Genomic DNA, 107,224 nt, shown 5'->3' on the forward strand with positions numbered 1-107,224 from the left:
AGTTAAATATTAGGATTCTTGTCCTCCAATTTACATATACGTAACTTTTCTGACATCTCATCTTCAAAAAAAAAGGGAATTTTCTAAAAACACGTATCTGCTAATTTGGAAGATCAAAATCATAAGGCTTGGATATTTCAACATGTCACCAGATTTAAGTATGCTTCTACGTCTAGTTTTATTCTTAATTATCTGATCATATTTGTTCTTTTTAACATAATACATAAAACTACCTATATCATCTTCCCAACCCATAAATAGGAGGATAATGGCTTCAATGGGCTCGAACCCATGTCTTTTTGTATTGACAACAATGTCTATGCTAATCGAGTTAAAACTCAATCAACAGTTTGATGATTTAATTACATTGTAATTAGGTTCGATGATTTGGGAAACAAGGATTATACCTTTATGTTTAAGAATTCATGTTTGAGGAAAAATAGGATCAAAGTCGTTATAATTGTTAGCACCTTTTTTGGATTTGGGTTGATATGGAGGGCCTGGAAGAAGATAAGATCTGCAAGAAGTATAAGGGTGGACTATGGGGACTTGAAATTTGATATATAATGAGTTTGTTTTGTTTTGGGTTCAACTAATTTGGGTTGGGCTTGGAAGATATATTTGGGTTTGGGTTTGAGAATAAATATTAGATAAACTGTATTAGTAGTCATTCAATTATTAATTTATTTATGTTTTGGTCACATAATTATAAAAATTTTCAATTTAATCACTAACGGTATTGACATTTGACATCTTAGTCACTTAGACCTTCGTTAAATCATTAAGAAAATACTAACATGACATTTTTATTGACATAATAATAAATTTAGCTCTTCAATGTTTACAGATTCTATCAATTTGGTTCTAATTCTAAAAATTCAACAAATTTAACTCTCAATTTTACACATTCTATCACTTTAGTTCTAATTAAAATTTTCATATGTTAAATCCAATCATTGATGCAATGATAAATGACTTGCATAACTTAAGTTCTTGATGGAACTAAATATCGAATTCGAATTTGGACAAGTCCTTACCCTACCCTAAGTGAACAACAACAAAAACAAACACTTGCATATTGCATACAAGAAATCTTTTTCACAACTTGTGTTCCTATCAATTAACTAGTGTTAGATGCAATGGTAAGGCACATAACATTAAGGTTTTCAAAACAGAAATGATGGTCAAACCGTTCAAACCAACGTTTCCCAGTTCAACAAGTTTGACCGGTTCAATTGAATAAATTATTAAAAAAATAAAATAAATAAATTTAGTTTAACCGGTTCAACTGATTCGCGAGTCAACCAGTTCAATCCCTTTTTTTCAGACAGATGTCCTGATTGATTAGCTATTAAATCAGTCTGACCAGCTGATCCAGTCCAATTCTAAAAACAGTGCATGAGACTCCCACTAATTAGTCTTCATAAACCGAATAAAAAAAAATTCTCCCTATCATAGAATTTGATTGGCGATACTACACAGAATCCATTGTGCATGAAAGAAATTTGCAAAGCATGCATTGATTGAAAACATTATGTAAGGTTCTATATAGCAAATTAATCAACTTCAACTGAGAAATTGGCAGTTTGATCAAATCCAAAATGTACAAGTTACAACAAACACAGTGAACAACAGCACTTCTAATGCTTAGGTCAATTCAACGTAGACGGCGAGCCCTTACCTTCGGGTGACTTGGAATATGATATCGAGATCAATTCGGACCTGTATTTTTCGTCCCCATCGGAACCTTTTCTTTCGAACAGCTTTTCACGGTTTGAATTATCGGATGAGAGTTTGGAGGCAGCAGCAACTTTGTCCGGTAACGAGTAAGAGATAGCAATGAGTGACTCCCGTGTCACTTCGTCGGCAGTTCCGTCATTGCCGGGTTTCTTATTATCCATAAAATGAAGATCTGGTAGCCTCTGGTTGAAGCAAAAAAGATAGACTCAACTTCAATGGCAAAAATAGAAGAAAGATAAATTAGATAGGACCAAAATTGGAAGGACTTGTATTAATAAGTGCACAAGGAATGAACAAAATTGAATAGCTGGGTGACAAAAAAGAAATTTATACTAATAGTTAAGTGACTATTTTGTAATTTTTTTTAGTTGAGTGATAAAAAAACTACTAACTAGGTGACTACTAGTGCAATTTACCCTTTTTTTAAGTATAACTTACAATTATACCAACAATTACAATTAGAACTAAAATAAATATGTCAATCAACCCTGTATATTAAAAAGTTTTGAGATTTAATCCTTCATTAATTCCCTTGCATTGACAAAAAAAGTCAATTTAATAAAAATTCAACAGTGTTAATGGTTTGATTGAAATTTTAATTTTCTTTTGAAAACTCTAAATATTCATATTAAAACTCAAAGTTTGTCGAGATATTTCAACTTAAAAAATCAGATATTTCAGGGTAATATTTTAAAATAATCCTTTTTGTTTTGTTTTTTTTGTTTGCTTTGTCTGCATGCATCAGCTAGCCTATGACAGAAAAGAAAGAAAAAGAACCCTCAAAAACCCATAGATAGATCTGGTAATTGAACTCCATAGAAGCCTAAAAACCCAATTTCTGTCTAAAAGCATTCGAATACTATAATCCTTCGAACAGAAAAGAAATCTCAAACAAAACAAAAATGGAAGAAATGGAAATAAGAGGAGCAAAGAAGTAAAACAAAAAAGTGGGTAAGTAATTAACAACAGAACAGAACAAAGAAGAAAGAAAGTACCAATTGATAGACCGGACGGCGGTGGACTTGGAAGAAGCGAAGATGAAGAGTTTTTTTTTTCTCTCAATGCTCCCTCTGGCTTTCTGTAATTATTTTACCATTATTGTGTGTTTCTATATCGGATGGATCCACTTGTGTTTATATTTTTTAAAATTTTTTTATACAATTAATATTTTAACAATCCAACCGTAATTTTTTTTGTTGCATTCATGTATATCATGCATGTTAAGTTTTATATAAATAAAATTTACATGCATGGCAAATACAAATATTTTGATAAATTCAATGTTTAAATTTTACATTGTTGTAAATTAGAGATGTTTATGAGTCGGATTTGGGTTGAGCCTAAGCACGATATTAATATAGTTTTGAAATATGGCTTAAAATTTTGTCTAAACCCACCAATATATAGAAAAGTCTAACTTAAGCTCATTTTAGACTCGCCTATATTATTTTTAAATTGTTTTTAAAAGATATTTATATTATATTATTTTAATATTTAATAATTTGTACATTTTTTATTTATTGAAATTTTTTATATAGTCATCTTGATGTGTTTACATTAGAGTAATATTATATATTTAGTATAGATTTATTTTTTAATATGTTCTAAATTATATAATATATAAAAATAACATAATATAAAGTATTATAAAATTAAAAATAAGTCGGGTCAGGCTAAGCTTGAGCCTTGAATGTTCAAGCCCGAACCTGACAATATCTTAAATGAGCCTTTTTTTTGCCTAAATTTATTTTTTGATCCTAATATTTTTATCTAAGTCTTCCCAAATTTTGGACGGATGAATAATGAATATAAATATATATTATTTTGGATAAGTTCTATCTTCTTATTACGTTTAACGATTTTTTCTGCTTTTTACGATAATTCAGAAAAAGGGGGAAAAAAACACTTTCTTATCCAAACCTATCAATCTGTTGTTTTCTAGCAGACTAAAAGTCCAAAATTTTCCACCATGAGAAGGTGGAGATTTTCAAAGTTAGAGAGGTCGAATCGGTTAGATATTCAAATTTTTATTAGATTCATTTGTTTGATTTAATTAAATAAATTATTAAAAAATAATGTAATCAGTTTAATCGTTCGATTCAGTTAATTCACGAATTAATTGATCTAATTTTTATTTCATATTGATATCTTAACTGTTTCAATTCGCTTTTGAAATCGATGATTTGAGTTTCAATTAATTTATATGTTAAAATTAAATTTTATAATTTTTAACAATAATTTGAATTTTTGGTATAAAATAAGTTTATATGCTAAAATTAAAATTTTTATTTTTTTCATTTTTAATTAGGTAAATTACAAAGTCGTTTTTTTAAATATAGAGAGTGTTTGGTAAACAGAGTTTTGAGTCTTTTTTAATTGATTGAGGCACAAATGGAGGATTGGGTAATCAACCCCTCTAATTGTAGTATTTGATGGATGAAGGTTTGCAAGAGCTTGTTGAGATGGACAACTTCTTTCAACAGTTGATTCGGAATGAGATATGTGGCATGACATATCTGACCATATTCGCCACATGCTCTTAAACCTAATAGGAGTGTCAAGATATCAGTAGTCTACATTCTTCCATTTTCACTTTCACTTTCATCTACAGAAGGCAACATTGCCGCGAGAAATTTTCAATCGAGCCCATTCATCCTTGAATATTTATGTACTTTTAATTTATTTTTCAATTTACTCGTGTCAAATAATTTCTTATGCAACTTTATATTAATTGAAATGTACTACTTGACAAATTTATTCAGAGTGTAACATAATTATCACTAAGAATATAGTTTACAATTAGATTGATACACTATTAATATTTATCAATATCCACAAGGTTAATATTTGTAAATAAAGAACTTAAGAAATTTGTTTATTTAAATTTTCAAAAAAACTCACTAACTAATTTCCATAATGGATGTTTTAATTCTTTGACAATATTGTTTTATTTCAGTAATTTCACTCAATAAAGATTAAAGTATTATAAACAAATAAATACTTAACAATAAAATGTAACATACCCTTATTTGTCATTTTACACATATCGGCTTTCAGTTATCAACTAAGTTTTACCAAACATTTTTAAATAAACAATTAATAGAATCAGTTCATAGAACCAGTTGAACAAACCAGCCACTACAATCAGCAATCAACTATCAGCCAATTACCAAATAGAGCCATAAATTGTTTTATACCGTGTACACAAGTCTAGTAATATCATTTATTAGTTTTTGAATATATTATTTGTCAATTATTATATTTTAAATTTTTTATCATATTATATGCATAATGTATAAAATGAATAAATTTTATAAATTATAAAACAAAGTACTTATCTCCAAACCTTTAATCATTAAAGTCTAAACCAGGGGTGAAGCAAGAAAATTTTTTAGGGGCCGAAATGAAATTTTAATTTTAATAGTCTATATTTTTTTCATAATTTTAGATGGCGTCAAAGTGTAATTTTACATTTACTAATTTAAAAGTTTAAAATTTTTTAAAGAGCTAAAACAATAATTTTTCATTTTAGAGGAGCCGGGAACCTTACCAGCCCCTTTAAATTCACCTCTGGTCTAAACCCATTTAAAAACCTAAACTCATCATTCACTAAAAAGCCCCATTCAATGTTATCTGCCTTTCACATTTTTTTCTCTTTTGCTTAGCCTCTCTTGAAATCATAGCCTACCAAAATTATATGTACAAGTTAAAAAAATAATAATAATACATATCTAATTGTTAACACTATTAAAATTATTTTATTAAATTTAAATTTATTATAACGTCATTTTTTTTTTGTTACATGATTATCATGTGGGTATTTTGTTTTTCAAAATAATACATCAACAATTAAAAAAGTTAATAGTGTTAACAATAAAACTTAAAATTTGAAGAATAAAATAATTAAATTATTTAAATTTAAAATAAAAAGATTACATTTTAAATGTATAGAAAATATAAGGATTTGAACTAGTGATGCCAACGGGGTAGGGTGGGGTGGGTCGGATTTTTTCTTGCCTCGATACTCTACAATCATGCCCTGACCTCGAGCTTAAAACAATTTAACCCACATTGAACCCGGAATTAATGGTATACTCAAACTTTTTTATTTGAAATTGTGGTTAATTAAATTAAAAATATTTAATGAAAAAAGACCATGCATGGGATGAATAAGTAGAAAGAAAATATTACATCATAGAAAAAAAAGAATAAAAATGAGAGGGAGACTTGGAAAAAATAAATTAAAAAGAGAGGGAAAGAAAGTAGTATGAAATGGGAAGAATTTTTTAACCTAATTAATATTAAGAAATATAAAAAGGTAATTTCATAAATATCTCAGAGCGAGGTAATTTTATGCTAAACCTAATTCTGATCCTTCTCTAAAGCTAACCCGACCCGTCTCACCCCAAAATTTGATTTCAAGAAAAAAAACTCAATCCCATTGGGTCATATTAACTCGGAATTTGAAGAGAGGCAGATGGTAGCGAGAGCATAAGAGGCCAAGCCTCAAAAGTAACTTTTGAAAAAAAATTTAGACCCTTAACAGTGGCGGAGGTTAAGAAACCTAAGGGGGCTATGGCCTCTCAAGGCCTAAAATTTTTCAATTTCCCCCTTTATAGTCCTCGTAAACATAGAAATAGAAGCCTTCAATATTTTTATAGTATTAAAAAAGTTATTCTTGATAAAAATAAAAGGAAAATCTTCTTAAAGAAGTCAAATTTGAAATATAAAAAATGCCATCTCCATTCTTAGCACTCGCACTACTTTCCTCATCTCTTCTTGTAAAAATTAGAATGAGAATTTTTCTTTTACGTAACATATCTAATTTTAGCTCAACTCCCCTAAAATTAACATCCACTTACCTTTAAAATTTAAAAAAAATTTGTTAACTCCCCTAAAATTGGGATTACTTTTTTTAGAAAACTTAATTAAAATCCTTCAAAATTATTTTAAAAATTGGAGCTTATTTTAGCTTCTCAATCGATAACCCTAGCTTTGTCATTATAACTTACCGACAAACCATGCTAGCCTTGTGTTGACGATTCTGATTCATCAACTCCAAGGTTTTTTTCTTATTAAGAAGTACAAATCATATTAGATTGTCACTAATAGCCAATATTATTGGGCCTAAAAACTTAGCCGAAGGAAAAAAAGACGAAGACGAAGAGTTGGCCGAATCTAAGTTGGTCCAAAATCATAAATTTTCTCATACCACAAAATAAGATACATACAGATCTTACATCAGATTTGCTTTTGACTAAGTGATCACTTGCTCTTTAGGCTGACGTAATTCTAAAAATGTGATCACCAAACATTTGGATGTGTGCTTAGTCACGTTTCCCACATTCTTTTACTTTAACTTCAGGCATAAGCATCACCAAATCTATGAAAATATCTCTATGCCTGAAGTTAGTCACTTTTAGAATCGGATTTCATCGATTAGATTCAGAATTAATTTATCCATCGATTCAAAATAAGGTAAAAATTTGATATGAGACCAGTTAAATCGAGTTAAAAATTAATTAAACCGGTAATTAAACTGGGTGAATTAGATTTTATAATTTTTTAAATAATTTATTTTATTTGAACCGATTGGACCGAAAATTGATGACCAAATTAGTTTGATCATCGGTCCGATTCCAAAAACATCGACTTTTGTTCACATGCTTTTTCAAATTTTAAAATGTTAGTCCCAACCCGAATAGTTGTAATTAAACCTGCTAGGTCAAATTTTGCTATTGATCTTCTAAGTTGTAGATTTAGTCCTTGTTTTCTAATTTGATAATTTATAATCCCTGTATTTTTCGAATTTTGAAAATTTAGTTCTAGCTCAAATGATAGTCATTAGATCTATTAACTAAAATAATATAACTTTTCTATGAATATTATATGAAAATAGCAAGTTAACACGGTATTACGATGTGATAATACATTTCTCACATAAAATTTTAGAAGTACCAACTATTATTTGGCCAAAACTAAAATTTCAAAATATGAAGATTATAATTGCCCAAAAGTATAAGGACTAAATTAGCATGTTATGCATAGTACAAGGACTAAAAATATAATTTGACTTACTCATCATCATCATCATCATCATCATCTTCTACCATACTCACCATTATAATTTGTTTGATTGAGTTGGTGTTAACTATTAACTGGATCTCAATTTAGTTGTAAAATTATCAAAAACCCATTTCTTTACAAAGTAACAAATATTTATTTTGAATGTATTTATGTTTTTAAAACCGAATCAGTGGTTGAACCGATCAGGTTATCGGTTCGATTAAAAAATCATTAAAAATTCAAAAACAATCTGATTCAACCGATTTCTTAACCGTTCTTGGTTTAACTAGTTCAAAGCTATTCTCCATATTAGTATCATAATTGATTCTCGATCTAACCAATTCAATCCAATTCAGACATCCTTAAATGAAAATCATGAATTCCATACTCAAAACATCTTAATATTTATCATCTAAATTTTACTATTTTAACTAAAACCACATTTAAAATTGGATGAAAATAATAAGCCGTGACGCAATTGAATGCATGGTGTTGATTTTCAGGTACAAATATCCTATCCTCATCTTGCAAATGTTAAATTCACCTGCCTTTGCTTGCCTATGCTGGATTTAACCCAAAAGTCTAAACAAATCCTACTTTGACATTTTATTATTGGTTGCCCAATAAATCACTCTGTTTAGGCAAATGATGACTCTACTTTAAGTGATTCGCCATGCATTTTCATCCATTTATTTATTACATTAATTTTTTAATACTTATAATAATTGATTTTGTTATAAATTGTGACATTTTTTATATTAAAAAACATTAAAATGTACCACAATTTTTCTATTTTTTAAAATTGAGAGTTTAGTTTTATTTTTATTTCATGAAATTTAGAGTTTTTATTTTCATATTTCAAAAATTAGGTTTGATTATTAATACGGCTAAATTTAAGTTAATTACAAAGTCAATTTTAATTACATGATTATTAAATTTGTATTTTTTTATTTCAAAAATATCATAGCAATAAATTTAATAAAATATTTAATAGTGTTAACAACAGACCCGTTATTGATATTTTTGGGGCCCTAAGCTAAACAATAAATTGGGCCCCTTTCAAAAGAAGTTATAAAATATAATACAATAAAAGCTGAAAAGTTTTTAGGGCCCTAAGAGATGAAGTATTTATGGTGAAAAATTAAAAGCCCTAGGTATTTAATTAATTTATTTTTGTCTAATTTTTTTTTCACATTAAAAGCTAAAAAAATTGAGCCCCTTCTAACCTTGGGCTTTGGGCAACTACACTCTCAAACAACTCCTAAAGCTAAGCCTAGTTAACAGTTGTTCCTGAAATTTGAAATCTGAAAAATAAAATAAGTAAATTCCATCCCAAAAACCTTATATTAAGCTAATAAAAGTCTCATATTCCATCCCCAAAAACATCTTCTCTTATAATAATAATAATAAACTACGTAAATAACTTAAACACCACTAATTACATTTAGATGAAGAAGACATTATTAACTAGCTACGTAAAGGTCAAATTTATCACTTAAAGGATAAGGTTGGTTTTATATGTACAATTTTAACTTAAAATTCAGAAAACATGCTTCTTTTTATTGCTATTCATTGAACGAGGAAGACATAGGATACAAGTTAAGCTAAATTAAGTAACTCAATATATAAGAAGAAAGATCATGTGCTGTTTTATTTTTACGAAACTCCATGTTTATTTTACAGTTCATGAAATTTAATTTTTCAAAGTTTATCGTGATCGATCTTTTAGTAATGCTATCTTCAAAATTTGAATATGAACTCTTTATTTGATAGTGTAATGTGTTTTACTATTGTACTTAATATTTGTTGGTATGATATAATTGAATTGATTATCTATATGAATTCCTACAAATCTTATTTGTCCATAAATTAAGCTTCCCAAATTGGGACAACAATGGATTGGGACGAGGGTGGATTTGGCTAAATTCATTACTGCTCCACAATTGGCATGTTTTACTCCACCAACATCTGTCCCAATCTACTATAGATGTATAATATTAAAAACCACTACTACCTCCATAGATGTTCAATGCATCCATCCCCGTCCCACTCCATATTGGTTTGTTTCAATTTAATTTTTGCTGCTTATCTTTAATATTTTTAATATTTTTATATTTAATATTTAAACATAAAATATATTAATTTTCTATAATACATTATTACATTTTTTTTCCATTTTAATAGTTATATATATACAATGATAAAATGATAATTTTATATAGTGGAACGAAGCAAGTCAGGACAAGCAATTACCATAACCATTTCATACTACTTTCCAAAAGAAAAATTTCCATCCCACTCCATATTCACTTTTCGAAGAAAAAAAATCTACTTCATTCGAAACAGATCGATTTGAAATCCATAGTGAACTTGAGCTGTAAGATTATTGGTTAAAGTGAATTTATTCATACCTGATATTATAGTTCAATTTATAAGTTCGCCTCTACAATAGTGTAATGTGTGAGTTTGAACTTGTAATGCATAAAAAAAAGAAAAAAAAAATGTTAAGCTCAATAGGTTGAGCTTGGAATATGGATTTCAAAGACTAATAGATTCAACAATAAGTAAACACTTCCATCCCTAAACATTAATTCAAAGGACTTAATTATGTATTTAATATCAAGTCTTTTTGTAAGTATTTCCGTAAAGATTTCTTTCTTAAGGATCATTTATTGTGATCATTTAGAAATGGGTTAATCTAATTTTTGGTCCCTTAACTTAGTAGCTACGTTCATTTTGGCCCCTGAAATTGGAAATTTTAAAAGTGTGATGACATAATACTCTGAGGTTATGTCATATTATCAAATCTTGATAGAAACCAAACTCAATGACCAAAATATGAACCTAATTGTCAAATTCGGGTATCAAAATAGACAAAGAAAAATAAGTATCAAAACAAATTTAAACATTAAAAAACCATGCTAAGATATTTGCATATTTAATTGTTATCTACGTAAGGACCATGATAAGAACTGGAAATAAATTGCTAAAGATTTAGCTCTAAAATCCCCTTCGATTCCATTCCATATTGCAAGAGACGAAATGTCAACGATTAGAATAATCATTCTAATGCAATCTGATCACCTCATACAGATACCAAATGATAATTTTGACCTTTAGCAAATGTATTTAGACAAAGATATAGTATAAGATGGATTGGCCACTTGCAGGGCAGGCTACTGTTCATATTTTAAAATATGATAAGCAGCTTTTGGAGATATTTGGGTGTTCTTATTCATGTATTACAAATGTATTATACAACTAGGTTTTCTTGAAAGGCAACTATAAAATATTACAAATGTAACTACTACTTAAGAAGATTTTAAGTGTAAATCAAAAATAACATGTGTTGAATCGGTCACTACACTTAAAAAAAGGGTAAAGTACACCATTAGTCACTCAATTATTAGCATGTTTTTGTTTTGATTACCAAAATACAAAAATTTTTAATTCCGTCACTAATGTTTTCACTATATTTTAACAAGTACAAGATATGATTTAAGTCCTACACACTCACCACGTAGCAACCTTACACTTACCACTCTCCCCCAAATCTTTCCTTAGGTGCAAACCAAGTGACTCACTTGTGTTTACTTACCATTTTTGCACTCAAAATGATAAGAACGAACAAAAATAAAATGCTCCCTCAGTTCATTTTACCTGGTACGAACCAAGCATATACGCAAGTTTATTAGGCTTGGATAAGTTACAAACAATTACAATCGCATTCCCTTGTAAGTAGACATCTAAAACTGCCTTCAATTATTTTCATTAAGGCTAAGATATGACTAAAATCTTCTAGATATGTATAAGTCAATATGATTTGATACCTTCAAACAAGAGAACTTTAAATGTATTGAAAGACTTTAATTTAATCCTTGTTGATTTGATTTTGCCCTTTTAAACATTATAGATGGGTCACAAACCAGTTTTCAGTGATCTATGGTGCCGAAAGGCGATCACATAACCTTTTGAAAAGCAATCCTAGTTATTAAGCTCAATAGGTTGCGATTGGCATAAGAATTCAAAAGCCTAATAGATCCAACAAGATGTAGACACTTGAATCCCTAAAAAGCAATTTAAAGGACTTAATTGTACATAGTTGATAGAAGACTTAATTAGATATTTAATATCAAATTCACTAGACAAACGCTTTTGTATTTAGATATTTAATATCTTATTATAGGTTTTGGTCATATTTACTCATTTTGAGATAATGCCTAGAACTACCAATAGTTCCTCCCAACCTATAAATAGGAGGATAATACGCTTCAATACACTAGAACCCACATCTTCCTACATTGACAACAATATTCATACCAATTGAGTCAAGTTTCAATCCGGTCTATTTGTTTAAAAATGAAATGCTTTTGATAGTAACTAAAGCCTTCGAAATTGTGCCTAAATATATACAATATTTTAATTGTTATTGGCAGAAGGAAAATGATATTCCACATTACGAGAGACAAAAATGTCAATTAAAATCATCATTTTAATGCAACTTGATAACATCATTCATATATCAAATGATAATCTTGACGATAGATAAAGATGGTATAAAATGGACTTGAAAAAAGTGGCCACTTGCAAAGTGGGGCTGCTGTGAAAATAATTAAAATGTGATAAGTAGCTTTTGGAGATATTTGAGTGTGCTTATTCATATACATCACCTTCTTTTTTAGTATGATAATATAACCTTAGGGTTTTATTGAAAACCAGTTGTAAATATTTTTAGTATAAAGACGTGCTCCAATTGAATACGTGCACTTTCTTTTCATGCTTAATAATAGTAATTATATATAATAATAAAAACCTATTTTTGCTAATGTAATTCAGCTGTCATCCTATTGATTCAAAACCCAAAATGCAACCGAAAGTCTAAACCTACCCTTTTGGAGGTTTTCTCATCTTGCCTTGAAAAAGTTAGACCATTACGTTTGCATTGATGTTGAGTCATCATCGTGATTAGCCTCTCAACTAAAGTAGGATATAAAGTTATTAAATTATTGGGAATTTTACGTTTTAGGTTTTTAACTTTAAAAAATTACAAAATGATTATTGAACTATTTAAAAAATTTCATTTAAGTCATTAGGTTGTTAAAATCACCACTATATAGCATTCTCCTTTCACATCGTTGACATCAATAGAAAGCTCTCCTTTTTCCTTCTTTTCTTTAATTTAGTTTTTTTTTTCATAAAATAACTTTGAATGTCACGAATCTGTGAACCAAAATCTGAATAACTTTCTTCTTCGAACTCATAATTGACTGTCAGATCAACTTAGACGAGGGCGTATTTAAGGGGGGAAGCCAGGGACCTTCCCCACCCTACCCCCCCCAAAAAAAAAGAAAAATTCTTATTTCAGTCACCTCATGAATAATGAAATTATAATTAATATATGGTGAAATTGCATTTTAGCCTTTCCAAAAATGAAAAAAATATTTTTATTCCCTTAAAAATAATGAAATTAAAAATTAATAAATGATAAAACATGTTTTGACCTCTCAAAATTTTATAATTAATTTTCAGCCCCTCCTAAAAAAATTTCTAGATTCACCCCTGAACTTAAATCTATGGTATGTTCTTCTACCATCAATAGGTATTGTTAATATCAGTTGTTGAATCGTCGCTTGGAACTCATCGGTCGAACTTTTTTTTTTTAAAAAATCCCCTTAATAGCCCAGTTAATTAAATGAAAATTTTTGAATAATTCAATGATTATTTTTTAAATCTTTAAAGTTTGAGGGATCAAAATATAAACTTACTAATAGTTTAGTCACCTTGGTGCAGTTTACCCTCGATGATCAAAACATAATTTTTTTAATGTTATTATTATTTTATCTTCCAATTAGAACATTTTATGTTAAATTATACAACTAGCAGTCCTTTTCCAACTCATATAAATTTTGTTTTTATTATTGGCAATTGTTGTCAATCAAATTTCAAGCTTTTGTTATTATTATTTTTCTACATTGACTCTTTACATTCATGTATCTTTAAATCACATATGAATTGATGTTTGTTTGGTAGGAAGTCAAGATTAGTGGTGGAAGAAGGTCAAAATTGGATTTTGTGTAATTCAACTTTCCCATTTCAATAATATTATTTAATTGGATTGTATTGGATGGTGGCATTTGTTGGCAGACAAAAGAAAAGTTCATCCTCACATTTTCCTTAAAACGAATTTTGAATTATTCTTTGAAAAAACCCTTGAATTTTATATTTTTTACACTTTTACACATTTGTTTTTATTTAATGAAAATTGATTTATATTATTAGTGGGTAAAATAGGTTTAATATATCATTCGATACTTCAGTTTAGTTTCAATATTCAATTACGTATCAAAAATTTCTTTTGTCCCAGTTCAGTACTTAATTTTAGCTTTAATGTTCAATTTGGAACATAGACCAAACAACCCAATGAGTGTTTGACATGTGTATTTTAGTATAAAAAATATAGGTACCTAATTGGGAAAAAAAGATTTAGATACCAAATTGAACATTGAAGCCAAACTCGAATACCAAATAGTATATTATCCCTATAAAATAAGTTTAGTCGTGTATAAATTAAAATCAGGGTGAAGCCAGAAAATTTTTAGAGAGGATCAATTCAAATTGTAATTTTATGATAGTAAAAATATAATTGCTTCATTTTAATAGCCTATATCTTTATGTTTTTAAAGGATTAAATCAAATTTTATCATTTTAGGGCTAACATATAATTTTATTTTTATTAATTTAAAATTTTAAAATCTTAAAAAGTTAAATAAAAAATTTTTTATTTTAAAGGTACCGAGGACATAAAAGCCTATAAACTTTTATCTTTTAGCTTAGTATTTACATTTCTAATTAAGTAAAAAGTTGAATTATGTTAAATCAAATTCAAGCTTTTTTTTAATTATTTGCAATTGTTGTCAATCAATTTCTAGCTTTTGTCAATTTCAGAATCTATTATTTGCAATTGTTGTCAATCAATTTCAAAATTTATTCGTCTAAAAATTTAAAATTATTTAAATAATATATATTTTAAAATTTTCAAAAACATCGCATTCTATCCATAGATATACCTTCTCCATTTTTAACTGCAAAACCCTCTTTGCCAAAAGGGAAAAGAAAACACATTTTTTTGTAAATATCTTGCATTTGGGCTCTTTTTACCTAAATTTTATAAAAAAAAATAAATTATTTATTTAAATAATACGTGTCTAGAATTATTTATCAAAATAATATAAAATAAATAGGTGATGGCCTGATAGTCAAGGATCTTCATCGCCCTATGTGTGATCTAGGTTCGAGTCGCGCTAGTCGCGTTAGTTGTTCGGACTTTATCCTATTATTGTAATTCACAAAAAAAAAAAGAAAAAATGAATAGATATCTTCTACGAAATTTGATTTGTCAATCTTTGGAGCACCATTCATATATCAATCTAATTTCGACAATACTAGACATACATGTTCTCATATTAATTTGACCATTATAAAATGTGTGGCTGAAATGGATTTGAAAAAGTAAATTGAGTTACTAAAATCCTACAAAATTTCAAATTCTCCAAGATTTTTATCTAAATAAATAAATTCTTTTATAAAATTTTGAAAACCCTAATAGAAATGACATTACTCCTGCAAATCTCTTAGACACACTCTCACTCTTCAAAAAAATAAAATAGATTTTTAATAATTAATAATTAAAATTGAATCACTTGAATTTGTAAATCTCTTATTCCAAAGAACTACATAGTTTAATTCTTTGATAGGTCTAGTGAGATTTTTTTTTTGTGAAAAGAAACAAAATAGTTTAATTACATTATATTAAACTGAGCAAAAACACCACTTTATTACAGTAAAGGATTGCTAGCATCTCCCTAGGAGGATCCTCGAATACCTGTAGGCCCTCTTTCTCATCCGAGGCCATTTTAGTTATATGGTCAGTATCTTGGTTATCCTCCCTTGAGACGTTTCCCAAACGTCATTCCCGACATGCATCAAAAGTTGTTGGATGCACCTGATCAAAGCAGAACTCGATGCTGCCATGGAGTGCCTTCGAGAACCTTGACCACCTCCAAGCAATCACTTTGAATTGTCACCCTTTGGTACCCGCAACCTTGAAGAGGAGCAAGACCATCCAGAATACCCCATAATTCAGCATCAAAGACTGAACACTGCCCTAAATAACAATTGTACCCTAGAATCCAATTTCCATTTCTGTCACATAAAATTCCCCCAGCTGATGCAATTCCTGAGTCTATCTTAATGACACCATCAGTGTTTAATAGTACTCTTTAAGGGCTTTGAAACTTCCAAGCAATTTTCTAAGTTGCATCTTTTTTATTCCAAGATCTCTCCCAAAACATCCAATACGCACTTTTAATGGAAAAGGAACCCGTTGAGGTACGAAGCCAGGCAATCCTATCAAGTCCAACTATAGGATGAAGAGGGGGAATACAAACAATTCTCTTTACAACATCTTCAGATAACCAAACACGAAATTAATCTAGATTCCAATAGCCCTCTTTTGTCACCATTTCATTAAGTATCCAATCCAAGACAAGATTAGCATGAGAGGGAATTTCCTATCGACTAGGCTAAATTATCTCGGAGTAGGGGCCAAACCTTAGAAAGGGCCCTCCAAAGAAACGAACATCGGGCTCGTGAAATATTTTCAGGCATATCCTCCTTCATACCATACTTCGAGTGTAAGACACGAACTCATAAGGTATTCGACTTTGAGGCTATATTATAGCCAAGTTTCAACAGAATAGAGGTGTTTTGATCCTTCAACTGCCTAAAATCAAGACCACTACATGAGCGGGGTTGAAAAATAGATTCTCAACTGTATAAAGCCATCTTCCTTCTACCATTCAAGGAACCCCAAATAAATTGTTGAACTATACACTTTATCTCCTCACCGAGTCCCTTAGGGATCATCATGGATTGCATGCAATAACTAGGTATAGTCAAAAGGATTTATTGCACTAAAGTAACTCTACCGGCTAGAGATAATTGTCTGGCATCCCAACTTTACAACTAATTGCGAACCTCTTTCACCACAAATCGCAAAGTGTTGTTAGTGACATTTTCATGAAAAAGAGGCACTCCCAGGTAAGTCTTAAGATTCTACACTCTTTGAAATTCGAGAAGAGCACTAATCAAATCTCCTAAAGCATCATCAACACTACTAGAGAAGAAAATGTTAGTATTTAAAGCATAAACTTGATAACCAAAAAAAGCATAAAAAATTCCCTAATATTTCTTTTAAATAGATGAGCATGTTGCATGTTTGTTTTACAGAAAATGACCAAATCATCTGCAAAGAAGATGTGTGATACACTTCTTGCGCTATAAGGATATTACTAGTAATATTCCTTCCAGCAATAAATCTAGTCTGCTCCTGAGCAATAATCTTAGGAAAGATTATTTTAAAACAGTTAGCAATAATTTTCATAATCAACTTGTATAAAACAGAGCACAGACTGATAAGGAAAAATTGAGAGAAACTTTCAAGACTTGAGACATTGGGAATAAGTACTAGCAACATATTATTAAACTCTAGATCAATAGTTCCTCCAGCAAATATATTTTTAACCCGTTCATAAATTGCGCCACCAACTATTCCCCCTATTTATAAAAATGAAGGCTTGAAAAACATCACTGTTAGGGGCATTCAATGGAGTCATGTCAAATAGTGCCTTCTTAATTTTCTTATTAATAACCGCCTTACCCAAAAACTCAACATCATAGGAGTCAAGGCGTGGAAATGAGCTAGGAGGTAGTCCCCTCATAGGTTTCAAGATATCACCATACAACTTTTGGAAGAAAATAACTACCTCATATTGAAGGATATCTGCAACATAGATCCAAACACCTTTTGTTGTTTCGCAGAGTAGTGATTCAGATTGAAGGATATCCACTATGATGTTGGAAGGTAACATTGGTATCGGGGCTTCATTCAAGGAAAAGCTTATGCGTACATCTCATATTCAATCTGGACCCTAGGGAGATGAGAATTCAAACTGTAAGAGGGTGATGTGATAACAGAATTAATAGATGGCATTCCTTCAATTCATTTCCCTAATAGAGTCTATTGCTTGATTAAGAAGAGCATGGTCCATACAATGATCATTAAGTTATTGGAAAGAGCTGGTTTAGAATTTTCCAAGCAAGCAAAGTCCCAATTCCATAATTAACTCTCTTAGGACATGATCCTTGAAATACTTATCGTAAGCTGATAAGTATTTCGTTGTACTTCTAATTATTACTTGGTCGGTGTAACACCCCTTACCCGTATCCAACACCGGAATAGGGTACGAGGCATTACCAAAACACATACACTTGTAAACGTATTTAACCGAGTTATAAAATTTCATCAATATTAAAACTTTCAAAATAATTAACATGTTTCTATAACTTTTCACAATATATCCTCAAAATATTATAATCATAATAATTAGGGCCTGCGAGACCCGATACATACTCATGCAATTTAATGCTTCATTTCCATTTCATTCAATTCGCAATTTCTCATGCTCATAATTTAAATCATATCACTAGCAATTTCCATTTAATTCACGTACAATTCAATGACATCAAATTCAAAACTAATACGTATTTACCATTTAACTCAATGTTTATTGATTATACCATTCAATAACACATTTATGAAATTCTCAATTTAGCAATGAAAATATCACTTTAGTTTGAATAACAACATCGTCCTGATATAAATACACTACCACTTATCCATTTACTTTAATTCTTTTGGGCCCATTTGTCACTTACCATCCTTAATCAAATTAGGGAACGGTCACGGAAAAATTGAGTACTTCACTTTCACTTTGCCATAGTATAACTATGGTCTTACATATGATCACTTATCACTTGTCCCTGATCAGATAAGTGTAGCCACCTATCACTTTGTTTCTTGATCAGATAAGTGTAGCCACTTATCACTTTGTTTCTTGATCAGATAAGTGTAGCCACTTATCACTTTGTCTCTTGATCAGATAAGTGTAGCTAAAGCTATCACTTATCACTTTGTCTCTTGATCAGATAAGCATAGCCGAAGCTATCACTTATCACTTTTCACTTGTCACTTGATCGATAAGTGTAGCCAAGCTATCACTTATCACTTTCCACTTGTCACTTGATCAGATAAGTGTAGCTGAAGCTATCACTTATCACTTTGTCACTTGATCAGATAAGTATAGCCGAAGCTATCACTTATCACTTTGTCACTTGATCAGATAAGTATAGCCGAAGCTATCACTTATCACTTTGTCACTTGATCAGATAAGTATAGCCGAAGCTATTACTTATCACTTCTCACTTGTCACTTGATCAGATAAGTGTAGCTAAAGCTACCACTTATCACTTTGTCACTTGATCAGAAGTACTCAAATCCGGCGCTCCGCTCAATTTGATCATTTATTCATATATCAGGCTTACCAACATGTGTTAATTCATAAACCATTCATGGTATTATTTCATGCCAAATCATATACTGAATATACCATACACACATACTATGAAACTTTATTTTCACACATGAGCTTAAACCATGACCAATAATGCACAAAAATAAGCATCATTCATATTTCATCGTTTATGAGTTATAATCAAACATATGACCATTTATACACGAATCATTCATATATTTCCCAATTTTCCTCCTCCTCCTCTCCATTCCACATCCTTAATGTGTATAACACACTTAAACAACATTAACCATAATTTCAATATTCACTAACATGTATATTCAAAGCTGTTTATCCGAGTCAGAGTCACTAAATTATTTTTATCTGGAGCTACAGAGCTCCAAATTAAGATCCGTTAATTTTCCTGAAACTAGACTCACATATCTTCATACCATAAAATTTTCAGAATTTTGGTTCAGCCAAATAGTACAGTTTATTCTTTAAAGTTTCCCTGTTTCGCTGTCTGACAGTTCCGACCACTCTTCACTAAAAATTAATTATCTCATTGTACAGAATTCGGATAATATTTTATTTTGTTTCTCATAAAAATAGACGTATTAAGGATTCTAACCATATAAATTATAACTCATAATCATTTTTTACAATTTTAATGATTTTTCAAAGTCAGAACAGGGAACCTGAATTCATTCTGACATTGTCTCACAAAATCTATTATATCTCATGATTTACAATTCCATTGCTCACACCATTTATTTTATAAGAAACTAGACTCAATAAGTTTTAGTTTCATATTTTATTCATCCTCTAATTCAATTTCTACAATTTTAGTGATTTTTCAAAGTTACACTACTGCTGCTGTCCAAAACTGCTTTAGTGCAAAATGTTGATTTCCATTTTGCCCCAAATTTCACAGTTTATACAATTCGGTCCTTTCTCAATTAACCCCTCAATTAATCTAATTTTCTCAATTAATACTTTACCTAGACATTATAAGCTGTTAGACAACTATTGGAATTCAGAATTTCCACATATAACTCTATCTTCAAACTCTTTTACTATTAGGTCCCAAACATTCACTTTCTATTCAATTCTTTCAATAAAATCAGCATATGAACAATTTAAAGCTCTAATTTCATGATAAATAATCATATAGTTCCAGCACATATTCATATAAACTTTCAACTTCTTTCATAAAATTAAAAACTAATGAATTTAACAAGTGGGCCTAGTTGTAAAAGTCATAAAAATACAAAAATTTCAAGAAATAGTCAAGAATTGAACTTACTTGTAATAAAAATATGAAGAACCAGCTTGAAGAAGCCTTTCCATGGTGTTTTAGCTGATGAGAATTCAGAAAAATGAAGAGAAATCTAGATAATTCCACTTGGGTCCTAACTTTATTAAGCAAATTTTGTAATTTTCCAATTTTGCCCTTAATTCTCCTTACTTTCTTGCTGATTTCATGCCTCTGCCGTCCAGCCCAAATAGACCTTGGGTCTATTTGCCTTTTAAGCCCTCTTCCTTTTATCATTTAAGCTATTTAATCATTTCCCAAAATTTTGCATTTGTTACAATTTAGTCCTTTTTTGTTCAATTAATTATCGGAACTTTAAAATTTCTTAACGAAACTTTAATACTAACTTTTTAACACTCCATAAATATTTATAAAAATATTTATGGCTCAGTTTAAAATCCCCGAGGTCTTGATACCTCATTTTGATTCTAATTATTTTAATATTTATTTCTAGTGCACTATTCACTATTTCAAAAATTTTCCTAACTTCATATTTAACTTATACTTACTAAATTAATAATATTTTCTACCCATTTGTCGAATTTAGTGATCTCGAATCACCGTTCCGACACCTCTGAAAATTCAAGCCATTACATTTTTTTTTTCGTCAGATTTGTGGTCCTGAAACCACTGTTCCGACTAAGCCAGAAATCGGGCTATTACAGTCGGTGTACGCTTGCATCGTTAACAACTCAATCCAAAACTTTAAAGTTTTTTTTTATAAACAAATCGAGTGAGCTAGGAAGTAACACATTTGACTAAAGGAATGAGGAATCCTAGCAGCCCTTTTTGCTCTCCATGGTGGTGGTGTTGAACGCCTTAAAACATCAACTTTTCCACCCCTAGTACACACCATTTTTTGAAAATATTTCGAAAGGATTTTAGAACATGGATGGAAATAGCAACAACAAACAACACAAGAGCCTTTTAACTAGATCTTTGTAGTTGAGTAAAATTAGGAAACTTCAAAACCATGGTAACAAAAGCCAAAATTTTTAGTATTTAAAGAAAGCTATGAATATCCCTCTAGATTAGGAATTTGCAAGTTTTTGTTTTCTATAAAAAAAATACTCTAACAATTGATTAAGTCTTAACTTAATTGACAACATTACTAATGTGTAATTAAAATACGTGAGTTTAAGTATGCTTAAATATGTTTTTCTTTAATTTAAATGTTTAAAAAGTTATGGAAAAAAAAAATTTAAGACAACAATGTCGGATTCAACCAAATCACTAATGAAGTGGTGTAATTGGTGCATGCATGCAATACCGGATTCTAAAATACATAATATATTCTAAAAAGAAATTGTAATATGCATGATTTCAGTGGGGATCCCACTTCAATGAGCAATTCCACACCATTGTCAATAAATGGTTGAACCCCGCCGACTAATGGTAGAAAATATCGTCCAATTATTGGCAAAATTTTCTTTGAATATACCCTCACAATTTATGCATGCACCACCGACAACCCATTGGAAGGCCATTAGGAGACTTGTTCACTATTTGAAGCTCACACATTCATACCAACACTTAAAACATGTCACACCAAGCCATCATAAGTTCATGCATACTCTAAGGCTAATAGAGCAGGAATAAATAATTAAACCTCAACTTTTCTAATAAAATTTCAAATAGCAATAATGGTAAGATTAGTTATTATAATGGTGTGATTAATATCTTAATATGTTTGGATTCAAATAAAGATTAAGGAAGGGGCAAGCAGAGGCCCTAATCCCTCTAAAATAAAAATTGCTACTTTAATCTCCCTAAATTTATAAAATCTTAAATTACTATATGATAAAACTATAATTTGACCCAAAAATGCTAAAATTTTGATTTGATCTTTCGAAAACCATAAAGATATAAATCAATATGATAATGAAATTACATTTTAGCTCTCATAAAAATATATAATGTAATTTCGACTCCGAAAAGAATTACTATATGACACACGTCCTCTTACATTAACAACAATACCAATACCAACCAAATTTATACTCAATCGACTGATTTGATTATCTTCAATATATAGTTTAATTTCCATTTGAATTTTTTTAAAAATTATAATATTGAATGATAATCATGATTTTTTTCCCCATAATCGTTCTGAACGAAACTATTATCTAAGTGCAATTGCTGAGTCACTAATCTTCTCAAATGAGTTGCGCATCCCATTGCAAAAGAACAAATTTTCACATATATTTTGTGACAACCTAGAAAGCACCAACTTGTGCCAAAATCCAGTGTTTCGTAGCTTAATGAAAACACATATACAGCTAATGACTTTGGTTTCGTAGCTGGCAGCCACACTTGCAAAAGCCTCTCTCAATCCAAGCTTTCGACTGTAATCTCCATGTCGACTAAAAGACTAGCAATCCCTAGCTATCTCATTTTCAGTAATTATGAAAACTTTTGTACTAAAAAATAGATTATATTTTACTTTTATTATTTAATAAATAAATAAATTAGTTATTGTACATTAAATTAAAGACTAAATTAATTTTTTGCATATAAAATTTTATTCATTTTTACTGTTAAAAATCAGTATGACTAATGAAATAACTATATAATTACACGAGACATACCACGTGTACCTCATGTTAACATGCAAATACTAGTTTTTAACAATAGATGATGTGATTTTTAATAGAAATGCCAGTTTGCATTTTGATTTAACATTCAATGATTTTAAAATTTAGTCATTGTACTTTTATTTTCAAGAATTTAATTAGTCCTTTTTCAAATTTTAAAATTCAAGTATAGTTGTTAACATTGTTAAATTTTTTAAAAATTGTTGATATGACATGATGAAATAAAAAAACTCATTTAGTAGTCGTAAGTAAAAATAAAATTCTAATAAATCTAAATTTAACAAATAATAATAATAATATTAGCATTTGAAATGAAAGACTAAATTTATAGAAATAAAAACAAAAGATTAAATTTTAAATGTACAAGTAGTACAAAGCTTAGAGCAAATATATTAAATGTTGTAAAATAGACATGAAAGTTGTTTATCCTTTATTTATTAAACATGTAGGGTTAAAATGTGTTGTTACACTCATGGTACATTATCGGTACGGTCGGTGCGTACTGTTTCAGTCCTAAATCGGTGCCAAATAGTCTATGTTTCGTTTCAGTTAAAATTTTGTATTTTCTCACCGTTTTGGTGTGTTTCAAGTGGTTTCTGTCAATACCGACTTGTATCAGTGTATACTGACCTGTACCAATTGGTACAAAATTTTAGTATTTTAAACCAACTTTTAATTTTTTTTTAAATTTAACCATTTTTATCCTTTCTATAATTACATTTAAAATTAGTAGTGGTTACATTTCCTATGTGATGAAAGAATATTTTCATATTAAAATTATATTTAGAAAAACTTAATTGATGATTGAGTTATAGGTAAAATGATAAAATGTGGTAAAAGTATCATGGAGGTTCTTATATTAAGGGTCGGGTCGCATTTTATCTCTTCTACTCAAAATATAGATAAATTAGTACTTGTACATTAGATCAAAGAGTAAATCGGTCCTTCATTAAAATTTCATCCATTTTTTACGGTTAAAAATTGATCTTTATAAAAATAGTAAATGACAAAACATAATTATATTAATATTCAATATTTTATTAAAAAACTTTTAAGTAATTTCAAATACCAAGTTATTTCGTTCATATATAGGTAAAAGTATCATAAATGTCTTTATAGTAGGAGCCGAATTGCATTTTACTCCTTCTACTGAAAAAATGGGCAAATCAATCCCTATACGTTAGATTAAAGAACAAACTAGTCTTCCTATTAAAAACCTCATATATTTTTACTATTAAAAACTGGACATTATACATCAATATAAGGTACACACATGGCACACTATGTGTTACTCTTTAGTTATTCTATCAGTTATGCCAATTTTTACAGTACAAATAGATAATATTTTTAATAAAAACGGCTAATTTACTTTTTAATTAAATGTACAGGAATTAATTTACTTATTTTGTAATAGATAAACTACTGTCTACAAGCTTCATCTCTACAGCCTAAAACTAGATGCGTCCAAATGCGGTACGGACTGCACCAGAAACTAAACAGCATAGTTTCCAATTTACTTATATATTATATGCAGCGTCCACATACATTGCATCCATATTACCTATACATATACATTGTTGATTAATTTTCTTAACCCGAATCGGTAAAAGTATTATGAAGGTTATTATATTAAGAGTAAAATTATTTTTAATTCTTTCTACTTAAAAAATAGATAAATTAGTTCATACACATTAAATTAAATAATAAATTGGTTATTTCTGTTAAAAATTCATCTATTTTTATTATTAAAATTGGTTTTTGTATGTCAGAATGAGGGATCCATTGCACATAACGTGTAACTTTCTGATTATTTTGTTAATAGAAAGAATGAGTTTGCTCTTTAATCTGATGTACTGGGACTAAATTTTTCATTTTTCGAGTAAAAGAGAAAAAATATAATTTGAGTCCTAGTACAGGGGGCTTCGTGGTATTTTTACCGATTGAATCTGCTATGAGCAATAGCCAATTTGTGTCTTCAGGACACGCAGTTTTCTTGCAAATTTCTAGCAAAAAATCGAGGAAGCAAAATCATTAACACAGCTAGTATTAGCGTATGGTTATTAGTCATTTGTTCAACATACACAAACTCCAGGAAATATGGCCAAAGAGTTGTTCAAGAAACGTCCTTTTACTACATTTTTATATATGCGTTAAACGATATTAATACTTGTAGGTCCAAATTACCAAATAATAAGTAGCTTTTGGCCATACTCAAAAATTCCCTGTTAATGAGAGCAGAAATGGTAAAAATACCACGGAGATCCTTATACTAGAAATTGAATTGTATTTTGTTTCCTCTACTCAAAACTAGCTAAATTAATTTATGTACATTAAATCAAAAAGCATTTTGCTTGAATTATAGCCTCTCCATATCAGTATGAGGTATACATGCTACTATCTGATTGCTCCATCAATCACATCAATACTTAATAGTAAAAATGGATGGAATTTATAACAAAATGGCTAGTTTGCTCTTTGATCTAATGTACAAAGACTAATTTATCTATTGTATGTATAGAGAAGATAAAATGTAATCTAACTATTAATGCGAGTAACTTCATAATATATTTACCAAGCAAAAACTTATAAAAGGCTGCTAAAAAAATGGGTCAATTTTTTCTAGGAGAAAAAGAAAAGAAAAGAAGTTGAAGTAATATTTTGTTGGGTGGATTGACTTGAACGACGATGAGGAGGATAATGATGAATGTGCAATGTTAGAAAGCATAGTAGAGTGTCCCTACAAGCAAGTAAATAGTTTCATATATTCATGGGATGTGCAAAAACGCCATTTTTGTGGCATTATGTCAATATCATGACAGCTAAGAACTAGCCTTCTTTTTGGTCATTGTTGGATGCTGAAGGTGATGAAAGCTGGTCGCCACCTCTTCTCACTGTATCCAACAATATCACAATTCACACCTCTTTTGACTATTATACACTCTCACTTTTAACCTTTGCTCCCAAACTCTATTAGTCAAGCAAAATCTATGAGAAGTTTCTATGTTACGAGTAAGATTGTATTTTTTTTGGGTTAACTATAAAAATAGTTATTTTTGTTTGTCTCAAATTACATTTTAGTCACTTATGTTTGAAATGTTACGTTTTAGTCACTTACGTTATTATTTTGTTACGAAATAGTCACTCTACCGTTAAGCTCCGTTACCTCCCTAGTGACAATCCTACGTGGCAGTCTAAATGGGTTTTAAATACCAACTTGGATGTCCAACTGGGTGAAAATAGTATTTTGAATCAAAATGAAAAAGAAAACTAAAATAAAAAAGGAGACGAACGGTTTTTCTTTTTCAGTTCAAGGTGTAATTAATTTAAAATATTCAATTAATTAAATATATTTAATTAAAAATCTATTCTCGTCTCAGTTGGACAGCTAAATTGGCATTTAAAACTCATTTAGACTGCCACGTAAGATTGCTATTAGGGAGGTAACGGAGTTAACGATAGAGTTACCATTTTTATAGTTTACCCTTTTCTTTTCTTTACTTAAAAAAAGAGCAAATTAGTCTCTGAAAGTTGGATCAAAGAGCAAACATGTTCATCAATTTCTACTGTTAAAAACTAGTTTACTGACGAAATAACCAGACATTTACATGTATTGTGCCAAGGGCTAATTTTTAACCGTAAAAGTAGATGAAAATTTTAATAAAACCCATTTGCCCTTTAATCTAATATACAGAGACTAATTTGCTCTTTTTTCAAGTAGAATGGGTAAAATGTAATCGCACTCCTAATACAAGGATTATCATAGTAATTTTATCAAAATTTCGGTAGCTAATTTATTTTTGGTCAAAAGTAATACATAAACTATCATTTTTGTCTTATTTACTTTTCCTCTAAAAATACAATACCAGCTAATAAGAACTCACACCAGTTTTTAACAATAGAATTGAATGAAATTTTTAATAGAAATGACCATTTTTTTATCTAACGAATAGGGATTAATTTAACTATTTCTTGAATAAAAGGGATAAAATATAATTTAACTGATAATATAGGACCTTCATGGTAGTTTTACCCATATTCAATTTTTTTTTTCACACTTGATATATGATCTTACATTTTATCAACTTATCAAGTCCTTGTTGCTTCCCAACACTTTAGGCTTTCCTTTTCATCACCCAACTTTTTCCCCCCTGTACACGTGGGCCATCCTTGTTGATCACCTCATGAAATTTCAGCCGTCCATTGAATGCTGCCATCTTCTATATATGCCCTATCAACCATGTCTCCAATAACCCATTGCTTCAAACTGTTCTTTCTTCTTAACTATCCAAAGCTTTTCCTCTTCTTCTCTTCATTTCCATCATCATTTTGATCTAGAGAGAGCACCCAATAACATACTATCAGTAGTTTTCTTTTCTGTGAGGTTGCAACCATATCGATGGCTTGTCTAAATTATATTTGCAAAGAGGTTGGTCATTTTTCTTCTTTTCTTTTGAAGAAAATTCATCATCGTCAAGCTGGTGTGATGAATGAGTACTTTTAGCATCAAGCAAGCAAGCATTTCATGAGAGAAAGCTTCTGCTAATAATAGTTTCCCTTTTACATCATTTGACATAGCTATAAACTGTGTAAAAGCTGTTTAATCGTTAAATGTAATAGCTAAATTATATAAACTAAGGACTAAAAATAGTAAATATTTGAAGTTTATATTTTTCATGAAGGACTATATATGATGAAACAGGTGAGTGATGAAAAAAAGATGACAAAGGAAGAAGAGGATTACACCTTAGATGGAACTGTGGACCGACATGGTCAACCTGCTATTCGGTCCAAAACTGGAACTTGGTTTTCTGGGATTTTACTACTTGGTAAATTATTCTCCATGCTTTTATCTCTTTTTCAATTTAGTCCCCTAACATTGTTTTGTGTTTTCCAAAATACACGTAAATTTAGTTGCGAAAATGACATGACATCACATATCTATCTATTAAAATTATATCCTTTACTAAATTTGATTTCACGACTCAATTTTTTATAATTTTATTTTTAATACCCTAATAATTTACAATTTTATTTATTTTAATCTAAAATAGACAAAAGTAATTATAATAATATATGAATTTTAAACTTATTAAAGTTCACTTTCTTTTGAAGATAACCCGTGTTGTAACACATGCAAAACATTTTCTAATTTTTAACAGAAGACAAAGTGAACTTGAACACGTTATTTGCACCTCTTAATTGTTTTTTTAATATATATATATATATATATATATACACACAAAGTTGAAGTAACTTTCTTTTCTTTTATTTCCCTTCTATAGAATTCCTTCAATTCATTAATTAAAAAGTATTTATGTATGTATTTGATCAGTGAATCAAGGGCTGGCAACATTGGCATTCTTTGGGGTAGGTGTCAACTTAGTGTTGTTCTTGACCAGGGTGCTCGGCCAAGACAACGCCGAGGCCGCAAACAGCGTCAGCAAATGGACTGGAACCGTCTACATTTTCTCTTTACTCGGTGCCTTCCTTAGTGATTCTTATTGGGGAAGGTACAAAACTTGTGCCATTTTCCAAGCCATCTTTGTTGTTGTAAGTTGCAAACCAATATCTTTTTAGGTAAAAGTATCATGAAAGCCTCGCTATTAAGAGTTAGATTATATTTTATTTCTTTGATATAACGTACAAAAATTAATTATCTGTTTTTAAGTCATTGTATAAAGATTTCCATGATACTTCAACCACTGTTTTTCTCATTAAAACTTTCATTTCTTTCTCCTTAATTGATCCAACTTTGTTGTTAATACAGGGTTTGGTGTTGCTATCAATTTCGAGCTCGGCATTTTTGCTCTATCCCAAAGGTTGTGGTGATGAAGAAACACCATGTGGAACTCACTCCACTTTCCACATTGTGTTCTTTTATTTAGCCATATATATGGTAGCCCTTGGAAATGGTGGTTACCAACCTACGATTGCTACATTTGGGGCTGATCAATTTGATGAGGAAGATCCTAAAGAAGGGCACTCCAAAATTGCCTTCTTTAGCTTCTTTTATTTGGCTTTGAACCTTGGGTCACTCTTTTCCAATACTATATTGGGTTATTTTGAGGATCAAGGAATGTGGACGCTTGGATTTTGGGCATCAGCTGGCTCTGCTTTTGTGGCATTGGTCTTGTTTTTGATTGGGACACCAAGGTACAGGCATTTCAAGCCTCAGGGCAACCCTCTTTCGAGGTTTTGTCAAGTGTTGGTTGCTGCGATAAGAAAATGGAAGGTTGGGATAATGCCTGGAGATGACCATTTGTTCGAAACAGACAAGAACGAATCCGCTATTAAGGGTGATAGAAGGATACTCCACACGGAAGGGTTCCGATTTTTGGACAGAGCTGCGATTATGACACCAAATGATTATGCTACCGACGAAGAAAAAAACACAAGGGGTCGGAATCCGTGGCGTCTATGCACCATAACACAAGTTGAGGAAGTGAAATGCATATTGAGATTGCTCCCAATTTGGCTATGCACCATACTTTACTCTGTTGTGTTCACTCAAATGGCATCTCTCTTCGTAGAACAAGGAGACGCCATGAAAACGACCGTCTCAAACTTCGACATCCCAGCGGCAAGCATGTCTAGCTTCGACATACTCAGCGTAGCGACGTTCATATTCATTTACCGACGAATCCTTGACCCCATCATTGCTAGAATAAAAACAAACCCTAAGGGCCTCACCGAGCTTCAAAGAATGGGGATCGGTCTCGTTATAGCTATACTAGCCATGGTGGCAGCAGGAGTTGTCGAGGTTTTCCGATTGAAATACGCGAACAAAGATTGCCCAAACTGCAACAACGCGAGCTCGTTGAGTATATTTTGGCAAATCCCTCAATACATGCTCATAGGAGCATCAGAAGTATTCATGTATGTTGGTCAATTAGAGTTCTTTAATGGACAAGCACCTGATGGGTTAAAGAGCTTTGGTAGTGCACTTTGCATGACATCCATATCATTGGGAAATTATGTGAGTAGCTTGTTAGTGACCATGGTTATGAAAATTTCTACAAGAGATAATATGCCTGGATGGATCCCTGGTAACCTCAACAAAGGCCGTTTGGACCTGTTTTATTTCTTACTGGCGGCCTTGACGACGGCTGATCTCATGATCTACATAATCTGTGCCAAGTGGTATAAGTGTATCAAGTTCGATGGAAGGACTAATGGAGATGATGATGATAATAAAAAGTCTCGACCTGTGACAGTGGCAGCACAAGCAGAGTTTAGAGTGTAAGATTGTATCACCGAAAACGCCATTGCCAATGGTGTGAATGTGAGATAAATAAAGAAAGAAACCAAGGGGCGCTTCAGCAATGAAACTAGGAAGAGAAATTAATGCCATAGGATTGATGGCAGTTTTCGTCTTTTGTCTATGTGGAGCTAAGCACTGAGGTGTTGATTAAAAATTAGTCAATTAATTAAAGAAAATTAAGTTCATTTATTTGATCTACTCTATATATCCATTTACTGTGATATAAAACTGTCCTGTAATTTTTCAAAGTATCTAAATAGTCATAATAAATATATATATTTCCTAGCAAACTAAATTTTATCAACTTTTGGGGACGAAAGTAACAATTTCTCATTTTAAGGGGATCAAGGGTCTTGCCGACTCTTCTTTTCGTATCTAAATTCAAATTTAAATTTTGAAGATAATATTATTAAGAGGGATAGTTGCCTTATTTACAATTTACATATGATCTAACCGAAAATTTTATCACACTAATAACGGGTTAGTGAAATGATAAAATTTTAATAAAAATTAAAATTTAATGTATATTGTAAATGGTATAATTTTAATATTTATCCTTAAAAATAATTATAAAATTGTTTAAGTACAATAGTAAAAATTAATGGAATACAAAAATAAGGCTAACATGAGGGATATTTTCGTCTTAAAATTGTAGCATTAAGGGTAGTTTCGGAAGATAGAGCAAAAGTAGTTTTGGACCCGTAGGGCCTAGTGGGAAAAAAATTGACCCAAGAAGCTCCCACCAAGCCGCTGAGCTTTACAAACAACTCCCCAAAGGAGAGCTTGATGAAGTCATAGCATATATGTTTATTATTGTTATTTAACGAGTATGGGTTCAAACTTACAAAATGCGGATATTTATGTCATCTTGGTAAGTGATTGTATGTCATACATAGTCGGATTCAACGAGATGTTTTCATTTTACGAACCCATCGTCTCAAATATTTGGGATTTTGTCAAAGTTGAGAGGTAAAATCTTGAACCGAAACAATACTTATCTATTCAAGAATCCATTTAAGTTGCAATGTGTGACATTTTAAAGACTTCTTCATAGTGAATCAACCTCCCCTCAACAAAATGATATACTATACAAGTTTTAGTGGTGTTAGCAACTTTTCATAACATTTAATTATTGAAATATCACAAATATCAGAGTAAAATACATAAAAACCTTAGAGACATAACAATTTTTTGAACCTTCAGCTTTACAAAAAATCATTTTAGCCCTTCATTTAATTTTTTACATCTTTAACCTTTAAACTTACATTTTTTTTATCAAATCACCCTAAAATGAATGAAAAATTTAACGCTTTATAACATTGCTAACGTGACATATACATGGATTGCCACATGAATGACATATCAACATTTAATTAATTTTTTTAAAATTTAAAAATCATTAAAATGAGAAGTTGGTTTTGGTTGTATTTTACTTTTTGTTACAATAAATTAATAACATCAATTGCTTGTGTCCACAATCAAACCCATATCTTAAAAAACAATGCTGTTGCCCAAAGGAGAAAATAATATACGTCTACCAGAACCGGCGGATGGAACAGATCCAATCCCATCAATTTGTCAACTTTAGGGGACAAGAAATTATAAACTCTTCGTTGAATTTGTGGAATGAGTCAATCCAGTGTTAATTTAATTATGAAATTATAAGAATATCATTTCGTATTTAAAATAAGTTATGTTTTTTAAGAAAATTTTAATCTTTTTAATTTAAAAAATATATATATATATATACATGTGATCAGATTTGAACCCGTTGATTAAATTGGTAAAATCTTAAATTTATCACTCAATCAAAGCTTCATTTTAATTATTTTATACACTTCTAATGTTCGCAATTTATTATCCTCGTCAATTGTATATCTATGCTAAACAAACTATCGGCTATTAACTAACTAAACTAAGAAAGGAAAAAACTCTAAACCTAAAAATTGTGAAGAGAATAAAAGAGAAGCTAAAAAGATGATAAAAAGTTTCTCCTTTATGTTTGACATCAAAAATGCCTCTAATACATTCAAATTACAACCCTAAAGTTTGAAAAAAATTTGCTCTTGTAGTGTATGGTGTTGGACGCAAAATTATCTCTGAAGTATATTTCACCTCGTTTGACTATAATGGGTGTCATGACATCTTCGACGGTGGCATAATATAGGCTTTGAGGGTTCTCGATGTCGCGACACAAATTAGATGGTGTCGCGACGTCCTCAGTAGTGGCCCTGGCTCCTTCACTTCAACCGTTTGTAATGGAGTCGCGACTTTGGGCTCAGTGTTGCGGCACAACATACCTAGTGTCGCGACATCCTCAGCAGACTACTCCAGGTTGATTTCTTGTTGAAGTTTTCTCCCTTGAGGTGATGGAGGCTCAGTGTTGCGACATCTTGGCATTAGTGTCACGACTAGGGTGAGTGTTTGATCGAATTGAGTCGAATTGACTAAAAAATATTTGAGCTAATCAAGTTGAAGGGTCATATTTTATCATCTTAACTCGATTTGAAATTTTCTCGAATCAAGTCGAGTGAAATGAAAATTGAGTTGAGACGAATAGAGTGAAATTGTTCGAGTTAAATTTTCAAAAATAAACATGTCAAATTAAAATATTGTTACAAGATAATTGGTTTAGTTGCATTTTATTTGAATTGAGAGAATAACAAAAAAAATCTGACTTTACTTTTTTTTGTTTCCGAAGTAACTCTCATTAACTAGTATTATTTTGATATGAACTTTTAGAAGGAATTTATCAAATTGCTTCGATCTAAAATCATCCCCTTTATATGATCGCCTATACGGATCTACTAGGTATATAGACTTTAATTTCATACATCTGTTCGGTACCAGTCCACTTACTATAATTTATTTAACCCTATACCATGTTTACGTATGCATAAGAAGGGCTTTTTCATTTATGTTCGGTTCGGGGAAGCTAGATGTTATATAATATTCTACTAAATAGGTATCCATGACATCTAAGTCTTGAAAAAAATAGATAAGATTTGGTCTTGGCCCCATCGAATCTAAAAATTCTTAATTTTTTGAACATACAAAGACAAAGAAGCCATTGCAATTTTCGGAAATACTAGACCTACTAAAGGCACAAAAATAGAAGGAATGCTGCTAAAAGTTGTCATAAAATGAGTCTATATTAGAGCACATAAATTTGAAAATATGAAGTAAAATAAAAAAAAATTTTAGCATGATAAACTTGAATCATTAATTAACTTATTTAGATCTCAAAATTATTATTCTATTTTTTAATGTTTTAACTTTCTTTATATATTTTTAGAATTTTATAAATATTTTTAAAATTTAAAAAATTTAATTTTGCTTGAGAGATACCAATTTACTCATTTTCAAACTTGATAGGGACAAAAAGATATTTACACCAATCTATTATTCAAATTATAAAATCCAACTCGAAACTCGAATAATTCGAATAACTCGATTCGATTAACTTGAAATTCAAATTTTTTTCGATTCTTTTCAAATCAAATCGAATTTTACTCGAGCTTAATCACGACACCCACATCAAATACAGTTTTCCTACACAAATTCAAATATCCCAATAGCACCATTTTGTGAATTTAAGTTTCAAAAAAGTTAAAATTAAAAATAAATTTCATTAATACTAAAAACTAAAAATAGAAAAAAAGTAGAGAAAAGAGATTAATGTAGAGAGTCTAGGGTTTGGAAAGTGAATGCAACAATCGCCTTGGCGGGAACCGGGGAAAAAAGATATAAACAAGTAAAATTACACCAAAGAAAACCCTAAATATAAATTTCCAGCACATCCCTAAATTGAGAGAGACAGAGAGAGATATGGGGAAAGACGAGGAGGAGATGCGTGGCGAGATCGAGGAGCGACTCATCAACGAAGAGTACAAAATTTGGAAAAAGAACACTCCTTTCCTCTACGATCTTGTCATTACCCATGCCCTCGAATGGCCTTCTCTCACCGTCGAATGGCTCCCCGACCGTGACGAACCTGCCGGCAAAGATTACTCCGTCCAAAAGATGATCTTGGGTACTCACACCTCTGAAAACGAACCCAATTACCTCATGCTTGCTCAAGTCCAGCTCCCTCTCCAAGATTCCGAGAACGACGCTCGTCAATATGACCACGATAGGTCTGACCTCGGTGGGTTTGGGTGTGCTAGCGGTAAGGTTCAGATTATTCAACAGATCAATCATGAAGGGGAAGTTAATAGGGCTCGTTATATGCCTCAGAATTCTTTTATTATAGCTACTAAGACTGTTAGTGCTGAGGTTTTTGTGTTTGATTATAGTAAACATCCTTCGAAACCGCCTTTGGATGGGGCTTGTAGTCCTGATTTGAGACTTAGGGGTCACAGTACTGAAGGTTATGGTTTGTCTTGGAGTAAGTTTAAAGAAGGTCATTTGCTTAGTGGTTCTGATGATGCTCAGATTTGTTTATGGGATATTAATGCCACACCCAAGAACAAAGCTCTTGATGCTATGCAGATCTTTAAGGTTCATGAAGGCGTTGTTGAAGATGTTGCCTGGCATCTCAGGCATGAATACTTGTTTGGGTCTGTTGGGGATGACCAATATTTACTTATTTGGGACTTGAGAACCCCTTCTGTTACCAAGCCTATCCAATCTGTAGTTGCTCACCAGAGTGAGGTACCTAATCTTTTCTTTTTATTCTGTGTATTTAATTTGTGTGCGTATGTAAATATATGAAAAATTTAAGCTTTTGTAATGAACAATTATGAATTAGCTGATTTTGGAAAATTCACTCATTAATGTGATAGAAAGTGATCAAAACAACAACATATGAACTTGTGCTAATTGTTTAGTTATAATTCAGATGAGTAGAGTAGAATTTTAGGGTAAAAGTATCATGGAGGCTCTTGTACTTGTAGTTAGATTGCATTTTGTCAGGCAAATTAGTCCTTGTACATTAGATCAAAGGGCAAATTGGTCTGTTGTTAAAAATTCCTTCCATTTTTACTATTAAAAACTGGTCTTTGTACATTAGCACGAGGTACATGTGGCCTGCTACGTGTAACTATCTGGTTATTCTATTAGTCACGTCATTTTTTAACAGTCGAAATGGATGAAATTTTTAACAAAAATGACCAATTTGCTATTTGATCTAAAATATAGAGACTAATTTATCCATTTTTTTTAGTAAAGGGGGCAAATTGCAATTTGATGCCTAGTATAGCGGCCTCCATGATACTTATACTGAATTTTAGTTTGTATATGCTTTGATTGGAAATGCTAGCAAGTCGTTTAAGTTTGATATTAATTTGTGAGTTTGGCACATTTTGTTGTTTGATATTTATTGTTTTCGTGTTATTAGGTCAACTGCTTAGCTTTCAATCCCTTTAATGAGTGGGTTGTTGCAACGGGTTCTACCGATAAGACAGTTAAGTTATTCGATCTACGCAAGATCAGTACTGCACTCCACACCTTTGATAGCCACAAGTAAGAAGGATTTGTGAATTATTCGTTTTTTTCTCTTTTTGGATACTTAATCCATTTGTGGAATTCCTGGAGATATTTTAGTAAACTATTCATGAACTTAATTCTGTGACTGTGTGCAACAGGGAAGAAGTTTTCCAAGTCGGGTGGAATCCGAAGAATGAGACTATCTTAGCATCCTGTTGTCTTGGCAGAAGGCTCATGGTATGGGATCTCAGCAGGTCAGTAACTCATTGCCAAATTATGCTCAGTTTTCCAAGTGAATCTCTTTTGAAACCGCTATAATCAACAATATTATCGCAATTCGAATCTTCTTAATGCAGGATCGATGAAGAACAAACACCCGAAGATGCCGAAGATGGTCCACCTGAGTTGCTATTCATTCATGGGGGTCACACTAGTAAAATATCTGATTTTTCATGGAATCCATGTGAAGATTGGGTTATAGCTAGTGTAGCTGAAGATAACATCCTTCAAATATGGCAAATGGCGGAGAATATCTACCACGACGAGGACGATGTACCCGGAGATGAATCTGCCAAAGGCTCTTAAATCTACTTTTTTTCCCCCTTTGAGGGGAGAAGAACCTAATTTGGGTTAGCCTGGGAGGTTGACAAAATTTAGGAGTAAATTTAGTTATGTTTTATAGCCTTGCTCTCAACTCTTTTATTCCCTGAGTGAATTGGTGTTTGATCCCATGTCCTTAACTGTACTGATATTAAAATACATGTATTGTATTTCACGATTTATTAGCATATCCTCTTTCACCTAGATGATTTTTTTGGTGAAAATACCTCTTTGGCCCCTTTTAATTTTGATGTTGAACAAATTGATCCCTCTCAAAAAAGAAAATCAGAACAATTTAGTTTGTCAATATTTAAAGTGAGTAACTAAGGATAATAGTCCTAAGTGTTAATGATTTTTGTCCATTGCCCATTGTACATATTTTTATTTGTATAATAAGAAGTTCATCTTTACAAAGTTTATCCATTTTGTCAATTTGGTCTGATTTAACAAATTTAGCATAATATTTATATATTTTGTCAACATTCACATAAATATTGAGGTTAAGTTTATTGTTATATCAATCTAATTATGTATAATTTTTTACCAAAAAAATATGTATAATTGATGGAGAACATTAACACATGATTAATTATTTTAGTTCATTTTCTAAACTGATAAGGATTAAATAGTTTTAATTTTTTAGGGACCAATTTGTTCAACATCGAAATAGAAAGAGATAATAGAGTTGTTTTTAACAGTAATTTTTCATATTATCTAAATAAAATCAAAATTTAATGAAAAAAGCCACAGTTATGAATCATTACATGGAAAGAACTCTTTGTTTGATGATTATGAATTAGAAAGAGAAGCAGAGGAGATAACGAAATCATGTCTCTACTGCTTTGAATGGTTACAATATATATATATATATATATATATATATGAATCACAAATTGGGATGCCCTAAAGAATCAAAGATGAAATGGTTGTTTAAATTAAGTAACAAGCCATATGTAGAAGGCTGTCCAGAGTGTAAGAGAGAATGCTGCTACAACATAACTCCATAGCATTAGCACTGAAAACTCACTCTCTCCTGTTCCTAACATCTGGAGAATGGTTCCTGCAACAACATATACTCTTTAAGCATTAGCTACCCATATGCATGTATGGTAAAAGTATTATGGAGGTCTTTGTACTAGGAGTCTGATTGCATTTTACCTTTTTTATTAAAACAATGAGCAACTTAGCCCCTCTACGTTAGATCAAAGAGCAATTTGTTTCTACTATTAAAAACTATTGTGGTTAACGGAATAATCAAACTGCTACACGTGATGTGTCACGTGCACCTTATGTTGACGTTCAAGAACCAATTTGAAACAATAGAAATAGATAAAATTTGAAACATAAGAATCACTTTGCTATTTAATCTAATGTATAAGGACTTATTTGTTATTTTTTAGTAAAGGGAGTAAAATACCATCCAAGTGCTTTATGATACTTTTAGCATGTATGTGTAGTAAGTACCTATGTTCATGGCTGGTGGAATGGCATACTGCAGCAAGAGAGTGAACTGATACAAGGAATAAGACCCCACCAAGCCTAAATGCATTGCAGCTTTAACAACAACAATGCCACTTGCAGGCAACAAAATGTTCCTTATTATAAGAATCCCTACAATGAGGGATGTTTTCACTCCTGACCCTTTCAACCCTGTACAATGTCATGTTATCTGAATTAGACCGGATTGATTATGAATTAATTAAGATATTAATTTAAAGAAAAGTTTTAGATTAATTGATTTATGAATTAGTACGGGCTAATTAAACTAATTTTTAATATATACATTTTTATAATATTTTTAATAATTTATTTAATTAAATCATTTAGATCAATTAAACTGTCAAACTGATAATTTGATTAATAATATGTTACCCAGCAGATGGTTAAACCTTTTTTTTTAAAGCAATTTACCTTTAAGAAGATTTGCTCCCACTATCAATGTCATGGATGGGATTCCTGCCTCTCTGCATATCATGAATACATGATTAAATTACTTATCGGGTCCCTGTACTATAGAATAAAGAGCAAATTAATCCCTTTGCTACAGATGTAAAGCAATTTACTGTGCACATTTCAAGTAAATAAGTAAAATTTTAAACCACCTTAAAAAAAATGCTGGTTTATTAAAGGATGAATTTGCTAGTTGCTACTATTCCTATAGCACAGGAACCTTGCCAAGTAGTTTAATGGGTTAATATAACTTTTTAGTTCCTAAACTTGGCAGTTAGGTCTTTTTTGGTATCTAAACTTAGCAACTAATTCATTTTGGTCCTTGAGCTTGGATTCCATTAAGATTTCATGACATGGCACCCTGAGCTAGCTCCAATTTTAAAATTTTCAGACTATGGCGTGACACAATTTCAAAGTGTCATGTCATCAGATCTTGATAGAATTTAATTTCAATATCAAAACGGACTTAATTTACGAGTTCATGTACCAACAGGCAACATGAACCAAAAAGTACAGGTAAAAAGTGGGTAGATATAAATCAGTCTCAAGATAAGGAGCAAATAAGAGCATGTGTTAGGATTTTTATATACTTACCCTATAAATTCAATGGAACTGTAGATGACATGAAAAGGGGCACTATCCACAACCAATGCCTTTCTAAATGGAGAGACTATTCCAACAATAACCCCAACAATCTATAAAATCAAAGCACCAAAACATATCATTTAGTTTAAGCTCTAAAGTTACCTTCTATGGCATATGATTAACGAAGGCAGTGAACGCCTACCGCGGCGATTGTAGACGGTGCGAAAATCATCTTCAAGCTCTTGCTTCTAATAGTAGTCATAAAACATTGCTTCATCTTTCCAAAAGTTGACATCTAAGAACAATTCATGTGAAAAAAAATAGTATTTGAACAAAGCTTAAGCCTCAAGCAAAGCTTCGATTATCGTCAAATGCAGACACATATATTGTTCGATAAGAGTGGAGATATTTGTATTCAATGGTGGAAATATACCCTTTGATTCCCTTCATCAGGTAAGTCAACATGATATATATTGTCCTCAGAGATACCGTGTGAAACAAGTAAAGGCTCTGCCAACGTCTCCGAGAGTATTTCCGCGTTTTCTTTAACTATGCTGTTTGCAGACGTCCGCATTATAGAATACAATATGGACCAGACATAAATTGCTTGCATCTGTATGGTTAACAACAAAATTACAAGGTCGTTAGTATACGAATTACATTGGTTTCCTTTTCTTCTGTTTCGTATAATTTTCAATGACTTGTCATGCAAGAGATGGTTTATATAGTGTGTTCATGCAACAAGTTCTATGCTGTAAACCAAATTGACATGCAGCATAACAGCATTTCAAAGGTTAGATCGAGATCTTTTGACCCTCGAGACTTGTTCTGCCTTTTAGTTCAAGGCAAAAGGCATGTGCCCTCGAAAAAATATGGCATTGCATTCAAAAGGGAGAACAAAAAATATGCATTAGACACGAAATCGAGGCAGGCATTGAGAGACATCAAACATTTACTCACAAACATGTCTTATTATACATTTCTTCGTTTACACATTCATGGAGCAAGAGTAGAACGGAGGATACCGCTAGTGAAAGCAAAGCATAAGACTCTCCATACGTAGAGCAGGTGGATGAATCTCCGAATGGACTATTCGTTTCTTCGCAGAGAGCTGGTAGTATGATATTAAGCATGTTCCCCAAATTAGCTGTGAAAATATCAAACACATAAGCCTCGTATTCAAACTTCGGGTCAACAATGACAAAGATGCAAGTGAAAAACATGGTGGAACACAATGTACTGAAGAAATCACGTTACCTGCAGACGAGCAAGCGATTACTAGTCCCTTTAGGCATGGAGGAGTTTTTGTAATCTTTACAAGTATACAACCGAGTACCGAACCGATGATACATGAGATAAAGATGTTTACTGGCATAAACCACCTAAAAATGATATATTTGTCAAATGAATAGGATGATATACTTTGAATTCGTGTCATATACGCTGAAAATGAACATAAAACGAACTCACAAGGTCTCTAAAGTCTTGACCGTGCTCGTTTTGGCAATACTGCAACCGATCAGAGCAGGCAAAAAAACATAGAATACCAGCTGCTCATGTGAATTTGTTATCATTAGTCCTTTGTCTATACAATATATATATATACACAAATTCAAACTTACATTATTCAAATGGTGCCTTGCATTTGGTCCCAAAAGATCAACACTTTCAGTTGCAAGGAACAAACCAATAGCAAGAACCAGTAGTACTTTTATAACTGGCATCACTGATGTAATGAACAAACTCAGTAACTCCATTACAGTAATTTGCCAAGAAATTCAGTCCTACAAAGGAAAACCCGTTTTCAGGTTCAAATATAAGCTATGTTATTCGGACTCAGAATGTATGTTGGACACAGATATATCCAGTACAAGTATACTTAAAAAACCATACTTCATACTCATATCGGAAAACATATTTAGGTACTTCAAGTAGCTATGGAAAGTATTGCAGTGAAGAACATAAAAAGCTGCAACATCATAATGAAAATGATTATTACAAAAAATGGCAAAATATGTGACAACATAGCCATTTTTCTTACCTTCAAAGAGTAAGGGAATGTTGTGATTGAACCTTTGCATCATAGTGGGAAGAACAACAAATTTCCTTAAAAAGTATGTTAGCTGAAGGGAAATCTTTGTTTGTGTTAGGAAGGACTCATGTTGGATAATAAATTATTTATTGAAAAAAGAGGAAAAAGACACCATGACCCAACTATCAATTTTTCCTCAACCACCAGTCCTCTTTATTTCAACCCCCACATTTAAACCATGTGCTTTTGTGATTCTTAAAATTTTAAATTTACTAAAATCTTTTCTTTTAGGATTGATTGCATGAACAATTAGAGGTTGGTGGTCTACTGGATGAGTTTGTATAGATATGGAAAGTTTTGGGGAAGGGTGGGTAGAATAATTAGAGGTTGGTGGTCTATTCAAGGTTGTGTGTTTTTTCCGAAGAAAGCACGAATCGTCGGTTCTTTCGTCCTCGTGCAAGTGAGCAAAGGCCAATTCGATTGCGACGGCACAGGGAGAAACACAATTCACTCGTATCCCGTATTTGCCTAACTCAGCTACAACATTCCTAGTAAGGCCTAAAACAGCATGTTTAGAGCCTGTATATGCATGAGGTACTAGGCCACCTATAACACTTGAAACACTACAGGTTGAAATGATTGAACCCTTTTCTTGTGGGGTCATAATTGTCGAAGCATGTTTTATTCCAAGGAGAACACTTTTGACATTTACATTCATTACGGTTGACCAAATCGATGATTTAATTGGTCAAACTTCAGTTCGATTCAATTGAATAATTATTTTTAAAAAAATTGGTTCAATTTATCCATTCTCTTATTTTGGACTAATACTCTCTCTAGTTTGATCCGGTTTTAAAATAATGATTTTATATTTAGAATTGAGATAAAACAACATTTAGTCTTTGAATTTTGTAACTTTTCAATTGGTCCCTAAACCATATTTTGTTCTTATTAGTCCTAAACTTGATTTATGTCAATATATAATGACGTGACACTTTGATATTATGCCACATCACCATATTATAATTTACACTTTTGATATAAAATCTAAAAATTGTAAATATAAAATTATCTTTTAAAAATATTATTTTGATATGATAAATCAACCAATCATTCCAAATTATTTAATTGAAGGTAAATTGAAAACCTTCCAGAAAAATAGAAAATATTTTCACTGTTGATTATATATAAACTAGGTATAACCATTTAATCAAATTAAATCGAGTTAAAAATATCGAGTTAATCAAGTTGACAAATCTTATTTTAACAATTGAATTCAATTCAATTTTTTAATTGAATTGAGTTATAAAATTTTAATCAAATCAAGTTGAATTAACAAATCTTATTATTTATACTCAATGTTGAGTTTACATAGACCGATATTTTAACTACATAAACAATATAACAATTTTAAAATTTAACTTAACGAGTAAAATTTATTGACATAAATTTGCCTTTTAACTTCATAATTTTAACTTTTCTCATTCGAATTTTTAAATAACTCAAATTATATAATTAATATTTGAGTTAAAATAAAAAAAATTAACTTTTTTATTCGAGATTAATACAGAATTTTCTCTAAAAGCAAAATTCCTTAACGTTTTATTTCAACATTCCCTTTATTATACAGTGTAACTTCTCAATTTTTTTCCCAAACTTCACTCCATAATTATTCAATGCATCAGAATTCTCCAAGAGCCTGTATATGCATGAGGGCCTAGGCCTCCGATGACACTTGAAACACTATAGGTTCAAATCATTGAACCCTTTTCATGTGAGATCATAATTCTAGCAGCATGTTTCATTCTCGAAATCAGATAATTCGTAATTGAGCATATTGTTATACGGTGGACCTGATAATCCAACGTTGTTGACCATGATTTCGAATGTCCCGAACTTTTCCACTGCATAGTTGACCGCAGACCGAGAGTGAGACATCAGAGCAGCAAATACCAGACAGAGAGTGAGACATGCATGTTAAAAAGAGAGTAAAAACAAAGGGTCAGCAAACCATGAACTTGGAACTGTGAAACCAGAAGCTTGAAAAAAGACGGTGCAGCATGGTTTATAACTTCCACTTGCATGTCAGAGACACCAAATCATCAAGCAAACTACCGAAACTCTTAGACACCACCTTATCAACCTCTATTGGCACCGCATCGTCTATTTTTTTTGTCGGTGCAGTTGAAGACTCGACTTTCCCACTAATCCCGTCTTTGCCTCGAATCTTTTTAGACAACACAAACATGCTGTTCATGGACTTTAAAAGATTTGGGGAAAAGACGGGATTTGCGGCGTTTCGCCTTTTTCACCTCCTCCACAACAGGTGCAGTCACCATCCCTTCTTCCCCGACCTTTTTCTTGGGTCGTTTCGCTTCATTGGCATCCAACTCCGACTCCCCAGGCTGTTTAGATGAAGAAGCCAAGGGCTTATGAGATCCGGATTTAGCAGGTGGCGGGCTCTGTTGGTTCAATAGAGTAGACTGGATTTTGGAGTATTCCACATCTTCTTCAGAGGAAGAAGCGACTGGTGGGACTAAAATGGCCTTTGAACGGTTTGGTGGCATCGAAAGAGAGTGGAGAGGTTTGTTTGATGGTTTTATAGGGAAAGAGGGAATGGAAGCTACAGAAAGAAAAGGCATCCCAAGGGACGTAATAAATACTGACATCGAAAACATAAGAAAACAGTGTGAACATCCTGAACACCTATCGAAATAGCCATGCATGAGCACTAGAATCCATTTCCCAACACCTTGATCCACAAAAAAAAAAGTTTTAAAACGTGCATTCAATATGATTGTGGGTGATGAGGTAGCTGCTTATGAGGAGAAATTTGGGGGTGAAAAGGCAGGTGCTTTAATGGAGAAACAAAGGAAATTGAAGATTGCTGCATTTGAGACTCGAGTTGTATTCGGAGATGAATGATTTGGTAGTGAAAGTGTCATGGGGTTAGATCTTTTTGTCTCGCGATCCATGTGGCCTTAGGCTATCCGTTCGCTTCAAACTCGCCTAAATCAACATTTGCTCCCAAAACTGAAGATTCTTTTAGAATTCCTCTAAGGTACCAATTTGTATAGCGGAAGCAATTGTGCCAAAAGAAGCTTAAAAAGAACAACAGAAAGCCACAGAAAGAACGCACACAAAGTGTTTGAGTAAATGCTTAAAGAATTCTATTACTTTTAAGAATTCAACTTACAATGGATGATCTGCAAATGAGGGGAGACTCTCTATTTATAGTTGAGCTCCCCAAAATTAACGATTAAGATCAAATTACATCGACGGACAAGATTACCCTATCCCTTGATTTTAGGGATTTACAAGATTACATCATATCAAATCAAATCCACAATATATGATTCCCAAATTTACTAAAAATAGTCTATGTTGCCATATCTTCATTATCGGGCTAACCAGGCTTCAATCTGACAGACTTCTCTAATAGTTCTTAGAATTGAGTCCATTCTCGTTGGCTAAATAATCTCCATCTAATCGATAGACCTCCATGGGGCGTATCCTATGCCATGGCCACGGGCTTTACACTTTGGCCCGTGACATTCTCCCCCACCCATTCTCACAACGCCCTCGTTGTGACATCTGAATGACATTGACTTGATTCACCTTAAAACTCTCTCATTGCCTTGGCTTTTTCCCGACTTGTCTTGCGATCGGATTGTCCCTTCCTTCAGAACCTTTACATCGGCTTCTGTCGCCTCTTAACTTGAATCGTTGCACTCGTTGGTACATCTCATTGGCAAGAAGTCTCCGCTCTAACTTGTCCCAATTTTGACTTGTTCCCATTGGAATCCCCTTGATTCTCGCATCTTGGCTTCGTACCGCCCATAGTCCTTCAGCCTCCTTGTTTAAGAACTTTGAAAGGGCCCCTACGACCTTGCCAAGCCAACAAGTCAAAATTCAAAACACTATCAAAGTGTTCGCAATGTACCTTACTCGCAACATTTACTCATTTCAACTGCTTTTGCATATCTTCTTTTCCCTCGAAGTCCGATACAAAACCCACATTTCCCAAAGGTGGCGGCTCCACAATCGACTTCACAGGCCTCATTTGTCTCATGCTCCACTAGCTTTTTTGGAGGGGCTTTCGTAGCATTTTGTTCTATTGAGTTAATGTTTCTCTCATACGAAACATCTTCGACTAGTTGGATTGATGACAACACATTTGTCCTAACCTTTATATCCCGATGCACCAGCACAATAATCTTTGATAACGGACCAGTGACAATATGAATTTGATCGACCCATGGCTACAGAACTGTCTAGATCCAGTCACGGAAGTTCAAGCCAAGTACATAATCGTAATTATCTAATTGGATTACCTCAAAGTCTTCATTACCCTTTCATTTGCCGATTTGTAGCTCCACATTACGAACTACTCCCACAATTGGGGCCTCCTCAGAATTTACCGTCTTGATCTTTCTATTTGATTTCTCAATTGAGAGACCAAGTTTCTCCGCAGCCTTTTCCGATATAAACAAGTCCCATGCTCCCGTATCGACAAGAGCACTCCTCTTTTGACCTACAATGTTGATGTTTACAAACATCAACCCTTCTTCACCATTCCTTTTCTTAGGAATGAGCACCATCAAATTGACCATCGATGTTTTTTTCTCAATGGGCTTCGCCTTTTCCTTCGGCTCACCTTTCTTTTTGATAGCTGAAATCACCGATTTCTTCGGACATTTTCGCGCCATGTGTGGTCTTTGACAAATGAAGCATTTTATCCTCTTCCCCTTGTCCCTTGGGTTGTTGGATCTACATTTCGCATCTCATGGTTTCCCGTTGCCACTTGTGCTATCAGTACTATTTCTATCATCGCTATGTCCCTCTTCATCTTCCTCATGGTTTCTCTCACTGTTGCCCTTTCCATTAGGCTTAGACGACTCAAACTCGTATTTTGTTAGACCAAGCTCAACAAGGACTCTGCTTCGACCATGGCTACAGTAAGTTCGGTGATTCCTTGCCTACGCAACTCATGCTTTGCCCACGGCTTTAACCCATCTTTGAACCAAGAAAATGCTTCTTTCTCGCTCAAGTCGAAGATTTGAAGCATCACCTCGCTAAATGTCCGAACAGTGCCTTATTGAGTGAGACGACGCAACTTAGCCCGAGCCTCCTTCTCGGCATACTGTGGGTAAAATTACTTCTTCAACTCTCTTTGGAACTCCTCCTAAGTCCCAATTGCATTCCCACCACGTTTATCATCCGTGGACCTATGACGCCACCATAAAAGAGCCACATCAGTAAAATAGATTGAAGCAGTGTTTACCCTAATAGCATCATCCTCGATGCTCATTGCTCGAAAGTATTGTTCCATTTTCCACAAGAAGTCCACATCCCTTGCCGACCTTGCACCCTTGAACTTCTCCGGTTTGGGAACATCCATTGCTTGTTGCTTCGGCCTTGAAAACAACATCCCATTACTCAAAGCAGCTTTGTAAATCGTGAGCTCCCCCTTAAGCTCTTCAATTTCCTTCTTCATGGCTAACACCATATCCTTAAGAGTCTCATCCATCTCTGTCAGCTTTTTCGTAGTGGAATTGACTAATTCATTTATCTTTTTCGCATTGGCACCGAGAGAATCCAACACAAATTCTCTGAGTTGCTATTCTATTGAGTCAAACCGATCTGTGCGTCTCTCGACCAACTCAAACGTCTCCTTTATGTTCCTTACGAAGTTCTCGAGATTACCCACTCGATTTTCCAAAGCTGTCAGCATGTCCCTCGAGCGACTTGCTTTTATGGCCCTCCCACGGGTCTGTATTGGCTAATTCTGATCAACAACTTCTTTTGACATCCAACGGTGCCTTTGAACCAATAACTTTGATACCACTTATCACAGGGCTAGATCTTTCGTCTCGCGATCCGTGTGGCCTTAGGCGATCCGTTCGCTCCAAACTCGCCTAAGTCAACCTTTACTCCCAAAAGTGAGGATTCCTTTAGAATTCCTCTAAGGCACCAATTTGTATAGCGGAAGCAATTGTGCCAAAAGAAGCTTCAAAAGAACAACAGAAAGCCGTAGAAAAAACACACACAAAGTGTTTGAGTAAATAATCAAAGAATTCTATTACTCTTAAGAATTCAACTTACAATGGATGATCTACAAATGAGGAAGAGGCTCTCTATTTATAGTTGAATTCCCCTAAAACCGACGGTAAAGATCAAATTACATCGACGGACGAGATTAGCCTATCCCTTGATTTTAGGGATTTACAAGATTGCATCATATCAAATCAAATCTACAACATATGATTCTCATATTTACTAAAAATAGCCTATGTTGCCATATCTTCATTATCGGGCAAACTAGGCTTCAATCTGACAGGCTTTTCTAACAGTTCTTGGAATCAGGCCAGTTCTCGTGAGCTAAATGATCCACATCTAATCGATAGACTTCCATGGGACGCATCCTGTGCCATGGTCACAGGCTTTACACTTTGACCCGTGACATTAGCAGCTATTTCGATGTTAGAATATTACAAGTAGTGAATACATTATAAATTTTGTTATTATATATATGTTACATAAATTTTACCTTTTATATAATAATTTAGTAAAATATATAAACTTTAATATAGTAAATAGAATTTTAATTATTATTTAATATAGAATAGATTTTTAGTAATTTAATTATAAAATGGGTTTAAATAATTATTTTTATATTGAAAAACATTTTAATTTAATGTATAGTTATTTGTTATAATCACTTGGCGATTGTAGATGTATTTAATTTCAAACAGATTCGATCATATTTAATGGATTAATTCAAATACTCACATTAAATTATTTCCTTAATAAATTGATACATTGAGATACCTCCCCTAAAACGCAAGCCAGCCACTACCCCCCACCAGTTTACTAATATCTATTTCGCTATCATGCACCAATTCGTGAAAAAGCTTATTTATTAATTTAACATTTTATAATTCATGGCTTAATTTAAATGCTTCATATCTTTATATCATTTTTTTTTAAATTACGTCATTCACATAAATAAGTTTAAAATCAAAGCATTATTCTCATACAGAATTATTTTTAAAAGATATAATTATTATTGCAAAGTTTAACAGTTCTTTGACCAATTAAGATACAACAAAGAAGGGAGGCCACATAGCTTGGTTAAACAAAGAATAAGAATATCATGTCAACAACAATAGAAGACTTTGGGGTTTATTGTGAATATCAGAAAATACCATAACAAGAATATAAATGTATGAATTTTCATCATGACATATCATGTGATAATAATAACAATAATAAACCAAATACTATGTGATACAAAAAAAAAAAAAAACCCTTCCAAATTATTAAGAATACAGTAATGATGTGCACCAAACTGTTGACATATTTAACCTGCACCAAAGATTATTGTATGAGTTGCTTGTTAAACAAGAGTAAAACTATGTAATTTACAGATAAAAGTTTCACCTCAAATGAATATGCTAATTTATCACTGGTAGAGTTTGCAAACCCGGCCTAGGCAACAACCTGTATGTGCAATGCATATCGGCCATGAGTGGAAGATGCACGATTGGTTTCGAGCGTAAAAAGGGACAAACCGATACTTTTTTTTACCTTTTCAGCTTTTGGGGTGAAGACAACTTTAACGGCCTCAAACACCTCTCCTATGGGCTTTGCAGCTTCAATCTAAACGTCAAAACGTAACACTTTAAGTTGAGGTAACTATGCTAATCAACTAGTACAAAACCAAATGGTTCCGACGGAATATTACCTCTCGAACTTTTCCCTTGGCCTTATAGTACTCGATTACAGGAAGGCTGGAATCGAGAAACACCTTGAATCGTTTCCTTATTGTTTCGATGTTATCATCTTCTCTTCCCTTCATTAAGAAGACAAGGATAAATGGTTTAAACAAACATAAAATACACAAGACAAAAAAGAAACAAAGAAATCTTCTAATGTAAATCATATAGATAACCTGGTTCCTACTCAGAAGACGCTTCTCCATCTCTTCTTCAGGGCAATTGAAAAACAGGACAAATTCTGGCTCGATTTTTGTCTGCAGAACCACCAAATTTTCACCATGTTAAACCTAACTAAATAACGCTGAGAAGACTATGTGAATACAGAACCACCAAACTTACAACAGCTTCGAATGCTGCACGGTTTTCTTCATTACGAGGAAAACCATCGATAAGGAACTTGTCATTACCACTTTCCAGCATTGCTTTCTCGAGAAGCTTAATTGTGACCTCGGAAGGAACAATCTTTCCTTCTTTGATCATGTTCTGAATCATGGTTCTGTGGAACAGACGATAACACGTGTTAAACATGATCGTGCAGAAAAAGGCAACATGTCGAAAATGGTCCAAATGACGAATTACATACTCTGTATCTGAAAGGTTCAAATTGAAACAACTATTCTAAAACAAAATTGCAGACAACTAGATTAGTACATGAGCAAGCACCCACTTCTGCCCCTAACAAAGAGGAAGCTCTTCAGAATTTAAAAACCAGAACAGAGCATTGAAAAGGCTTATCTAACAATGCAGGGAATAGAGAGCAAACCTAGAAATTTTCAATTAGTTGAGGGTAAAACGCCAATCATATTCAACAAACACATCCTATCTTAGAAAGTTGAACAGATCTGATAATATTTTTTCATCTAATTTCAAGAGCTGAGGATAGAAACCCCACTCAAGTTCAATGCAAAATCCTATACTAGAAAATCGAACAGATCTCGGTAAAAGTACCACTGAGACCCCTATACTTGGTGTCAGATAATTTTGCCACATTTACTCAAAAAATGAGCAAATTAGTCCTTATAAGTTAAATCAAAGAGCAAAGTAGTCCTTTTAGTTAAAATTTTCATCTATTCTAATTATTAAACTAGCGATGCTGATGGAATAACCAGACATGGCGTGCCACATATTCCTCATGTCGACATACAGGGATTAGTTTTTAACAGTAGAAATGGATGAAATTTACAATAAAAGGGCCAATTTGCTCTTCGATCTAACATACAAAGGCTAATTTACCCATTTTTCAAGTAGAGGGGCAAAATACAATCCAACTCCTAGTACAAGGGCCTCTATAGTACTTTCATCGAGCAATACCAACTATATTCAATCATAACAAACAAAGAAGAAACATATTTTTCTAGTTAGCTAGGAACCAATGCATGTCTAATTTTTGCAGGCATGGACGACATACCCATTTTCCGAACCAGACTTAATTTCTGCTCGGAGAAGATCTCCAGCACTGAGATGGGTGTAATGAAAGTGTTCGACTATATTTGCGCATTGGGTACCTTTCCCACTGCCAGGGCCACCTGATCAGTACACAAAAACGGAAATAAACTCAGTTGCTGTAAGCATTTACAAACAAGAAATGGATGAAAACGTAAAGCCTAAAGCTACCAAGAAGAATTTGCTTACCCAAAACAAAAACAACTCTAGGCTTTTTTTCAGCTAAGCTAACATTGATATCCTGTAGTTATAATATCATTAACTAAGCTGAAATGGAAAAAAATAAGCAATGCAATGTTTAAATAAAAGGATAATTTTCACAATGTTCATTACCTTGTTTGCAACATTAACTGCTCCCATTAGTACAAAACTAGCTTAGGGATCGAGTCCGTTTAAATCTGCATAAATCGAAAAGAAAAACGGAAACAAAAAGAAAATCTAAGAAATTTTAATAGACAAGGTACGAGATCTGAATAAAAACACAAAAGTCTCGAAGAACGTGAATTTGAATTCAAATCTAGAATTACAAAAGCATTCGCATTGGAATCGGACTCATGAATTCAAATTTCAACGTAAATTTGAAGAACTTTGATGAAAAATGAGGTAAAGAACTCAATTACACACAGATCAAAAGAAGAACGTAATTTTGAATTCAAATCTAAAATTACAAAAGCATTCACATTGAAATCGGACTCATGAATTCAAATTTCCGCGTAATTTTGAAGAACTTGGAATGAAAAATGAGGTAAAGAACTCAATTACACACAGATCAAAAGAAGAACGCAATTTCGAATTCAAATCTAAAATTACAAAAGCGTTCCCATTGGAACCGGACTCATGAATTCAAATTTCCACGTAAATTTGAAGAATTTTGATGAAAACTGAGGTAAAGCACTCAATTACACACAGATCAAAAGAACGTAATTTTGAATTCAAATCTAAACTTACAAAAGCATTCGCATTGAAACCAGACTCGTGAATTCAAATTTCGACGTAATTTTGAAGAACTTGGAATGAAAAATGAGCTAAAGAACTCAAATTACACACAGATCAAAACAAGAACGTGACTTTAAATTCAAATCTAAAGTTACAAATGCATTCGCATTGGAATCCGACTCATGAATTCAAATTTCCACGTAATTTTGAAGAACTATAATGAAAAATGAGGTAAAGAACTCAATTACACACAGATCAAAAAGGAGAAAACAAACAATTTGCATTGAAAATAGAAAATCAAAGAAAAAAAATGAGCAGATCCGAACAGATCCGAACAGATCCAATTCATAAGAGAAGATTAAATTTAAATATATATAAAATTAAACGCAGATATTAGAAATTACCTGAAATATTCTAATGAAGAACGAAGGAAGGAGGGAAAGGAGGTGTTAAAGTAATTAAAATTGGTGTGGTGATGTGAATGGCCACTGCCTTTTCCTTTGCCTTTGATTTTGGGATGACCATTGAAGGGGGCCTTTTAAATACATTTGAATGAGCCTGTCCTTTGCCCTGTTTGGATCTAGATCTAGACGAAGAAGCTTTGGGTACCGTAAAACTTACACGTTATATGACCCAATCAATTTCATACATCTAAACAGATTTATCAATCACCCACTTTTAATGGCAAAAAAAAGTGTCTAAAAAGTTTTTTTATTAATTTAAATGTGTATATTTATTTATTCAGATTCATTTTAAATGTGATTTAAAATATTATAAAAATTATGGAAAATAATAATAATACTCGGCCTAGTTCTCAATTTTTTTCAGTGGATGGTTCATTGGAGCATGTCGAACTCGCACTTTACACTTATGACACAATAGTTGATGGATTAATATCAGTTCTAACATATTGCTCTTAATTCTACTTTAATTTAACATAATTTGATATACTTTTATAACGGTATTGTTAATGCAATGACTGAAATCTTATTAAGTAAAATATGCTTTAAGTCCATGTATTTTTGAATATTTGAAATTTAGTCTTTTGACTTTTAAATTTAAAATTTAAGTTCAACAATTAACACAGTTGAAATTCAAGTTCATGACAATGTCAATTTTTGTTACATGGTTACCAAGTGATTTTTTTTGTTATTTCAAAATCGCATTTGAAAAATTTTAACAAAAAAATTAACAGTGTTAATAATTGGATTTAAATTTTAAAATTTAAAAATAAAAATTAAATTCGTTAAAATAAAATATATAAATTAAATTCAAAATTAAAAGAAAAACATAAAGTTATAACATTTTTAACCATTTTATTATTATTATCCAATTACACAATTAAAACCATAATTTTAATGGCAATAACCAATAGTGTTATTGATTTGGATATGCTAATAAAATTGTGTACAAATTGAAGATCAAATTACGTAAAAATAAAAGATTAAATCTTTAATTTCAACATAGTAAAGGGACTAAAAAATTAATAAAACCTAAATGTAAAATATAAAAGTTCAACATGGCCCTGCGGAGTGCCGACATGCGTTTATTTTCTGCGGAAATACCACGAATATATTTTGTTTTGAAATTTCTAGATCTTAGAAAAATCTTCATTACATGAGGAATATTGTTTTCCCATAGAAAATCGAAGTATTTTAATATAATAATAAATTTAATTTTAACATTTTTATTAGTTTTTAACGATGTTGATGTAATAATTTATATTTATACATTTATACTTTACGTTCTTATAACATTATTTATCCGTTAACAAATAATTTTAAAACATAAAAAAATAAAAAATAAATTTAAATTTCAAAAAGTTATAAAAGTTTAAAATATTAATTTTCTTTTTAGCTAATTCTTCTGAAAGATTGAAGGTAAAATTTAACTTAGAAAATTAAATTAACAAATAATATAAATTTTAAAAATTTAATTTATCATTATATTTTTTAAGAAAGGAAAGGCATGGTTTTCCTTTCCTAGGATTAAAGAAAAGAAATTTAATAGTTAATAAATTTGAGGATTGAGATTCAAGCTTCTAAATTTTTCACAAAAATAAATAAAATTTTGTTTTACGACGTGAAAATCCTTTATCGACCAATTTTGTTTTTGAAATTATCAAATAATAATAAATTTTTGAACAATTTTATTATAGATTTTGAACAATACTTAGATATATCCATAACCGCTATCCAACCTATAAATAAAATAATAATACGCTTCAACATATTCAAACCCACATCTTCCTACATAAACAACAATACTCATACCAATCGAACCAAAACTCCATTAACAAAAAAGACAATAATAGCTTAAGTTGATGTATTCAGTAGTAAATGGAAAGCAAAGCGAAGCTAGAGTAAAGGAGAGTGTTTGGCATGCGGTTCTGTTCTCTCCGTGAAGGATTTTTTTTTTCTCTTGTTTTACGAGTGTTGCCCTCTTGAATTTATCAATTACATACTTGAAAATGACTCCATGTTAATAATATAATTTCTAATTCCACAATAAATATATACATATTCTATAACTTAATTTAATAATTATATTTTATGTTTAATTATGATTCAAACAGAAAAATATTCGGTATTATTAAAAATATCAAATTAAATTTTATACCAATCGACTTAAGTCGGTATGTATTAATACCAATATTGTTTGAACCGAATCGAAAACCAATAAATCCATCCAATTAAGAAGGATTAAATTAACTAACTCGCTTACCAATATAAACCAAATAAATTAAGCTAAAAGTCAATTGAACCGACAATTAAATCAACTGAACCATTTTTTAAAAATATTTTTATAATTTATTTAATTGTACTAGACAGACCAATCAAACCAGAAATCTGTAGTCGGACAATACAGTTATGAAAACCTTTGCCTAATGCAAACCTGTATTAGCAATGATATGAACACATCAAAACTTGTTAATTTCAACTTATACGAAACATTAACTTCGTGATTCTGATTTATGATTGGAACAGAACATACCGAAATGAAATTTGACAACACTGAACATTAAAGATCATCAAATTGTGTCATTTCAAAGTCATAAATCAAATTAAGGTAAGATGGAAATGGCAATTAGGGAATATATACACACATATTATATAATGTTATAACGTCAGTCAAAGAAAATCAATCAAAAGGAGACTCTTGAAACACAACAAAGTGTCACAAATCAATATTATATATATAACACAGCAGTTCCACGTGACGAGAATTATACATATAGCACAACACTACAACAGTAGTAAAAATGGATCTAAGGAAGAAATAAAGAAAGAATCTTAAGCCTGTCAAACAATTAACATAATCGAATTCTGCGTTACTTACTAGCATCGTATTGGTTCAATATGGTTGAAACAAGTCAAGGAAGATTCATCTCCGGAATTAATATCATCGTGTCCATGATACACTATCAATCTCATCCCTCGCTGCCTTGTATAATTCAAGCCTTTTAGCACACTGTTGTCTCCTTTCCATCAATGCTGGATCCTCGTCTAACAATTGCAAAAGCTGTTTCCCCTGAAAACAGATGCACGTGCGAATACCGGTTAACCGACAACCTTAATATTGCTTAAAACATTAATGGTGAGATAAAGCTTGCGATAGGCTACCTCTTTCTTTCCTAGCTGCGTGTAAAAGCGGGTTAGTAAAGATTGTTTTGCCTCCTTAACTTGACAGAAAACCACAGCCTTCGGGATTGTGTTCTTAAGTGTATCTGACACCATACCGACGTATGAGGAAACATTTGACCCTATCCTCCGAAAATGGCCTTCACCATACCGATCTGTAACAGGAGCTTGAGGATTTCCTCCTTTATTTTCTACTTCTTGGGGAAGCTTCCGGAAGAAATCCACTGTTAAATATGATGATTCCATGTCTACTAACCGAACAACTGTCTTCTTACTTTCATCTCGGAACCTCTCCAAGGCCTCATTAGCAGCCGCTGCTATATCAGCTTGTAGAGTGGGAAAGCGTTTCAATTCCTGATATAATAAATAACATCAATAAACATTCATCTCTGGAAGGACATTAGACAAACTTAAAAATATATAAGACTAATTTTCTCAAACTTTTTACCTGAGTTTCTCCTATAGATTTCCTCACAAGTTCTTTCAAGACGAAGTGAACCTACATAAAGAAAAATGCATCAGCTAAAAGTCACAGCACAAGAAAAAAACTTTGACAACTCGAGATAATTGAAGAGACAACTTACAGCATCCACAGAAGCTTCAGCTGGGCCCCTGAAATAATTTAGTGCCCCTTCAATAAGCCTGCGGTAACCTTGCTCGGGAGCTATCAAGTGTGGTTGATAACCATCTGCCTCTGATACTACTCTCCTCACATTTTGCAGAGAAAGATGGCGGTCAAAGGGAAGCTTCTTCAAAGCAGCAGGTAGCTGGTTGTCAAAGACTCCATAAATACGATCACCTCCAGGTCGCCTAATTTATCAATGTCCAAAGGAGTTATTAGACCATGCAATTATAGCTTGTTATAGCTTGCAGCAAAAATGGAAAGTGTAGATAATCCAAATTAGATCAATTAGATTAAGGTTAACCATAATTGAACCATGAGAAGAGAATTGACTTAGACCAATAACCATGCTAGAGAAGGAAAAATGGCAGAACCTCCCAAAAAATAGCAATAGAGAGAAAAAGAATGGTAGTAGTTGAAGCATTTACCCTCCATCCAGATGCTCCTTGAATATCCGTTCAAATGCACGACAAACTTCCAATACGGTGTATAGTTGAGCCTGAGATACAACACCAAAATTATACACGATGCATAAAGCAACTTGTACTTGTACAGAAGTAGGAAAAGTAAACTACTCACACCAGCATCAAGAGCAATAGGCCTGCCAAGATGATCCATTTCTGATTCAAGCTCATCAATGGTTTTGTTTATCGAAGAAGTGATACTTGGTATCCGAGACCTAATAACAGATTCCAAATGCTGTAGAAAAGGGCAACATTTTCAGAAATTTGCCCGTCAAGACTGGGAAGCCAATCCCAAGTAAATTGTACTCAAGAGCGAACCTGTGATAGAAGTTTTGCAAGATACTCTGAACCCATTTTACTTGCCAAGTGGCCATAGTCTGGACTAGTGGCAAAATACTCACGCTCCTTGCGTCTTGCCACAATCATGTCCACATTTTTGTTTATATCAGCCTGAGAACGGTTCACAATTCCAACCCAAGGTTGCTGTAGCCGGTAAGATCTTCCTTCAAGAACCTTTAGAGCGGAAAAGCAAATGAAACATGTTCGAAGATCAAGTCAGCAACTATAGGAAAAACGAGGAATAGGGATACTCAAAGACAGTAAATACAAAAAAAAATTATATGAAAGAGAAAGAAAGAACTCACATCCAAAGCATTAGTCCCTTTGTCCATAAGGTCAAGCTTAGTTAACACCCCAAATGTCCGGTCACCTGGTATAAAAAGACACAATTTTGTAAATGAAAAAAACCAAGTAAAATACACTTTGCATGGATAAGAATCTATGCTAATGCTTTAGTGAAATGATAATTAATACATACCAGAGGGGTCTACCTCCCTGGCCAATTTCATAGCATCAGAAGTTGCTATATCTTGATTAGCTGGAGATATAGCTAGTATGATACAATTAGGCTACAAAAAGCATAATGGTGATTCAGAATGGATATGGAACACAAACAAGAAGTTTCAATTAACAAGGATTTTTTAACCGTATAAGATAACAACAACTTAGCTCAAATTCCCCAAAATAAATATTGACCCAAGCTCTTGTTCAAAAAAATGCCAAGGTCTATGAGGCACTTACCTTCTCAACATAAGACCTAACCATTGTTTCGATGTCATCAACTATAGTTTCCGGCTGTCCCTCTGAAAAAGAACAATGGTTCTCATTCATCAATTGCAACACAAGATAAAAAAAACAAATGAATATGTTATATTCACATATAATAATTAAAACAAGACTTACCGATAGCAACTTTTGTCAAGCCCGGCAAATCGATCAGGGTTAAGTTGACAACTGTGAGAACAGAGAATATATGATGTTAGCTAAATCACTCTGAACCATAACTTAAAAAGAAACAAAGAATCTTGATGTTGATGACAAACCATTTGGAGAGTAGATACTGAGATGAATAGGAACAGGAGAAATTTGTTTGGTCTTCCCAGTAATTCTATCGGTTTCCTCTTGAATTTCATTCCGGACCGCCCCTGCACCACAAAAGAAATAAGTTCCAAATTCAAAATTAACCGATGAGGAACAATCCATACAACCAGAATCAGCAACTAGCAAGCACAAATAAAGCTAAAAATCCATGCCAAGTCCAGCAATTTCGAATTTTCGAGGTATCCAAAAGTATCATAATAAGAAAAAAGATTACCAAAATCAGTGAATCTTCTCTTAGGAAGGTGAAGAAACTCAGCATACTCTTGTGAACCTTCGTCTGTCTTATGAAGTTGCAACACCAAAGGCCGTCTCGTCACAATTCCTGCACAGAATTGTACATATCGCTAGTACTCCAATTTTAAGAGACTAAAAATTTATAAACGAAAGGGGAATCTAACTAACTAACCTGATCCTCTAGGAAGAAAATCACGTCCGACTATGCTTTCAAGCACCGAAGACTTCCCTGAACTCTGTTCTCAATCCAAAAAGCGAAACCTAACTCATATTAGAAGATCGGATAATACGTTTATTCAAGGAATTAAAAAGATGCAAAAGAAAAAAAAAACAGAGAGAAATACCTGACCACCGACGACGGCAACGGAAGGAAGAGCTTCCCAAAGGGAAGAGAAAGAGTTGTCGCCGCCACCGTAATCACCGAGCACCGTACATGCTCGTTGGATCCTGTTAACTAAACCGATTAAGCTTTCCATGGTGGTCATCTTTGATGGCTAAAGAGTAGAAAACGACGACGAACTTGAGTTCAAATGGAAGGTAAAAACAAAGAGATGAGGAGCTCTTGGGGTTCGTATAGGCTGTGAATGGACTAGTGGAGGTTGAGAAAAACAGGAAGAAATGAAAATTAAATAAAAAATAAAATTCAAAGTTGTTTATGTTCGGAGTTCGGACCGTAGTCAAGGGTCGGCTAAACTAAAGATATAGTGTCACGCTTCGCACCGTTTTTGCGTGTTTTTTTTTTTTTAATTTACTATTGAATTTTTTTGAAAGTGTGATAAGTGTTTTTATTCTATGTAAATTTAAAATTTAATCTTCATTTTTTAAATATATTTTAAAAAATATTATTGCACTAAATACCCCTAAATTATAAATTTTATTTTAAATTAATCCTCAAGTTTTAAAATATTCTAATTATATCATTAAATTATCAAGGTTATATCAATAAGGTCCTCCTGTTACTAAAATCATTAATTTAATTGTCAATGAGATGTTAAATCAGATTCGACATAATTTAAAATAAAAATTTTAAAAAGGTGAATATTGTAAAATGGATGTCGTACACTATTTTTTTATGTTAAAAATATTTACATAAGATTTTACTTGTGATTTATTAGTTTCAATACCGAAGGACTGATTGATATAACATCGATAGCTTGAGGATATAATTGAAACGTTTTAAAATTTAAGGGTCATAATCCAAGGATGTTTGATGCAACTAACTCCAATTAAAATTGTTTTTATAATTACATGGCTATTAAGTAAATATTTTTATTTTAAAACATCACACTAATTAATTTCACATAAAAGTTTAACCGTTTTAACAATTAAACCAGAGTTTTAAAATCTACAAAATTAAAAAAATTAAACTCTTAGAAATAAAAATATAATGATTAGAATTTAAATTTGTGAGGAACACAAGGACCTATCACATATTTTAACCTTTCTCTTATCTTAAATAAAAGGAAATGCTACAGTGCTACCCTTTTTACGCGTTGGGATTTTTGAAATTTGAAATTTCAAAAAGGACTGGCCCAACCGAAGGGCCTAGAAGAACCGTTGGACGAAATTACGATTTTGGTGTTTGTTCATCTGTTAATATTCAAACGGTATTTCAAATTCAACATCCAGACTAGAGTGACTGTTTTTTTTTTTTTATCGACGAGACTCTTTGATCGGAAGCTTCCATTTATTGAATTTATTATAATATTATATTTAGTAAATTATAAAAAAAAAAATTATACAATCACATGTCTTCGTCTGTTTGTTTGAGCTTAACCTTATTCGGATTAAAGTGATATTAAGGAAAAGTACTATTAAAATAATCTAAACATCGGGAGAATATATTCACTCACATTTCTTTTAATCATTTGTTAGTATTATTGAATTTTTAAATGTAAATTACTATTTTTAACAATTACTTATAATCATGTAATACTGATTTTTTTACGAAATTAGTACTTATGCATAATACATGAATTTTACCTAAAATATTTTGTTTAAAGAAAGTGTTTTTGAAAAAGAAATTTCTAATTTTGAATATTTAGCTTTGCAATTAAAAATTATTGTGAAGAGATGTTGAAAAATAAAAATAAGTTATTACAAATTTGTTAACATTAAAATATGTCAAATATAAACACCTTTTATATTTTAAATATTATGCAAACATAAATCTAACTACATAATGTTATATATTATAAATGAAATTCAACAAAAAAAAAGAAGATATATTCAATATAAATATTATAAAAATAAATATTTAATATTTACAATTTAAAGGGAATTCATTAAACTAAAAAAAATTGTTTACAATTTTAAAACTTCACCTCTAAACTAATTTTTATAAAACATTTAACTGAACTTCGGCCGAATTAAATTTGATGGTAAATCGATTAACTGAATTAATTTGGTTCGGTCGGTTAATTTGATTTTAACTGAAGTTTGCACATCCCATAGCCATATTCCTAAACCTTTAGATAGAAGGATAATATGTATTTCAACACTCTCAACCCCATATTTTCCTACATGTTACAACAACAATAATACAAATCGAGTTAAAATTCAATCGACTTTAATATATATTTTTTAAACTTCCCATTTACACGAGAAAATAATTTTCTCATGTTTTATCGTAAAAAATACATTGCATGGGAAAATAACTTTAAAGACAATTCTTAGAAAAAGTAAATAATGTGTAATATTCTAAACGTTGAATTACTTTCTAACAAATTAAATTTTCAAAAAGTGATCACTTTTCATTGTACCAAAATTATCTTACCTAGAAAGCGAGAAGGTAAACAATAGCCTAGGCCCCTTGATTCAAGTGGATTAATTGTTTTATTAGTCCTTTTAAAATTTTATAATTCAATTTTAAAGTTTTTATTTAAAATTCATACTTTTAACCCTCTAAAAAATTTTATTTTGGCCCTATAACAAAAAGTTATGGCTTTGACCCTGACTGTATCCACTTATTTTCTAATGTGCTTGGCAAAGGAACACACGACTGGGTAGTCGTTATTTGTGCCTTTGGGTTCATCATTGGGCTTGACCTGATATTGTGGTGGTCTTGGCTTAGTTATATTTGGGGTCCAACAAAATTGATTAAAATATTAAATATATAAAATAAATAAGTAATTATTAAAAAATTTCACGCGTATTTATATGGAAATCACAGATTTAAAAAATTTAATAAAAAATTAAACGTGTGATTTAAAATTAATTAATCATAATAACACATGAAATTTGTACGATGTTAAAATACAAATTAGATTAAATTATGAGAAACGAAATTTAAGCACATAAATATATCGATAAATATTACTAAATGCACTATAATTATTCATCATAGTTTTGTCTTCGACTATGAATTAATGTTAAGTTGACTTGTGACACTAACTCAATTAACAACAACCGATAGAAATAATAAATTATACATATTAAAATAAAATTTTATAAAATATATTAAAATAAAATTTTTATTGAATAATAAATTTAAGATTTTATTAATTTAAATTGTGCGGTTTAAATCTCATTATATGCATATTTTTATTAAATTTTCTTTAAATGAAAAGATTAAAATATTTTTAATAACGAAAAATATTTTTATATTTTTCAAATCGAGGTTAACTCGTGATATCAACTCAACCAAATACTTTATTAATAATATAGATATTATGATTCATATATTTTATTTTATTTTATTTTATAAACTAAAGTTTTTGTTTTTATTTATTTTGACATCATAAATTAATATAGAAAAGTTAACCCTCACATGTGAAACACCAAGAGATATTTACATTACTTTTCTTAAAAGTCATGATAAAATGTTTTAACTTAATTTCTACTATTTATTTATTTTAATTGATTTGATAATTAATGTAATAATAATTAATTAATTAAAATATATAAATATAAAAATATAAAATTGATTTAACTGATTCAATTTTAGACCAGTATTCGAACTGATCTTGTCACTAGTTGATTAGTCCAATTAATTCAACCGATTGATCTGGTTCAACTAAATAAATCATTAAAAAATTATAAAAAATATTAAAATCTGATTTAGTTAGTTCATATCAATTCCCAAATCAATCCGTTCAATACTTTTATCTGGACTATTACTTCAATTAGTTCGACCGGCTAATCTAATCTAATTGAAATAAGGAGCAAATCATTTAAACACAAATTAACTTTTATATTTAAACCAATTTTTGATATAATAATTCCGAATGATTGATGCAATATAAATAATACTAAGGGTGGGTTTGGATTGGCAATTGAGTGCGGTACAATGCATTTAATTTACTTTTTGTCTCACGCTATAGTATCGCTATAACATCTAATCTCAATGCTATTACTATTTTTATACTAACTACAGATAAATACACCTTATATCCAAACTCACCTTAATTATGATTGAGCAAACCCTTGTTAGTGACTTAAATAACTCATCCTCTCTCAGCCACTTGCCATTCTTTTTTTATTTATATAATCTACATATACTGAGAGAGTTGCTACTTGATTAGACAGGAAAGTGAGAGAAACGGAGCACCAAAACCCCATTAGCTTTGACTGTCCATTATCATTATTATTATTATTACAGCTCCCCCATAACCCCCCCAAAATACAAAGCATCACCTCTGCACCTGCACCTGCACCAGCAGCAGCAGTGAAGAAATCTATGATGCTTCCCACTGCTCTCTGCTCTTTTACTTACACCCTTCAATGAAAACATGGTGGTGGTTTAGCAGTAACTTTTGAATGCTGAAAGAGAAGGAAAAAGAGGGTTTATTATGGTTCGTTCTCCTTTAGCTTCTCTGCAACTTGTTGATGATGTTTTACTTTATCAAGTAATTCAACCACCCATATTTTCTTCTCTCACGGGAATACTCTTTTTTTATGTATGCTTTCTTTTCACTGCTTTTTTTACCTTCTTGCAGGATACTGACTGGTACTAACTGGTGACAACTTGGTTGGTGTGGTGCTTGTAATTCAGAACCAAGTTTTTTTTTTTCATTTCATCATGGATGGTTATGAAGCAACTAGAATTGTTTTCTCAAGAATCCAAAGCTTAGAACCAGGAAATGCTTCTAGAATCATGGGGTTACTTCTCATTCAAGATCATGGTGATAAAGAGATGATTCGTTTAGCTTTTGGTCCTGAAGCTTTACTTCACTCAGTGATTCTGAAGGCCAAGAAGGAGCTTGGTCTTCCCATCAACTCATCTTCTTCAAGGCTCTTAGGGAGTAATGGAGTTAATCTTCCATTTCTATCAATCCCTGCTACCAACCCTTCTTTTACTTTTACTGGTATGGTTGATGAGTTTCAACTTCAAGACCAACTAGCTGATGCTTGTGGTGGTAACACTGACTCAATTCGTTTTCCTTCATATTGGGGAAACACCTCTTTTCAAAGGAGCAATAACACTATGAATGATATTTTAGGAGCTGATGACCCTTCTTCAGCTTTTTTGTGGAGACCCTGTTTGTATTTTGCTAGAGGGTTTTGTAAAAATGGGAACAATTGTAGGTTTGTCCATAGTGGGGTTGGGGAGTCTGCTGCTGAAGGTGACACCATTGTTGGGTCACCTAACAAGTTTGAAATGATGGACCAGTGCCATGAGTTGCTTAGATCTAAATCAGCTAGGCAACAAAGGCTGGCTGCTGCTGCTGCTGCTGTTGGTGCTGCTCAGATAATGGGCTCTGGTTCTTTTCCATACTCACCAAAGTCCATCAATTTAGTCCTTCAACAGCCCCAAAATGATGCTCAGAGGTACTTGATGACTAACCCCATGTTATATTTGGTGCATACTGAAGTTAAAAATGGTCTCTTTTTTGGTTCATAGGGCTGCTTTAATGATGGGTGATGATATGAACAAGTTCAACCGTTCAAGTCCAGCTTCAAGGCAGATATACTTGACTTTCCCAGCTGACAGTACTTTCAGAGAAGAGGATGTGTCAAATTATTTCAGGTATATATATATATATTGTACTTTGATTATATTTGTAAAATGGACTAAATTGCTAAAATTTATTGTGTTTTCTAACCATGAAGCATATATGGACCCGTTCAAGATGTGAGGATACCATACCAACAAAAGAGAATGTTTGGGTTTGTTACTTTTATATACCCTGAGACAGTGAAGATGATTTTAGCTAAAGGAAACCCGCATTTCGTTTGCGATTCTCGGGTTTTAGTGAAGCCATACAAGGAGAAAGGGAAAATCCCAGACGAGTATGTTCCAATGGCTTTGCCTTTTTTGTCTTTAGATGTTTTAATGCTTATATATGTTGTCTTGTTGTAGGAAGCAACCACAACAACAGATTGAAAATGGAACCCTAACTGGTCTTGATTCTAGAGATCCATTTGATGTTCAACTTGGTAAGCCAATGATCCAATGATGACCGACATTTGGTTTCTTTGTGTATTGTACGTTATGTCCTGAGAATATGCGTGTTCAATTAGGTACAAGGATGTTTTACAATAACCAAGACATATTACGGAGGAGAAAATTGGGGGACCAAACTGATCTGCAACAAGCCCTTGAGCTTCAAAATAGAAGGTTGATGAGTCTGCAACTCCTTGATGTTAAGAAACACTCACCAAACCTTTACGGCCAGTCTCTTGTACTTCCACAAGGTCTACGCCTCCTAATCTAGTATGATCATCCATTTAGTGCATATGAATCATCTTTATATACCGGAACGAGCTAAATTATTTCCCTTTGCAGAGAATAGTTCTAGCCCTGTGCCGGCTACATTGGTCACTGCTGCCGAGAAACAAACGAGTACTGGTAAAGAAACAGTCAGTTCTGAAGAGAATGGTAGTGAGAAGGAGAGCCCTCATTGTGAAGATGGTAATCTGCCAGAAAGGTAAACAAGTAGTGGAACTTTATACATTCTATGTGTTATACCCCTACCTTGACCTGGACACATGGCATCACTAGCGGCGGACGGCCCTCCAAATTACTCCACTTGGCTGGTCACTGAGTTACTTGCTGCCCGCATGCTTCACCCTTCATCAGGCCACCTGCTGAATAGCGGACCCTCCTTTAGGCCACCTGCTTTTTAGTTCATTTGTATGATCTTTACGGTTTGGTACCCGGTCCGGGATTTTAAAGTATATATGCTCATATTTTGCAACTAATTGCAGTTTGGAGCATAACCTTCCTGATAGTCCGTTTGCGTCTCCTGGGAAAGCCTCTAAAGAGTACCTGTCTTTCAACAATGCGGTCATGGAGAAGGATGGAACCATCTCGGCTAACAATAATTGGATTCCTTCAACCTTACTTCCTGCAAATAATGCATTAGACATGTCATCCTTCAACTCCTTCAACTGCCAAATCCCCAGGTAGGTTCGATAAACTATCATTACCCAGTTATAAACAGAATTATAAGGTTCTTGACTTGTGTCTCTCCATTCAGGTTCTCATCCGGACAAGGGACAATCGGTATGTACACAGGGACTGGCGGTCCGACTTGCCCCGTTGGAATATAGCTTCGGACATCATCATCATCATCATCAAATATTTATATTTTTACTCACTAGTTTACTACCATACAAAATGCATACATAAAAAGGCTATGTTTCTCTTCTTGTAATATTGTTATAATCTTTGTTTTCAGTAGTCAAGTTTGGACCACAGTAAAAAAGCCAACATAGAAGTAAAAAAAACAGAAGGATCATACTGTCAAAATATGTTGTAAAAACTGTAATTTTCTGCCCGCATGCATAATCCCATTTTTGTACAGCTTCAATGTATAAGCAGGGAAAAACACCCAGAGGCAGAAATGTTAAATGCAAGTCAGCCATTAGTGAAAATTTTTAAAGCTTTACGTCATTGTTATATAGCTATGTGAGAATCTGTTCATCGAAAAAGCTAAAGGCAAAAGAATTTAGGTAATTGCCATTGATTGAGGGGAAGGGGGGGAGGGTCTGAAAGACATGTCAAATGGGTGGCCGACAGTACAAGAGAAGTAGGACCAAAGTCATTTGTTTTAGCCAGGTTGTAAGAATGGGGGGGACCTTACAAACAGTAGCATGCAGTCCCCTACCATGTGACTGAGACTGAACCATCATCATTCATAGATCTTTGTAATAAAGAACAGAAAGAAGTGAATGTGATGCTAAACGAATGAAAAAAGTGCAGGTTGCATTGAACAGTGTGGGTGGGGGGAATCTTTTGGACAGTGTGTGGCTTTTGGCTTTGCTTTCTGCTGCCATTGTTGCAGTAAAAGATGTGTATAAAATTTTCTGCTATGGGGGACTTTTGTCAGCGTTCACTGCGGTCTGCTACCTTGAATTCTGTAATAAAATTATTGTTTATTTACTTTTTACTTAAAAATTTTCTTTTAATTCAGCACATTTTAATTTTAATTATAATATTAATATAATAGAAGGACTAACTTTCAAATATAGAAAAATATAAGGACTTAAAATATATTTCAATTATATGATAATAATTAATATATTAGGTACTACAAGTATGAAATAATATATTTTATAATAATTATTATATTGTAGATTATAATAAATGATATAGCATCAATAGTTATGTGTAATTTAGTATATTAAAATACATGTTTATAATTATAATTATAAAATATTATTTTTAAATTAGTTTTTGAATTGGGTTTTAATTTTTACAAATTATATTTGGGCATTGAGTTTATTTTTGGATTTGAGATTTGAGCTATAATTATTTTGAGTTTGGATAATACAGAGCATATATTTGGATTTGGGTTTAGTATAATATATTTGAGTTTTCGAATAAATATTTTAGGATGTGAATAATAGTTTTATAAAGATAATAAAAAAAGATACAAAGTTATTCAATTGTCAATAAAATGTAATAAAAAATAAAAGATATTTTCGTTAATTTATATAATATCGTAGAATAATAAATTTAACATATTTTAATTATTTTATGTAAAATAATTTTATTAAATATATATAATTTATGCTTTTTTATAAGGCAAAATTGAATTGTGTTGTCATTGTGTAAAAGTTAAATGTATTATTACATTCAAAATTAAAATATTTATAACTTAAAAAATTTAAAATTATCTGAATCCATCAATGCCTGTCTGACTCGATTCAAGCCCGAAGCCAAAAAATTCAAGTCCAAAAGGGTCTGAGCCTGAGAAAATTCGAGCTCGTAACAGATTCAAGCTTGAGAAAATCCGAGTTCGACGTACCATGAAGGCCATTATGCTAGGAGTCGAATTGCATTTTATCCCCTTTACTCAAAAAATGGCCACAATAGTTCATATACATTAAATTAAAGAGCAAGCTAGTCATTTTTATTAAAAATGTTATCCATTTTTATGTTAAAAACTTGTCCTTTTAAGTCATAATGAGGTACAGTGTCACGTGTAACTTTTTGGTTATTCTATTAGCTACAATTTTTAAAAACAGAAAAGACCAATTTACTCTTTGATCTAATGTATATAAATTAATTTACTTTTTTTAAATAAATAAAATAAAATGTAATTTGCTCCCAACTTAACACATTTACCTTGTGCCCATTGAAAGCCACATTTGAAAGGTAAGTTCTAATGAGAGACAAAATAGGTAAATTTGTCTTTCCATTCTCAACAACGTCCAAAGAAAGGCAATTGCAATAATTTGTTTTGTACGGCTTGAGTTATGTATTGTCCACTCTCAAACAAAATTGAAAAAGAAAAAAAAAATGGAAAGTTAGGGAGGGCATAAAAGGAATGGAGCTTACGTCCAAAAGGTCTGTTAAAAATTTGAAAGGGTTTAGGTAAAAATACTAGGCTCGAAAAATGGACTTGAGCAAAAAATTAGGCCAGTTTAAAATATGAATCGATCTCGAACTTGAACATTCAAAACTCAGGCCCGGCCCGTTTTGAGTTTATAATACTTTATTTTATGTTATTTTTATATATTATGTAATTTATAACACATTAAAAAAATAAACCAATACTAAATATATAATAATACTTTACTGTAAATATATTAAGATAACTATATAAAAAAATTTCAATAAATAAAAAAATATATGAAATTATTGAATATTAAAATAAAATAAAATAAATATTTTAAAAAAAAAGTAAAAATAATATGGGCGGGCCTAAAATAGGCTTGGGTTAGTCTTTTACAAATATGGGTTGGTTTGGCAAAATTTTAGATCTAAATTTTAAGTTGGGCCGGACTTGAATAAACATAAAATATATTAATATCATACTTAGACCCAGCCCAAACCCGACTCAAAGGAAATACTTTTTTTAGCTTAGTTAGTGGGTTTTTTTGAACAATAATCGGCCCATCAAATTTAGTCATGCGGAAGATTTTTTATACTTAATTGGTGGGCTTCTCTTAAAAAAGCTTAAGCCCTTTACATATTTAAATATTTAACACATTTTTTTAGTATTTAATCTAAGTTTTAGAATTGAATTGAATAAAAGTTAATTGCTAATATAATTATATTTGAATTTTCATGATTTTATTAATATAATAAATTTAATTTCAAATGTGAACTTGTCTAATTTTGTGTTTAATTTGCTAAATACAATCGATGGATGGGTTTTAGGGTTGATTTGATGAAAGTTAATTGCTAATATTATTAGCTAATTAAGAATTTTAATCAATTTAATTCTAAAATCTGCATTAAATACTAAAAATTAACATTTTTACTTTTAAGTGCCAAAATGTGTAACTTTTGTCAAATACATGTATCACATCGGACCAAAAATAACACATGTACCATATTGGAAAAAGTGTCAACCTCATATCTTGATTTATGAATTAAACTCTTATTTTTTTAAATATTTAATGTACTGTTAGCACATAAGGTTCATGTACCGTCAATAAATAATATAATAACATAATATTTCATCACTAGTGAAATAAAAAAATAATGGAGGACCTATAAATAAATACTAATAACTTTATTTAAAACATAAAATCAAAATTGAAACCCAAAACTCAATATAAACCCTAAAATTTAAACTCAAAACTTGATATAAACCCACTCAATGAAAAGAATAATAATTATAACTAATAATATTTAACTATATTTAAATAAAAAGTTTTGAATGCATGTTTAAATAAATTTATAAATATTTATTTATAAGTCTTTTCTATTTTTTGTTTTACTTAATAACGAGGTATTATGTTATTATTTATCGATGGTGCATGAAGTTCGTGCACTAATAATATTTTTTGTTTTACTTAATAATGAGGTATTGTGTTGTTATAATAATTATAACCCCTTTCAATCCTTAAATAGAAGGATAAACGTGCTTCAACGCGTTCGAACCCATGTTCTCTTGTACTGGCAACAATACCGATACTAGTTAAGCTAAGACCCAATCAACACTTATATAAGTAAGGAAAAGAATTCCCATATTATGGATACAATCTCTTTCAATATGTTTATACAAGATAGTCTATCAAATTGTTGAAGTAATATATATGGAAAAATTATTCGGTCTATTGATAGTGAAATTTTTAAATTTTACGAATAAAATGTTATTGATGAGACATATTTTATTTAGTATATAGTAAAAAAAAAAGAAATAAAAGACAAAGTATATCACGGTATTTAAACTTTGTTTGTGGAGTTAAAATAATAATTCACTAATAGTATATCAAATAATAATCATAAATATATACGAGAAAATATTTATTTATATTTGTGTAAAACTTAATCAATACATTTTAATAATTCATTTACATGAATAGCTATGCTTAAAATAAAATCAATATAAATTATAATTAAATTAAAATTTTGATATATATATCCAAATAAAACTCACATTATAAACAATGGAGGCTTTATACTAAAAATTATATTACATTTTGTCTCCTCTATTAAAAATGAGTAAATTAGTTCCGGTAAATTAGATTAAAGAGTAAATTTGTCTCATTTATCATGTATGATAATTACGCATGATAAAACTCAATATTGATACCGATATTATTTAACTTTTATCGTAAGAGAAATCAACAGAAATTACATAATTAAAAGCGCCCATGGACGGAAGCAGATAGTGGGTTTGTTATTTACCCCCTCAATGCTTCTTCTGTCGAGGCCTTAGGCATTGTTGAAACTCTTAAGATGGCTCGCAAGTTGGGAAAGCTTTATTTAAATACCACCCCATCCAAAACAGGATTAGACTTGGATCGTAAAACGGATGTGAACACCTATGATTATACCAAAGACAAAATACATTTAATCATACATATAATATATGTATTTAAGGTTCGACATATTTATTAAGGGGAACTTATATTAACTTTAGTTTTAGACACCAATAAAACAAAATCATATCATCAATTTTAAGGACATAAAAATATTATTATACACTCATATCTATATACAATTTCTTCCCTAACTCAATTTAATTTTAATTAAAGTTAAATTGAGTTTAAAAATTAAATTTCTAATTAATTTTGTAAAAATTAATTAAAATTAAATTGAATTAGAGAGAGACTATATATAAATGGGTGTATAATAATATTTTATATTTATAAAATTGATGACATAACTTTATTTTATTGATGCCTAAAAGGCTTAATTTTTAAGATGATTCTAATTAAGTTATTCCCATTTATTAATTACTAGTTTCTAGTAGGTCAAATTATGCTATTAGTCCCTATACTTTGCAAAAGTTGTGGATTTAGTTTCTATACTATAATTTGATCAATTTTAGTCCATGTACTTTTTAAATTTAGAAAATTCAGTCCTTATCCGAATAGTAGCAAATTAGCAGTTAAATTCATTAGGTTAAGTTCAATTACTAATATTGTACTATATGTACAGTTGTAGGCTTAATCCATATTCTCCAATTGGATTATTCTAAGTCCCTATACTTTTCGAATTATGAAATTTTAGTCTTGACACAAATGATAGCAGTTAATCCATTAACTGGATTTTTAGCGATTGAGATGTCGAAATAACAAGTTGACATAGTATTCATATGATAATATGTTCATCACATCATATTTTGAAAATAACGTAACTTAATGAATTTAATAACTATAGTTTCGTAATAGATAAAATTTTATAATTCGAAAAATACAAAGACTAATTTCACAACTTCCGTGTAAAGTATAATAATATCGCATGCATTATAAGAGTTGTAACCAGTCTGGCAAATCTGTCTCAAGGTGTCTATATATTTCCATTGGCCATTGAGACCTTGAAACTGAGCAGTTGACAATATACATAGAGAAAAGAAGATGAGTGAGGGTGAAGTGAAGGTGTTGGGCACATGGGCAAGTCCATTTTCAACGAGGGTGAGAATTGCACTTCACCTAAAATCTGTAAATTACGAGTACTTAGAAGAGAATTTTTTAGAATCCAAAAGCGAGCTTCTTCTCGACTCAAACCCTGTTTTCAAAAGGATTCCGGTCCTTATTCATGGTGATAATAAGCCTATTTGTGAATCTCTGATCATTGTTGAGTACATTGATGAGGTTTGGAGCTCTGGACCTTCCATTCTTCCTTGTGATGCCTATGAACGTGCCGATGCTCGATTTTGGGCTACCTATGTCGACGACAAGGTTTGTATGTGATATTACACCATAGTTCATAGTTATTTTGTGATTTTTACTTTTAACTTTGTTGATATTCGTTTGATAATTATTTGATTGCTTTTGTAATTGATGATTCTCGAGGAAAATAATAGAAAACTAGAGAAAAATAATGAAATATCTCAATTATACGTAAATGATCATGATAATTTTAATTTCTTTTAGATTTTTATTTCATTTTTAATATGTAATTACTGTATAAAATGATTTCTAAACACAAAAGTGAAATTTTGATGAAAAAATATATAATAAGCTAGAAAGAGAAAAAATTGATTGAAGATAAAAGCTTTTGTTTAAAGTCAAAAAGTAAATTAATTTGAAAGTAACATTATCTCAACTTATTTAAATTTATAATAATATTATATAAAATATATTAACATAAAATAAAGAAAATTACTAATTTTATTGTAAAAATTTATTTAAATTACACTATTAATATTCATTTATTTAATACAAATTTTCAAAGAAAATGTAGGAGCCACCTCAAGCAATAACAACATATATTATATGTTTTTTGGGATAAATATCAAAACTATACATAAACTTTGATTTGATGTATAATGTCATACGTCAATTTTGATTACGTGATTATATGCATGAAATTTTAATTTGTTTCAATTTTCACAAATCATTGACAATATTACCGAATCAACACTATTTTACGTTGATATATTGCATGCACAAGCAATTATATTAATCCAGTATGTATTCATTTCTTTAAATGTGCACAATTGAATTAAAATCAAAGTTTTATATAAACATATGAACCGCAATTCAAGTTTCTTGTATATAATTACACAAAATCAAAATTTATATATTAATTGACACATTGAACCAAAGCTTGTTGTTCCATTGTTTTTTGTTGTGATATAGTTTTTCCCTGCTTTAAAAAGAGCAGTGGTTAGTGGATCAGAAGAAACTAAAAGGGCATCAATGGCAGAAGTGGAAGAAGGGGTGGTGATGTTAGAAAAGTTGAGCAAAGGGAAAGCTTTCTTTGGTGGGGATAATATTGGGTACTTGGACATTGTAATCGGCAGTGTGTTTGAGTGGATTAAAGTCATCGACAAGTGTACTGAGACCCAGCTGCTTTCCCAAGCTCCTTGCTTGCTTGAATGGGGTGCTAGGTTCTCCTCCCATGAGGCAGTGAAAGATGTTTTGTCCGGTGTTGCCAAGCTTGCTGGTTTTGGTTTGAAGCTTAAAGCCAAGATCTAGAAGAAAGGTTCACCAACCCCAAATTGATTGATAGGATATATACAAAAATTCGGAAAGTGTTCTTTCTATCTCCTTTAACTTGTACCACTTTGTTTTTCTATCTATGAAGATTAATCTTTTTAGATTTCAAGGTTACCTCTTTCAATTTCAGAGATAAACTACACTCAAATTTATTAAATTATTAGTAAATTCACGTTTTAGTCACTAAAAAATTAAAAATATCACTAAATTATTCAAAAATTTTCATTTAAATTACCCAACCTTTTGAAAGTTTTATTTAAATCACTGCGCTATTAATTTTTTTTAAATTCGACTAGTGAGCTCCAAGCAACAATTTAATGATCATTTTGTACATTTTTCAAATTAGCGAAAGAAAACTTTCGATTGATGTAAACGTGTAAATAAAGAAAGCCATATAACAACAATTTTGATAATCTAATAACTTAAATGAAAGCTTCCAAATAATTCAATAATCGTTTTGTAATTTTTTAAATTAAGAAATCAAAATATAAACTAACTAAATAGTTTAGGGACATTGAGTGCAATTTCCTAATATTTATTAATTATTTTAAAATACAATTTTCTACTACTTTAATAGGTGAAAAGATCCAACTATAATGTATAATGAACCCTATTCGTTAACCTATAGTACTTAGGGTTGAAGAGGAATTGTTGACACCTTTATTTTCCAGCAAATCAACAGCAATCTCTTACCAATCTTAATCTTACACTAATAGTTTACCACCTCTATTTTAAGAGTTGGATTACATTTTTTATTTAAAAAATAGGTAAATTAATCTTTGTACATTCAAATTAGTCATTTCTAGTAAAAATTTCATCTATTTCTACTGTTAAAAACTAGCAATGCTAAATGCTGACATAATAACTAGACAATTATACGTGATGTGCCATGTATACCTCATTCTTAACATACAATGACCAATTTTTAACCAAATGATCAATTTGCTCTTTGATCTAATGTATAAGACCTAATTTGCCCATTTTTTAGGTGAAGGGTGCAAAATGCAATCCAACTTCCAGTACAAGAGCCTACATGGTACTTTTACCCTAATAATTCCAATGCCAAATGTTAGAATGCAAGTAAAATTCTGCAGCAAACTGATTTCATAGTAAGACAATAAGTGGAGTGGCAAGGCATTCAAACCCGTCTTTCCCAAGGCTTGTCAAGTTATCATAAAAAAAAAAAAATCCTATCGTAACAACTAATGTTAATATGAATAGTTAGCCACTTTCACCAATTAATACTGCAAACAGGACACTACGAACCCACTACATGCCTTCGGCGGTCAGCCAAACTAGAGAATCCAGGAATGAGCAAAAAGACTCTTTATATTAATACAAGATCAAAATCCTCGATATATCAATCTGTTTTCAGCTACTATAAAAAGCAATACCTCGAGGAGGAAATAAACTATTACTAATTTTCAGGTCCTTTGGGCTGTGTGGCGACATGTCTGTTGATGAATAGCTTACTGATATCTTCAGTGACCACATTACTCCTGCCACAAATTGAACAGCAAATCATTAACAACAAATGCAACACTACAAATCCAGGTAGATATGAATGGTTTGGCAAGAAAGTCCAGATATTAAACAAAGGGTTCAAGGTCCATTAGGAAATGTACCAATTTCTGGCAGAATAGAATGCAAAGAAAATAGTTGGTTTGTAAAGCAAAAGAAGAAACCTTTTTGTTTTCACTTTGAAAGCACAATGTTTTGCTACTTGAGGCATAAGAACAAAGCTGTATGATCTTCAAATTCTTGTTATTAAGACCTTAATAGAAACATAAATCAAGATTTGGGCCATTTGGCTGGCAAGAACTCATTATGTATAAATTAGATGAGATACAATATGATTATATATTTTAAATGTATAAAAACATGAATTTCAAATCCACTACCAAATAGGTATCTAACAAATCCATGAATATAAGAAATAGTTACAAGTGTTACATTTATGTGTGTTCCATCACACAAATTACATTATTTTTAGAACCCAAGTTCTCAAATGCTACCTAATGTTTTTTCTCAGTGATGCTGTATGACTTCGAAAGAGAGAGACTTTCAGCTAGCAAAGTAAAATAACTTGATTTACACAATAAGCAATTTATATTTGACTCGTAGCTAAAAACTTGGTAAAAATATCATAGAGGCCCCTGTACTAGGTGTTAGATTGCATTTTGCCCCTCTACTCAAAAAATGGGCAAAATAGTCCTTGTATATTAGATAAAAAAGCAAACTGATCATTTTTGTTAAAAATTTTATCCATTTCTATTATTAAAAGCTGGCATAGCTAACAAACTAACCAAAGAGCGACACGTGTACCTCATGTTGATATATAGGATCAATTTTTAATAACAAAAATGGATGCATTTTTAACAGAAGGACCACTTACTCTTTGATCTAAGGTACATATACGAATTTACCCATTTTTTGAGTAGAGATGACAAAATGCACTCGGGCTCCTAGTGCAAGGACTTCTATGGTACTATTACCCTAAAATCTTCAGCCATGGCCTAAAGCAAAGTAGTAATTGTGATATCTAAACAAGTAATTGAGCAGAAATTTCATGTTTTGAGGTTAAAATTGTTTCTTGTTTTTCTAGGATTGAAATCTACAATCTTTTTATACATTTCCTAAACTAACTATAAACCTCCAGACACTAAACTAACCAAATCAGAGGATATTCGAACCGGCCAGCAATCTGTAAGTTGCAATACCGAGTTAGGACTCAGTCTGCATAACCTAAATCACAAATGCTACCAAAACTTGCACAAAAATTTAAGCAGATTATGAATTCAATCAAACCAAAAAAAAAAGTTTAAAAAATCGCAGAAAGGAAACAAAAGCAAAATGGAAGTATTTATACCTTCCTCTGAGTTGAGGAGGAACAAGGGAGCCACCTCCAGTATCAGGAACACTCTTGGAATGAGGTAAGGTAGCTCTCGGAAGTTTGGCCCTCCGTAGCGGCGGCGTGCTATTGCTGGAGCCTGATCCCATCATCCCCTTCGAGTCACGTTTTCGTGACAAATTGTCCGCCATCGCCGCCGCTACCACAGATGCGTGGTCGTTTCCGCTCGTTAATGGTACAGTCGGAGAGTTCAAAAGCATCGAAGCATCCGGGAGTTTCTCTAGGGTTTCTGGCTTTTGAACTGCCGACGATCCAGATTCCCTACGAATTTAATCAACTATAAGTTGCGCCAAATTAAAAAATGAAATACCTGAAAAATCAATTTAATGGTACGCTTGCTCACAAGGTTTTAGGCGGGGAAGGGGGACGCCGTGGTGGTGGAGCTGGTGGTGGTTCATGGCGTTGTTGTGGTGGTTCATGTTCAGAGTCTGAAACGTCGTCGTCTGAGGAGGAGGCATAATCTACCAGAGACATCTCGCACTCTCTTTGCCAAAATTTCTCCACAACTGGCGCTGTAACAAGATTGCCCAAAACGCAGCACTTTCGAGTTTCGACCATTAAAAAAACACTTGAAACGAGTTCCACTATACGATGTCGTTCTGGTTCACTCCACTGCTTTCTGTCTTAAATCACTTTTACAAAAAGTTAATTCTAATTCAGTTTTACCTCGATTTGCATCGGCACTATTATTAATGTAGGAGGATATTGATTCGACTATATTGAATCACATTATTCAATAAGGGGTTATGAGTAATTCTAGATATTATCTTAAAAAGAATAAATATTACAGTCAAGACCAAAATTTACCAATTAAAAAAATACAAGAACTAAATGCACAACTTATGCAAAGTACAGAGTCTAAAAGCAAAATTTGACCCTTTTACAAATTTTTAGGCTTAATTTACGACTTGACCCCTAAAATATACTAATTTTTATTTTGGTACCTAAAATTTTTTTGGGTTCCAATTTGGTATTTAAAGTAGCCAAAGTTATGGTTTTTGGCCCCTCTTTCATTAAACCTTGAAGAAAAAGTTGGGTATTGTGTCCAATGAAAAAGCACCGCTTGACATATTGTGGCCAATAAAAAAAATATCACTTGATATTTTTCTATAAAATATACCGTTAAAATATATATAAATCATAAAAAATACATGTCAATTATAAAAGTTATACAAAAATATATAAATAATCTGACTATTGGATATCTCAGAATCTTGATTCTTCTCTCCTTGTCAAGAACAAACATGTTGATTTGAATTTTTATATTCTCTTTTATCTTAAATTACAACAAATGTAATCGAAATCTTAGTAGGATTCTAACTCTTCTGGATTCACTCCGAGCAGCTGATCTTCTCAGTAGGACAATCTCTATTTAGGTTGGTACTGACATAATTGTTTGGAAACTTTAACCTAAGTGGTCTTTTTTTCAATTAAAAGTGTTTATCATTACCTTAACAAATTGAATTCACCTGTGAAAGATAATTGTCTTCCTTTGGAAAATCTGCAATGTTGCCTCCCTACTAAGGACTTGCTCATTAGGAAGGTGCCACAAATTGATAGAGAAACTCTAGAACATCTCTTTTTCCCTTGTCATTTTGCAAGAGTAATTTGATTTGGTTCCCCCTCACGAATCGACCTGAATATTTTAATTCCTCATCTATTTTTAAGTGAATTCTTTTATGGCTTAACACTAACAACGTCAATACTTAGAAATCCAAGTCTTTTATCACTCTCACTATTTGTTCCCTTTGGATCATTTGGAAAATAAAAAATGATCTCATTTAAAAAATAAAAAAAGTCAACTCTAACACTTTGAGTACCCTCCTACTTTAACCCTTCAACCCCTCCTCTCCAAAAAGCACTATCCATTGATCAATGGGACCTTCATTGGATTCTTAGTCTTGATGTCCTTAAGTCTAACGATTTCAACCTTATTGGCAGCGTGACCATTGTTTCCAGCCCTGGTGACTTGCTCTTTTTGCAAGCTAGAAGCTAGCAAACAAGAAGCCTCTCCAAACCAGGTTACTTACCCTTCGCTTCATCCTGATTATCCTAAAAGATAACGATGTCACTTGTTGTAACTTACTTACTTTTGATAAAAAAAAAACAGACATAATATCATTATTGGATGCTCCGTTATAGAATGGAAATTTCAACTAGCCTTTAACGATATCCATCAACTTGTTTAAAAAGTTTTTATTCAGCAAAGTAAATATGACAACGGACGCCGTAGGAAGGAGATTAAACAATAGGCCATCTGCTGCCTCAAAATCTATTTTTAACTTCAATTGGCCTTGACCAAAAAAAAGAAGAACAAAAAAAACTGACCCTAATCAAACATAATAGGATACAACTCTTTGTTGGTAATTTCACAAATAAGGGGGTTCCAAACTCTTGGGCTAACATTCGGGCTTGCTAAGTTAATGGGGACCTTAGCATCCACAAAGCCATCATCGCTCAACATTGGGCCTAAATTAACTTCCTTCCCAAATCAATCTACGCCAGTCCATTCTTTCGTTGATGAAATATAGGGGATATTTTTCTCAGCACTTTCAGCTTTGCATAGCTACGAACTGAATGCTAAATTTGACCGATTTAGGCTTTGGCCATTTTGCTTTTACTTGCATGAGGGCCCATCAATTTTGAGGTGAGCTAACAATGAAAAAGAATCGTTACAAAAGCTATGGTTATTAAGATCTCAAGCTTGCTAATTTTAAATTTATGTTGTTATGGAAGGAATATCGGGTTGATTAAATGGGGAAAAAAAGCGTCAGAATTGTTGATCAGACATGAATTTTTGCTAGCAGAAATCCCTTTGTTGCTTTTTGAACATACTTGCTATGATTTAAAGAAAAGCATCATTTTAAGATTGCTTACTCTTTGATCAGAAGTGCTTAGTTTTGTTGTGAAAGTGGCTGAAATTAATATACAAGTTGGAGTTGGAGAAGTCTGTTTGCCGGGAGCTGACAGACCCCTCAACCGTGCTTGGAATTGTGCCTGGGTGTCTGTGTTCTATTTTTATCCCTGGGTTTTATCTCTCAACTCCGTTGAGAACTTTCGAGGGTTCATAGAGTGAAAGTGTCTCATTTACCAAGGAAATAAGGGCATGCATTCAAACTCAATGAGAAGTTCCCACTTCGTGAATCCTTGGAGAAGTCGGGAGACAAAACTCAGAGATAAAACTAAGCAGAGACACCTTGGGCATAATACCAATCACCTTTGAGGAGTCTGTTAATTTTGGTGGACGACACTTTGAAAATTTCTACATGAATCTGACCTCCCCTAAACAAATCTAATTGCAGCATGTAAATATAGCAGTACCCTTAAATTAGATGCATGTAATGCAAGCTTTTTTTTATTATAACTCTCTGGTTGGAAACTCTCAGTTATTCTTATCGACTCATAAAGTCACCAATGGCTGTTCCAGAGTTGAGTGCCATGCAAGTAAATGTAAGTTTCTTGCAACAAAGGGAAATATAACATCAACTGGACTAAGAACCGGACCTTAGTGTTCCATGGGAACTGGAGACATTGCTTTATTAAGTGGTTGATGTTGTGTTCCAAGTGGAACTGCAAAAATATTCTTCTTTTAACCCCACTTGTGAAATGAATAAAGTTCCATGGGAACTAGAAAGATCCATTATAATCAGCGAAAGCCATTCATGTAAAGCTTGTCATAAATCATTAGTAGTTTTCATTTAGTCAATAATTAACATATGATATTTACAATATTTTAGAGGCACTGAATACTATACGCAAAATCTAAAAACATTTTTGCCTACATGCTGCCATGTTATTTCGTTTGATGTTATTGTGAGTAAGGTACTGCCTTTTGAAATATTCTTTGACCAGGGGCAAGTATTGCCAAGGGGTCATAACTCGATTTCCTCCGCACAAAAACTTCCCATCGCGAACCGAAATGAGCTTTCCATTCTCCTTGCGTCGAATAATGCGGCAGGTATTGCTTTACACCGAGACGAGCTATCTCGCAGAATTCTAAAATCCTTTTGTTCTGAATTAATATGTGGTCTAAACCATCAGTTCCTGTTGATGAAGGTACCGCAGATGAAAGGAATGCCACTAAATAGAAAACATCTTCATCTGGTGTCACAACTGATGTTCTATTATCCCACCTGTAAATTAAGATCAACAATATGATCAATAAGAAAAGAACTCATGAATGTTGATGAATTTGCTCAATTTTTGTGAAAAAAAAGAAAGTTTACTTTGATTTATTAACAGGGTAGATGAGAATGGGGCCATTGCTGGTGTCTGTAAGGATATTTCCAAAGACTTGTTGAGCAAATGTTTGGATTTTACTTCTTGGGACAAGAAGATTAAGCCATGGATGTGGAACTTCCCATAAGCCTTTCGACCGGAGTTTGATCTCGGAAATATGAACTCGGTCTAGAAACTCAATGTAAGGAACTTCCGATACAAAGAGTGTTGATGGTATATGGTTTAACTGAGATAATGAACTATGAATTTCCTGCATGGTAAAAACAGACCTATAAATATACCCCTTGTATCAGTTTCTTTGTTTCCACTGATGGTTGAAAGGGCGTCTTACCCGATTTACAACTGCGGTTTCGTCTCGATTGAAGTACTTTGCTAATTCTAGGCAAAAGAGAGTTCTTCCATCTGACTTGAATTTGCTAGCTTGCACTGGATCTTGTGGATTGAATGATGATCTCCAGTTATTTAACAGACCAGTCCTGTTTATGATCACAAATCCTTCAACATAATCAAATGTGCTTTCTCCAGATATTAATTCCTCTTGGTCCCTAATAAATGTGGCAAAATCTGTGTACAATACTCTAATCCATTTCACCTGTTAATGTCGGACAATAGTCACAACAAATGTGATTTTCAATTAAATTTAAGACTTTTTAGCTTAATGATTGATGTTTTTACCATTTCCGGTGCAGGTTCCAATGATATTCTCGCCCGTGTTATGATGCCAAACTGACCGAGTCCACCGAGAACGCCGTGAAACAGATCGCTGTTCTGTTTCCCCGAGCATGTCACCACTTCTCCTTTCCCTGAATTCAAATACAGTTAATCCTCAGTTACCATATAAGGTCCTTGAATTAATATCATTTTTTCCTTGAATTTTACTTGAAACAAACCTGTCACAACTTCCAATTGGTGAACATTACTGATCTGCGGTCCATGCCGAAAGGCCTGTCCACTGATCCCGGCATTTGACAACGTACCACCAACCGTTAAATGTAGATAATCCGTCCAAGACTTCGGTGCTAACCCATGTTTAAGCCCTTCACGCAGGATGTTTATCCATAACTCTCCACCAGAGACATCAACATAAGGTAAGTTCCCAATATGAAACTGCATTTTAAGGCCTTGGAGTGACTTCATATTGATGACAATTCCACCATGAGCTTGTGCTTGACCCTGAAGTGAGTGACCATGACCTCTAGCTGCAACTGTTAGGTCTGAACCAGGGCCCATCTGCCAAATATGCTTCACTGTGGTGGCAATATCAGAAACTGAGTTGGGGTGTAGAACAGCCAAAGGAAGGAAACTATACCTATTGCCAAAATCTTTAGCTGCATGGTGAAGTTGCTCAAAGTTGAAATGTCCATCAATGGGGAGTGTTTTTAATGAAGACAGAATGTTGGGAAAACAAAGGTTGATTTTAATGGCTATGCAGCTAAGGACTAAGATCATGAAGCTTCTCAAGAACAGCATGTTTCTTTTCATAGTTTTTTTTTTCTTGGAGATTTGTGGAATGAAGAATTTGGTGAGTTGGGTGGCTGAGTCAACTTATAATAATTTGGAATCCGTATGAAGACTGGCTTCTATGGTGGGAGAGTTATAGGATTTTCTTTCAATTTCTCCTTTTTGGGTTCTTTTGTTTTTGTAAGAGACGCCATCCCACACATAAGCCAAGTTGAAAGAGAAAAAGTCCATGGAAGTAAAGATTTTCACAAATCTTTTTATCACTTTTTACAATAGTTGCAACTACTTTACAAAATTTTAGAGTTTGGTCTTTTTTAACTTGTCACAATTTAATTCTCGTATTTTACAAAAATCGAGAGCTTAATCTAATTCTTAACACATTAAAATAAAGGGACCAACTTCTTAATTTTTATTAAATAGAGTGATGATATTTAAATTAAACATGTGGCAACCAAAATCCCAACCTTTTCAACAAAGACAAACATGAAATCTTGGCTCTTAACTTAGTGGCATTAAGTGTTCATACTAAAAATACAGTGAGTTAACAGTGATTTGTTCCAAAAGCGAAAGATATTTCAGACATGATATTGTGAACAATATGTTCCGATTTTTAATATTCATTACAATAATATTTATTATCTCTACAATCGCAATAAATACTACACGAATTCAATTTAAATTCCTGGCTAAGCTTTCTTTGATGATAGAATGTAGACATTTTGACGTATCTATTTTGAGATTTGGAGTAGGGTAAGACAGGGCCCCTAGGACACGTGAAATTCAAGTGCTTATAAGTGTGCTTTATGGTTGAAGCTGATATGATTGGTCACGTAGGGACCTCATTTGGACCGCCGTATTGCAAGGAATGAAGGAGGTGATGACAGCTTAGGGGAGACACAGAAAGGCCCCATTGGTTTATTTATTTATTATTCTTTCACTCAGCAATCTGCTGTTACTAATTGTTGTCTCAACCTAAGCCTTGGTATTGGTATCCAACAACTTTACATCTTTTAACTTATCCTCTTGTTCTTATGACTTAGATGTGCGATTAGATTTGGATTTACCAGTGGTGTATTATTGCTACTTTCGCCCCATTGTGTCATCATACTATGCACGGCTGAGAGCGGATTGGCACTTTCACCTTGCCCAAGGTATATGTGATGGACAATATCATTGTCCATTTCGATCGTATTCACTTTTACCATTTTGTTCATAAATATTATTTATGTATGTTTATTATACCTGAAATTACTTTAAAAATCTTCTACTTCTGCTATTACGGATATAAATTTGATTTGATGGAATAGGACCCTAGCTTATATAAGTGTTGAGTTCAAACTATTTTATGGCACATTAAAATCGGACCCCTACGGATTTGAGTTCATGTTTTTTAAATTAGTCAATTCATTTTCTCTCTCCTATTAAGTTTTGTAATTTTCTAAAAGAAAACATTTCAAAAATGTAAAATCGGATGGTTACTAATTGCTTAAAAAATAGATTGTATAAATAAAAGATTATTTATACAGTTTGATTTTCCTATGTCTGTAAAACCTTAGTGAGTAAATCCAATACCTTTACTCCTTAATACAATAAGTGATTCATGTTTTATCATACTCTTGATATAGCAACCTCACTTTTTTTGTATTTAAAACCCTAGATCACTCGTCTCTAAATTTCTTCCCTGAAAATTTAGGCGATAGACAAACTTGTTTATTCTCTCAATTACACTCTGAAAATACATTCCACAATGAACAAGTAAATGCTTTTAACCCCTTAGTACAAAACCCATACAAATCTCAAATATATAAGACTTTTCGAGACTTGCTAACATACTAGAGATCAATTACGATCCCATCTCTATTAAACAATAGCTAAAATAACAAAATACAATATACTAATAAAGACCGACGTAAAATGAATTGTTAGAGATATGTCTTCAATGCTATATCAATCTGTTTTCCACAATCTAAAGGATCGATTACTTGATCTAATCTAATCTAATATTTAAAATTAATTAAATTAATCTTTAAATTTAAAATTTAAAATTTAAAATTTAAAATTTTAAAAATTTTAAAAAGTCTAAATAAAAAAATTCATTTTAGAAAGATCGAATCCCTACCAACCCCTAACTACGCCCATAATATTGAAACATTTTTAAAGTATTTACCGTGAGTTCCAATTATTATAACTTTTAGATTACATATAATTTTTATTTTCAAATGAGATTCATTACATCCTCAAAGTTTAATTAACACTATTTTTTTTGCACTGTTTATTCACTTTGGAACTTTCATTAAATTTTTATTAATTTATTTTTATATTATTACAAATTATTATCATTTTGATATATCAATAATTAATGTTATATGTTCCGAAATTGAATTATGTTTGTATTATTTTCTCATGTTGTAATTATTTTTTCATATGGTTTAAATTGTGAATCTTTATAATATGTGCATTTTAATAAAATTATAATTTAATATAACGGTGAAATTACATTTTCAAATTTTTTAATTTTTAACTTTTAAATCAATTTTTAATTCCACCCTATATCAGATTAAAGTATAAAAGCCTATTTACGACCAAAAATAAAAATTTAACACTAAATATACCATTTCGAATTACATTTTAAAAGAATAGATGAATAATGCAACTAATAATATTTGTTTACTGATGGAATGTACATTGAACAAAATCTTAATCGATGGAATGGCGAAAGTGAAATAAAAAATGTACTTCTTTAAACAAAAAAAAATCCATTGATGAATCTAATTTTACAGAACCTTTTTCACAACCCGACACATGCAAACCAAACCTAATCGACCAGGTGACTCATAACCTAGCTTATAGATCTCCTTTTCTATATCTTAATCTACTTTTTATGGCACTCAATTGCCACGTTAAAAGTTGGTAATTACTTTGTCATCCAATGTGAAGTTGTGAACTACTCTTATTAGGATCAACTACTGTTGCACTCCAACATTTCGAATAACATTAGTATTATTAAGTGCCATGTATATCTTTGAGTGGCAACAAATTTGATTTTTTTTCTTTAATAGAGAGTTCAAGATATGTGGGATTTAACTCTTCTGTTATAAAAGAAAGTAATTAGGATGGAAGGATTTCAAGGATGTAATGCAAGTACAGCTGTTTATGGGCGGGTTATTTGTCTAGGTTTGAAAGCTTGTTTGAAATTTAAGGAGGTATGAGTAAAAATATTAGGCCTGAAAAATGGGCTTGGGCAATAAAATAAGGCCTGTTTAAAATATGTGTTGGGTTCGGATTTGAATAGTCAAGGCCCGAGCTTGGCCCAACCCGTTTTAAGTTTATAATACTTTATATTATGTTATTTTTATACCTTATGTAATTTAGAACACATTAAAAAAATAAACCTATACTAAATATATAATACTACTCTAATGTAAACATTAAAATAATGTTAAGATGACCATATAAAACATTTCAATAAATAAAAAATGTATAAAATTATTAAATATAAAATAAAATAAAATTAAAAATTAAAAAATAATATGAGCGGACTTAAAAGGGCTTGGGTTAGTCTTTTGCAAGTATGGGCGGGTTCGAGCAAAATTTTAGGCCCAGATTTCGGGCCGGGTCGAGCTTGAGCAAGTATAAAGTATGTTAATATCATGCTTAGACACAACCCAAACCCAGCTTGACCCGACTCATGAGCACCTCTAAATGCAAGGGATGATTTAAGTAAATTTGATTTTTTATTTATTTGTAAAAGGATAATCTATTAGAGCTCTATTGAAGACTGCATTTAAGGAGCTTTCATCTTTAATGTTATGTGTCGTGAGAAAGCACTATATGTTCAACTAGGAACTTGTTATAAAACCTTTGAAGATATTATTTTACTCTCGACGAGTTAATCAAAACCTTTAGTAGGAAAAGTTGAGTGTTTAAAAGAGCTCACTAAGAGATTGCAACACTAAGTTTGTAATAATCCTTGGATCGCTCGAGTTCTGAGAAATTGAATATTAGTTTCTTATGTATATCATCATCAAAAGAAGGTAGAACAATGTGTTATTATTGTTGGTCATATTAGACTAAAATGCTACAAGTTCCTTAATAATTTTAGATGGGGTTACAATGTTTCTCAAGCTATTTCAAGAAAGCAACCAACAAGGAAGACACATCAATGAAATCATGTTGGGTAAATAAAGATCAGAAATGTTGTACTAGTTGCACATTCTTCTCTAAAGGCCACTATTGACAATGTGTGGTCTTTTGATAGTGGATGTTCTAGAATAAATCAACTCGAAATATTCTAAAACATTTCCATAGAAAAAATGAAGGTAGGGTATTATTCGGTGATATAAAAAAGAAAAAAAATTCTTGAAAAAGGCATCCTCAATATTGAAGACTGCTTAAATTGAAAAACAAATTTCCTTGTAGAAGGTGTAAAGACTAATTTTCTTGTAGAAGGTGTAAAGATAAACTTGATTAGTATTAGTATTGTGTGATCAAGGTTTGCATGTTAAGTTTTTTAAAGAGGTATTTTAAGTTTTGGATCAATCCAATAAACATATCATGTAAAGGACTAGAACATTCGATAACTAATACAAACTTATTAACATGATCAAGTTTCACAAAGATACTATTAATGATCTTGAAATATTATATCAATGAGATACTCTTAATGATCTTGAAATATTGTATCAATGACTATGACATGTCAATTACAAAAGCCTTAAGAAGATTGTTAGATATATTGCATTTTAGGGATTAACAATATTTTATGGAACTGTGCCTAAAACTTTAGGACTATTTGATAAGCAAACAACGTCGAGTTTTTCACAAGATGATGACACATATTAATAAAGCAAGTCCCTTGGAGCTATTTCATATGAATCTTGTGAGACATATGCAAACATAGAGCCTTGGTATTAAAAGGCATGTTTTTGTTTATGTTGATGATTTCTCACATTTTACTTGGGTTGAATGTTTGAAGGAGAATCAAAAGATTTTTGTGTATTCAAAAAGCTCTATGTAAGACCAATGAATTAGAAAGATCGGAGGACTGGTAAAATGCTCATAATTGGGAGTGATCAGTGGAATTATAGCTCAAATAAAGAGTTAATAATATCTTCTCAAAGGTATTGTATGGGTTATGAAAATGGAAAATGGTCATGGGCCATTTGTTTAGGACAAATGATTTAGTCATTATTGGTATAAGTAATGTTAATTTTCATCATTGAAGATACAATGAAACCTAAAGATAAAAGTGATTAAACTAGGTGAATGAATATAACTTTGAGTGATTACATATATCTTATAAGGGTAACATGCCTATGACAATGTCATTTGATTAAGGCTTTCAAATATAGTTTTCTTTATGGTATATAATTGGAAGTTCAGTCATGGTACTTTTAGTGGCTTGACTACATTGTCTAACTAATAATGTAATTAATAGATTAAGAGTCAAAACTTAATTACATGTTATTTAGTCCAAATTATATATGTCCAAATAGTCCCTCTTGTTGCTACCTTAAGCTGCTTATTTGCTTAACACAAGTGCAATGGAAGTGCTAAACTATAGTGGCCACTATGGCTTGATACTATGAAACTGTGCAAACAAAATAACAGAAAACAAAGGATTTGTTTATGCAGTTTGGTTTCCCTACGTTTGTGGATCCTAGCTCAGTGAGAAATTCTACTATCCTTAGTCAACAATACAACAAGTGACTCACACCCTATCACTCTCCAAGTATAAATACCTTACCTTGTACCTAAAGACTAGAACTTTCACCTCCAAATCCTCACCTTGAGAACTTGGGTAGTAAACACTCTAAAAATATTTAAAATACAACTTTTTCACTCCCTCACAAAAACTGTAACACCCTATACCTGACCCGATCACCGGGTCCAAGCTACGGGATGCCACACTTGTTGTCAGAGCAATAATGATTCAATTTACCCTTTTATATATGCTATTAAAATATTATTAAATCTCAATATGATTTTCCATCATTTCCAGGTCTTATACGTGCTTACAGAAGCTATTTTGCTACCCGAGTTTAAATTAGGACCAAATTTGAATATCTCAAAATCTCGAGTTGATGTCATAACTTTGAGGGTTCCTTGTCGCGATGCAACATACTGACTTGGTCTCGTCGTGAAAATAAGTGTTTGACATCACGACATGACCGTCTGTTTGCAAATGATTCAAATTGTACCAATTCAAAATGGCCTAACCAATTGGCCAAGTTTAGTTTCAACCTGTTCACGTTTTTCCCTACCTTATATACTACCTTAAATGTTTCATCTCAACCAATTCATCAAATTGGCCATTCAATTAAAAAACTAACCTTAACATAAAATTCAATTTCTATCATTTGAGTCATTTAACCAAATATGTTATATACATATGCTCAATTGTTACCATTAATCAACATTTACACATATACTTCATTCAAAATGTCATTCAATACTTGATTACCTATGTCAATTTCTGCCTTTGTAACCATTTGACCAATTTACATCAATTATCTCATTTAATATAACATATACCTATTGAGATCATCTCAATCTTCAACCATCACAAAACATAACCAATTTACCATATCAAGTTAGCCATTCTGACTTAAATATCAACTTAATGATATGTGATATACATAAATGACTCAAACCTAGGTACATGCCACATACCAAAACGAAAGGAACTGTACAAACATTGTGGAGTTCAGGGTCGCTGGTTGTATGTTGGAATCACTTCTTGAAACCTCAAAATATACTTGTACTTGCGCACGGAATAAACAAACCGTATGTTGAGTGATAATGCTTAGTGGTACTTTCATGATTCAAGATAACATGATATTAGCACAAGCAATTGATCATAATAAGTACAACACAATATCTACCCAATTTATATCCCTACTATGCCAAGAAATGCCATTATCAATTACATATAAGAGTATACATATGATAATTAGCAAATCAATCCATTCATCATTGCAATAGAATTTACCAGTTCATTCTATTTGTCAAATGTCATACTTTATATCATTTAAACCTTCCATACCATTTATGAACTGACATATATACCTTTAACATTAAGTCATTCAATTCCATGATCAATAAACATCATTTAACCATTTAGCTTTCATAATGAATTCAACATCTATACACACATGCCATTTACATTAAGTCATCCTAATAGGTTAGACATACTCACACATTATAAATAACATTACTTGATACTAAAGTAATTTCATGCTACATATTATGTTATAAGTGTATACCATTTCATACTCCATACATTTTCAAACTTTTCCATTTCAATTATAATATATATTGCCCAATGGAACTCTAGTAAAATAGATTCAGATACGCGGGTTAACTAAGTTGCTCACACAAGTTGAAATGGCACCAGGTTGTCTGTCTGGGCTAAACTTATGTTACATATAACCCGAGAATCTGCAACATATGCTTGATCTCATTATAACATGTAAAATCTCTGATCAAGTGCATGTATAACCCTATTGACATGCTAATTGTATCCTAAGCTTTTACTAAGTTCACATGGACATTGATCACATATATTTCAATATCATACATGTAATCATCCTTACTCACCTGTCATACCTAGTGTTTGATCACATTTGCTTTTTTTGTACCTTGAACATTGTTCTATCACATGTCAAACATTTATCTCATTTCATTCAATTTAATCTAATTCTTATATATATAATTTCATATTCAATTTTATTTTTGCAATATTATACATATATAATTTCTTTAACATATGCACAACCGTAACCCAATTCATCATCAAATCACATGTATTACATGCCATACAACATATTTTTATCCATTTACCATATCACATAACATAATTTAAGTAATTCATGTAATTTTTCATTTTATTTAGTTTAGCCCTTTATTTCGATATCCCATATCAACCTCAATCAAAACAGTTCATACTAACACCATATGCTCACCTTAATGATCAATCAAGCAATTGATATTTATATGCAAGTAATTAAATCTATCCTGAATCATAAAAGTACAAATCTATATCTCGCGTCACTTGTCTACTATAACTACATACAATAATACAATGGATAAAAATTATCAATTTTGATCCATTTCACACTTATATACAAAGCCACGCATATTTTTTACTTTATTCAATTTAGTCCCTCAATTCGGGATAAACATATCTTTTGATTCCTAGCTTTAGATTAAAATCCGATTTCATATATTTTCATTAGGGACCTTATAATTTCTAATTCTAACCAAATTTCATGACATGTTATATATTTATTCAATTTGGTCTCTAATGTAACAATGTTAACAAACATGCTAAATTAACTTTACAATCTAGTCTTTTTCATAATCTAAGCTTAAAACCTATCAATTTCAAGCCTAATTTATCAAATAATCAATAATGGTAACTTTTTAAAAGTTTAACAGTTTATCAATTTGGTATATGCGCTAGCTAAATCAAGCTCCCATGATCATAAATCTATAAAATTACAAGAAAATGGCTTGAAATTCATACCTAAATCAATGGCTGAATGTTTTAAATGTTTGGAGAGTTTTTTCTTCTCAATGGGCGGTGAAGAAACAAGAAAATGAAGAAGAGATGTTGTTTTTCCGCTATCTCCTTAATTTATATTTAGTTTAGTTATTAATTAATCTTAGTAAATTAACTTAGTTAATCTAATCTATCTATTAACCATACTTAATGGAGATTGACATCATCATCCATTAACCTTTACTTTATAATGGTTTATTAACCCTTTTGGCCCTTTGGTTAATTGCCATATAAGTCCTCAAGCCTTTAATTAATTAAAACTATATAGTGATTAAACTTTTATAATTTGGACCTTGAGCCTTAATTAATTAATTTCTCGATTAAATTACTTAATCAAACTTTAATATATTTTCATAATAACTCTATAAATATTTTTATTTAATATTTATGGACTCGGTTTACGAAAATAAGGTTCCAAAATTGTACTTTTCGGCACCACTAAATTTTGGGTCGTTACAAAAACAACACCTCAATAAATAGATTCAAGTGCTCTCAATAATCTCTTACAAAACCTAGACAAGCCTTAAAATATATATTCAATTCGAGTTGCTAACATAGAATCTAAGTGAACAAAGTAACTCATTGAATATATCTATTACAATCACAATAATCAAAGTACAATCAATTGAAGATCTAATTTCCAAAACAACTACATAGTCTTCATCGATCCTCCATGTTTCAAGGGATGATTTGGTTCACTTGAATCCAATCCAACCTTCAAATGTCAAGGATTGATTTTTCATAGAAGGATCATAGTATCTTCAATAAAACAACACATAACTAGGTAGACAGAGGATGTCATAAGGACCCCTAAGAGAGAATAGCCCAAGGTACTAGGCCTCTTGCTTGTTGCATTGGTAAGGCCATATTTGGCTAGGGGAAGTTGAGATAAGGGTGAAATATTCTCCTTTAGCCATTAATCATGTGTCTTAAATTGATTGAGACTCTTCTGTTTTGATTGTTTTCAGACTCTCTTTTGCATATTTTCTCTCTACAAATATGTATGTTGTTCGACCACATAAATCATTCCTATACCTTACTGATACTCAACCAAAATTTAGGGAGATTAATTTGTTCAATTTTTCTATTTGTGTAAATAAATTTTAAATTTTTTGAGTTCTTGTTTCTAGATTACGAAAAGATTTAATTGCTATTTTTCTAAGCAATAATAATACGAGATATAGTGTTTTAAAGGTGAAAACGATTCCTCAAGTATTCAATAGCTTGAGAATAGTGGAGAATATTGTTCAATTGAAAGTTTAGCGTGGTCAAAAATATGTTGGATTGATGTGTGGAAAACCCGAAGACTTCCCTTAGAGATCCTTATGACATCCTTTGTCTACTTGCCACATTGGTCATATTTGTACGCATGCATTATGATTAATCAGATTTATTGCTATAGACATCTGAGTTAATCTTGTTTATAAAAAAGTTTAAAATCATGTTGTGTTATTAGTTTATTTTTTCATTAGTGGGTTTGATAATGTCGATTTTTAGTCACCACCTTTGCGGGTTCAATGGCTTTTATAGTAGGGTAAAGCCTTTGTGCTATTATTATTAATTGTTTCATAAAGCCAAGGTTCTTAACCTTCTTGTTTAATAAAAAAAATTCTAACAACGCTATGAATAATAATACAAGCATTGAATGTTAAACAAAGTGTTGCAATAATTCAAACAACACCATGAATAATAATATAAGCTTCATGTCTATGTTGGCAAGTTTGACTTGTATTTATCTTAGTTATAGTATTTTAGTGGCAACAAATTTAAGATTTTTCTGTAATGTGAAACTATATATTATAGAGTTCACAATTTGTGGGATTTGAAATTTCCTATTATAAAGGAATTCGATCAAGATGATTGAAGGGATTGATGACGTAATGTAAGGGATGATTTGAGTTAATCTAATCCTTATTCTCAAAAGGATGATCTATTGAAGCTCCATTGAAGACTATATTTAAGAAGCTTTCATCTTTAATGTTATTCATTGAGAGGGAGCATTATATGTTCAACTAAGAACTTGTTATTAGTGTTTCAAAGAGTTCAATGAGAGACTGCAATACTAAGGCCATAATAATCTTTGGATCAGTTAAATTGTAATTAAAGGTTGTAGGCTGTCGAGACCTACAAAAATAAAACCTACTTGAAAATATGAGATTAGTAGAAACCAGAAAGCAGAAAGCAAAAAGTAAAAAGTAAAAAGTAGAAAGCGGGATCAAACAAGTAAAGTAAATAAAAGGGGGATTTTTATAACATCAAAAGCTAAATTTAAATTAAAAACTAAGACGAAGAAAGTAATAATTAAAGGTTTTAGAAAATCAATAGGAAGAATCTCTAGAAAATGGTAAAATTTCTGTGTGATTTATGGATTCGATCATCGACGTAAGGACATCTTCAATGCTTTTAATAAATTAGTTCTAGTTGTTGACTCAATGTTGGACAACCAATCTCTCCTTACTTGTTCGGTAACCAAGAGACAACTCATTTGAAATTACTTCCCTAATCGATAAATAACCTTGTAACTTAGTGCCCAAGATATAACTTACCAACAACATTAAGAAAGAGAGGGACCTAATTTTAACCAAGAAACACACCTTATTAGGGTTTATTTAAGCTAGATCACCCATCCACACCATATAATCGTACACTATGATATAAACAATTTATGTAGTTTCTCACTAGTATTAGAATGAATCAAACAATTATGGATTTAGTTATTCTAGTTGACACAAATATCATTCTAAGCTATCAAATATTGGCCACCTATTTGACAAACCTAAAAAATTGTAATTAAAACAAAAGATGCACGGATACTAATGAACAAATAAGAATTAAAACGAAAATTCAGTCACACGAATTTATCAAATCAAACTTTGATTAACCTTCGACTAGAAAAGGGAGTTTAGAAAGCCATCAAGTTGAGAGAATGCAATAAACAAGAAAATAGTTATCAAGTCAGAAAACGACCGAAAGGTCTTAACTCCCTCTAAAAATATAGTATTTATATTATCTATTCGACGTAAATTAGGTTATATAAACTTGCTTTAAGACATAAACTCTAGAAGGACCAAAACACCTTGAAAACTCAATCGAAACACTGAGGATTTCATTAAATCAACAGAGTTGGTGTTGGGGCACCAAGCTGTAGCATAGGGGCACACGAATAATGGGTTAAGACCAGCACGAGCTAATCGTGCACTAGGGCATGCTGGTGGTGTTGGTGCGCCAATTCTTGCGCCCAAAGGTGTCAGGGCATGGCACTAGGGTGCCATACTCACCCAATTTTCTTTGTTTTAGCTGCACCTTACCTTAATCATCTTGGTTCCTTGTTTCAGCCTCTAATAGACTTCAAGCTCGACTTTCAAGCTTCCACAAGCTTGGTTTAAATCTGAGAACACCTAATTAAATATTAATTATCAAAATCTTATAAAAATAAAGCTTAATAAACTAAAAAGACAATTAAGCGAAATGAAGCACAAAATATGCAAAGCAAGTTAAAATGCGACATTTCACTTAAGAACCAAGCAAAATGTTAAACATAGAGGCCTAAATATAAGAAATATAGACACTTAATTATCAGTTACACCTCGATAGTTGATTCATTATATGGAAAAAACTCGCAAACAAACGTAAGTAATTTATGAAATCGCGTAAACATATTCTTTGATGTTTTGTGATTATGTTCCTTACTTGTTACACCTTTTAAATAAATTGTTCCAACAATTCAAACAACATTGTGTGATAAACACCCAACAATCACATATTTTAAATTCCATTACTAGAAGGTGCATTAGCTAAGAATCTCACATCTTCTTATTTTAGTTGAAAACGACCTTACCACAAATTATAAAGAAAGGAAAGATATTCATAACCTCTTCTCTATTCTCAATAATACTATATATTTATATAAGAATTTCAATAAAAGGTGACATGATGGAACATGCTTAAAGCATCAACTTTGCACATGTTGGACAAATCAATCCTAATTTGGAATCTAGTTATGATGTTGATTATTATTATAGTTATATAGAGATACAAAGATGATGAAATTTTGATTAGATCTTGCACTCACTTATGGTCTGCCCTTAAGTGTGAAAGTGTGACCTAGATGTAACAAATATAGTTCTCTAATCTCTCATATATATAATTATATGTGTGGAGAAAAACCTAATCTTGAGTACTTGCATACATACATACATACATATATACTTTCTAAAAGGAGACCGACCACTCACAAATTTATTAGCTTAACCTAATGATTTTGTGGGACAAGAGAATTAATGTATAATAATATAATATATATACCATACTGCACATGCATGTTGAAGTCCCTATACGTGGGCCACTCTTGTCCATCAGATGCTCTATATTTGTGGAATGCAAAGCCAAACAATATTGAACTTTAGCGTTGTCATCAAAGAATCGAAGGGACGGCCAAGGTGGGCTCCCATTGCATCCCAAAATATCAATGACACGATCGTCGACACATCAGCACCATCTTTTTTTCTTTTGTTTTTTGGATAAGTGTGTCAGCAGCACCATGTCGATCATATTCCATTGGGTAATATGAGATCGAGGATTGGCTAATCAACTTTCAACATTTTTACGCAACATTATTTGATGGGTAACATTAAAAAATTTAAAATAAATTATACAAATAATTACTTAATTTCAAAAAAAAATAAATTCAGACACTTAAACCAAAATATGATCGACATGACATTCCTACTATTTTTTTTTTAAAGTTTCACCTTTGATATTAGTATCCACCTCATTTTTTTGCGTTCAAATAATTTATTTTCATTTTTCATATTCTTATAACTCTCATCTCCCTTGATTTTCACCCTCCAACACAACCCCCCACTTTGCACCACCCTCAGCCCATTCTGTAAATAATTTATTGTTTATAGTTCTCAATTTAGTCATTACTCTTTAAAATTTTATAAAAAAATTAAATTTTTTTCATATTTTTAATAAAAACATAAAATTAATAAAATAGTATTGCCGAAACCATTTTTATTTTAAAAAATGGGGTCGACTTTTAAAACGAAAATAGAGTCGCCACCAATCTTTTTTCGAGGTGTAATCGGGTCACCTTGAGATTAATCATTTTAATAAAATATTTTGATTTATTAAAATAATGATTTTGGTCTACAAAATTCGAGAAAACGGGCTTGGGAGTCGGTTACGCACGAGGAAGGATTAGCACCCTCGTAACGCCCAAAAATTGGTACCTAATTGATTAATTAACGTCCTAATGTTGAAATTTTGAAAAGATTTTAAAATACGATCCTATTTAAAAACCTGAATAAATCGAATTTGATGTTAAGACCTCTTTGTCCCAAAGTAATAAGATGTCACATCCAGTAAGTTAGGATATGACATTTTAACCCTCGAAACTAAGCTTGTCTCATGCATTAAAGTTTAAAAAGGATATTCGGTTATTTGGATAAAAAAATCGAAACTCAATAAGTTAGGGCTCGATTTTCTCAAAGCTCCAAAGTACCGAATATTGCCTTATTTTTAAAAGTTTTCTTTTTTAAAATTGGGGAAAATTGACGCAATATTAAAACGATGTGTAAAAACTTTGATTAAAAAACGGCAATATGAAAATACAAATAAACAATTTATAAAACACATAATGGCAATTATTTAAATACTAGCATCAATAATCAAAGACCAATAAATTTAAAACAAATAGTATACAAAAATATAAGGCAAAATAAAATGTAAACAAATTTAAAAATAATGAACTTGAAAATGAATAATAAGGAAAAAGAAATTTGAAATCAACAATATACAAATCAATAAATAAATTAAAAAAGTAGGTAATATATGTATAAGTTTGGAATAAATAATATATAAAAAGTTTGGAATAAATAATATATAATAAATAATATATAAATGAGTTTAAAATAAATATTGTGTAATAAGGAATTTAGAACAAGTTATACACAAAACACCTTAAAAATAAATGGTATATAAAATAGACAATATAAAAAAATTTGCAATTGATAATATATGGAAAAAAATTAAAGCAAATAATAAAACAATTTAAAATGGATGATTTATAACACGAGTTTTTAAAAATAAACAACATGTGTGACATAATATTAAAAGCAAATAAAGTATATAATTAATGGAAGAAAATAAAAGAATGATAAGAATGATTAAATGAATGAACAATGTGTAAATAAGAAAGTTGATGGATAAATAAACGAATAAAAGTAAAAGAATAATTAATGATTAAACAATTAAATGGATAAATAAAAAAAGTTAAAAAAACGCTTAAGTCAGTCTAACTCTCACAATATGAAGATTCAACGAAATTCTTCCACCAAAATCTAACTCAAATGAAAGCAACTTAAAAAGAAACGAAGATGAACGAAGAACAAAATAAGAACAAGCCACAGAAAATAAGAACGAAAGAGAGGGAGAAATTTGAGTGAATGCTCTTAAGAATTATTATTGCTCCAAACTCAAGTGTTTTACAATGAAGGGAGAGGCCTCTATTTATAGTTGAGCCTCTTCAAATCTAACGGTACAGATAAATTACATCAACGGCTAAAATTAAAAGGTATCTACAATGATATAATTTTGGACTGGACATGGACTTTGTTTTAATATTTTGGATTTTTTTTGTGAGCCCGGGGTAAATTGGCCTATTACAAATATATTTTTCAAAAAATAACAATTTATTATTAAAAATTATGAAAAAAAATAAAAACTCTTTAAAATTTTAAAATAAAAAATAAAAATAAATTTTAAAATATAAACAAAAGATTCACAATTCAATGTTATCTAAATCAAACCAGCCAATTGAATCGAAAACTAGTTGAGGAATTGACCGGTGAGAGGAAAAAAATTGGGTGACCTGCGAACCGGTATGGACGGGTTGAATTGAGCTAAAAATTTAGTTAAACCGATTTTGAACTAGTCTGACCAATTGGTTCCTGGAACAACTGACTGATTAGTTCAAAGCAACTAAATTAATTAAAAAATAAAAAGAAACTCTAATTTTGAATTTGACCCAGTTCAACTAATTTTTTAACCCAGTTCGACCAGTCCATACCAGTTCACAGGTTTTTAAAATTTTAGAACTTTTTACCCCTCGACATTTACATTTTTTTAAATTTGATCCATACCCTTTTTAAAAGTACATAATTTTTAAAAAAAATAAATTTTTTCTTATTTTAAACAAAAAACAAAAAAAATTAAAATTATATTTTAAAAAATATGAAAAAAAATCTTTAAAATTAAAAAAATAAAAAAAATAAAAAGTTTTTAAAATAAAAAAATCTAAAATTCAATGTTATCTAAATCAAACCAAACTGATTGGATCAAGAACCAGTTGGGGCATCAGTTCGGTGAGAGGTAAAAAACTAGTTGACCTGGCAAACCTGTACAGATTGGTAAGACTGCGCTAAAAAAATTAGTTGAAACAAATTTTATAATATTTATATTTTTGATTTTTTAATAATTTATTTACTTTGAACTGATTAGACTGATCGTCTTGAAACCAATTGGTTAGACTAGTTTGGAATAAGTTCAACTACAAGTTCAATCAATTTTTTAGCTCGGTTCAATCAGTCTGTACAAGTTTGTGGGTCAACCTATTTTTTTACCTCTCATTGGACTGATACCCCCGTTGGTTCCCGATTTGACCAGTCGGTTCGATCTAGTTTAGATAACAATGAATTTTGGATTTTTTATATTTTTAAAATTATTTTTATTTTTTTAATTTTAAAGAGTTTCTATTTTTAAAAAATTATAGTTTTTTATTTAAAATATGAAAAAATTAATTTTAAAATTCTTTATGTACATTTAAAGGTAATGACCAAATTGGCAAAAAACTATAAATGTTGAGGGTTAAGAAAGTTATTTTACCTTTGACACCAAGTTAACGACAAAATTAGATGGAGGGACAAAGATTTTAAATAAAAAATAGAGGGACTCAATGTCTCAAAATTAAAATGTAGGACTAATCCTAAATTTCAAAAGATTATAAGAACCTTTGACATATTTAAACCTTTTAAAATTTATACTGAGAGGTTTCAAGAACTAAAATCAAATTATTCATATAATTTAATAAAAGGAATTATCACTGAGAAGTTTCTTTAAAACTTGTTGAGAGTGAATATTTATTAAATTGGGCTATGAACTATTTTGCAAGAAAGAGTAAATTGGTGTTTAAATTTCTAGAGATTTGATTCTATTTTAGGGTAAAAAAAGGGGATTTTGTGGTAATTACCCCAATGACTTATTAGCTAATATTCCATAAGGGGAAATATACGTAAAATTTGTTTTTTCTTGTCTTGTAATGCCATTCAAGAGAAAGAAATAGAGGAGCAAAAATTTCTCATCATCAAATCAAGAAGGTTAGTATGAAGCTTCAGTCCTTTTCAAGATTTTTAAATCGATAGAAGGGCATATGGATTGTTAGATAGAACTAGACCTGTCCATGGGCCGGGCGGCCCGGCCCGACGGCCCGCCCGAAATATGAGAGGGTTTGGCTAAAAATATAGGCCCGAAATATGGGCTTGGGCAAAAAATGAGGCCCATTTAAAAAATGGGCCGGGCTCGGGCTCAACTTTTTTGGCCCGAGCCCGGCCCGGCCCGAATATAATAAATATATATTTTTTATTTTTATTTTTTAATTTTAAAATACTTTAAATATATATATTTTTATTTTTTTATTTTTAAAATATTTTTTTGTGTTTATTAAAAATCGGGCCGGGCCGGGCCTGGGCAAAATTTTAGGCTCATATTTCGGGCCGGGCCGGGCCCGGGCCTAAGAGTCAGGCCGAAATTTTTTCCGGGCCCGGCCCATGGACAGGTCTAGATAGAACCCATCATCCCCATCCTCACCATTTGCGCTGAACACCATAGCCTATGGGGGAGAGTACAATTTTTGGACTTTTTTTTTGAGTGGATTTGAGTGTTTAATGGGATTAAAATCAATACTCAAATCGTTAGAAAATGTTTTAGAGTAAACTATATAATTAGTAATTAAATTACGAGTAAGTTTTCGTTTTGACCATTTAACTAAGAAAAATTACAATTTGTTTACTCTTTTACAAAGTTATGAATTCCTCTATTGTAAGTGCAGTCATGCCATATATAAGCTATGCACCCAATATGCCAACTTTTGTCTCACTACTATGAGAGCACATGCTTTCAATATATCAAAGCACATAAGTTCTATACACAAGGTCAATCACTTACTCACACTATAAACGTCACAAATGAATAAATCCATAAATGGTTCTAGGAATAATTCTATTTGGGTTCAGTCAGATGTATTGTCAATCCAAACAATCAAACTTATGTCTCTATTTCTAGGAGTAATTCATTCTGATAGCCAAGACAAGTTATCTCTCTAATTGGACTTGTAGATAACATAATACTCCTCATAAATCAATTGTTCATTTTGAGTCCTATAGACTATGAAAAATTTAGATTACCTACTAATATAAATTGTCTTCTCACATCATAATTCCTTCCTTATGATGCAATCTAATATTAGTTAAAACCTTAGGTAATTAATGGGTGAGCATTTGCTTTTTTCATTTTATTTTTCTTGCAAAAACCATCAAGGATAATTATGCAAATTATATGAAAATTTATTTATTCAATCAATTCGAAAATTACAAGTGAAATGTCGAAATCACTACACTAACAGCACAAATCCTAATAGAAAGACCTATAAAGATTTATGAGATACATTGTTGTAGGAGATTGCCAAAGCTAGGGGAGTCATTCCCAAAGTCTATGGAGACTATATGAAAGGAAGAGTTTTCTAACTTTTGTGACAACAAAGGGATTCAACATGAGTTTTCCACACCAACAACTCCTTAGCAAACTAGTGTTGTTGAAAGAAAAAAATGTATAATCCAAGATATAGCTAAAGTGATGCTCAATGTTAAGGGAGTTTCACATAGGTTTTAGGCAGAAGTTGTTAACAATGTTGTTCATGTGATTAAAAATGTGTTATTAAGGCCAAAGACAAGGATGAACCCATATGATATGTGAAGAGGGAGGAAGCCAACAATGAACTACTTTCATGTTTTTGGGATTACCCACTATATTCACATAGATAAAATCTACTAAGGAAAATTGGATGCACATGGTGATGAGGGGATTTTCCTTGAATACTCCACCAATAGTAAAAGATTATAAAGTGTCTACCTATTGAGTGCCCAGATGAAAAACTAGTTGTAACTGACTCTGCAACTGAACCACTTCATGAGTTACATGTGATTAATCAGACAGTTGAACTTGATCATGTTGATAATCAACTGGAGGATGACATTTCTAGACCTAAACCATCCTAAAGAGTGAGGAAAAATCATTCACTGGATGATGTCAAAGGTGATATCGCAGGAAGAGTCAAGACTAGAGGCAAGTCAAAACCTAATTATCAAGATATTGTTAGATTAACATGCTACACATTCTCCATAGAGCCCAAGAAGGAGGAAGAAGAGTTGGATCAATTTCAAAGAAATAATGTATGCCAACTAATTCTAAGACTAGTTGATTGTAATGTAATTAGGATAGAGTGGATCTTTAAGAATAAGACTTATGAGCTTGGAAACATCACAATAAATTAAATAGAGTTAGTAGCTCATGTCTATACTCAAGTGAAATGTAATGACCCAAAATTCACGGGCATCAGAAAAGTATAATATCAGGCCCCCGTCTCAGTAAATTGAGTCATAAATAATTATTAGAAGTAATTATGAGTTTAGTTGAGTGCTTAATTAGGTATTAATTAGGCAAATTTAGTCTAATTAAGAATAATTAGGAAAGAGGATCAAATTGATTAAAGGGTGAAAGTCTAATCATAGATTAAAAGAAAGTAAAAAGGGCTAAAATGACAATTAAGCCATTTAGCATAGTTGTGGCGGCATAAAGGAATAGAATTTAAGATTTTATTTGTTTTAATTATATAATTAATGATATTTAAATATAATTTATATTATATGAATTTATGATAATTAAATTATAATGATATTATATTATTAAATAAATCAAAATATGTCAATTGTATGGATATGATAAAATACATGTGTCATATGTGAATATATATACGCTTGTATTAAAATTACTTATTTGCTTAAAATTTAAGTAAAAGATATTTATAATATTAATTAATATTATTATCATGATATTGTATTTGTGCCAAATGTATGATGATTAAATAATACACGTGTAAAAGATAAATATATACAATTGTAAATATTTGTATTTGTATATTAAATAGATATTTATTATTAAGTTAAGAGATATTTATTAATTAAATAATTAAATTATAAGATTTTTGTGTGATAAATAAAATAAATGATGACAAATGTATGGTATAGATGATATTGTACATTTATAAATAAAATATATATGTACATTTGTAATATTATTATTTGTTGTTAAATATATTTTATTAAATAAATAAAATAATTGACAAATAAATGGTATAAAATTTATACAAATGTAATAAAATAAATATGTACAGTTGTAATTAAACAATTGGTTTACTTAATATTTAAGCATAAGATATATTATATTAATTATTTAGTAATTAAAAACAATAAAGCAAATAAAATAAAGTAAAAGAAAGAAACAGAGAAGAAAAAGAACAGAAGCTCTTTCGAAAACAGGGGAAAGAAAGAAGAAAAAGAAAGAAAAAGGGGAAATAGGGTTTTAAAGCTTAGAGTTTAATTTGGTAAGTCAATTAAGCCCTTTTCTCTTAATTTTGATGTTTTAGAAGTTTTAAAACAAGGTTTTGAAGGAATTAAGTTGATATTTTGTAAGCTCATAGGTTTTCAAGTATAGTTTATGTTGAACAAAAGAGATGAATTAGGGATTTAATTGAATGAATTTCAAGTTAGAATTGATAAAAGGATTAAATTGTAAAAGAAACTACAAGTTTTATGTTTTAGGGACTAAATTCAGAGAAATTTGAAATTAGGAAAATATGCTGAAATTTTAATAGTTAAATTTGAATTTGGATGAAATTTGAATAGAAATAAAGTGTGAATTGAATTAGAAAAGTAAGTAAACTCAATTAAGATTAAATTGGGAATAAGGTAAGAATTGATTAGAAGTTTAATTATTTATTTTAATTTAATGCTGTAATTAATAGCGAAAATTATTATTTTCGTAGCTAACAAAGAACCCGAGGCATCGGCATCAAAAGGAAAGGAGAAAGCTATCGAGGACTAAAACGGGAGATTTACGGTTTGTATTACTATAATTTGAATTTATTTATTATCAATTGTTAAATTTCAATTAAAGTACTTGGTAAGTGAAATTGAGGTGAGTATTAAAATATTGCATTGAATAAAAGTGAGTGAAATTATGAATATGTGTGAATATATGAATTGCATATTGATTGGAAAAGTGAATCGAATTGAATTGAATCGAAGTGAAATTATCTAAGCTGTGTATTGATTAGAAAGTGGAAAGTGAAATTGAATTGAACTGTGATTGAATCGAAAATGAATTTGAAATAGAGAAATGATTTGAATACCCTATTAACTAGTCGGGCTGAGTCGGATATAGTTGACATGCCATAGGATTGGAAGAGTTCAGGGATACTTCGACCTCGAGTCGATGAGACACTGAGTGTCACTATATTTCTTCGGATAGGTTCGATGAGGTACTGGGTACCAACTTACTTCGACTTGGCCGATGAGACATTGGGTGTCAACTTTGCTTCGAACTATCCGATGAGGCACTGGGTGCCATTCTGGTGTTTTTGGATGGATTCGTGTATCCGCTAAAGTTCAAGTCTTGTTAATAGGGGCAAATAAATGGAATAGCAAAAATCGAATGAAAATGATCGACTTTATTCATGAAATGGAAAGTGAATTGAAATTGAGAAATGAGAATGAAAAGAATGAATCAAAGACTCATGAAAAGATTTATGTTCAAATGAAAGGTTATATGATATTAAATTGATGAATAACCAAATTGAGTTGTTATTGTTAAGAATAAATTAGTTTATTTATGAATTAATTGCTATATAATTTGACATGTTTATTTGTTATTTTACTTAAATAATTTAAATTTTAGTAATACCACTAAGTATGAAATACTCAGCGTATGGTTGTTTCCGTGCGCAGATCGATAGAAGTCAATGGTTCCGGTTCAGCATTCCGACCAATCCCGACTTCAGCATAACTTCGGTGATGTATTTTTCCTTTTGGTAAATGTGGCATGTACTTAGGTCTTATTATAGAGTCTTGTAAGTTTTGGTTGTAAAGAATTGGTCTTTAATGTTTGAATGATAAACGAAACATTAAGTTACAAAATGGTATGTTCGGTACTAAAGTTAAATGAGATGAACGAAGTTTATTAGTTAACTTTTATAAGTATTTTGAATATTGTTGATCAATTTGATAAGTAAATATTTAGGCATGATGTAGACATGTTTGAATGTGAAAATGTGTTGGTTTCTGTATTAACTGTAAATTGGTTGCGGTTTTAATTGCAGGGGGTTTTATATAAAAATAAGCAGAAATGCTGTCGAAATTTATAAAAAAATGAATGAAATCAATTGGTAAAACAAACATATGAATTTATGATTATATTTTAATATGTTTGTCATTTATTTAAGAATTAATTTGCAAATTGGTTGATATGTTCGGTAATACCTCGTAACCCTATTTCGACGACGGTTTGGGGTTAGGGGGTGTTACATGAAAGGCATTGAATTTAATGAGATATTCAAACTAGTTGCAAGATTAGAGGCAATCAAACTTCTATTTGCAATTGCAACTTAGCTAGATATAACGTTATTCCAAATAGGTGTGAAAAGTGTGTTTCTGAGTGGATTTATCAATGAAGAGGTGTATGTACAAAAACCTAAAGGATTTAAAGACCTTAAGCATCCTAACCATTTCTACAAACTCACTAAAGCTCCCCAATGTTTGAAGCAAAGGCATGGTATAAGAGACTTTCAATGTTAATTGAGCAAGGCTACCTAAGAGGGAATGTTGACAAGACCTTGTACATCAAAAAGGAGAAAATTTAGAGGGTATGAGAGGGAATGTAGACAAGTTCAAGATGAGCATGGTGGGGGAGTTGTCCTATTTCATGGGTTTTTGAATCAAACAGCTCAAGGAAGGTATTTTATTATCTCAAGAGAAGTATGGACGAAATCTAGTGAAAAAGTTTGGAATGGAGAATTCAAGACCTATTAGGACTTCTAGATTAGTTTCTGAAAAAATCTGCTCAGATGTAGAGGGAGTTACAACTGACCTTAGTACCTATTGAAGTATGATTTGTAATTTACTTAATTTATAGCATACTTGTTATGCTTTTGTGTAGGAATATGTGAAAGATGCCATTCTGATCCTCAAGTGTCACATTTGAAGGATATGTATAGGACAATTTGATATACGAATTGGATCGTGGATCTTAGTATTTGGTTTTTTAAGGATACCAACATGAGTCTTCTTGGTTTCAGTGGTTTAGATAGGGCAGGTATGTTGGAAAAAAAACCGGTTCGAAAATAGTTTTCTTGCACAATGAAAAAATAAAAAATTTTGAAAACTGAGTCGATTGTGATATTTATAGCAATATAATTTTTCCTGATATAATACTTGTGCTTTGAGGGAGACAAATCCTAGACGTTCCCAGCTTTTAACTGAATGGTTTTCTTCGCTATTCTCATACCAAGAACTGCTTTGAATGAGGGCTCAAACAATTACGAATCAAACACAACCAAAAATAATTTTCTTACTTTTAATAGGAAATTAAATCCCTCTCTTATAGATGCCAGTAGAATTTTTATTTCCAAAAAATATAATTTATACTTAGAAATAAATTCTCACTATTTTTGGAAAAAATAACAATATCTCAAAAGTTTTGTGTATCTTATTGTTGTTTTTAGCCCTACCGATGCCATCTATTTATAAGGAGAAGAAGTAAAACCCTAGCTGAATCAGTAGAATGCATTTAATGCCTATTTAATGGAAAAAACCAATCTCCTAGTTGAAGTAGGAGAGAGGGGTGATTCGGACATGTATTATGATGGGGATTCAGACCTTTCCTATATTGGGACCAATTAAATGTGCTTTCTGGACTTTTAACCCAATACCTTATAATTTAATCCAATCCAGTACATGTTTTTCTATTTTCCAAAATATGTATTATTTATTAAATTAATTAATTTTCCCATTATATAATTTTCTCAACCCAATTTTAATTCTGTTAAAATTATGACAACTTTACCATAAAAGAATCTATGAGAAAATATATCAATTTCTACATTCAACGGATTCACAATGACCAATTAATTTAATTCTATTTTAGAAATTCAATTAATTAAATAATAACTTGAAAAGCCTAAATTAATTCTCAGGTCATTTCCATAATAAGTGAGAAACCACATTCATTTTCAAATGTAACTCAATTTTCTAACATTATCATTTCTATCCATTTTGTTCATTTGATTCAACATGCAATTCATTTATGGTTTTTAATGAGCTAGCGGAGGGATTGATTGAACATATGTGATTAGGGCTTAAATGATTTATATTAAGTTCCAGCTTTTCGCCTATTAATTATAAACTCATTTAGTCATGAAGTCATTCCACTATAGTATTGTGACTGAGCTCTCCCCAATTGCATACCATTGTGAAAGCTAATCGATCAGTGCTCGTCCAATGACCTTGTCATAAGTGTGTTACCTTCATAGGTTACCCTTAATATCTTTGGGATACATTCTTTCTCCCAATATGATTCTATTTTTTCTCATGGTAACCATTACATCTTCCTTCATGAACATTCAACTACTATAAAATAGTAATTAAGTCATTCATCACAAAGACAAACGACCTGTGACTACGTTTACTTTTCATTTATCATGTAATGCCAATGAGAGGATATCATTTACCCATGTCTTAGGCTATGAATTTCACTGTTGTGAATGATGCTACATACTATAGAAGTCGTATATCCAACGCACCAACTTTCGAATCATTATCTATTTGAACTTAGGTTTTTACTTACATCAAAGTATATGAGTCACGCATATATATTTCATCATCCACTCAGGATTAAGATATGTCACACTATGAACGTCACAAGTGAATAAATTCATAAAACAGATTTAGGATCTATTCTGCTTAGATCCAATCCGATGACTGTCAGTCCAGTCAGTCCAATACTTCCTAGTTTAACCCAATTTGATCCGATCCACTAAACTTTGGATATTGATTGCTTCAGTTCAAATCCAAACCAATCTCCAAGATATGTTGTATGTGTAGTTTGGATATCAAGGATAGGCTGACAATCGTCCAAAGTAACAGCAGGAATCACGACCCAAAAAATTTTGTTGCCAAAATTTACCAACTTAAACATGATAAGTTTTTTGAGCAGGCAGTACCACAACCAGTTGCCACTGGTCCAAGCACTGCTCAAAAACTGACTCAACACAAACCTATGTATTTTATGGTTAACTATTTTTTGAAGAATTATGTTTAAATATTTAAGGGTAGTTTACCATTGAAATTTAAATTTTCTTTCGAAAAATGCGGTGGAAAAGTGCTTTTGAAAAGTTTGCCGTGTTTACCATTGCTACCAAAAATGTTTTTTAAAAATAAAATGTTCATTTTAGACATGATGTTGTAAAGTGGAAGATATCCTGCACTTCTTCAACGAGGATAAGAAAATAATTTCATCCAAAAGCACTTTTGCAAAAGCTAAAAATTTAGGATTTTTGGCTGTAATTAAAATCTCAATGTAAAAACATGGTTTTGTTTGAAAAGCTCCTCTTTACCATTGCTTTTGGTTTGAAATCATGGTTTGAGTTGAAAAGCACTTTTCAACCTCAATAATAAACACAGCCTTACTTGTCATTAATAAGATTGAAAATATTAGAAATAGATAGCAAAAATTAAATTGGTCAGACGAAGTGTGGATAGTTGTGTCCAACATCCATGGAGGTGGTAAATATTTTCAATATTACACATCCATAATGGAGCGGGGTCAGTGATGGGATATAGTGTACTGATTATGGAGTAATAGTGAATTTGACAATATCTGCTTCTACTCCACTCCATTGGCATCCCTAGTAAAAGTTGAGTAAACTAAAATTTGTAAAGGAAACTGTATAGTTTTAAAAGAAATAAAATAAATTGAATATATTCTTGATAAGTATCTTGTTATTTACTTTATCAATTTTCAATATATTTTATTGAAAATAAAATTATATTTTATTATGAATTATCAAATTTATTTTTGAAAAATTAAATCATAATAGTCTGAGTTACTTAAACTTTTTACAAAATTAAAATTTAAAAACTATTTCCTCAATTGAGTGAAGTACAAAAACTAATTACAATATTTGATAAATTTTTTCCAATATCAATATTATATGGACACATTCATGTAAGCTGCTTAATCATGCTATCTCTCTACTTTATGTCAATTTTTTTCTCAATTTGACTGAAAACAGCAAGGTCGACTACAAATATGGCTAAAGACATAATTATGTGATTATGCATATAAATTTGTCAGCTAACAAGTGAGTGAGTTTCAATTAACATGTAGCATGTGTATAAAAATATGAAAGATGCTTTAAAATTAATATTTGGTGTATTGTCACTAAATTAATTTTTTAGAAATAAATTATTTATGTTTTTAGAAGAAGTATCCTCGTTCGATTTACAGTTTGTACATAAAATTATTGTGTCAATATAAATTTATATT

General features: G+C 31.4%; 9 protein-coding genes across 11 annotated transcripts; 4 read left to right on the forward strand and 5 right to left on the reverse strand.

Annotated features, from left to right (window-relative positions):
* The first annotated feature begins 27,380 nt into the window (after positions 1 to 27,380).
* Positions 27,381 to 30,576, forward strand: LOC105784015 (protein NRT1/ PTR FAMILY 7.2). The gene is made up of 4 exons (XM_012609760.2): positions 27,381 to 27,552; positions 27,826 to 27,952; positions 28,459 to 28,676; positions 28,894 to 30,576. Exons 1-4 carry the CDS (start codon positions 27,523 to 27,525, stop codon positions 30,367 to 30,369), a joined length of 1,851 nt encoding a protein of 616 aa, XP_012465214.1. The 5' UTR covers positions 27,381 to 27,522; the 3' UTR covers positions 30,370 to 30,576.
* A 3,541-nt stretch (positions 30,577 to 34,117) lies between these two features.
* LOC105783382 (WD-40 repeat-containing protein MSI1) lies at positions 34,118 to 36,640 on the forward strand. Its single transcript, XM_012608804.2, has 4 exons — positions 34,118 to 35,040; positions 35,726 to 35,850; positions 35,973 to 36,068; positions 36,171 to 36,640. Exons 1-4 carry the CDS (start codon positions 34,216 to 34,218, stop codon positions 36,397 to 36,399), a joined length of 1,275 nt encoding a protein of 424 aa, XP_012464258.1. The 5' UTR covers positions 34,118 to 34,215; the 3' UTR covers positions 36,400 to 36,640.
* A 504-nt stretch (positions 36,641 to 37,144) lies between these two features.
* On the reverse strand, positions 37,145 to 41,100 carry LOC105784421 (protein PIN-LIKES 3). 2 transcript variants are annotated; one of them, XM_012610302.2, is made up of 11 exons: positions 40,991 to 41,100; positions 40,572 to 40,733; positions 40,420 to 40,499; positions 40,207 to 40,331; positions 39,975 to 40,096; positions 39,383 to 39,562; positions 39,152 to 39,244; positions 38,959 to 39,059; positions 38,326 to 38,378; positions 37,879 to 38,064; positions 37,145 to 37,474 (listed from the first exon to the last, which is right to left on the reverse strand). In XM_012610302.2, the coding sequence occupies exons 2-11, from the start codon at positions 40,704 to 40,706 to the stop codon at positions 37,350 to 37,352; spliced, it is 1,200 nt and encodes a 399-aa protein (XP_012465756.1). In that variant the 5' UTR covers positions 40,707 to 40,733; positions 40,991 to 41,100; the 3' UTR covers positions 37,145 to 37,349. The 2 variants fall into 2 exon arrangements, with proteins under 2 accessions (XP_012465756.1, XP_052482196.1); XM_052626236.1 differs by lacking the exon at positions 38,959 to 39,059 and having other exon boundaries at positions 39,112 to 39,197.
* Positions 41,101 to 48,140: 7,040 nt separating this feature from the next.
* LOC105782147 (UMP-CMP kinase 3) lies at positions 48,141 to 51,775 on the reverse strand. Its single transcript, XM_012606672.2, has 10 exons — positions 51,546 to 51,775; positions 50,539 to 50,603; positions 50,395 to 50,446; positions 50,171 to 50,288; positions 49,102 to 49,258; positions 48,936 to 49,016; positions 48,729 to 48,836; positions 48,572 to 48,643; positions 48,425 to 48,484; positions 48,141 to 48,349 (listed from the first exon to the last, which is right to left on the reverse strand). Exons 2-9 carry the CDS (start codon positions 50,563 to 50,565, stop codon positions 48,473 to 48,475), a joined length of 627 nt encoding a protein of 208 aa, XP_012462126.1. The 5' UTR covers positions 50,566 to 50,603; positions 51,546 to 51,775; the 3' UTR covers positions 48,141 to 48,349; positions 48,425 to 48,472.
* A 2,541-nt stretch (positions 51,776 to 54,316) lies between these two features.
* LOC105782144 (phragmoplastin DRP1E) lies at positions 54,317 to 58,215 on the reverse strand. The gene is made up of 15 exons (XM_012606668.2): positions 57,887 to 58,215; positions 57,715 to 57,778; positions 57,523 to 57,630; positions 57,251 to 57,352; positions 57,111 to 57,161; positions 56,949 to 57,010; positions 56,686 to 56,776; positions 56,513 to 56,577; positions 56,187 to 56,381; positions 55,984 to 56,103; positions 55,833 to 55,903; positions 55,367 to 55,592; positions 55,231 to 55,281; positions 54,765 to 55,136; positions 54,317 to 54,672 (listed from the first exon to the last, which is right to left on the reverse strand). The coding sequence occupies exons 1-15, from the start codon at positions 58,025 to 58,027 to the stop codon at positions 54,544 to 54,546; spliced, it is 1,848 nt and encodes a 615-aa protein (XP_012462122.1). The 5' UTR covers positions 58,028 to 58,215; the 3' UTR covers positions 54,317 to 54,543.
* A 3,836-nt stretch (positions 58,216 to 62,051) lies between these two features.
* LOC105782145 (zinc finger CCCH domain-containing protein 46) lies at positions 62,052 to 65,360 on the forward strand. 2 transcript variants are annotated; one of them, XM_012606670.2, is made up of 9 exons: positions 62,052 to 62,389; positions 62,480 to 63,311; positions 63,385 to 63,510; positions 63,594 to 63,773; positions 63,844 to 63,920; positions 64,005 to 64,178; positions 64,270 to 64,411; positions 64,692 to 64,889; positions 64,964 to 65,360. In XM_012606670.2, the coding sequence occupies exons 2-9, from the start codon at positions 62,563 to 62,565 to the stop codon at positions 65,034 to 65,036; spliced, it is 1,719 nt and encodes a 572-aa protein (XP_012462124.1). In that variant the 5' UTR covers positions 62,052 to 62,389; positions 62,480 to 62,562; the 3' UTR covers positions 65,037 to 65,360. The 2 variants fall into 2 exon arrangements, with proteins under 2 accessions (XP_012462124.1, XP_012462123.1); XM_012606669.2 differs by having other exon boundaries at positions 62,052 to 62,335.
* A 5,383-nt stretch (positions 65,361 to 70,743) lies between these two features.
* Positions 70,744 to 72,444, forward strand: LOC105782146 (glutathione S-transferase U17). The gene is made up of 2 exons (XM_012606671.2): positions 70,744 to 71,072; positions 71,976 to 72,444. The coding sequence occupies exons 1-2, from the start codon at positions 70,749 to 70,751 to the stop codon at positions 72,312 to 72,314; spliced, it is 663 nt and encodes a 220-aa protein (XP_012462125.1). The 5' UTR covers positions 70,744 to 70,748; the 3' UTR covers positions 72,315 to 72,444.
* A 1,202-nt stretch (positions 72,445 to 73,646) lies between these two features.
* LOC105782148 (uncharacterized) lies at positions 73,647 to 75,792 on the reverse strand. Its single transcript, XM_012606674.2, has 3 exons — positions 75,590 to 75,792; positions 75,205 to 75,507; positions 73,647 to 73,834 (listed from the first exon to the last, which is right to left on the reverse strand). Exons 1-3 carry the CDS (start codon positions 75,718 to 75,720, stop codon positions 73,753 to 73,755), a joined length of 516 nt encoding a protein of 171 aa, XP_012462128.1. The 5' UTR covers positions 75,721 to 75,792; the 3' UTR covers positions 73,647 to 73,752.
* A 3,119-nt stretch (positions 75,793 to 78,911) lies between these two features.
* Positions 78,912 to 81,126, reverse strand: LOC105784502 (cytokinin dehydrogenase 6). Its single transcript, XM_012610401.2, has 5 exons — positions 80,376 to 81,126; positions 80,161 to 80,288; positions 79,817 to 80,077; positions 79,473 to 79,735; positions 78,912 to 79,379 (listed from the first exon to the last, which is right to left on the reverse strand). Exons 1-5 carry the CDS (start codon positions 80,965 to 80,967, stop codon positions 79,055 to 79,057), a joined length of 1,569 nt encoding a protein of 522 aa, XP_012465855.1. The 5' UTR covers positions 80,968 to 81,126; the 3' UTR covers positions 78,912 to 79,054.
* Positions 81,127 to 107,224: the final 26,098 nt, after the last annotated feature.

The sequence above is a fragment of the Gossypium raimondii genome, chromosome 13 (assembly GCF_025698545.1).
Source record: "Gossypium raimondii isolate GPD5lz chromosome 13, ASM2569854v1, whole genome shotgun sequence".
Classification (NCBI taxonomy): Eukaryota; Viridiplantae; Streptophyta; class Magnoliopsida; order Malvales; family Malvaceae; genus Gossypium; species Gossypium raimondii.

Excerpts from the sequence above, each read along its gene's own strand:
- LOC105784015 (XM_012609760.2), top strand. The coding sequence starts at position 27,523 with ATGGCTTGTCTAAATTATATTTGCAAAGAG. Across the intron at positions 27,553-27,825 it reads TAAATTATATTTGCAAAGAG|GTGAGTGATGAAAAAAAGAT; the intron begins GTTGGTCATTTT and ends ATGATGAAACAG. Across the intron at positions 27,953-28,458 it reads TTCTGGGATTTTACTACTTG|TGAATCAAGGGCTGGCAACA; the intron begins GTAAATTATTCT and ends GTATTTGATCAG.
- LOC105783382 (XM_012608804.2), top strand. The coding sequence starts at position 34,216 with ATGGGGAAAGACGAGGAGGAGATGCGTGGCGAGATCGAGGAGCGACTC. Across the intron at positions 35,851-35,972 it reads CACACCTTTGATAGCCACAA|GGAAGAAGTTTTCCAAGTCG; the intron begins GTAAGAAGGATT and ends TGTGTGCAACAG. Across the intron at positions 36,069-36,170 it reads ATGGTATGGGATCTCAGCAG|GATCGATGAAGAACAAACAC; the intron begins GTCAGTAACTCA and ends TTCTTAATGCAG.
- LOC105784421 (XM_012610302.2), bottom strand. The coding sequence starts at position 40,706 with ATGGAGTTACTGAGTTTGTTCATTACATCAGTGATGCCAGTTATAAAA. Across the intron at positions 40,097-40,206 it reads AATCGCTTGCTCGTCTGCAG|CTAATTTGGGGAACATGCTT; the intron begins GTAACGTGATTT and ends ATATTTTCACAG. Across the intron at positions 38,379-38,958 it reads AGTTCCATTGAATTTATAGG|AGAGGCAGGAATCCCATCCA; the intron begins GTAAGTATATAA and ends CATGATATGCAG.
- LOC105782147 (XM_012606672.2), bottom strand. The coding sequence starts at position 50,565 with ATGGGAGCAGTTAATGTTGCAAACAAG. Across the intron at positions 49,017-49,101 it reads GTGCAGCATTCGAAGCTGTT|ACAAAAATCGAGCCAGAATT; the intron begins GTAAGTTTGGTG and ends GTGGTTCTGCAG. Across the intron at positions 48,644-48,728 it reads CCAAGGGAAAAGTTCGAGAG|ATTGAAGCTGCAAAGCCCAT; the intron begins GTAATATTCCGT and ends TTTGACGTTTAG.
- LOC105782144 (XM_012606668.2), bottom strand. The coding sequence starts at position 58,027 with ATGACCACCATGGAAAGCTTAATCGGTTTAGTTAACAGGATCCAACGA. Across the intron at positions 56,777-56,948 it reads TTAGGTCTTATGTTGAGAAG|CCTAATTGTATCATACTAGC; the intron begins GTAAGTGCCTCA and ends TGCTTTTTGTAG. Across the intron at positions 55,137-55,230 it reads AATCTATAGGAGAAACTCAG|GAATTGAAACGCTTTCCCAC; the intron begins GTAAAAAGTTTG and ends TTATTATATCAG.
- LOC105782145 (XM_012606670.2), top strand. The coding sequence starts at position 62,563 with ATGGATGGTTATGAAGCAACTAGAATTGTTTTCTCAAGAATCCAAAGC. Across the intron at positions 63,511-63,593 it reads GATGTGTCAAATTATTTCAG|CATATATGGACCCGTTCAAG; the intron begins GTATATATATAT and ends CTAACCATGAAG. Across the intron at positions 63,921-64,004 it reads TCCATTTGATGTTCAACTTG|GTACAAGGATGTTTTACAAT; the intron begins GTAAGCCAATGA and ends GTGTTCAATTAG.
- LOC105782146 (XM_012606671.2), top strand. The coding sequence starts at position 70,749 with ATGAGTGAGGGTGAAGTGAAGGTGTTGGGCACATGGGCAAGTCCATTT. Across the intron at positions 71,073-71,975 it reads CTACCTATGTCGACGACAAG|TTTTTCCCTGCTTTAAAAAG; the intron begins GTTTGTATGTGA and ends GTTGTGATATAG.
- LOC105782148 (XM_012606674.2), bottom strand. The coding sequence starts at position 75,720 with ATGTCTCTGGTAGATTATGCCTCCTCCTCAGACGACGACGTTTCAGAC. Across the intron at positions 75,508-75,589 it reads CCTTCCCCGCCTAAAACCTT|GGAATCTGGATCGTCGGCAG; the intron begins GTGAGCAAGCGT and ends TTAAATTCGTAG. Across the intron at positions 73,835-75,204 it reads CCTCCTCAACTCAGAGGAAG|GAGTAATGTGGTCACTGAAG; the intron begins GTATAAATACTT and ends AATTTGTGGCAG.
- LOC105784502 (XM_012610401.2), bottom strand. The coding sequence starts at position 80,967 with ATGAAAAGAAACATGCTGTTCTTGAGAAGCTTCATGATCTTAGTCCTT. Across the intron at positions 80,289-80,375 it reads CCAATTGGAAGTTGTGACAG|GGAAAGGAGAAGTGGTGACA; the intron begins GTTTGTTTCAAG and ends ATTTGAATTCAG. Across the intron at positions 80,078-80,160 it reads TGGAACCTGCACCGGAAATG|GTGAAATGGATTAGAGTATT; the intron begins GTAAAAACATCA and ends CGACATTAACAG.